This window comes from Peromyscus maniculatus, chromosome X (genome assembly GCF_049852395.1).
Source record: "Peromyscus maniculatus bairdii isolate BWxNUB_F1_BW_parent chromosome X, HU_Pman_BW_mat_3.1, whole genome shotgun sequence".
Taxonomy (NCBI): Eukaryota; Metazoa; Chordata; class Mammalia; order Rodentia; family Cricetidae; genus Peromyscus; species Peromyscus maniculatus.
In genome coordinates this window covers 141,969,777-142,113,955 of record NC_134875.1, presented here as the reverse complement: position 1 = coordinate 142,113,955, position 144,179 = coordinate 141,969,777, and the positions used below count along the sequence as shown (strand labels likewise).

The 144,179-nt window shown below is 43.0% G+C and overlaps 4 protein-coding genes and 1 pseudogene across 25 annotated transcripts in view; 4 read left to right on the top strand and 1 right to left on the bottom strand.

Annotated features, from left to right (window-relative positions):
* Window positions 1–6,301, top strand: part of LOC143270661 (protein FAM156A/FAM156B-like) — an 11,857-nt gene extending 5,556 nt beyond the window's left edge. For all 4 annotated transcript variants that reach the window (XM_076561442.1, XM_076561443.1, XM_076561440.1 and 1 more), the window contains exon 3: window positions 4,432–6,301. In XM_076561442.1, the coding sequence (XP_076417557.1) occupies window positions 4,552–5,253 (702 nt within the window). In that variant the 5' untranslated portion in view covers window positions 4,432–4,551 and the 3' untranslated portion in view covers window positions 5,254–6,301. The remainder of the gene's footprint in view (window positions 1–4,431) is intronic.
* A 41,656-nt stretch (window positions 6,302–47,957) lies between these two features.
* Window positions 47,958–49,352, top strand: LOC102919650 (high mobility group protein B3 pseudogene; annotated as a pseudogene).
* Window positions 49,353–54,571: 5,219 nt separating this feature from the next.
* LOC102923154 (protein FAM156A/FAM156B) lies at window positions 54,572–107,954 on the bottom strand. 18 transcript variants are annotated; one of them, XM_076562153.1, is made up of 8 exons: window positions 107,226–107,361; window positions 106,513–106,698; window positions 102,257–102,370; window positions 80,306–80,508; window positions 70,571–70,703; window positions 67,970–68,074; window positions 63,892–64,028; window positions 54,572–57,636 (listed from the first exon to the last, which is right to left on the bottom strand). In XM_076562153.1, the coding sequence occupies exon 8, from the start codon at window positions 57,514–57,516 to the stop codon at window positions 56,818–56,820; it is 699 nt and encodes a 232-aa protein (XP_076418268.1). In that variant the 5' UTR covers window positions 57,517–57,636; window positions 63,892–64,028; window positions 67,970–68,074; window positions 70,571–70,703; window positions 80,306–80,508; window positions 102,257–102,370; window positions 106,513–106,698; window positions 107,226–107,361; the 3' UTR covers window positions 54,572–56,817. The 18 variants fall into 18 exon arrangements, with proteins under 18 accessions (XP_076418268.1, XP_076418270.1, XP_076418269.1 ...); XM_076562155.1 differs by lacking the exons at window positions 67,970–68,074; window positions 70,571–70,703; window positions 107,226–107,361 and adding an exon at window positions 107,826–107,954 and having other exon boundaries at window positions 106,513–106,693; XM_076562154.1 differs by lacking the exons at window positions 67,970–68,074; window positions 70,571–70,703; window positions 107,226–107,361 and adding an exon at window positions 107,679–107,743 and having other exon boundaries at window positions 106,513–106,693.
* Window positions 107,955–107,968: 14 nt separating this feature from the next.
* Window positions 107,969–132,752, top strand: Gpr173 (G protein-coupled receptor 173). Of its 2 annotated transcripts, XM_076562149.1 has the most exons (4): window positions 107,969–108,471; window positions 109,103–109,192; window positions 109,344–114,650; window positions 128,687–132,752. In XM_076562149.1, exon 4 carries the CDS (start codon window positions 128,784–128,786, stop codon window positions 129,903–129,905), a length of 1,122 nt encoding a protein of 373 aa, XP_076418264.1. In that variant the 5' UTR covers window positions 107,969–108,471; window positions 109,103–109,192; window positions 109,344–114,650; window positions 128,687–128,783; the 3' UTR covers window positions 129,906–132,752. The 2 variants fall into 2 exon arrangements, with proteins under 2 accessions (XP_076418264.1, XP_015842996.1); XM_015987510.3 differs by lacking the exons at window positions 109,103–109,192; window positions 109,344–114,650.
* A 1,010-nt stretch (window positions 132,753–133,762) lies between these two features.
* Window positions 133,763–139,700, top strand: Tspyl2 (TSPY like 2). The gene is made up of 7 exons (XM_006993999.4): window positions 133,763–134,834; window positions 136,008–136,085; window positions 136,190–136,301; window positions 136,376–136,521; window positions 136,651–136,745; window positions 137,024–137,706; window positions 138,979–139,700. The coding sequence occupies exons 1-7, from the start codon at window positions 134,043–134,045 to the stop codon at window positions 139,122–139,124; spliced, it is 2,052 nt and encodes a 683-aa protein (XP_006994061.1). The 5' UTR covers window positions 133,763–134,042; the 3' UTR covers window positions 139,125–139,700.
* Window positions 139,701–144,179: the final 4,479 nt, after the last annotated feature.

Below are 144,179 nucleotides of genomic sequence, written 5' to 3'. Positions count from 1 at the left end.
GGTTCTCTTTACTCATGGCCATAAGCAGAATTTCTTCCATGGGAAGCATTGTGTATGCTTGTGTGTCTATTTTTGAGAGGGCAATGTGGTATGGTAGTTCAGGACAGGAGCTATATTCCTGACAAATTTCCTAATAGCCAGATCTGCCATGTGTCTTTCTACCATCCTGAGGAAATTACTGTCTTCACCTGTGAAATGAGTTTGATATTAAGAACCACAGTATCATTGGCAATGAGGGCTCACTTGTGTAATCCAAACACTCACAAGGATGAGGCAGGAGGATTGACTTGAATTTGAGGATACTACAGACTACAGAGGAACACCCTATCTCAGAAATTGAAGACTGGAGGAGGAGTAGAATCTCAATAATCAAGTCAGAGGGTTCTCTTAGCAGATAGGTAATGTGAGGGGGAAAGAAAGTAGAAAAGGGCACATTTCCTGTCATTCCTTCCACCCATGCTGCCGTGGGATGTTTGCGAGATGGACTTCCCACTCACTTCATGGTCCTCACTCAGCAGGGAACACAGGAGTTACCCTAGACTTCTCAGTTAGGTCAAGGGCTTTTCCTGCTCTGCCATTTCTAAGCCTTCTATGAATGGTCCTTCACCAGAATGCTGGCTCTTGTACTGTGTGTTCCTCATCTATTAACCACACACATCCATCTTACGTTGGATTCATAATTCTAATTCAGTTTTAGTCCTGTCCTTAGGTCAGTTGGTGCTGTTTCTTGGTTTGGTGGATGCCACGGGACAGATGAGAGAGAGTGAGATTTTGTTTGGATCCTTCATGTCACTGGAAGCTTTCTGTGATGTGGTCCAGCTGTTCTATGCAAACCCATCTCCTTCAGCTTTATATTAAACAGATTTCATTTGCACCAGATCCCAGGTCAGGCCCAGCCTCTGGTGTGTCTCTCCTTACTTTTGAAGTTTTGTATTTGTGAAATGACAATGATTCTACCAACTTTGGATTTTTCTGGGGAGACCATAGTGAAGGAAGGAGGTAAAGCACCTAGCACACATTTTGTGTTTTGGGGGAGGCACTGCGTGTATGGAACCTGTCCTTTGTCCCATTTCTTGTAGTCCACATCATTTGGCACTTGGCAGAACAATGGCTCAGCAAATGTTTTCAATTGGGCTGCAGGAAGGTACGGTATGTTGTGACTGTTATCTGTAAAGATTCTCCAGGGAAACCAAACGAATAAGAGATCTATGATATGATCTATGATATGCATATCTCTATCTAGTGCTAGATTCCTTCATCTCAAGACATTGGCTCCACTGCAATGTGAACTCTGGCAAGTGCAAAATCTGGAGGTCAAGTGGCTTGGTTGGATAGTATTTATTTGGGAGGTGATGTTATAGTGGGTATGTAAAATAAGTGAAACATGTGGTATTTGAATTAAAAACAATTGATGTTGTAATTTTGAACCTGAATTCAGCAGGCAGACTAGAATGCTCTAAAATCAGACAGAGTGTGTGTGTTGGGGTCAGGAGACTGAATTACCTACACCCTGGGACAAGCTTCAGACTTTGCCTGAGGTGATGAAGTCCATTCACACAATGAAAGATAACATGTGTCACTTAAAGTCTAATAGTAGTAACAGTTTCTCAGTCTGGACATAGCTTCACAGAAATACTTAGGCTCGTGTGTGATTAACCAGGCATCACAGCCTACCCACCATAACACATAATAATGACCACCACAATGATCAAACAGTACACTACCAAACAGAAACTTTGACCAATAAACATTTTGGGTCTGTTCATGTCCAGCCATCATGTCTTCCAATTCTTTATAAGCTATGTAAGATGATGATGGTAGTGGTGGTGATGATGATGATGATTGCGATGGTGGTGGTGGTGGTGGTGGTGGTGGTGGTGGTGGTGGTGGTGGTGGTGGTTGTGGTGGTGGTGCAGGAGGAGGAGGAGCAGGAGGAGGAGGAAACAGGAGGTTGCCTTAATTTGAGCTGAAGTTTGGTATAAGGTCTGTATCCTGCTGAGGTAAGAGACAGTTGATGAAACAAGATGCAGAATGGGAAGTCGTATTTTTTCCTCTAGTTGCTCTCCACATCCTAAACAGGACATTTGTGGGCTTCCTTGTATTTAATACCTCTAGAGAGGTTCATGAGTAACTTCATGATCATTTTGTGGTGGTGCTATTTGACTGGAAATAGTTCACAGAAATAGGGAGCGAGGGGGAGAACAAAATATGATTAAAATGCTACCTTGTTGTGATTTGATGTTTCTGAAGTCTAGGCAATTTCTTGATTAAAAGGTATTTGTGAGACTTACTTTCTTCCTGTGAGAACTGTCTTTCTAAAGGAAGAAATATCCTGGGAGTATCTCTGTGACTTGTGAAAACTGATCAGATCTGTGAATCTCAATTGGCAATTGATTTTCTATGGATAATTCTCAATCTGAGGATTCTGCTCTACATGCTTCACACCTAAGTATCTGTGTGGGGTGGTGATGGCCCTCGGGATAGAACTACACGAGCCAGGGCTTTCAATGACGAAATCCTAAGAGTCTCCCTTCCTAGGACATTTGTTTTAGTTTGTATGTGTAAAAAGTCAACTCATATGGCTTGATATCTTTCTAATATTGTTCTGAGTTTCCTTTTGTTATAAGACGTTCTAAGTATTCTGTGTGTTAAAGAAACTACTGACTTCTTGATTCCAAATTTGCTAAAATGAAAGAGCCTGAGGTACCATACTTACAATTCAATTTAGCATTTTAAGAGGGAGAGCGAGGCAGGCAGGCAGAGACACAGAGAAGGGGAAGTTGTTTGAGACTCCTCCAGTCAAGGTATACTGAAAGAAAAAGATGAGGTACCCATGAAATATCTGTCATTTGGAGGTATTAGTTAGCATATAGTAAGATTGGCATTTTACCTTTGAAGTCCAGATTTTAAATATTTTATTTTAAATTATGTGTGTGCATGTCTGTTTGTATGTGGATTTGTGCATCATGCTTTTGGTTCAAGACTTGTTGATACCTCTTCTGTGGTCCTGAAGGCATTTTTGTTCAGTGTCTTCTGAAAAGCATATTATTGTGTATGATTTACTGGTGTATAAATGATGAGGCTGAGGTTTATATTTCCGCGTGTGGGTATGCAGGGGTTTCTGTTTGTTGAACAGATTCAACATTCTCTGATTCCCTTTGTGCTTTCGTGTCCAGACTCACTTGTAAGGGTGCATTTGTTGATTGTTTTCTTCTGTGCATCTAAGTGTCTATTCCTTTCCATGACAATAGTCTTGCTGATTGCTGGCTGGTTTTGTGTCAACTTGACACAAGCTAGAGTCATTTGGGAAGAAGTAAGTCAACTGAGAAAAAGCTCCCAAGAGATTGACCAGTGAGCAAGCCTCTGGTGGTTTTCTTAATTAGTGATTGATGTGGGATGGCCCAGCACATTGTGAGTGGTGCTCTCCCTGAACAGGGCCCCAGGGGTGTATAAGAAACCAGGCTGAGCATTCCTTGGGGAGCAAGCTAGTGAGCAGCATTCTCCCATGGCCTCTGCATCTGTTCCTGCTTGCAGGTTCCTGCCTTGAGTTCTTGCCCTGACTTCCCTCACTGATGGACTGTGATACAGAAATGTAAACTGACTTAAGCCATTTCTACCCCAAGGTGCTTTTGGTCATGGTGTTTCCATCACAGCCATGCCAAACCAAACCAAGACACCACCCTTAGAGTAAGGCTTCAAAGTAACTGATGTGATTTATGCAAATCATTCCTGTTTTTGAAAACTTGGTAATTCTAGGTGGAATGTAGGCTCAGCTTGTTTATGAACAACAGCAAAAAAAAAAAATTCCTTCTGGGGTTTTGATTGGCTTTGGATTAATTCAACTTGAAGAAAATCAACTTCCCATGGCAAATCTTCCAACCCAGGCATACATTGTCTATGTTTAAGGAGGCCTTCTTTCATTAGCATTTTATAGTGTCTGTATACTAGACTCTGGGTATATTTTGTTAGTTTTCTATGTGCCTACATTGTGTTGTAGCTGTTATGTACACATTGTTTTTAAATTTAGTTTTGTATTGTTTATTTGGTAGCTTTTCATGTGTAGGCCTTACTCCTTTGTCTCTTTCGTGGAGTTTTCTCTCTGTGTGTGACTTTGTGTGCACTGTGAGCACGCAGGAGCCTGGGCCGTCTCTTAATCTCTGAGCCGTCTCTCCAGCACATTCCTTTTTCTTTATTTCAGACAGACAACTGAGTAAGTATTACTCTGGATAATCTCTATTTGTGATCCTCCTGCCTCAGGTGTGTGATGCCATTCTGGCCTTGTCTCTGTTATCCATTCCCAAACTCTGGCATTAGTCTAGAAATTTGGACAGAGGTCCAGTTTCCGTCTAGGAAGATGCAGCACAGAAAGGTGAAATAACATGAATAACCATGGGATTTCTCTCCCCCACCCCTTGTCACCTTTCATTACAGTCTGGCTACTTCTGGCTGCACACATTCGTCCTCCCTACCTTCTAGTTATCATAGAACCCACCACCTTCCACTTCCTGAGTAGACCAGGCCTGCTGTGGCCTCCAGCTCAGACTAGCCCCCATGGATCCCCTCCAGAAATGGGACTCAGCATTGATTTCTGGGTCTTCTCAAGTGACCATTGTGGAGACCTCCCAGGAAGGCTCTGCATCCTCTCACATCATCTCCTTAGAACAGCTGAGGTTGGACCTCAGTGGCCTGAGCACCAACCCTGGCTCCAGCGCCCCTACACCTTTGGCAGAGGGGCTGCTCCAGAGGCAGTGCATGGAGCAGAATAACTGCCTGGAGCAGCGCTGTGGACTCCTGGGTTTCCCTCAGAAGACGAAAGCATTCCTGCGACACTTGAGACGCAGGCGCCGAGATCACAGGGCACCTTACCCAGCGGAAAAGGACAGCAGAATCTTCCGCTCGGGCAACAGAGCTCAGAGTTGGTTCCGATGTGAATGTCGGTATTGCCAGGCCCGTGGGCAAAATGTTATTGGGGAAATGGATGGGGCCTCCAGTCCTTCCTCCTGGGATACACTAGTGCAGGGACTTGGTGGCCTTACGCTCAGCCTGGGAGCTGAGAGAAGCAGCCTCCTGCCAGAGGGGGCGCAGCAGCAGCAGCAGCAGCCCCAGCAGCCCCAGCAGCCTCAGCAGCCTCAGCAGCAGCAGCAGCAGCAGCAGCAGCAGCAGCAGAGGCTGTGGCATCCAGAAGAGAAGTGCCAGCTGGAAAGCAAGAAGAGGTTCCAGAAGCTGTTCAAGCAGTGGTTGGAAGAAAACTGAGGTGCTCATCTTCAGGAGACACAGAGACCCCAATGATCCACACAGTGCTTCGTTGTCAGCTTCTGCGTGTAGGCTCCTTTGTGGGACAAAATACTCAGCTGTCCCTTGCGGGACTCCCCAGGCCTGCGCGGTTTCACCAACATCTTCCAGGCATGAGATGTGACCCATTCCCAGGAGGACCTCCGCTTTCCTGCCTGTTATTTGTGGAGTACTGTGAAGCGTTCTAGTGTAAAGGAGACTACACACCCCTGGTCCTCAGCTTATCTCCTATGCTCCTGTGATGCATGTTGACACTTTCCTGCCTGGATCTCTGTCTTTCTACCTACTTCCTTATTAGTACAGTGACAGTGTCTGTGGCCTTGTGGATGTCCACGTGCTTTTGTGCCCTTTGATCCAGGTTCAAGAATCTGCAACTGTAGAGTGTGAGGAGAAAGATGGAGTCCGACCATGGTGGTTCACCATTTTACCTTCTGTATAAACAAGATATTCAACTATGCTAGATTAATCACGTGTAGCTGCTCCTTAACAGTAGAGTAATATCCTCCCACACGGGAATTTCTGATGGAGTGCCTCATTGTCAATGCCAAATAATAAACATACTTATGAAAGAAGAGTGACCTTAGAATGCAGGGTGGTGGTATTTTGTTTCTTGTCAGAGCTGGAAAATCCCTGACCGGTAGGCTAGACTCTAACAGGAGGAGCTCAGCCCCGTGGAGATTTGGGAAGCAGGGTGGAGTGGGATTGGATGGGGTGGAGTGGGAGGGCATGGTGGTTTAAAAGGGAATGTCCCCCATTGGCTCATGTATTCAAACTCTTGGTCCCCAGTTGGAAATGTTTGGAAGGATTAGGGCATGTGGCCTTGTTGGAGGAGGTGTGTCACAGGGAGTGAGTCTTGAGGTTTCCATAGCCCAGTCCATTCCCAGTCATCTCCTCTCTGCCTGATTCCTGTGCATCAGAGGTAAGCTCTCAGCGACAGACTCAACGCCATGCTACCTGCCTGCTGCCATGCTCCCTGCCATGTTGGGCAGGGACTCTCACTCTCTGCAAATGTGAGCCTCAAATGAAATGTTTCATTTGTAAGTTGCCTTGGTTGTGGTGTTTTGTCATGGCCACAGAGAAGCTACTGAGACGGCACAATGAGAACACAGTCCAGTCACTCTTGGAGCACTGAATTCCATGGGACTGTCCTCCAAAACAGTCAGGCTGTGAGGTTGGAAGAGTATCCTCCTGCCCACAGGAGAGTCCCGAGCAATCAATGGGGAATGACTGGAGCTCCGTGGGTTGACATTGATGTGCGGGCAGAGGGAGCCAGTGGCCATTCCTCATAGACTTGTATGTCAGGCTAGTGAACATGACCAGCGTGTGTGCCAGCTTCATGAGAACCAGAGCACTACTGAATTATTTCAAAGTTGTGTCGGTATTTAGACACATACTTTTCATTTCAAGCGGCCTAAAGATTTAAATCTACACTGCCCCATAAGGTATCCTGTGAAGTATACCCGGCCAGAGACCGCGTCCTGGGAGATGAAACCAAACCATGTTTGTATCAGGCTGCCCTGTCAGGAGAGAAGCCAGAGCTGCCTTCCTCCAAAAATCTCCATGTCTCCTGGCAACAGAAGCAGCCTGAGAACAGGCGAGTTTCTCAACTTCCAAGCTTGCTGCTATCTCATCCAGGGTCAAGAGTTAAGCTGAGCATGGCAGAACTGTCTCCCAACTCCTTGGGAGAGTTCATATAAACGAGAGTTAATATAAACTCTGTTGAAGTTCATAGGCCTGAATTCAGAATGGTGATTCAGGGTGTGTTTAGAACACGGCAGTGTACACTGTCAGTTTGGTTAGTAGGTGTCAGACAGTATCCTGTGTATTCTTCTATACTCCCTCCCTCTTTTCAGCCTCTCTCTTAGCCCCATCATTTTAACAAGTGTCTGTCTTCGACTGCAGTGATGGTGTCTTGTTAGGGATCTGGGCATCACACAGAGAGCAAGAGACAGAGCTGGCATACCTCCTGTGCAGTCTGCATTCCAGCTGGCTCTCTTACCCAGTTTCTCCTCTGTCATGGCTTGAGTGAAGTACAGAGACCTCTGGCCACCTCATGCCTCAAAGGGCCAAATCTCAGGAAGATGCACTATTGAATCCTCACCACTTTACCTTGGGCAGGCATAAGTACTAAGTGCTCGAGTTTCACGGAACATTTGTGGAGGTGGTAAACGGTATCCAGAGACACAGCCTTTGTGTGGCTCCCACACTGAACACTGTACCCTGCAGGTCGCTATGTCTGTCTGTGGTCACACCAGGCTCCTTGAGCTACTAACAGTCACTGAACTGACTGCCAGTGGTTTTGTTTGCTCAGTTTACCCCTTCCCTATTCTTTGCTGTGCTGGCTGCCCTGGTGAAGAAAGGAGAGGGAACTGTGGAGGGATTGCTTGCCCTTACTTGGTGATCATTTTGTCATGGAGAAAGATCTGATATCGGTCTTAGTCCATTTTGTACTGCTGTAACAAAACGGACTGGGCTGGATAAATAATAAGAGCAGAAAGTTTCTTTGTAACTAGACCGGTTTTCATGCAGTCTGTCACTACAAAAGCCAAGCAGCAGAGACAGGAATTGAGTCTTGGAAGTTCTGCTCTTCTTAGGAGAGCTGAGAAGGCGGCAGATCAACTTCCCCAAAACAGCAACATAGATCGCACACTGCCTCATAACTCATCTCATTATGGAGGGCAGGGGGACTGACAAGACATGGCAATTCTTCTGGAGCTCTGTCTTGCCTCTCTGGGGACCCTCTGATTAGCCACATTTCTGAGGCTTCTCCAGCTACCATCCTTCTCACTCTGGCCTCCTTCTCTGGATGTCTGGTTTCAGGCATGTTTTGAAATGCTGAGTGTAGTTAGTTACAGCTGGTATCAACCTTGTACTCCTCCAGGGGCGTCAGGGCGTGGTGGTGGTAGGGTTAACTCAGAACAAACAAACGATTAATCATGTATACATATCAAGCTGTTAGCTTATTAACTTATACATATTAAGCTTTTAAGCAGAAGCATGCAGATTCCTTTCTGTGATATGGAGTACAAACTCCTCTGTATATTGCAGAAACCAAAGGTGTCCCTATCCATCCCTCCTGACCCCTGGCAATGTCTCACAGTTCTGGAATCCAGGAAGACCAACATCAAGTAGCTCTCTTCTCACACATACTGAGGAACTTATTGACAGGTCCTCAAATAGCAGAATGCAGAAAGGCAAGTGGAGAAGAATTGCTTCCTCACCTGAGCCCTGAGGCAAATGCACTCACAAACTTCTTTAGTTTTGTTTTTCTTCGCTTCTCTTGGTGTGTGTGGTCCCAGTGCTTGGCCAGTGGTTGGCCCTGGATGTCTTTCTTAATAACATTTTTACCTAGTCCTGTTCTCTCACTGAAAACAGAGCTGGCCAGGCCTGCTCTCAGGGGTTTCCTGTCTCTGCGTCCAGAGTACAGGGATTACAAGAGGTCTACCACAGCCGCCTGGTTTTTATGTGGATGCTGGATCTTAACTGTGCTCATCATACTTGCATGGCAAGACTTTATCCACTCATCCCATTTTGTATCACACCCAGCCTTTTATGGTCCCATTGATCCATTCACTGTGACAGAGCCCTCATAACCTAAATACCTCCTCCAGTTAACTCTCTTCTTTCCATACTAGTACATTGTGTTTTTTCAATGTGAGGGTCTTCTTTGTTATGTTTTTGAGAAAGGCTCTCTCTTATGTAGCTCAGGCTGTCCTGGGACTCGCTATGTAGACTAGGCTTAGTGTGGTGGGGTCTTGTCCTGAGGCTTCTACTACCTTTATTCCATGTAGCATCAGGCTTTTCTTTAAACTTTTTAATCTCCTTGAGCACTGGACTTAACTCGTTTACAGGTCTTGGTGCTGCTTTTTCCCTCCAACTATACATTTTGTATTTCTCCTTGTCCAACTTGCTTCTTAATATTATAGACCTGTAACATAGGTGACCATTAATTACTACACAACACAGTCAATAGTAAGTTTTCTTGAGATCTCCCCTTATAATGCTTTTAATCCTAAAGTCTTCATGTTAGCTTCAAGAAGATGTTTTGGTCAAGAACATAAAGCATCCCCTTTCATACTCAAAATATCACAAGAACTGCCAGTAGGCAATTCACTAATATTCTTCTCCTTGGAAATGTTTGGATGTGGTCCTTCCAAATCTCCAATGCTCTCAGGATCACTGTCTTCCACAACTCTAGTCCATTAACTCCTGATTAAAGTGGTCAACTGCTTTCCTGATCCAAAGTCCCAAAGTCCACATTTCACCAACAAGAAACATGGTCAGACCTGCCACAGCAATACCCCACTCCCTACTTCCTTCTTCTCTCTTAGTCACTGCTCTATTGCTGTGGAGAGAGACCAGGACCATGGCAACTCTTACAATAGCAAGCATGGAATTGGGGCTTGCTTACCCTTTCAGAAGTTTAGTCCATTGACATCATGCTGGGGAGCAGGGGGACAGACATGGTGCTGGAAAAGTAGCTGAAAGTTCTACATCTGGATCCACAGGCAGCAGGAAGAGAGAGAACCATAGGGCCTGGCTTCAGCATTTGAAACCTCAAAGCCCTCACCCAGTGACATGCTTCTTCCCAGAAAACTACAACTACTCCAATAAGAAAACATCTCCTAATCCTTCTAAGAATACCACTTCCTTATGACTAAGCATTCAAATATAGTGTGTGTGTGTGTGTGTGTGTGTGTGTGTGTGTGTGTGTGTGTGTGTGTGTGTGTGTGTGTGTTGACATTCTTATTTAAACCAGTACATACATCCTGATTGGAACAGGCTGGCCAGGACTTCCTTTGTTGAATTCCTTCAATTCAGATCTTGGTGGCATGAAGAGGCTGTTGATCAGTCAGCACAGAGTCAAATGCTAATCCTCCTGTGGTGATCACCATTGAACAGCTTATGGGCTGAAGACAACGGATAGGGCTTGAGAGGGAAATGCGTTATGATGTTCAGGCAAGAAGTTAAATGAGACTTTGCTGTATCAGAGACTGTGCAAAGGTTTCAACTCCTGAAAATGCCACTGAAAACTTCAAAAACCAGACAAGGGGCAAATGACTTTTAGACTTCAGAAGTAGGTTAGATAGCAATCTGAAAAAGACTTTCTCAATCTAATCTCAGAGAGGTGTTATTTAAAACATTAGCCTTTGACAATGATAATAAAGAATGTTGCAAGATTTACATGAAATTGAGGCAGCATAAAAACACATGGGAGCCTTCAACCTGAACTTGCTTTTTCCTACTATGATTCTGAAAGTTTTCCAATTGATAAGTGTAGATCTGAAAGATGGTTTTTTCCACCATCCCTTCAACTAACAAGACTGTGAAAGTCTTGCCTTTGCCATAGCAATATCCATATAGTTCCCTTGCCAAAAGGTATCAATAAGAAGTGCTATGTCAAGGCATGTTGAACAGCCCAAATATATGTTAGTCTCATGTGGGTTCTCCTTTGGCCCCTGTGAAAAAAAAAATTCCCTCAGGCATATATTGCCCATGATATAGATGATGTTTTGATTGCTGTCCCTGAGGCACAACTTTAGAGGACCTCAGGCAATAGAGGACTTTATTTCTCAACAAAACTGTACTTGATCTAGCATTGATGACTAGTGAAATTAGGGTCTGCCTGTAACAGAAATAGTTAATTAGAATCTGCAAATTCAATGAAGGGCAGCATTTCATGACAATTTCATTTCAGTCTCCGTTTGATATTCTTCAGCACATCTGCTCGTAGAGGCAGGTAGGATGCCAGTCAATGGGGTTGCTTAGAGTTATATGTCACATTGTGTGTCCATAGACCACTGCTTGAGCAACCTGGTGTCTGCAATGGCTACAAATCTTATGATTATCTTGGAGTAAAGCCACAGGCTGTTTCACTGATCTGAATATTCTTGTGTGAAGAGGAGTATGTTCAACCACATAAAAGTTCAGATAGAAATGTACGGTAGCAGATCCTCTTGTATAAATAAGACAAAAATGAATAAATGGTAGGTTGACTGTCATGTTCAACCCCATGTCCAAGCTAGATGGTTCAAGTGAAAGCTAGGTTGCCTGGCTCAGTCTGAAAGATTGCTCATGAGAGTGGTTTTTGTTTCTTTGCTTTTTGAGGATTGGCAATGACTATTCGTGTTCAAAGTGCTATTGTCCAAAGCAGCTTTCAAAAATCACCAACAGCTCATATTGCATCAGGCAGTTTTCTGGCAACCTAGTATTTTTCTCCTCTAACAAAAACCTGCCTCCTTTTTTCATGTTTTATTCCATTAAAACAGAGACAATTATGGGTTTTTCATTTTTTAAAAAAAGCAACGGTTTAAAACATACTACTTAATGTCTTTCTTGGTTTAATAATTTTCCTTTGGAGATTTTAGGCCTAAAAACAGTCTGCTCAATTAAAAACAATTAATTTGCAGAATTCAGCAGCATATATTATTTTTCCCAGCACTAGACCGGAGGCTGTCATTTCCTCACAGACACAGCTCTTTGTTCTTGTTTACTTTGTTTTTGAAATGCTCTCCTGGAGCTCACAGGCTAAGATACCAGTTTTACCAAAGCCTTGTTTTGGATCTGTCTATGGCAATGCAGTGTAGATTTTTCAGCAACTCTTTTTTGCTGTAGGCCTTACATGAGGATGATGATAGATTACTTTATGCTCCTTAGTCAGTAGCTTAGTGAAGTGTAATAGACCAACCTTTTATGACTAATTTTCTTCTTGATATAGATGTTACTTAATTATAAAAAGTATTTTATCGTATCTTCTTTTTCTCTCATTAAACAGAGGCCTGAACCTTTTTTTCTAAAATAGGGGTTTTCACATATTTTCTTTGTATGTACTGCTAATCCTATAAAAATATAAAAGTCAGCCAGACTCTGGTGGTGCAGGCCTTCATACACAGTACTGGGGAGGTAGAGGTAGGCAGATCTCTTTGAGTTCGAGGCCAGCCTGGTCTACAAAGGGACTTTCAGGACAGCTATGTCTGTTACACAGAGAAACCCTGTCTGGAAAAATAAAAACAAAACAATCAAAAAAGTAAAAGTCTGTAACTGTGCTTTTCTAGTTCATCTGTTTGCACCTCCCAGACAAAAAGCTGTACAACCTAGGCACATTGAAAACAGAATCAAATCAATGTGTTTTTGTTACAAAACTGTTTAACATGTTCATTTAAAAATCTATGCAATAACACTGCTCTTTTTGCCCATTGTTAAAAATAAAGCATATTTAATTTTCAAGTATTTAAAAATGAAATTGTCAACAATGAAGACCTTTTTGAGCTCTCTGTTGAAATCTTAATTTGTTAGCAGATTGTTTGACCTGACTTTCTAGGAAATCTTGTCAGTATCCTAAAAGCAAGCTACTCTCCTGTTTTAAAATCTACCATTTCTATAGTTCCCAAAGCTGTTCTCCCTGTACTCAATGAGGAACTTTCTACCTACTTTCCTGGTGGTATCGGTCTAGGACAGGCACTCCATGCTGGACCAATCATGAAGAGTTTACAAACAACTTTTTCCTTTTCTTCAACACAACAAAATGATTTATATGCTGTCCAGATATTGCTAAAGGATGTTTCCACCTCATTTCATCTTGTGACTGGTTCTTAATATGCTACAGTTTCGTGAACACTTTTACAAACGGCTGCCGTTATACAAAATGAAAAGAATCCTGTCTCTTTGATATGTTTTCAGGTTCAACACTTGGAAAGACAGTGAATCCATCCTACATATATATATTACTCATACCAGATCTCATGCTGGGGCTATGGGTCCCCTTGGAAGGAGAATGGTCAAGTAGCTAAGTTGCTATCCTTTGCAGCTATCAAAGATCTTCAATGCTGGCATGCAGTTCCACATGCTCAGGTGTCTTTCTTGCAAAAATGCTTTTCTTTGTCTATATCCCACACACTACATAGCATCCATTCCTGACCCTCTTGTGCCATTTCAAATATTCTCTCTTTCCTAGATGGGGCCCATTGAACCCTGTCAGATGCTTTTTACTCATATTCAATTCTTTGGTCGTTTGTTCTTTGCTCATGTATGTGGTTGACACTTATTCGGGTTACACCTGAGCTACAGTGCTACCTGGAGGAAGGGCCTTTCATGCTGTTACACCTTTACTAAATACTCTATTTTAGCTGAGATAGTACTATTAAGACTGATCATGCACCTGCATACCCTGGTGCACACTTGGTCTGATTCTTAGCTGATTGGCACATTAAACATGTAACAAATATCCCTTAGATAGAACCTCCAGGACCAAGACAGAAATAAGCACAAACCTCATATCATCAAAATGTTTTCTGCAAAACATATAGGGGGATATCTTACCTCCTACAAAGATTTAATATCTCTTACTCTATATTGTATACATTATGATTTTGGTTGAGCACTCGAGTTCAGAAGAACAGCAGTGTTGGGCTGAGCCAACGCCACCTGCCGCTCCCAGACAATTTGATAGGAAGAGGAAGTTGATGATGCTTGGAAGCCTGCCCTTGCCAAGGTGAGGGGTCAAGAATGTGCTTGTATTTTCACAGAAGACAAAAGGGACATTTGATTGCCGGCACAGAGATTAAAACATCATCATGAAGCAACACAATTTTGATTATGTCATTCCAATGGATACACATCACCATCCCTAAAGAGGAACATATGCCTCACACATTGCAAGCATCACCACCTACTTGGGGACAATTAAAAAAATTTACACAAGAATTCCTGATCCAAGGAGCAGACAAGATGTCGCCCCTATGACCATGCTCCTCCTGATGTAGTTATCGGCCATGTAAGCACTATACAAGGGAGTTGCCAACCGTCTGCTTCCATTGTGGATTCAGCTATTGTGATCTCCACTGCTGTGAAACTGTACTTTCTTATGTGATAAAACTTGTTGTCCAATTAGGTGGTACAAGGGTGGGTTAGAGACATTTCGATAAAATGACAGGAGAGGTCCTTGGAAAAATATCACTGTTCAGATGAAAGAAATAATGTTAATTCTGATATTTTTAAAACCCCTGACTTGAATTCCATCTCATAGAAGGAACTGTACTTGTGCAAAAAAAAAAAATGGCAATCTGGATACTTTTTATCCTAATGCAGCTTCCTTCAAAAGTAGACTTCTTATTTGGACCCCCTTTTCTCCTAACCAACAAAATTTTAGGGGCAAGTTTGCTTAGATACCATGAACAAAACCCCATTTTGTGTTCAGGAGGGACAACCTGTTCATCGTCCACTCTCAAAACAATCTGGTTGGATTGTCAGTAAAGTATGATGACTATGTTAATGTCACAGGAGAGGATGTCACTTCACGGGGTGATCCAGTCATGACATACAATCCAGACTTGTCAATGCATTGCCTTTTGTGCAGCTCAATGCTTATGTTTTGATGGTACTAATACTGACTATGCACCCCTTACCTGTACTGTGGAAAGAAATGCATCCTTGCCCTTCTGGGCAGTGCTTTGTCTTCTGGATGGGTCTTTTATGCAATCACACAGCCTTTCAGACATTGCCAGCTCATTTCTAGGAATACTGCTCTATAGGCAGAATTCCTCCACTCCATGCTTTCCCTCTGTAGCTAACACACAGTGACCCTTCATCTACTTGTGATGACAAACTGTAGTTGTTAAGCCTAAGTGAAACTGCTATCGTGGCTGCCTTCCAACCTTTAGCACAGATAGTGCACCTTCAACTGAAGTCTCTCAACAAGCTTGTGTCTTCAGCAACACTACCATTGCCCCCAGACACTCTCTTAGGAGAATGAAATACAGACAGGAAGGAAATTGCTGCGGTTGATTATTTGCTGCTAAAACATCATAGGGGCTATGAACAGTGTCCTGGTATGCAGTGCTTCAGTAGTACTGATAACTCTTCACTGGTCCAACAACAGTCGGATCAAGGGCTCCAGGAGACCAGTAAAATCACAGCCTCCTCTGGGTGCTGCTGGCCAGATTGGTTCTCTTGGCTTCTTCCCTTTCTGGGACCACTGGCAGTGATTCTAAATTTGATATTGCTTTTTTATGATGCAGTTTTCAGTTGCTGGTGAACTCCATAAATCGTCTTACTCAATGATATGCACTTTCTATTGTTCTTCATGAGTTCACAGAAAAGGGTGGGGGTGGCATGCAGGTAATAGACTTTCCCACACTTTCCTGCTGTTGGCACTCTGTCTCCAGAGAACTTTGCTTACCCCCTGGAAGGACCTCCACCTGTCCCAGGACTGCTTCAGACAAGATGTTTCCTCTGCTCTCCTTAGCCATGCAGCTTAGTGCTTTCAAGGACATTATGCAAACAGCCTTCTGTCTCCTGAACAACCTTCTGAATGTGCTGAGAAATATTCGGTGTGGTTTCCACTGTTTTTCTGGCCCTGCTTTGAACCCTGAGCTATGCAAATGAAAGCTTCACAGAATGCCAGTGAAGGCACCTATGAGCAGCATGGCCTTGAATCCTCTGGTTTGTTTGAACCTTAAATTCCTCTTCAAGTGCCTCCACACCTGATGGTGATATTCACCTTCATGCCTTTATCTGAATGCTTTTCCTTGGGAAATGTTTTGTTTTTGTCTTTCCTGCCTTTGAAAAAATATTTGTGGAACTCTTGCTTTTTCCTCGTCTCCTTGTAACATTCTTCTCCACCTCTATTCATTCTTTTCTTTTTCTTAACCTTGATACGCAACACACACACACCCCCCGCGCGCATTTTCTTCTTTCTCTGCCTAGTCCTTTTATGTCATCCATTATTTCCATATTATTCTCGATACTTTTTAAACTTCTGATCACATTCCTTTTCCATTGTCTGGTCATGGATGTGTGAGCTGTAATTGCTTTTAGGTCTGCTTCTCTACCTAGTATGGTTTGATGTCAGTGTTTGTTTTCTCCTTGTTGAGTGGTCCCAGGGAGTTGGGCCTTTATCAGTGCTGTGGTGGTCTGAATGAGAGATGGTCCCACCACTTCAGGCATCTGAACACTGGTTTCCCAGTTGGTTGGACTGTTTAGGGAATTTTAGGTGCTGTAGCCTTGCTGGAGTACTTATGTCACTGGGGGAGGCTTTGAGCTTAAACCCCTCGCCATTTCCAGTTACACTCTCTGCTCTGTGCTTGTGGTTCAAGATGTAAACCCTGGCTTTCTGTTCCTGCCTCCGTGCCTGTTACTTGATGCCATGCCTCCACTCTGCCTTCATGGACTCTTGACCCTCTGGAGCCATAAGCCATATAAACCTTCTCTTTCATAAGTCACCTTTGGTCACAGTCTTTTATCACAACAACAGAAACAAAGCTAATACAGGTAGGTTTCTCAATAAGAAGATCCGTCTGTGATGGTCAATATTAATACTGATATTGAACCTGACAGGATCTAGAACCCTCCCCCCCCCCCAATGACTTCTCATCGGGAGAAAGAATTTTCTAGATTAAGTTAATTGATGTGGTAAGATCCACCTCTAACTAACTATGATTCACACCAGTCCGAGGGCTGGGGTCTTGGACTGTGTGAAAAGGAGAAAGCAAGCTAAGTGCAAACATTCATGCCTCTCTGCATCCTCATACCATGTGACCTGCTGTGTGCCACTCCTGCTGACATGACTTTCCTTCCCTTAAACTGTAGCCAGAAATACACCCTTCCTTCTATCAGTGGGTGGCACCACTCTCTAGGCAGGGAATTTAGAATTGTCTAATAGGAGGAAGAGAGCTGAGCGCTAGCATGCATGTGTGCTTTACTTCATTGCTCTCTGATCTGACTGTGGTTGTCATGTGACTAGCAGCTTCAAGGACCTGCCACCTTGACCTTCATGCAATGATAGACTGTAACCTGGAAATGGAAGCCAAATAAACCCTTTCTCCCTTCAGTTGTTTTTGTTAGAGCAAAGCATCAGGAAATAATATGATACCAACATTGTAATCAATGGGAGAAAGTTGAAAGCATTTCCTCTCACATCAGGAAAGAAGAGGTCGTGATGACCACTCTACACCCTCACTGCTCTTACTCAATAGTGTGCTCAATTCATAGCACAGCTGGGATTTGATTTCCTATTTGTCTGGTATTTATGGATTCAGCCTCCATCTAGGTCTCTTCTTTTTCTGCTGCCAACTGGTGCTTCATCACTTTGGTCAAGAAGCCTGGATGAAATCTCCTCTGACAGTATGGACTAGTTCTGTGTCCGAATGCCTGATAGTGCACCTGGAGTGTTCCATCCAGGGAGCAACAGGAGTCTGAGACTGGGTCACTTGTGATGGCTAGAGAATCCATTTGGGATTGTACGTGTCCCAAATGGAAGATGACAGGCTGAGAGCAGATGGTTGAATGGGTGGAGGAAGAGAAGGAAAATGCTGGCCTGTGCCATGTATAGCTGCACAGGGCCCATGATAGCAAGCAGGACTGATATCTAGAGAGCCTCAGAGGAAGAGAAATGGGCTCAGAGGAGGTAGATTTCCCTGATAAGCAGCTACAGGTCTTGAGCAACCCAAATCGAGGGCATGGGGAGGAAAAGTGCTGGCATTCTACCTAGGCTACCTAGCTATAGCATCCCCGGTAGCAATTAGGGCTGAGATCAGGCAAGTCCCAAAGGCTCATTTTTCTTGATGATAGCCATTATGATAGATGTGAAATAGAGTCTCAAAGCAGTCTTAAATTGCATTTTCCCTGATGTCTAAGGACATTGAACACATTTTTTAAAGTAATTGTCATCATTTTTATTTCTTCGTATTTCTTCTTTTGAGAAGTATCTATTCAGTTCATTGACCCATTTATTGATTGGGTGATTTGGTTTCTTGATATTTGTAGGTTGTTTATTCACTGTGGTGATTGTTTCTATTGCTTTACAGAATCATCTTGATTTCATGTAATTGTATTTAGCAATTCTTGGGGGTATTTCCTGTACTATTGGAGTTCTGTTTTTTTTTTTTAAATCCTTGCTTACACTTGTAATTGGAAGTGTTTTATCTATGTTTTTCTGTAGTGATTCCACAGTTTAAAGTCTTATATTTTAGACCTTACATTAAGGTTTCTGATCCACTTTAAAATGATTTTGGGCAACCTGAGACCTATGGATCTATTTTTATTTTTCCACACGTGGAGACCCATTATTTCTCACCATTACATGTCTGCTCTTCAACGAATGTTTTTGACTGCTTTGTCAAAAATTAGGTAGCTGTAACTGGGTTTATTTTGGACCCTCTATTACATGGGTCTATGTTCATTTTTTGTGCCAGTACCATGCTGTTTTTCTTACTATGGCTTTGTAATCTAATTTGCAATCAGGTATGCTGATATCATTTTTTTTCTCCTGCTTTGGATTGCTTTAGCTATTCCAGATCTTTTGTGATTCTGTATAAAAGTTTCAGGATTTTTTTTTCTACCTTTGTGGGTAATGTCATTGGGACTCTGAGAGGATTGCCTTTGGCAATATAATGATTTTCACAATATTAATTCTGCCGATTCATGAGCATGGGGATTCTCCTCATCTTCTGGTGTCTTCTTCAATTTCTTTTTCTAGTGCCTTAATTTTTTGACTGTGGAGGTGCTTGCTACCATGGGACCTGTGCAACCACAGACGGCACAAACCAGCACTCTCTATTTCTGCTCCTCCCCACATTCAGCCACCTCCTCTTAGCCTCTCTACAATGTTAGTCTACCTAGGTGATGGCTGTGGGGTCCCTGGTAGCAAGCATATCATAGGTATCTTTCGAAGCTATGGTGAATGTGATTTCTTTCTTTCTTTTTGTTTTTTTTGTTTGTTTGTTTGTTTTTGTTTGTTTTGTTTTGTTTTGTTTTTCGAGACAGGGTTTCTCTGTGTAGCTTTGCGCCTTTCCTGGAACTCGCTTTGGAGACCAAGCTGGCCTCAAACTCACAGAGAATCGCCTGCCTCTGCCTCCTGAGTGCTGGGATTAAAGGCGTGCGCCACCACCGCCCGGCGAATGTGATTTCTTAATCAGCAAGTTTATTATTAGTATATAGAAAAGCTACTGATTTTTGTAAGTTGATTTGTATCCTGATACTTTGACAAAAATGTTTATCATAACTAAGATATTTATAGACAGTTTTAAATCTTTTTTTAAAAGAACAGGATCATGTTTGTAAATAGCACACTTTGATATCTTTTTTCATTTGTACTTTTTAAATTCTTTCTCTCATTTTATCACTTTAGCTAAAATCTCTATCAGTATAATGAATAAGAGGGGAGAGTGGGCAACTTCGTATCTTCCCAGTTTTTAAAGTACTTGGGGGAAATGTTAGCTTTATGTTTGTTGTATGTAGCCCTGAATAGTTGTGATACGTTCTTGCTTTCTTCAGGACTTGAAGGGATATTGAATTTTGTTTAAGGCCTTTTCTACATTGGTTAAGATGACCACCTAGTTTCTATCCCTACATCTATTTATGTGTTGAATTACATTTATTCACTTGTGTATGTGTTGAACCAACTTTGCATCCCTGGAATGAAACCAACTTGGTTATGATGTACAATCTCCACGTGTTCTTGAATTTGATTTGCAAGAATCTTATTGAGAACTCTTTCATCTACGTTCATCAAAGAAATTGGCTGATGGTTTTCATTCTTTGTCGCATCCTTAACCAGTAATGTTGACTTCACAGAATGAGTTTGGTAGTGTCCATTCCCTTTCTAGTTTATGGAATAGTTTGAGGAGCATTGGTACCAGCTATTCTAAAGATTAGTAGACTTTGGCTATGAATTGATCTGGTTCTGAGCTTTTCTTTGTTAGAAATCATTTTATTACTTTTCATCCTGTGGGTGTTTATGGATATGTTTAAGTTATTTACATCTTCTTGACTTAATTTTGATAGATCAGGTGCATCTAGAAATTTACTCTAGATTCATTCAGTATATTTAAATATAAGTATTCAAAGTACTCTCTAATAATTCTCTGAATTTTGTTTTAGTAATCTCCCCATTTTCATCTCTGATTTATTAATTTGGGTGTTCTTTCTCTTTTAGTTATTTGGCTAGGGTATGAAAATATTTTCTATTTTTTCAGAAAGTCAACTCTTTGATTCTTTAAATCACTTCTGGATTTATTTACTTTATGTATATGTTTTGCCTGGGTATATGTATATGTACCATGTGCATACTTGTTGCTTGGGGAGGTCAGAAGAGGGTGTTGGAGCCCCTGGACCTGGAGTTACGAATGGCTGTGAGTCACCATGTGGAATGTTCTTAACCACTGAGCCATCTTTCCAGCCCCCATGCCAACTCTTCTGCGGCGCGCTCCTCGGCCAGCGAGGAAGAACGACCACCACGCGAGGATTCTTCTCAGATCACACTTTATTGGAGCGCCTCTTGATTAAGGGAGAGCGGGAGGTGAGGGGCGGCCCCGAGGACTAAACTGCAGCTGCTTATATAGGGAATCAGGCAAACGTGCCGTACTGTGACTGGGTCCCGCCAGAATGCAAGCACAGGGAGCCACGGGATAGGCTGAGGACATAAGGCCAATTACCATACTCGTGCATCATAGCCAAATATGGAGTTGTTTACAGCTAGGCTACCAGGAAGCCAGCGCCATCTTTGAATGGCGGCTCCCTACATCTCCCCCCTCTTTATTAATTAAGCAGCAGGAGAGAGTATAGGTCTGATTTCTGCAACACAAGTATTTCATCCGATCAGGTCCCCACCTCATGATGTGTTGACCGATCGAGGATGAATTAACTGTGCATAATTGCCTGCATACCTTCCCGAGTGCAATGGACCAACCAGTCCCTGGGGTACAAAGGCTATGCATGTAACAATTGTCCACATACCTTCCCAAGTGCAATGGACTAACCAGTCCTAAGGGTGCAAAGGCTATGTGACTCCATATGCAGTCAGACTTGCTCTCCTTGAAGGAAGGAAAATGTCCTACACTTCAAGTGCAGTGCACGAGCCTGGCATCCTGTGCTCAACACATTAGGTATCTGGAGGGAGGCGCCACACTCCAAAGCGGCTAATGCTTGAGTGATAATGACCTTGTCCTTTTTTGTACGTGCTCGCAAATGGCAGACCAACCACAGACAAAACACGCATCCTCCAAGGCAGCATGCCAAAAATATACCCTACCCCCACCCATTCTAAACAGGGAAAAGGTAGAAGCGATCCAGGAGGACAGTCCCTCCGCCACGCTGAGATCCACTCGGGTGGAGTTGATGGTCACCACTGCCACTCTCAGCTTTTCCAGCATCTCTTCAAATTATCCGGACCAATTTCCTATAAGATAACTGGACAATTGTTTAGACAAATTTGCTGCTCGGGAACCATTTTGGAATTGTACACTAGTGACACAAACCAGGCATTCTCCACTCACAGCCTAATTGGGCCAGCTGCCAAAGGATGTCAACTTGTTCTTGTACCAAGTCAATGCACTGGTTAAGCACCATAAGGCCACCTTGCAACTGTGCATTTAGGGAAGTAGAGGTATGAAGGATGGTTTGGAGCCATCAACTCCTTCCACCCGAAGAGGCTGAAATGGCCAAGCTTGCATCTCTGGAGACAGGGACCAGCTGCAAAGGCTGTGTGGATATTAGGTAAAGCCAGATCTGAGGGGAGGACTAAACTGCAGCTGCTTATATAGGGAATCAGGCAAACGTGCCGTACTGTGATTGGGTCCCGCCAGAATGCTAGCACGGGGAGCCACGGGATAGGCTGAGGACATAAGGCCAATTACCATACTCGTGCATCATAGCCAAATATGGAGTTGTTTACAGCTAGGCTACCAGGAAGCCAGCGCCATCTTTGAATGGCGGCTCCCTACACTCTTCAATTCTATTTATTGTTATTTTAGTTTCCATTTTATTTGTGTGTGTGCATGTGTGTTGTGCATGTGTGTAGGTAAATGTGTGTGTGCATGCATATGCATGTACATGCACATGGGTGTCATTCCTTAAGTACTATTCACCCTTTTGAAAGGAGATTCATTTTTTGATTGACTGATATGTATATGTGATGTGTGTGTGTGTGTGTGTGTGTGTGTGTGTGTGTGTGTGTGTGTTCAGGTACCATGAAAAAGGGACATACTAGAGATGGAGTTTCAGGCAGTTGTGAGCTTCCCAACATGGGTACTGAAAACAGAACTCAGGGGATCTGCCTATCTCTGCCTCTTCAGTGATGAGATTACAAACATGTGCCACCACCACATTTATCTTTTTCAAATTAATTCATTTTATTTTATGTATATGGTGTTTTACCTGCATGCACATATGTGCACCACGTCAGTGAACATGGAGGCCAGAAGAGTGATAGATCCCATGGAACTGGAGTTATAGACAGTTGTGAGCTGCCATGTGGATGCTGGGAATTGAGCCTGGGTCCTCTGGAAGAGCAACAAGTGCTCTTAACTGCTGAGCAATCTCTCCAGCCCCATCCTATCTTTAGTTTTACCTCAGTTTCTGGTATCAAGTTCAGCCCCTAGCCTAAGCCCTCTGGTATATAACCCAAAGACCAAACAAAAGGATGTGCAGGATGGGAGAAACTAAGGCATAGAAAATCAATTCAATGAAGTTATAGCAGAAAATTCCCAAATCTTGAGAAAGAGTTAGACATTCAAACATAAGAGGCATTTAGAACACCAACAATAGAAGAACCTCTCCATGGTTACTATTGGGAAATGTTTAATGATTCCTGTAAATTTGTTGTTTTTTTTCTGGCTAGTTGGATTATTGTTTGTTCTTTACTTTCTCTCTTGTTAGTATTGAGATTTGTTCATCCACTGATGATTGATGGACATGGTAGATTTCTTCCTGGCTCTCGTTTGTTTAGCTATTCCCCTCATGAAATACATCTTTTTCTGTGCTTTTGTAATTCTGTCTTTCTTCCTACTGTGTGTACAGTATTCTTTTAAGTTTTTTTTTTCTTGTGCTAGTTTGGTGGTCATGAACTGGCTTAGTTTGTGCTGGCCTTGAAATGTCCTTATTTCTCTGTCAAGTTTAAAAATAGCTTTGATGGATATAGCAATCTTGGGTGACAGCTATTTGCTTTTAGGACTTGAAATCTATTGTTCCATAATGTCCTGGCTTTGAATGCTGCTGGTGAGAGATCTGATGCTATTGTGACATTTCTGACATTTGAAGGTTAGTTGGTAATTTTACCTTATAACTTTTAATATTGTTTCTTTGCTTTGTATTTTTAACATTTTGACTATAATATGACATGTGTTGGTATTTATGCATCACCAATGACCATAACATGAAAACTGACAGAAGTGGCACGAAATGTGCTATGAAGCTAAAAATTATTTAAGGTCATAATTATCCATCAGGGGGAGATACTATATGTTAAAGGGGAAAACAGTGGTCATGGCAGTGTCCAGCAACAGTGACCTGGTTCAATAGACTGGCACTGAGATGACTTCTTTATTTACCTGTGCACTCTTATTGGGGGCCCTGGGGTGAGCTGGCAAGAAGATGTATACTTCAAAGTCCCAGAGAACAAAGGGAAGAGCTAACTTTTGAAATATTGCCCTAGGGGGTGAGCACTCTAGGATAGCATATGGCTTGGCTATGTATGATATGTGGCTTAAAGGCATTAGGCTGACCATAACTCAAGTTTATGGACTGGAAAGATAGGGAGAAATGTTTGCTTGCCCTGCTCTGTCATCTCTGTAGTCAGGGACTTCAAGGGAGGCATGGTTAGGTCTCCTTTGTCTTGGGTTTGTTTCTCCCTTGGAAATTTATGTGCTTTAATCTTCCTAGCAGGGGTCTGTGAGCTCTAGGAGGGGGCATGGCCTGATTTCTGCATGCTGTGAGATCTGGCCACTAGAGTGACCAGTGTCTTAAATAAATGTTCATAAGTTTACATTTCCAGCTTTTTTTGTTTACATGAAAAAAGAAATAGAAAAAAGATTTTCTAGGAAAGGCACGTAGAGGAGAAGACCCAAAGGGATAGTGGACTGGAGTTGGAAGATTTCCTGTGTCCCAGCCTGCCGGCATTTGGGACAAATCTCTCCCACTTGTGTCCCCCAAGTAAACACACAGAGGCTTATATTAATTATAACTGCATGGCCATGGCTCAAGCTTTTTTGCTAGCTAGCTCTTGTATCTTAAATTAGCTCATAACTATTAATCTATGTATCACCACATGTTCTGTGGCTTTACCTGCATCCCATTACATGTTGTTCCTTGGGCGGCTCACTGCGTCTCTCTCAGCCTTCTTCCTGTCTCTCTCTTTGAATTTCCCGCCTGCCTCTAAGTTGCCTTGCCATAGGCCAAACGGCTTTATTTATCAACCAATCAGAGCAACACATATTCGCAGCATGCAGAAAGACATTCCCCCATCAGTGGACAATGAAGTTGAGGCTCTGGCTTCCTAGAGCTGCCTGAGGATATAGGATGGAGGCAAGGCTTTCTCTTTTGGAGCAGGTAGTTAGGCATTGGTCTCTGGGACAGAGGCTAGCATCCAGATTTGTGCAACAGAAGGACATAAAGCATCCATGTTTGTGTAGTTGTACCCTAGGTCAACTGGGTCAGCAGGTGGGCTGGAGAAGGACATACAGATAGAAGGATCAAAGAAATTGTTTAAGGAATAGTCTGGTATATGTCTGGAGGTCTATTAAGAGTTTTGAGTACAATTTGATATCAAGATGGGGTGAGGTAAATAGAGGACTTAATAATAGAAGAGGCACTCTGAAGTGTGGGAGGCCAGCTACCACATTTTTCCAGGGTACTTTTGAGGAGAGAGGGATGAGACATGTTAGATAGAAATATAGTGGGGAGAGGAACAGACAGAAACACAGGATACCTTCAGGAGGGCCTGGATTAATATCCACTGACCCCTTCTGTCTCTTCAAAAGGACTTTTTATAGGAATGCCAAAGGGTGGGGCAAAAGACCTTTCCCTAGTACAGCCAAGTGCAGACCCTCTCAATCACCTGATAACCATGCACGTGGTCAAGCCATCCCTTAATGCAGCCCTGCTGTGTAAATCAAGCTCAGATCTCACTAGAAAACTCTTGTGGGGCCCCACACTGAAGCAGTATACTTTTGGTATTTTTAAGTAGGTTAGGGGAGGTTGTGGGGAAGGCATCAGAGTATAAGGATAAGTTTTAATAAAATTGGATGTGTTATAGATGGCTCTAAAGTTAATTTTATTAGGTAGTTTTAGAGCTCTCATCACAGAATGTTAAGTCACACACAGAGAAAAGCTGGCTATTGAACAGGCTAAAATAGCCCAAGATAATTTAGGCTTTGAATTTCTAACATTTTTAACTTTCCACATTTAAAGATGTCCATAGTTGAAGTTCTAGAACACAAAAGTGTAGCTTGTTAGTTCCAACTCTACATATCTATCTATCTATCTATCTATCTATCTATCTATCTATCTATCTATCTATCTATATGAGAGAGAAATAGAGAGATCCATTATATAAGTTTTGCTATTCTAGAGAACCCTGCCTAATACAAATGTTAAGCTCACTGGAAATTTCTCTAAGGCTTTTGAGAACTGGTGAGGCAGAGTGGTTAATTGCTGTAGAAAGGGCTTTAGTGCAGCTGTTTTAGTTCAAAGTCCAGAAAACAATGCCCAGGGTCACAAAAAAAGTGATGAGTTGGATATCCCCTTCAGAGGTCACTTGAACTTCTTTTAGGGGCTTGGTACCCAGTCTTTTCTTCAAGCTGACAAAAGGGGCAATGTAGAAAGGGCAGCAGTTAGAGTGCCTCAGAAGAGGTCCATCCAAGGAGCCACAACAAAACTTAACAGATGGCAAAAGTCTAGAGCAAAAGTCAGGAAGTAATAACTGTACAACCTGTAGGAAACATTAAGAAATAAAATGAACATAAGTTTCGTTTAGTAAGGTTAAACAGGGTTGTACAGCTGGTTAGACCATGTAAAACTCTGTAGGATGAGATATCTGTAATTACGTGTTTGTTACATCAGACTCCAGCATAAGGAACAAGCACCGGGAAGCTTTGTAAAAGTAGTCAGTCAACCTCAGAATCTAACTGGCAATTTAAAACAGAAACAGAATCCTATTGAGTCATTTTATAGGATGGTCTAGAATAGTTTCCAAAGACACCACTTAGGTAGTCTGAATAATAATAAGTCTCAGTCCCCCAAACTGAGTTTGATGATGGTATCCAGCAGCCTCCTTTAATCATGAAACATGGGTGATTATGATGTGGACCCTGGAATTAGCTTTTGTTAAGAGGAAGAACTGAAATCCAGAGTAGAGGGCATGGCCAATTGAACTAGCATGCAGGTTCCATACCAGTAGGGTGGTAGGCTTAGGTATAAGGTTCCCCTGTTCAAAGCATCCTCATATGTCAGTTTGGGAGACATTGAGGGCAGAGTAATAGCTAATTGTAAGTCCTCTCTGTTGTTTAGACATTTAGGATGTGGATGTAGACTCTAAGATCCACAACTGGGCAAGAGAATCCATCCCCCTGTCATATGCGACACAAGGAGTAATTAATCTTCTATTTTGAAGGAGGCTGTTTTTTCATTTGGCTTACACAGCCAGAGCTGGTAAGGCCTACACAGCTGTAGGTAGAAGCAGCAGACTTTTGGCTTGTCTTATTTTCCATGCATCATTATCCTGTAATGAGGCTACCATGTAATTTATTCAGGTGTGGCTGTGTCCTCTCCAAGGAAAAGGTACTACTTGAGCCTAGGGATGTCCAGCCATGCAAGGGTATTGTAAATTTAACTCATCTTAGTCAAGTATTTAATTTTTTATAAACAATTTTATATACATATTTTGAATATTATTTTACATTAATTTTAAGCTTACTTTAAACTTTTTTAAGTTACTTGCTTTAGGCTTAACTTTGATAACATATATAGAAGACTATATAATTTGAGGTACAAATTAGCTTAAAAACACAATTTTGAGTACATTTAAGAATTTGATCATTTATAAGGTGACTGACCATTAATTTTTATGTCTTAGTTATCTTTAACAGTTTATGCTGGGCATGGTAGTCCATGCCTTTAATCCCCAGCATTCAGGAAGCAGAGGCAGGCAGATATCTGTGAGTTGGAGGCCAGCCGGGTCTACAAAGTGAGTTCCAGGACAGTCAGGGCTGTTAAATAGAGAAACTCTGTCACAAACAAACAAACAACAGTTTACAATAAGTTAGTAGCTCTCATAAGATTAGGGCTTTATAATTTTATTTTTGTTAAGATTTTGAGCTTTAAAAATTATAATTTTACTATCAAAATAAACTTTAAGTCATAGATATTGTCCATAGAGATACTGGGAACCTCATTTTTCCAATATTTTTATAATGTACTTTTTCAATATATCACAGTTGGTTTTTTTTTTATTCAGTTTCTCCAAATAGCTAGATCTTAACAAAGTTATCAAAGACATAATGATTAGATATACATCTTTAAGTCAGATTTTGTTAGCATGAATAGACCATTTTAACCATAGAAATTTATACATGGCATGCTGTAGCAAATTAAGATGACCTGTACATGGATTTAAAACTTTAACCTCTTTTGTTGTAGGTTTTAAGTTAACTTTTTAATTGGAATTTTAAAGCCTTTTTAAACTACCCTCATAATACTCCTATAGTTCATGAGAGAAAGAAAGTTTACATTTTAGTAAGAGCTTCAAATATACCCATGATCTTGAATGGGGGAACATTTTTCATAAATAAGAACCAAGAAATGTGTGAGGGAGGGAGTATTCAGGGAGCTAGTCATTTTAGCCATTTTAACTTTTAGATATGAATCTCTCTTGATTAAAAAAATGTAAATACCTTGAATCTGTGGCTGTTATGTAGAACTGAATAGTATTGTAAAATAAAATAAAATAAATAAATAAATAAATAAACAAAATTAAAAGAAAAAATGTAAATACCATGAGACATAACAGTAACAATAAATTTATCATTTGTTGTAAGAAATTTTTCTAAGGGGATGTGTTAGGCAATATTTGGGTCCCTTACTCAGTATATATAACAGCTTTTCCAGTGTTGCATAGATGGACCTCTTCCTTTTCAGTTTATAACCTAGAAAACCTTGAGCTCTCATATAATTAGGGTCTAATTGCATACAGCCAGCTGGGAGATGTGGCTGGATACTCAGGGGAAAGTCCAATGACCTTGTCTATATCCTCCTTATTTGAAGGAACATTAACATTTAACGAGTTTAGCTGTAATTATTTTAAGCAGGCACAACTGGAGTTCTGAAGATGGCAACTGCACATCTTAGAAGATATTGTATAACACCACCTTAATTAGAGAAGGTTGAATCCAAATTACACACATAGAGTAACATGATGAATTAATATTACATATGTATAGTTGTTAAACCATTAGGCCTTGTAAGTTTTCAGATAAGCCTTATTTTTTAAAAAGATAGCCTTTATAACTTATTCATCATGTAGAGTTTTTTTAAATCATAATTATCATTAAATTTATGTTTACATCATCTAACAGAATTTAGTTGAAGGATCCTGGTTAAAACTATGATACTGGAGTTATTATTGAGAGATTTTAGACAGAGGGTCCTTTTTATCTTTTCCGTGTATGAGCATATTGTTAGCTGGCTTTATTATAGACACCTTTACACCATAAACAATAATAGCCTATATTGGAAATAGTTTACCTTTTAGCTGTTTTCAAGCGCATATTGTTTTTTTTCCTGGGTTTTTCTGTTGTTCTCTTTCTGTCTGTCACAGAGTCAGGAGGCAAGCCTGACCCAAGATAGAAGCTCTGGAAGAAGCTGAGAGAAATATATTTTGGGCTGAAGCAAGCAGGCCAGATCCTATCTCCAAAGCCAGCTTTTCAGTGAAATAAAACAGCCTGTGACAATTTTTCAATATTATGCATATCCCAAAGACATTTGAATTTCTCTAAGACTGAGCCCAGTGATCTGCACCTCCAAAACCAGTTTGTGTGTATCTGTAGATGGGGGCAGACAGCCTGAAGAGACTACCAAGTAACTGAAAGTAGAAATAAAAGCAAGAGTATCCGAGCTTGGTGGGGTAGAAACACAGGCAGACCAAAGACATAAGGCAAAGAAGTCGCCAGAACAAAAAGATCACCGTATCTCAGTTAGGGAAAGCAGGCTTGGAGACCCAGTAGAAAGAGCAGACATTAGGGCCCAGTGTAGATTTGATCTCTACTTTCCTTCCAAGCTGTATTTAGTTTAGGCTCTGGGTGTGGTTGTAAGTGGGAGCTAAGTGGTAGGAATGAGAAGGGTTAAAATGAGCTGGGGAGAAGGTCACATGGGGGAGAGGCCTCAGTCCCTTTGCCATGTAGTTTGAGAAGGTTGTCTAGATATGTCAGAATGTCAAAATTGAAAGTTTTGAATTGGGACCAGAAATGGCCATCATTGAAAGAGTACTGTGGCCAGATTTGAGTAGATAACTAAATGAGTTTGGTGGTCTGGAACTCGCTAAGCTGGAGCTTTTAGAGCCCATTTAAAAAAAAAATTGGTTTGAATTTTAAATGACAGGCAGAACTGGCAGAAAGTCTTATCCTACTGCCTAAGGCATCCCCAGGCTTAAGGGAAAGATGAAAATTAAAGCTGAGAATTGGGGTGGGGTCCCCACACTCAAAAGACTACAGGAGTTCTCAAAGTTAGTTAACTGTGAGAGGTTCCTGGAATCTCCAAGACTTTGTGATCCGAGAAGGAATGGGAAGTTCTCAGAGCTTCTGGTGTCTGGTTGACACATCTTTGAGTCAGATCCAGATGGATGGTTACCTTGTCCTGTAGAATTTGTGTGTGTGGATAGCAGTAACCAAAATGGTAAAAGGCCTCTTAGCCTGAAGTTCAGAGAATGTTGGAGGAAGAGGTCAAAGGAAGGGTCGGGGGAAGATGAATGGGGAGGATTAAGAGAAGAGAAGAGAAGAGAAGAGAAGAGAAGAGAAGAGAAGAGAAGAGAAGAGAAGAGAAGAGAAGAGAAGAGAAGAGAAGAGAAGAGAAGAGAAGAGGATTGGTGCCAGTCTGGGTTTACACAGAGCACCAACAAAGTCATAAGAATTGAAATTTCATCCACAGAACTTGCACTATTCATGAAGGCGGAGTTAGGACTGGTGGCTGTTTAGCCTATATATTGAATGTCTTGGTCAGTGTTCTATTGCTGTAAAGAGATACCATGACTAAGGCAACTCTTATAAAAGAAAGCATTTAATTGAGGGCCTGCTTACAGTTTCAGATGATTAGTCCAAAATCATCATGGTGGGAAGCATGGTAGCACACAGGCAGAAATGGTACTGAAGAAGTAGCTGAGAGATACACCCCGATCCACTGGCCAGGAGAGAGATTCTGGGCTTGGAATGGGCTTTTGAAACCTCAAAGCACACACCTCTGGTGACATACTTTCTCCAACAAGGCCATACTTCCTAATCCTCCTAATCCACTAATTCAAACAGTGCCACTCCCTAGTGATCAAGCATTCAAATCTATTAGCCTATGGGGGCCATTCTCATTCAAACCATCACAGTGAGATTATAGGGTGTCTGTGCTCCTGAAGGAATTACCTGTAGGAAGGAGGAAGGAGGGATTTCTGCCCAGAGGACCTGAAAAGGATCCTGGATTTTGGCACCAGATGTAAGAAAAATGAGGCAAAGAAGCAGACAGATTGATCTCAACATGCTCAAACTGCTTTATTGGAACAGAAAGAGGTCCTAAGCTTTCTGTGGGATTAAGGTTGAGCACATTTAGAGGGCCTGAGGGACATGTGTATATATATATATATATATATATATATATATATATATATATATATATATATATATATATATATATATATATATATATATCAGGAAGTTACATCTATTCTTTTGTGGTTTGGTTAGAAGTAGGGTACCTTGTTTTTGATAGCCATATTGTTTCTACAGGTTGATCAGAACAGTCAGACTGGGGCCAAGCAATTCTTTACGGCTAGAGGACATTGCCCAGTACAGCCTCACTCAGTTCCTCATGACCTGAGGCTATTACCCAACACAGTAAAGTCAAAATATTCCTAAGATATGAAGAAGTAAAACAGAAGAAAAGAAAAAATATTGTTCCCCCACCATAGAAAAAGTTCATATTCTAGTTTCATTCTGTTGCTGTGATGAAACACTCTGACCAAAAGCAACTTGAAGATGGGAAGGCTTTATTTCAGCTTACAATTTCAAATCACAATCCATCATTGAGGAAAGTCAGGGCAGGAAATGAAGCAGAAACTAAGCAGTAACATTACTTATTGACTTGTTTTTTCACTTGCTCAGCTAGCTTTCTACTATGCCCAGGCCCACCTGCCTAGAGATGGTGCCACCTACAATGGGCTGGGCCCTCCCACATCAATCATCAACCAAGACTGTTTCTTGCTGATGTGGCCACAGGCCAATGTAATCTTGGCAATTCCTCAATTAAAATTGAAGCTAGCTAGGATAATGCATAAGCAAAAGGAAAAGGCACACAAATTACATGAAGGGAAATAAATGAAAACATGAAAAACATAATGTAGTAAAGAGGCTCACTAAGCATCTAAGGAGAAAAGGGGAATCACAGGGGAACAAAAAGAAAAGATGAGATGTTGGAGAAGCTTCTTTCTGTATCTTTGAATATTGGATACTACCAGTTATCATGGGGGTTGGGGGTGGTCAGTTAAACTTGTGTGCTCTTGTCTTTCCTGTGGCTTATGGTGTTGTGGAGTGAGCAATGCATGAGTGTTTGATATCCATCATCTTCCTCTTTGGTTGTTTCTCTCCCTTACATAACAGCTGATCTGTTAACCACATTTAGCTTTTCATTCTGCAGACTGGGAAGATACTCTCAGCCCCGAGACTCCCCAGACAATATTCCCTGGAGTGGCTAGTGTTTTAACTGGAGGATGTCTCTCAAGTGCATTTGGAGTGGGAAGCAAACAAAGCACTGAGACAGGCTCAGGCAGAGGACCTGTCCTTATACTTCCCAGATCTCTTGAGCATTAAATCACTCTGCTGATATGAGGAATGCAGCTTTGGGTATCATGTACATCCCTTGAACTTCAGAGATTTCTGGCCCAACAGCAATGAAGGGCAGATGGGTGGCTCCAGATTTTGATCCACTCTGTGGCCTCAGGCTCAGAGCTTTCAAACTCCAGAACTATTTGCAGTTGATGAGATCTGCTCCCCAGCCACCAAGGGTAGGGCTATCTCTTCTCATGCTCTTCCCAGTTTGAGCCTGCTACCTGCACCCTTTAAAGGGTTTGTGAGTGTTCAGCCTTCCTGCTCTTCACAACTGCCTCTCTGAGATTTACCTCACCCAGGTGAGGTGCCAGGCCAACTTGAGGCTTCCCCACTTTTGGATGTTCCCTCATCTCAGCACCCACTCCCACATGGAGGTAGCTCAGTTTTGAACAATAGATTCTCCATCAAGATGGCTCCTGGCCGCTGCCATCCAGGTCATATAGAATGACAAAAAGGGATTTCTTTCCACCACTCATCTATCTGCTACATGACCTACTCTCAACAAAAACTGTTAGTATACGCAAGGCTTGTGAGGATTGCAGGCTTGTCCTGACGGTAGGACTGCCTAGATTCTGTCTTTTGTAAGTGGCCGCTGTTTCCCCTCTCTCTACCAGCTTATTACCCTGGTCATACCATATTTTTTTTTTTTGCTCTTTTCTGGTTTCCCTTTCCTTCCTTTGTGGATTCCCAAAGCTCCTCCTCTATTTCTCTCTGATAAAAAGTATATTTATTCTTAGAGAACATATGGGTCATCCTTCCTTGTTTTCTGTAATAAAGAGGCAGGTTTTGAATATACTATTAGATAATCCATAACACTCATGTACCTTGCTAATTCCATCAGGAATTCAAAATGAACTCTTCAGAATTCTATGTAAGAAATATGTTTTAAACACTCATAGGAAAAGATGATTTTGCTTTCTGATTTTGTGGAGGTTCTATTTTGGAGATGATAGATGTATTTACACAAACCTGTTCGATTACATGTAGCACCTGCTGTGGTAGAAGCACATGGGCTGTGGGAGTTTGGGATGACAAGACAAGAGAAAATGATTTCTAAACTCAATGGTTAAGGATGAGAAAGCATTGGTGATGGAAATGGGAATAAACAGGTATGTAAATGATATGGGGAAGAAGTGCTTTATAAAATCTCTAACTGTACCTTCACGAGGAATGAATAATATTTAATTTTCTATAGGCCCGTGTTGGAATGAGTGTTTAAGTTTATTGCATAGGTATAATTTTAGAGAACATTAAATAAAGCTACATAAACCTCAAAAAGGTATATTTATTCTTATTCTAGTTCTCTCCTTTACCAGCTCACACAGAGGCAGTCTCCAGTCTGCTATCTTATCTCAAATTGTCTCTATTTGTCATTGACCATAGTATTTCCCTACAACGCTCTGGTAAAGGCCATCCATGAATTCCATGATGACACGGGTGCAGTAAGGTGTCCTGTGAGGGCTTCATTCTTGTCTGAAACTCTCGGACTACATCCTAAGCAGATGTTTGGGTAGTCCCTAGCATGAAACCCACACAGAAGACCCGTGGCCTGTAATAATATATCTGAGTGGTTGGAATTTTCAGTTGCACTAAGAGTTCAACAGATAAGACTGAGGCTGGGTCTCAGGGGTAAGGCTTATGGAAGGCCTTGGAATTAGTGCCTAGCACCATTTTTTTAAAATTAAATACACAATAAAAACTCTCGACAGGCAATGGCTAACAAGATATAGCAGAACACATTGTAAACCCAGTTATTTGGAAATACAGAGATGACCATTCAGAAGAGAAAATCTGGGGTATGTGTGAAACAAAGGATATCAGAATTTTATTTTTCATCATAAAATTCCTAGTACTACTTGGCATTCTTTCAAAGCACATGAGTTAGTTTGGCAACTTATTGGTATAGGGTCAAAATACAATTCAACATACATATTAAATATGCCTGCCAGCTGAACCCTACACAGCAACAGATACAAATCTGAGCCCTCTTCAGTTTTCAAGAAAAAATTACTGCTCTAGGTCTCATGAAGGTATCTTCTCACTGTTTTACTAACTTTGAAAACAAAGTATAAGAAGGAGTTGTACCAAGAAATATAAAGCCATATAGTTTATTCACAAATGTAGGATTTTAACATCAAAATTGTGATTTCAGCAATGTAGAGAATAGCAAGGACAGTGTAGTTTTTAAACCATACACTTACTTCAAGGTATTTTCCTTCTTTCTTTTCCTAAGAAGTTTGCCCAGCATAGCAGTGAATGAACAAAAGCTTTCCTTTTTAAAGAAGGGTTTCACATGTCTGATTTGTGTTTTCTGCCTATAAACACAGATCCATTTCTACAGCTGCAGTCTAGGCTCTCCTAAGTGGAATGTGAAATAACATTCATGCTGTGGCCCTATTCCAGACTGAACAAATCAGGATCTCTATGGAGAGAGTTCCTAAAACTGGTTTGTGGAGACCTGAGGTTATGTACATCTGAGGTTAAGAAACACAAGCATACACTCCATTTTACCTTGTCTTAAAATGCAATCTTGGGTTTTGTATCAGTTTTTTGTGATACACACACACACACACACACACACATATATATATATATATATATATATATATATATATATATATCACTTTGTATTTGTTGATGAAATAGAATACTCTGACTAGAAGTATCTTGGGAGGAAAGGGTTTATTTGGTGTACACATATGTCTTAGTTAGGGTTTTATTGCTGTGAAGAGACACCTTGATCACAGTAACTCTTATAAAGGAAACATTTAATTGGGGCTGGCTTACAGTTTCAGAGGTTTAGTCCATTATCATCATGGCAGAACATGGCAGCATACATGAAGACATGGTGCTGGAGAGGAGCTGAGAGTTCTATATCTGGATCTGCAGGTAGCAGTAAAAGAAGTGAGCCACACTAGGCCTGGCTTGAACATTTGAGATCCCAAAGCCTGGCCCCAATGGCACACTTCCTCCAATAAAGCTATGACTACATCAACAAGGACACACCTTCTAATAGTGCCACTTCCTATGAGTCTATGGGGGTCATTCCTATTCAAACCATCACAATATCCCAATCACAGTCTGTCATTGAGGGATACCAAGACAGGAACTCAAGCAAGGAAGAAGCCTGGAGGCAGGAACTGAAGCAGAGACCATGGAGGAATGCTACTTAATGCCTTGCTCCTTGTGGCTTTTAAGGTTACTTTCTTATATCACCCAGGACCACCTGCTCAGAGGTGGCACCACCCACAGTGGGCTAGGTCCTTCCACATCAATCATAATCAAGAAAATGCTTCACAGACAGGTCCATAGACAGTGATTCTCAACATGTGGGTCACAACCCCTTTGGAGTCAAATGACCCTTTCATGGGGGTTGCATATCAGATATCTTTCATGTCAGATAGTTACATTATGATTCATAACAGTAGCAAAATTACAGTTTTGAAATAGCAACAAAAGTAATTTTATGGTTGGGGGTCACCACACCGTGAGGAACTGTATTAAAGGGTTAAAGTATTAGGAAGGTTGAGAACCACTGCCATAGGACAATATGATAGAAGCAATTCCTCAATTGACATTCCTTCTTCCCAGATAAATCTACATTTGTGTCAAGCTGACAAAAACTAATCAACACAGCTTCCATAGCCTTATTTTTTGTTGTCAGTTTTTTCTTTTTAATGATAATGTGCTTTCTCTTTGGAGAGCTATGTTTGAGATATTTATTCGACAGCCACATTTAAAGCAATCTCCAGGATTCAGTGTGTTCATTCTCCATTGTCCCTTTTCCCACTTGCTAGCCCAGCAGGCAGAAAGGACTTTACAGGTGGGAAGGCATCTGAATACTGTTGTCATGGAAACCACTCTGATTCTCAACCTCAGCAGGTCACTAGCTCAGTTAGAAAGCTGTAGAGTGAGACACTAGCCCTCCCCACTCTGATTTCTTCCTGGGAAAAGAGGTTGAAGTTGAGAGCTGAGGTTGGTTTCCAGGGAGATCAAAGCCAGGTATTTGAGATTCATGAAGAGAAAATTACATACATGAAACTTGGTGCACCGGATTGGTAATAGGAACCTACCTATAGATATTGGAGTTGCAAGCTGATAGTTTCATTCACACAGAATATCTGTTCTTGATGCTTGTGCAAATGCAAACAAGTGTACACACACACACACACACACACACACACACACACACACACACACACACTGTGGAAACTCACTAGCATGCTTTCTACTCACGTGTGCACAGTGACTCTGTCTGACTAGAGCATGACATGTGAATAGAGGAGGCAATGAAGCAGAATAAGTAGGCAGGACTCATAACAAGGAAGAGAGAGTGGGACATTCCTTACTATTGGGGGATGGTGGCAAAAAATAACTGTATACCCTTTCCTCCATGACTTTCAAATGTGCATTACATTTTAAAACAACTTTAGTGAGGCATAATTGACACACTATGCAACTATGTGTACAGTACTTGTAGTAAACTTACACAGTTGTGTAACTATCACCGCAATCTCATTTTATAACACTTCTACCACTCAAAAATAATATGGCAAACAATCTCTATGCTTACCTCCAGGTTCAGGCAATCCATAATCTATGTCCTGTCTTTGTATAATGCCTTTTGTAAGCATTTTCTTTGAAGTGACACACATAGTAAGTCGTCTTTTGACACTTAGCAAGAAGGCTTTGGGCCAGTGAAATGGCTCAGTAGCTAAGGTCCTTGCTGTTAAGCCTGATGACCTGAATTTGGTCCCCAAGATCCATAGAGTGGAAGGAGAGAACCAACTCTTGCAAATTATCCTCTAATATCAACACATATGCTTTGGAATATACAATATCCCCAACACAAAAATGAATAAACAATTGCAAACTTAAGTTTATGAGGTTCATACATGTTATAGTATCAGCATCAACAGTTTCTATGTCCATCATTCAATAATATTCTTCTTCACTGATATGCCACCTTTCCTTTATTCCTTCACTAATTTGTATATATTTCTACTTTGGGCCCATCATGAATAATGCTTCTATGACCATCAGAATACATGTTGTCTTTGTCTGTTCATTGTTTCTAATAACATGGAACCATAAACACAAACTTGATAAGGTATAAAGATTTATTTTAGCCGGGCGGTGGTGGCGCACGCCTTTAATCCCAGCACTCGGGAGGCAGAGCCAGGCGGATCTCTGTGAGTTCGAGGCCAGCCTGGGCTACCAAGTGAGTTCCAGGAAAGGCGCAAAGCTACCCAGAGAAACCCTGCCTCGAAAAACCAAAAAAAAAAAAAAAAAAAAAAAAGATTTATTTTGGTTTATGATCCTCATCTAAGATGAAGGGGTTTCTTGCTAGCAGTGTTCTCAAATGGACCAGGTGGAAGCCATCTCATGGCAAGGAGACATGGAGCATGGGAGTGTCCTTGCCTAACTGGCTTTCATAAAAAAAAAAAAAAATTGGTGTGAAACTACATCCTACAGGATTTATAATATGGCCACTGCTGTCTTGAAGTTAGAAGAGCTATGATTACCCGCAGGAGATTCTCACAAGATAAACCTATAAAAATTCGCTTGTTGAAGTGGGGGAAGACCAACTGGGTCATAAGCCCTCTCTCCAAGAATGTATAAGAGGGTTAACTTGATGGTAGTAGGTGGGGAGAATTCCTCAGAGTATGGCATAGCTGCCTGAAAGTTGCCCATGTTCTAGTGAGTAACAACCCAATTAAAGCCAAAGCCAAGAGTTCACCAAGCTGCATGTGGCTGGAGTCATTCCATTGGACTGCCATTGGTACCCTATACACAGTGAATAGAGATGTTTGCTCATGCCACCCCAGGAAAAAAAGAAACATACAACATAGACCTACACCCAGATAACACTTTAGCGCACTTATCCATCCATCTGTATTTCTTTTGTCCCATCTTTCTTTCTTTCTTTCTTTCTTCTTCTTCTTCTTCTTCTTCTTCTTCTTCTTCTTCTTCTTCTTCTTCTTCTTCTTCTTCTTCTTCTTCTTCTCTCTCTCTCTCTCTCTCTCTCTCTCTCTCTCTCTCTCTCTCTCTCTCTCTCTCTCTCTCTCTCTCTGTTATTCCTCCTTCCTTTTCAGTATTGGAAATTGAACCCAAGGCCTTGCACATGCTAAACAACTTATTATTCACTGAGTTATATCCCCGGCTCCCATTCCTTCAATAATTGCATGAAATCCTAACTCGATCACAAGGGAAGAACACAATCAATTCGTAAGTACCACTCCTAGCCCCATTTCTTAATCTCTCATATGCAGATTAAAATTCAACATGCATTTTGGGGGAGATGATCCATAATACATCTAAGTGTAAAGATATCTGTCTTGGCCTCAATCTAATGGAAAAAAGCACGTCTTCCTTCACCACAATGCACACTATGTGCTTTACAAGTTGGAGGCCTTCTCTGCTACTCTGAAGTTGTTGACTATATTTCATTTTGTCTTTTGACACAGGGCCTCGTTATGCAGATCAGCCTGGCCTGGAACTCAGAGATCCACCCATCTCTGCTTGCCAAGTGCTTGGATTAGAGGCATGTGCCACTAATCTTGGCCTGTTGACCATGTTTTGGGTTTTGAGAATTTCATACTCGAGTATTGTATTTAATCCTCCCTCCCCCAATTCCAGAGGGAAAATCATTTTTATTCAGGGACAAGCCTCCTGTTGACTGTTTTTTAATCACAATTGTGTCTTGGATATTGTGAAATGCCAAAATGATCAAACAATCTTTGTTCTTGATTACACTAACATGCTACATTATGTTAACTGAAATTTGAATGTTGTACATATCTGAGAGGAATCTTACTTGGAAGTGTTGCCTAATCTGCCAGGCATGCTAATATGCAAGTGAAATTCCAGCACTTGGAGGCAGGAGGACTGTGAGTTTGAGCCAGGATAAGGCTACACAGTGATTTCCAGACCAGACTTACATAGTGAAAACATGCTTCAAAACAAACATGTACACACAAAAAATAATGTCACGTGTTTTGCATGTTTTTGCTGGATTTGAATTCTTAATATTTTCTTGAGGAATTTTTCATATGTTGAACTGTGGGGGTCCTTGTGATGGCTCAGCCTGGCTTTACAGGTAGAATATTATTCTCATAGAGAATGTGCTGGAAAATATTCCCCCATCTTGAACATTCTGCAAGGTCTATGAAGGATCAGTGTTATTTCTTCTTTCTCTACTGTCATTTCCATCTTTTTTTATTATTAACATAATTTTTATTGATTGTTTGGGAATTACACATCATGTACACCAATTCCACTCATCTTCAAGTCCCTCCACATCTGCCCCTCATCCTTGTAGAGGCTCTCTCCCAAAGGAAAACTAAAAAAGAAATAAGAAAAATTAAAAAATAAATAAAATAATAAACATACAAATAAGAATAACAGTATCAAATTTAAAAACTAACAAGCAAACAAAACCAAAACATTACTCTTCTATCTTTCCCATCTCTCCATTGCCTCTTCATTCATCTTAGTGGTGCTGGAGCTGCTGTGTATCATGCAGTATACCCTTTTGTCCAAATAGCTTTACTTGCCAATGTTCATTGTGTAATGAATTGTTGGTCAGGTTCAAGGCCTCTGACTTTGGACACCATCAATACTGGACCCCCACTGACATTCCTCTCTGATATCCTGCTGTTGCCCCAGTCATGGAGATCCTGCAGCTATGGTTCCACAGGACCTGTCCCTTCACCCACTCCAGCAGATCATAGATGGGTTAGATGTTGGAGTATGCCAGCTCAAAGCCCTAGATGTGTGCATGGGTGACAGCTGAGTTGGTCAGTCTGGGTCACTAGGACCACTCCCCTCAGGTGAGGGGTGGAGCCAGCTCTCCCAGACCCATGGTGAGGGGCGGGACCACCTTTTCCAAGTGTGTATGTCGGGGACAACTCTCCTATTGGGGCTGGTGCCTGCTTCCCTGTACTGAGGTTATTGGGGTCTGTTATCCCAGGGCCACTGAGGGGTCAGCTCTCCTGTTGGGAGGGCAGGCTTTCCCCAACCAGTGAGGGGCAGGGCCAGCTCAGTGAGGCCTTCGTACTTCAACACATGGTTCGCACGGGCCCTTGTGGTAACACCGGCAATGGATATCAGCTGCAGGGAGACCATGGACTCATAAATGGCATTAGCAGCAGCTTGGGCTCGGATGTCACCATGGCCCCAGGTGGCAGCGCAGGCTTCTTACATCAGCATGGGCACAGCAGCAGTGTGGTTCCTGAATTCCAACATGGCCCCAGGTGGCAGTATAGACCCCCGGCGTCAGCATGGCCTTCAATAGTACCAGGAGCCATGGGATCTCAGCACAGACCCTGGCTGCAGTAGGGCCCACAGAGCCAGGCATGTCTATTGGCTGTTGCTCAGCCTGGATGCCACCATGTCCCCAGGTGGCAACACAGTCCACCCTGATCTGTATGGCCCCAGCTGCAGCATGACCCTTGGGCACCAACATGGCCTTAGGTGTTGGCCGATACCCCAGGCATGTGCACAGCCTTCAGTGGTAACAGGAGCCACGGACGTTGACACAGACCCTGGCTGCAGCAGGGTCACAGACCCAGACATGACCCCCGGCAGCAGCTTGAGCCCAGTCGACACCCTCGTCATGGATGGCAGTGCAGGCCACTCAGATTGGCATGACCCCAGCCTCAGCACGTCCCTCAGACCTGTGGCACCCATATGACCCTGAAAGGCAACAGGAGCCATGGATATCAACACCAACCCAGACATGGCCCTTGGCATTTTTCATTTTTTTTTAATTTCTTAATTTATATATTTATTTTTAAGCCAGCATACAAAGTGATGGGGTTCATTGTGGGTTTTTTCACACATTTATGTCATTATACCCTGTTCTTATTAATCCCCCTCTGCCACTATCCCTCATCTCCCTCACTTCCCCATCCTATCCCTAAATAGACACCACCTTCTGATTTCATGGCACATACAGTCCATTACTTCATCCTCCTTCCATTTGCCCTCACTGAAAGTCTCTCCTTCCTCTTGCATGGTCCCCCAACCACATTCATCACACCCTCCACACATAGATGTCTATGTATTTAAAAACAGAATCCACTTAGGAAAGAAAACTTGGCATTTATCTGAGTCTAACTTATTTTGTTTAACATTAGGATCTTGTAGCTAGAGTTTTCCTGCCTTGCCCACAGTGAGGACAAATCTCTGTCACCCGCCAGTCCCACAGCCGCTCAGACCCAACCAAGTAAACACAGAGACTTAAATTGCTTACAAACTGTATGGCCGTGGCAGGCTTCTTGCTAACTGTTCTTATAGCTTAAATTAATCCATTTCCATAAATCTATACCTTGCCATGTGGCTTGTAGCTTGTGGCTTACCGGTGTCTTCACATGCAGCTTGTCATAGTGGCAGCTGGCAGTTTCTCTGACTCAGCCTTCCACTTCCCAGAATTCTTCTCCTTGTCCTGCCTATACTTCCTCCTGCCTGGCCACTGGCCAATCAGTGTTTTATTTATTGACCAATCAGAGCAACAGATTTGACATACAGACCATCCCACAGCAGGATCTCCAGTTGCATCTTTATCCTTTAAATATCATGATTCCATTTGTGTGTGTCCAAATAAAATTCCACTGTGCATTATGTACCACATTTCTTTATCTGTTCATCTGCTGATGGACATCTAGGTTGCTTCCTTGTCTTGTCAATGGTTAATAGAGCATCAATGAACACGGATGTGCACATATCTCTGTGATATGCCAGTTTTAAGCGTTTCAGGTATATATCTAAGAGTCTCAGAGCTGGGTCATGTGGTCTACCTCCAGTTTTTTTGAGGAACCTCCACAATTGCCTTCACCTGCTTACATTTCCAGTAGCAGCATGTAAGGGCTCCTGTTTCCCTATAGCCTTGCTGTCATTTGTTTTCTTGATGACTAGGTTGAGGTAGACTCTCATAAAAGTTTTAATTTGTATTCCCAGGAGGCCGCTGAGGATGAGCATTTTTCAATGGTGTATTGCCATTTCTATTTCTTACTTTGAGAACTGTCTGTCCTGGTCATTGGCCCAATCACTAAATGGCTGATTTGAGGAAATCGGGTGTATAAATCCTGCAGTTCATCATATATTCAATACATTAATCTCATATCTGACATATAAATGACAAAGGATCTGTCCCCTCTCCTATTATGCAGTTTGTCTCTTCGCTGTGGTGAGCATTCCCATCGCTGTGCAGAAGCTATTCATATTTATGTACTAGCAATTGTCAATCTGTGATTATTTCTTGTGCTACTGAGTATCCTTCAGAGAGCACTTTTTTGTGTCTGTATCTTGAAGTGTTTATAGTTCAGTCTCTAGTAGTTTTGAGTTTCCTGACTTATATGAGAATCTTTGATTGATATTGAATTTATGCACAGGGTGAGAAACATAGATTGTTTCATTATTCGATCGGTCGATATACAGTTTTCTCAGAACCCTACATTTTTTGGTGAAAATTGGATGATGTATCTATGTGGATTTGTTTTTGGGTCTCCTGTCCTATTCCATCAATCTACATGTGTGGTTTTTGCATTGGTACCATGCACTTTGGCCACCATGGCTCTGTAGTACAGTCTGAGATCAGGTATTATGATCAGATATCAGCATTTCTCTATCTACTCAGGATTGCTTTTGCTAATCCAAGTCTGTTGTGTTTGCATATGAAGTTTAGGAATGCCTAAATGTACTACAGACATTTTTACAATATTGACTCAGCTGATACATGAACATGGAAGGGCTTTCCACCATTTATTGTCCCCTCTTTCTTTGGTGTCTTTAAGTTTCCATTGAAGAGAGATTTCACTACCTTTATTACATATATTTCTAGTCATTTTATTTTTCTTGAGGCTATTATAAATGGAATCCTATTCCTGATTTCTTTCTTGGTGGGTTTACTATGGCATATAGAAAGGCTTTTGGGTCTTTTATGCTGATGTCATATTTGGCTACTTTGATTAAAAGTGTTAGCTACACCTAAGAATCTCCTGATAGATTATTTAGGATCATGCCATCTGAAATTGGGATAATTTGATTTCATCCTTTCCTACTTGTAGCTCTTTTATTTCTTTTGCCTTATTGATCTAGTTAAGACTGTAAGCACAGTATTGCAAGAGCAGTGAGGGTGTAGAGTGGTCATCACGACCTCTTCTTTCCTGATGTGAGAGGAAATGCTTTCAACTTTCTCCCATGGATTACAAAGTTGGTCTCATATTATTTCCTGATGCTGTGCTCTAACAAAAACAACTGAAGGGGGAAAGGGTTTATTTGGCTTCCATTTCCAGGTTACAGTCTACCATTGCATGAAGGTCAAGGTGGCAGGTCCTTGAAGCTGCTAGTCACATGACAACCACAGTCAGATCAGAGAGCAATGAAGTAAAGCACACATGCATGCTAGTGCTCAGCTCTCTTCCTCCTATTAGACAATTCTAAATTCCCTGCCTAGAGAGTGGTGCCACCCACTGATGGAAGGAAGGGTGTATTTCTGGCTACAGTTTAAGGGAAGGAAAGTCATGTCAGCAGGAGTGGCACACAGCAGGTCACATGGTATGAGGATGCAGAGAGGCATGAATGTTTGCACTTAGCTTGCTTTCTCCTTTTCACACAGTCCAAGACCCCAGCCCTCGGACTGGTGTGAATCATAGTTAGTTAGAGGTGGATCTTACCACATCAATTAACTTAATCTAGAAAATTCTTTCTCCCGATGAGAAGTCATTGGGGGGGAGGGTTCTAGATCCTGTCAGGTTCAATATCAGTATTAATATTGACCATCACAGACGGATCTTCTTATTGAGAAACCTACCTGTATTAGCTTTGTTTCTGTTGTTGTGATAAAAGACTGTGACCAAAGGTGACTTATGAAAGAGAAGGTTTATATGGCTTATGGCTCCAGAGGGTCAAGAGTCCATGAAGGCAGAGTGGAGGCATGGCATCAAGTAACAGGCACGGAGGCAGGAACAGAAAGCCAGGGTTTACATCTTGAACCACAAGCACAGAGCAGAGAGTGTAACTGGAAATGGCGAGGGGTTTAAGCTCAAAGCCTCCCCCAGTGACATAATTACTCCAGCAAGGCTACAGCACCTAAAATTCCCTAAACAGTCCAACCAACTGGGAAACCAGTGTTCAGATGCCTGAAGTGGTGGGACCATCTCTCATTCAGACCACCACAGCACTGTTAAAGGCCCAACTTCCTGGGAGCACTCAACAAGGAGAAAACAAACACTGACATCAAGCCATACTAGGTAGAGAAGCAGACCTAAAAGCAATTACAGCTCACACATCCATGACCAGACAATGGAAAAGGAATGTGATCAGGAGTTTAAAAAGTATCGAGAATAATATGGAAATAATGGATGACATAAAAGGACTAGGCAGGGAAAGAAGAAAATGAGCGGGGGGGGGGGGGGTGGGTTATGTACCAAGGTTAAGAAAAAGAAAAGAATGAATAGAGGTGGAGAAGAATGTTACAAGGAGACGAGGAAAAAGCAAGAGTTCCACAAATATTTTTTCAAAGGCAGGAAAGACAAAAACAAAACATTTCCCAAGGAAAAGCATTCAGATAAAGGCATGAAGGTGAATATCACCATCAGGTGTGGAGGCACTTGAAGAGGAATTTGAGGTTCAAACAAACCAGAGGATTCAAGGCCATGCTGCTCATAGGTGCCTTCACTGGCATTCTGTGAAGCTTTCATTTGCATAGCTCAGGGTTCAAAGCAGGGCCAGAGAAACAGTGGAAACCACACCGAATATTTCTCAGCACATTCAGAAGGTTGTTCAGGAGACAGAAGGCTGTTTGCATAATGTCCTTGAAAGCACTAAGCTGCATGGCTAAGGAGAGCAGAGGAAACATCTTGTCAGAAGCAGTTCTGGGACAGGTGGAGGTCCTTCCAGGGGGTAAGCAAAGTTCTCTGGAGACAGAGTGCCAACAGCAGGAAAGTGTGGGAAAATCTATTACCTGCATGCCACCCCCACCCTTTTCTGTGAACTCATGAAGAACAATAGAAAGTGCATATCATTGAGTAAGACAATATATGGAGTTCACCAGCAACTGAAAACTGCATCATAAAAAAGCAATATCAAATTTAGAATCACTGCCAGTGGTCCCAGAAAGGGAAGAAGCCAAGAGAACCAATCTGGCCAGCAGCACCCAGAGGAGGCTGTGATTTTACTGGTCTCCTGGAGCCCTTGATCCGACTGTTGTTGGACCAGTGAAGAGTTATCAGTACTACTGAAGCACTGCATACCAGGACACTGTTCATAGCCCCTATGATGTTTTAGCAGCAAATAATCAACCGCAGCAATTTCCTTCCTGTCTGTATTTCATTCTCCTAAGAGAGTGTCTGGGGGCAATGGTAGTGTTGCTGAAGACACAAGCTCTTTGAGAGACTTCAGTTGAAGGTGCACTATCTGTGCTAAAGGTTGGAAGGCAGCCACGACAGCAGTTTCACTTAGGCTTAACAACTACAGTTTGTCATCACAAGTAGATGAAGGGTCACTGTGTGTTAGCTACAGAGGGAAAGCATGGAGTGGAGGAATTCTGCCTATAGAGCAGTATTCCTAGAAATGAGCTGGCAATGTCTGAAAGGCTGTGTGATTGCATAAAAGGCCCATCCAGAAGACAAAGCACTGCCCAGAAGGGCAAGGATGCATTTCTTTCCACAGTACAGGTAAGGGGTGCATAGTCAGTATTAGTACCATCAAAACATAAGCATTGAGCTGCACAAAAGGCAATGCATTGACAAGTCTGGATTGTATGTCATGACTGGATCACCCTGTGAAGTGACATCCTCTCCTGTGACATTAACATAGTCATCATACTTTACTGACAATCCAACCAGATTGTTTTGAGAGTGGACGATGAACAGGTTGTCCCTCCTGAACACAAAATGGGGTTTTGTTCATGGTATCTAAGCAAACTTGCCCCTAAAATTTTGTTGGTTAGGAGAAAAAAGGGTCCAAATAAGAAGTCTAATTTCGAAGGAAGCTGCATTAGGATAAAATGTATCCAGATTTTTTTTTTCACAAGTACAGTTCCTTCTATGAGATGGAATTCAAGTCAGGGGCTTTAAAAATATCAGAATTAACATTATTTCTTTCATCTGAACAGTGATATTTTCCCAAGGACCTCTCCTGTCATTTTATCGAAATGTCTCTAACCCACCCTTGTACCACCTAATTGGACAACAAGTTTTATCACATAAGAAAGTACAGTTTCACAGCAGTGGAGATCACAATAGCTGAATCCACAATGGAAGCAGACGGTTGGCAACTCCCTTGTATAGTGCTTACATGACCAATAACTACATCATGAGGAGCATGGTCATAGGGGCGACATCTTGTCTGCTCCTTGGATCAGGCATTCAGCCTCTTGTGTAAATTTTTTTAATTGTCCCCAAGTAGGTGGTGATGCTTGCAATGTGTGAGACATATATTCCTCTTTAGGGATGGTGTGTGTATCCATTGGAATGACATAATCAAAATTGTGTTGCTTCATGATGATGTTTTAATCTCTGTGCCGGCAATCAAATGTCCCTTTTGTCTTCTGTGAAAATACAAGCACATTCTTGACCCCTCACCTTGGCAAGGGCAGGCTTCCAAGCATCATCAACTTCCTCTTCGTATCAAATTGTGTGGGAGCAGCAGGTGTCGTTGGCTCAGCCCAATACTGCTGTTCTTCTGAACTCGAGTGCTCATCCAAAATCATAATGTATACAATATAGAGTAAGAGATATTAAATCTTTGGAGGAGGTAAGATATCCCCCTATATGTTTTGCAGAAAACATTTTGATGATATGAGGTTTGTGCTTAATTCTGTCTTGGCCCTGGAGGGTCTATCTAAGGGATATCTGTTACATGTTTAATGTGCCAATCAGCTAAGATCAGACCAAGTGCACACCAGGGTATGCAGGTGCATGATCAGTCTTAATAGTACTATCTCAGCTAAAATAGAGTATTTAGTAAAGGTGTAACAGCATGAAAGGCCCTTCCTCCAGGTAGCACTGTAGCTCAGGTGACACCCGAATAAGTGTCAACCACATACATGAGCAAAGAACAAACGACCAAAGAATTGAATATGAGTAAAAAACATCTGACAGGGTTCAATGGGCCCCATCTAGGAAAGAGAGAATATTTGAAATGGCACAAGAGGGTCAGGAATGGATGCTATGTAGTGTGTGGGATATAGACAAAGAAAAGCATTTTTGCAAGAAAGACACCTGAGCATGTGGAACTGCATGCCAGCATTGAAGATCTTTGATAGCTGCAAAGGATAGCAACTTAGCTACTTGACCATTCTCCTTTCCAAGGGGACCCAGCATGAGATCTGGTATGAGTAATATATATATGTAGGATGGATTCACTGTCTTTCCAAGTGTTGAACCTGAAAACATATCAAAGAGACAGGATTCTTTTCATTTTTGTATAACGGCAGCCGTTTGTAAAAGTGTTCACGAAACTGTAGCATATTAAGAACCAGTCACAAGATGAAATGAGGTGGAAACATCCTTTAGCAATATCTGGACAGCATATAAATCATTTTGTTGTGTTGAAGAAAAGGAAAAAGTTGTTTGTAAACTCTTCATGATTGGTCCAGCATGGAGTGCCTGTCCTAGACCGATACCACCAGTAAAGTAGGTAGAAGGTTCCTCATTGAGTACAGGGAGAACAGCTTTGGGAACTATAAAAATGGTAGATTTTAAACAGGAGAGTACCTTGCTTTTAGGATACTGACAAATAAGACTTCCTAGAAAGTCAGATCAAATAATCTGCTAACAAATTAAGATTTCAACAGAGAGGCGGCTCTCGTGAAGGCAGCTAGCGCGAGGCTGGGGATTGCTGAGCCGCGCGTCGTGCCCTGCGCTGCCCAGACTAGCGAACAATACAGACAATGTCCGGCAAAGAGAAATCGAAGTTTGATGAAATGGCAAAGGCGGATAAAGTACGCTATGATCGGGAAATGAAAGATTATGGACCAGCTAAAGGAGGCAAGAAGAAGAAGGACCCCAATGCCCCCAAAAGACCACCGTCTGGATTTTTCTTATTCTGCTCTGAATTCCGCCCCAAGATCAAATCTACAAACCCTGGCATCTCCATTGGAGATGTGGCAAAAAAGCTTGGTGAGATGTGGAATAACCTAAGTGACAGTGAAAAGCAGCCTTACATTACCAAGGCTGCAAAACTGAAGGAGAAGTATGAGAAGGATGTTGCTGACTATAAGTCTAAAGGGAAATTCGATGGCGCCAAGGGTCCTGCTCAAGTTGCCCGGAAAAAGGTGGAAGAGGAAGAGGAGGAGGAGGACGAGGAAGAAGAGGAAGAGGAGGAGGAGGAAGATGAATAAAAACTCTTGTCTCCTTGTGAATACCTTAGAGTAGGAGAGCGCCGTGATTGACACATCTCTTATTTGAGTTGTGTCTGTTGCCCTTGTTAGGTTTAATTACAAGATTTGATCACGATCATATTGTAGTTTCTCAAAGTGTCAGTGGTTTACATGAAGTGGCCATGGGTGTCCGGAGCGCCCTGAAACTGTATCAAAGTTGTACATAGCTCCAAACATTTTTAAAATGAAAAGGCACTCTCGTGTTCTCCTCACTCTGTGCACTTTGCTGTTGATGTGACAAGGCATTTGAAGATGTTTCTGGCATTTTGTTTTCAACTCGTAAGGTAGTGTTAACTATATGGTTGGTTATTGGCTAGAAACCCTGAGTTGTCAGGTGTACATATCTATAGTTTGTAAAGAGAACAAAACAACCCAAACAGATTCCTGATGCTCCTTGTTTGGTGTGAAGGCTGTGAGGGGAAGATGCCTTTTGGAGGGGGCCGTAGCTCAGGGCGTGCACTGTGAGGCTGGACCTGTTGATACTGCGGTGGGGCATCCATTTAGCTTCAGGTTGTCTTGTTTTTGTATATAGTGACATAGCATTCTGCTGACATTCTTAGTTGTGGAAAAGGGGGGAGGGGTCAGCTGGCATGAGAAGTGTTTGGATTTTTTTCTTTAGTTAAGTGCTGTAGATTTTAAACTCTTTTTAAACAAACTGTAGAACTCATCATCTTGTCAGCAAAGCAAGGAACTACTGCATCAATGAAAGTTCAAGAACCCTCTGTACCTAAATGCAATTTGCAACATTCTGTTATTTTTTGTATGTTTAGAATGCTGAAATGTTTTTGAAGTTAAATAAACAGTATTACATTTTAAAAAAAAAAAAAGATTTCAACAGAGAGCTCAAAAAGGTCTTCATTGTTGACAATTTCATTTTTAAATACTTGAAAATTAAATATGCTTTATTTTTAACAATGGACAAAAAGAGCAGTGTTATTGCATAGATTTTTAAATGAACATGTTAAACAGTTTTGTAACAAAAACACATTGATTTGGTTCTGTTTTCAATGTGCCTAGGTTGTACAGCTTTTTGTCTGAGAAGTGCAAACAGATGAACCAGAAAAGCACAGTTACAGACTTTTACTTTTTTGATTGTTTTGTTTTTATTTTTCCAGACAGGGTTTCTCTGTGTAACAGACATAGCTGTCCTGAAAGTCCCTTTGTAGACCAGGCTGGCCTTGAACTCAAAGAGCTCTGCCTACCTCTATCTCCCCAGTACTGTGTATGAAGGCCTGCACCACCAGAGTCTGGCTGACTTTTATATTTTTATAGGATTAGCAGTACATACAAAGAAAATATGTGAAAACCCCTATTTTAGAAAAAAAGGTTCAGGCCTCTGTTTAATGAGAGAAAAAGAAGATACGATAAAATACTTTTTATAATTAAGTAACATCTATATCAAGAAGAAAATTAGTCATAAAAGGTTGGTCTATTACACTTCACTAAGCTACTGACTAAGGAGCATAAAGTAATCTATCATCATCCTCATGTAAGGCCTACAGCAAAAAAGAGTTGCTGAAAAATCTACACTGCATTGCCATAGACAGATCCAAAACAAGGCTTTGGTAAAACTGGTATCTTAGCCTGTGAGCTCCAGGAGAGCATTTCAAAAACAAAGTAAACAGAAACAAAGAGCTGTGTCTGTGTGGAAATGACAGCCTCCGGTCTAGTGCTGGGAAAAATAATATATGCTGCTGAATTCTGCAAATTAATTGTTTTTAATTGAGCAGACTGTTTTTAGGCCTAAAATCTCCTAAGGAAAATTATTAAACCAAGAAAGACTTTAAGTAGTATGTTTTAAACCGTTGCTTTTTTAAAAAATGAAAAACCCATAATTGTCTCTGTTTTAATGGAATAAAACATGAAAAAAGGAGGCAGGTTTTTGTTAGAGGAGAAAAATACTAGGTTGTCAGAAAACTGCCTGATGCAATATGAGCTGTTGGTGATTTTTGAAAGCTGCTTTGGACAATAGCACTTTGAACACGAATAGTCATTGCCAATCCTCAAAATCAAAGAAACAAAAACCACTCTCATGAGCAATCTTTCAGACTGAGCCAGGCAACCTAGCTTTCACATGAACCAACTAGCTTGGACATGGGGTTGAACATGACAGTCAACCTACCATTTATTCATTTTTGTCTTTTTTATACAAGAGGATCTGCTATCGTACATTTCTATCTGAACTTTTATGTGGTTGAACATACTCCTCTTCACACAAGAATATTCAGATCGGTGAAACAGCTTTATTCCAGGATAATCATAAGATTTGTAGCCATTGCAGACACCAGGTTGCTCAAGCAGTGGTCTATGGACACACAATGTGAAATATAACTCTAAGCAACCCCATTGACTGGCATCCTACCTGCCTCTACGAGCAGATGTGCTGAAGAATATCAAACGGAGACTGAAATGAAATTGTCATGAAATGCTGCCCTTCATTGAATTTGCAGATTCTAATTAACTATTTCTGTTACAGGCAGACCCTAATTTCACTAGTCATCAATGCTAGATCAAGTACAGTTTTGTTGAGAAATAAAGTCCTCTATTGCCTGAGGTCCTCTAAAGTTGTGCCTCAGGGACAGCAATCAAAACATCATCTATATCATGGGCAATATATGCCTGAGGGAATTTTTTTTTCCACAGGGGCCAAAGGAGAACCCACATGAGACTAACATATATTTGGGCTGTTCAACATGCCTTGACATAGCACTTCTTATTGATACCTTTTGGCAAGGGAACTATATGGATATTGCTATGGCAAAGGCAAGACTTTCACAGTCTTGTTAGTTGAAGGGATGGTGGAAAAAACCATCTTTCAGATCTACACTTATCAATTGGAAAACTTTCAGAATCATAGTAGGAAAAAGCAAGTTCAGGTTGAAGGCTTCCATGTGTTGTTATGCTGCTTCAATTTCATGTAAATCTTGCAACATTCTTTATTATCATTGTCAAAGGCTAATGTTTTAAATAACACCTCTCTGAGATTAGATTGAGAAAGTCTTTTTCAGATTGCTATCTAACCTACTTCTGAAGTCTAAAAGTCATTTGCCCCTTGTCTGGTTTTTGAAGTTTTCAGTGGCATTTTCAGGAGTTGAAACCTTTGCACAGTCTCTGATACAGCAAAGTCTCATTTAACTTCTTGCCTGAGCATCATAACGCATTTCCCTCTCAAGCCCTATCCGTTGTCTTCAGCCCATAAGCTGTTCAATGGTGATCACCACAGGAGGATTAGCATTTGACTCTGTGCTGACTGATCAACAGCCTCTTCATGCCATCAAGTGCTGAATTGAAGGAATTCAACAAAGGAAGTCCTGGCCAGCCTGTTCCAATCAGGATGTATGTACTGGTTTAAATAAGAATGTCAACACACACACACACACACACACACACACACACACACACACACACACACACGCACTATATTTGAATGCTTAGTCATAAGGAAGTGGTATTCTTAGAAGGATTAGGAGATGTTTTCTTATTGGAGTAGTTGTAGTTTTCTGGGAAGAAGCATGTCACTGGGTGAGGGCTTTGAGGTTTCAAATGCTGAAGCCAGGCCCTATGGTTCTCTCTCTTCCTGCTGCCTGTGGATCCAGATGTAGAACTTTCAGCTACTTTTCCAGCACCATGTCTGTCCCCCTGCTCCCCAGCATGATGTCAATGGACTAAACTTCTGAAAGGGTAAGCAAGCCCCAATTCCATGCTTGCTATTGTAAGAGTTGCCATGGTCCTGGTCTCTCTCCACAGCAATAGAGCAGTGACTAAGAGAGAAGAAGGAAGTAGGGAGTGGGGTATTGCTGTGGCAGGTCTGACCATGTTTCTTGTTGGTGAAATGTGGACTTTGGGACTTTGGATCAGGAAAGCAGTTGACCACTTTAATCAGGAATTAATGGACTAGAGTTGTGGAAGACAGTGATCCTGAGAGCATTGGAGATTTGGAAGGTCCACATCCAAACATTTCCAAGGAGAAGAATATTAGTGAATTGCCTACTGGCAGTTCTTGTGATATTTTGAGTATGAAAGGGGATGCTTTATGTTCTTGACCAAAACATCTTCTTGAAGCTAACATGAAGACTTTAGGATTAAAAGCATTATAAGGGGAGATCTCAAGAAAACTTACTATTGACTGTGTTGTGTAGTAACTAATGGTCACCTATGTTACAGGTCTATAATATTAAGAAGCAAGTTGGATGCCGGGCGTGGTGGCGCACGCCTTTAATCCCAGCACTCGGGAGGCAGAGGCAGGCGGATCTTTGTGAGTTCGAGGCCAGCCTGGGCTACCAAGTGAGCTCCAGGAAAGGCGCAAAGCTACACAGAGAAACCCCGTCTCGAAAAAAAAAAAAAAAAAAAGAAGCAAGTTGGACAAGGAGAAATACAAAATGTATAGTTGGAGGGAAAAAGCAGCACCAAGACCTGTAAACGAGTTAAGTCCAGTGCTCAAGGAGATTAAAAAGTTTAAAGAAAAGCCTGATGCTACATGGAATAAAGGTAGTAGAAGCCTCAGGACAAGACCCCACCACACTAAGCCTAGTCTACATAGCGAGTCCCAGGACAGCCTGAGCTACATAAGAGAGAGCCTTTCTCAAAAACATAACAAAGAAGACCCTCACATTGAAAAAACACAATGTACTAGTATGGAAAGAAGAGAGTTAACTGGAGGAGGTATTTAGGTTATGAGGGCTCTGTCACAGTGAATGGATCAATGGGACCATAAAAGGCTGGGTGTGATACAAAATGGGATGAGTGGATAAAGTCTTGCCATGCAAGTATGATGAGCACAGTTAAGATCCAGCATCCACATAAAAACCAGGCGGCTGTGGTAGACCTCTTGTAATCCCTGTACTCTGGACGCAGAGACAGGAAACCCCTGAGAGCAGGCCTGGCCAGCTCTGTTTTCAGTGAGAGAACAGGACTAGGTAAAAATGTTATTAAGAAAGACATCCAGGGCCAACCACTGGCCAAGCACTGGGACCACACACACCAAGAGAAGAGAAGAAAAACAAAACTAAAGAAGTTTGTGAGTGCATTTGCCTCAGGGCTCAGGTGAGGAAGCAATTCTTCTCCACTTGCCTTTCTGCATTCTGCTATTTGAGGACCTGTCAATAAGTTCCTCAGTATGTGTGAGAAGAGAGCTACTTGATGTTGGTCTTCCTGGATTCCAGAACTGTGAGACGTTGCCAGGGGTCAGGAGGGATGGATAGGGACACCTTTGGTTTCTGCAATATACAGAGGAGTTTGTACTCCATATCACAGAAAGGAATCTGCATGCTTCTGCTTAAAAGCTTAATATGTATAAGTTAATAAGCTAACAGCTTGATATGTATACATGATTAATCGTTTGTTTGTTCTGAGTTAACCCTACCACCACCACGCCCTGACGCCCCTGGAGGAGTACAAGGTTGATACCAGCTGTAACTAACTACACTCAGCATTTCAAAACATGCCTGAAACCAGACATCCAGAGAAGGAGGCCAGAGTGAGAAGGATGGTAGCTGGAGAAGCCTCAGAAATGTGGCTAATCAGAGGGTCCCCAGAGAGGCAAGACAGAGCTCCAGAAGAATTGCCATGTCTTGTCAGTCCCCCTGCCCTCCATAATGAGATGAGTTATGAGGCAGTGTGCGATCTATGTTGCTGTTTTGGGGAAGTTGATCTGCCGCCTTCTCAGCTCTCCTAAGAAGAGCAGAACTTCCAAGACTCAATTCCTGTCTCTGCTGCTTGGCTTTTGTAGTGACAGACTGCATGAAAACCGGTCTAGTTACAAAGAAACTTTCTGCTCTTATTATTTATCCAGCCCAGTCCGTTTTGTTACAGCAGTACAAAATGGACTAAGACCGATATCAGATCTTTCTCCATGACAAAATGATCACCAAGTAAGGGCAAGCAATCCCTCCACAGTTCCCTCTCCTTTCTTCACCAGGGCAGCCAGCACAGCAAAGAATAGGGAAGGGGTAAACTGAGCAAACAAAACCACTGGCAGTCAGTTCAGTGACTGTTAGTAGCTCAAGGAGCCTGATGTGACCACAGACAGACATAGCGACCTGCAGGGTACAGTGTTCAGTGTGGGAGCCACACAAAGGCTGTGTCTCTGGATACCGTTTACCACCTCCACAAATGTTCCGTGAAACTCGAGCACTTAGTACTTATGCCTGCCCAAGGTAAAGTGGTGAGGATTCAATAGTGCATCTTCCTGAGATTTGGCCCTTTGAGGCATGAGGTGGCCAGAGGTCTCTGCACTTCACTCAAGCCATGACAGAGGAGAAACTGGGTAAGAGAGCCAGCTGGAATGCAGACTGCACAGGAGGTATGCCAGCTCTGTCTCTTGCTCTCTGTGTGATGCCCAGATCCCTAACAAGACACCATCACTGCAGTCGAAGACAGACACTTGTTAAAATGATGGGGCTAAGAGAGAGGCTGAAAAGAGGGAGGGAGTATAGAAGAATACACAGGATACTGTCTGACACCTACTAACCAAACTGACAGTGTACACTGCCGTGTTCTAAACACACCCTGAATCACCATTCTGAATTCAGGCCTATGAACTTCAACAGAGTTTATATTAACTCTCGTTTATATGAACTCTCCCAAGGAGTTGGGAGACAATTCTGCCATGCTCAGCTTAACTCTTGACCCTGGATGAGATAGCAGCAAGCTTGGAAGTTGAGAAACTCGCCTGTTCTCAGGCTGCTTCTGTTGCCAGGAGACATGGAGATTTTTGGAGGAAGGCAGCTCTGGCTTCTCTCCTGACAGGGCAGCCTGATACAAACATGGTTTGGTTTCAGCTCCCAGGACGCGGTCTCTAGCCGGGTATACTTCACAGGATACCTTACGGGGCAGTGTAGATTTAAATCTTTAGGCCGCTTGAAATGAAAAGTATGTGTCTAAATACCGACACAACTTTGAAATAATTCAGTAGTGCTCTGGTTCTCATGAAGCTGGCACACACGCTGGTCATGTTCACTAGCCTGACATACAAGTCTATGAGGAATGGCCACTGGCTCCCTCTGCCCGCACATCAATGTCAACCCACGGAGCTCCAGTCATTCCCCATTGATTGCTCGGGACTCTCCTGTGGGCAGGAGGATACTCTTCCAACCTCACAGCCTGACTGTTTTGGAGGACAGTCCCACGGATTCAGTGCTCCAAGAGTGGCTGGACTGTGTTCTCAGTAGCTTCTCTGTGGCCATGACAAAACACCACAACCAAGGCAACTTACAAATGAAACATTTAATTTGAGGCTCACATTTGCAGAGGGTGAGAGTCCCTGCCCAACATGGCAGGGAGCATGGCAGCAGGCAGGTAGCATGGCGTTGAGTCTGTCGCTGAGAGCTTACCTCTGATGCACAGGAAGCAGGCAGAGAGGAGATGACTGGGAATGGACTGGGCTATGGAAACCTCAAGACTCACTCCCTGTGACACACCTCCTCCAACAAGGCCACATGCCCTAATCCTTCCAAACATTTCCAACTGGGGACCAAGAGTTTGAATACATGAGCCAATGGGGGACATTCCCTTTTAAACCACCATGCCCTCCCACTCCACCCCATCCAATCCCACTCCACCCTGCTTCCCAAATCTCCACGGGGCTGAGCTCTTCCTGTTAGAGTCTAGCCTACCGGTCAGGGATTTTCCAGCTCTGACAAGAAACAAAATACCACCACCCTGCATTCTAAGGTCACTCTTCTTTCATAAGTATGTTTATTATTTGGCATTGACAATGAGGCACTCCATCAGAAATTCCCGTGTGGGAGGATATTACTCTACTGTTAAGGAGCAGCTACACGTGATTAATCTAGCATAGTTGAATATCTTGTTTATACAGAAGGTAAAATGGTGAACCACCATGGTCGGACTCCATCTTTCTCCTCACACTCTACAGTTGCAGATTCTTGAACCTGGATCAAAGGGCACAAAAGCACGTGGACATCCACAAGGCCACAGACACTCTCACTGTACTAATAAGGAAGTAGGTAGAAAGACAGAGATCCAGGCAGGAAAGTGTCAACATGCATCACAGGAGCATAGGAGATAAGCTGAGGACCAGGGGTGTGTAGTCTCCTTTACACTAGAACGCTTCACAGTACTCCACAAATAACAGGCAGGAAAGCGGAGGTCCTCCTGGGAATGGGTCACATCTCATGCCTGGAAGATGTTGGTGAAACCGCACAGGCCTGGGGAGTCCCGCAAGGGACAGCTGAGTATTTTGTCCCACAAAGGAGCCTACACGCAGAAGCTGACAACGAAGCACTGTGTGGATCATTGGGGTCTCTGTGTCTCCTGAAGATGAGCACCTCAGTTTTCTTCCAACCACTGCTTGAACAGCTTCTGGAACCTCTTCTTGCTTTCCCGCTGGCACTTCTCTTCTGGCTGCCACAGCCTCTGCTGCTGCTGCTGCTGCTGCTGCTGCTGAGGCTGCTGAGGCTGCTGAGGCTGCTGAGGCTGCTGGGGCTGCTGCTGCTGCGCCCCCTCTGGCAGGAGGCTGCTTCTCTCAGCTCCCAGGCTGAGCGTAAGGCCACCAAGTCCCTGCACTAGTGTATCCCAGGAGGAAGGACTGGAGGCCCCATCCATTTCCCCAATAACATTTTGCCCACGGGCCTGGCAATACCGACATTCACATCGGAACCAACTCTGAGCTCTGTTGCCCGAGCGGAAGATCCTGCTGTCCTTTTCCACTGGGTAAGGTGCCCTGTGATCTCGGCGCCTGCGTCTCAAGTGTCGCAGGAATGCTTTCGTCTTCTGAGGGAAACCCAGGAGTCCACAGCGCTGCTCCAGGCAGTTATTCTGCTCCATGCACTGCCTCTGGAGCAGCCCCTCTGCCAAAGGTGTAGGGGCGCTGGAGCCAGGGTTGGTGCTCAGGCCACTGAGGTCCAACCTCAGCTGTTCTAAGGAGATGATGTGAGAGGATGCAGAGCCTTCCTGGGAGGTCTCCACAATGGTCACTTGAGAAGACCCAGAAATCAATGCTGAGTCCCATTTCTGGAGGGGATCCATGGGGGCTAGTCTGAGCTGGAGGCCACAGCAGGCCTGGTCTACTCAGGAAGTGGAAGGTGGTGGGTTCTATGATAACTAGAAGGTAGGGAGGACGAATGTGTGCAGCCAGAAGTAGCCAGACTGTAATGAAAGGTGACAAGGGGTGGGGGAGAGAAATCCCATGGTTATTCATGTTATTTCACCTTTCTGTGATGCATCTTCCTAGATGGAAACTGGACCTCTGTCCAAATTTCTAGACTAATGCCAGAGTTTGGGAATGGATAACAGAGACAAGGCCAGAATGGCATCACACACCTGAGGCAGGAGGATCACAAATAGAGATTATCCAGAGTAATACTTACTCAGTTGTCTGTCTGAAATAAAGAAAAAGGAATGTGCTGGAGAGACGGCTCAGAGATTAAGAGACGGCCCAGGCTCCTGCGTGCTCACAGTGCACACAAAGTCACACACAGAGAGAAAACTCCACGAAAGAGACAAAGGAGTAAGGCCTACACATGAAAAGCTACCAAATAAACAATACAAAACTAAATTTAAAAACAATGTGTACATAACAGCTACAACACAATGTAGGCACATAGAAAACTAACAAAATATACCCAGAGTCTAGTATACAGACACTATAAAATGCTAATGAAAGAAGGCCTCCTTAAACATAGACAATGTATGCCTGGGTTGGAAGATTTGCCATGGGAAGTTGATTTTCTTCAAGTTGAATTAATCCAAAGCCAATCAAAACCCCAGAAGGAATTTTTTTTTTTTTGCTGTTGTTCATAAACAAGCTGAGCCTACATTCCACCTAGAATTACCAAGTTTTCAAAAACAGGAATGATTTGCATAAATCACATCAGTTACTTTGAAGCCTTACTCTAAGGGTGGTGTCTTGGTTTGGTTTGGCATGGCTGTGATGGAAACACCATGACCAAAAGCACCTTGGGGTGGAAATGGCTTAAGTCAGTTTACATTTCTGTATCACAGTCCATCAGTGAGGGAAGTCAGGGCAAGAACTCAAGGCAGGAACCTGCAAGCAGGAACAGATGCAGAGGCCATGGGAGAATGCTGCTCACTGGCTTGCTCCTCAAGGAATGCTCAGCCTGTTTTCTTATACACCCCTGGGGCCCTGTTCAGGGAGAGCACCACTCACAATGTGCTGGGCCATCCCACATCAATCACTAATTAAGAAAACCACCAGAGGCTTGCTCACTGGTCAACCTCTTGGGAGCTTTTTCTCAGTTGACTTACTTCTTCCCAAATGACTCTAGCTTGTGTCAAGTTGACACAAAACCAGCCAGCAATCAGCAAGACTATTGTCATGGAAAGGAATAGACACTTAGATGCACAGAAGAAAACAATCAACAAATGCACCCTTACAAGTGAGTCTGGACATGAAAGCACAAAGGGAATCAGAGAATGTTGAATCTGTTCGACAAACAGAAACCCCTGCATACCCACACGCGGAAATATAAACCTCAGCCTCATCATTTATACACCCAGTAAATCAAAGAGTTTCAGAAGTAAGCATCAATTACACAATAATATGCTTTTCAGAAGACACTGAACAAAAATGCCTTCAGGACCACAGAAGAGGTATCACCATGTCTTGAACGAAAACCATGATGCACAAATCCACATACAAACAGACATGCACACAAATAATTTAAAATAAAATATTTAAAATCTGGACTTCAAAGGAAAAATGCCAGTCTTACTATATGCTAACTAATACCTCCAAATGGCAGATATTTCATGGGTACCTCATCTTTTTCTTTCAGAATACCTGGACTGGAGGAGTCTCAAACAACTGCCCCTCTGTATCTCGGCCTGCCTGCCTCGCTCTCCCTCTTTAAATGCTAAATTGAATTGTAAGAATGGTACCTCAGGCCCTGTCATTTTAGCAAATTTGGAAATCAAGAAGTCAGTAGTTTCTTTAACACGCACAGAATACTTAGAATGTCTCATAACTGAAGGAAACTCAGAACAATATTAGAAGGATATCAAGCCATATGAGTTGACTTTTTACACATACAAACTAAAACAAATGTCCTAGGAAGGGAGACTCTTAGGATTTCGTCATTGAAAGCCCTGGCTCGTGTAGTTCTATCCCGAGGGCCATCACCACCCCACACAGATACTTAGGTGTGAAGCATGTAGAGGAGGATCCTCAGATTAAGAATTATCCATCGAGAATCAATTGCCAATTGAGATTCACAGATCTGATCAGTTTTCACAAGTCACAGAGACACTCCCAGGATATTTCTTCCTTTAGAAAGCCAGTTCTCACAGGAAGAAAGTAAGTCTCACAAATACCTTTTAATCAAGAAATTGCCTAGACTTCAGAAACATCAAATCACAACAAGGTAGCATTTTAATCATATTTTGTTCTCCCCCTCGCTCCCTATTTCTGTGAACTATTTCCAGTCAAATAACACCACCACAAAATGATCATGAAGTTACTCATGAACCTCTCTAGAGGTATTAAATACAAGGAAGCCCACAAATGTCCTGTTTAGGATGTGGAGAGCAACTAGAGGAAAAAATACGACTTCCCATTCTGCATCTTACTTCAACAAGTGTCTCTTACCTCAGCGAAATACAGACCTTATACCAAACTTCAGCTCAAATTAAGGCAACCTCCTGTTTCCTCCTCCTCCTGCTCCTCCTCCTCCTCCACCACCACTACCACAACCACCACCACCACCATCGCCATCATCATCATCATCATCATCATCACCACCACTACCATCATCATCTCACATAGCTTATAAAGAATTGGAAGACATGATGGCTGGACATGAACAGACCCAAAATGTTTATTGGTCAAAGTTTCTGTTTGGTAGTGTACTGTTTGACCATTGTGGTGGTCATTGTTATGTGTTGCGGTGGGTAGGCTGTGATGCCTGGTTAATCACACACTAGCCTAAGTATTTCTGTGAAGCTATTTCCAGACTGAGAAACTTTTGCTACTATTAGACTTTAAGTGACACATGTTATCTTTCATTGTGTGAATGGACTTCATCACCTCAGGCAAAGTCTGAAGCTCGTCCCAGGGTGTAGGTAATTCAGTCTCCTGACCCCAACACACACACTCTGTCTGATTTTAGAGCATTCCAGTCTGCCTGCTGAATTCAGGCTCAAAATTACAACATCAATTCTTTTTTATTTAAATTCCACATGTTTCGCTTATTTTACATACCGACTATAACATCAACTCCCAAATGAATACTATCCAACCAAACCACTTGACCTCCAGATTATGCACTTGCCAGAATTCACATCGCAGTGGAGCCAATGTCTTGAGATGAAGGAATCTAGCACTAGATAGAGATATGCATATCATAGATCTCTTATTCGTTTGGTTTCCCTGGAGAATCTTTACAGATAACAGTCACAACATACCGTACCTTCCTGCAGCCCAATTGAAAACATTTACTGAGCCATTGTTTTGCCAAGTGCCAAATGATGTGGACTACAAGAAATGGGACAAAGGGCAGGTTCCATACACGTAGTGCCTCCCCCAAAACACAAAATGTGTGTTAGGTGCTTTACCTCCTTCCTTCACTATGGTCTCCCCAGAAAAATCCAAAGTTGGTAGAATCATTGTCATTTCACAAATACAAAACTTCAAAAGTAAGGAGAGACACACCAGAGGCTGGGCCTGACCTGGGATCTGGTGCAAATGAAATCTGTTTAATATGAAGCTGATGGAGATGGGTTTGCATAGAACAGCTGGACCACATCACAGAAAGCTTCCAGTGACATGAAGGATCCAAACAAAATCTCACTCTCTCTCATCTGTCCCGTGGCATCCACCAAACCAAGAAACAGCACCAACTGACCTAAGGACAGGACTAAAACTGAATTAGAATTATGAATCCAACGTAAGATGGATGTGTGTGGTTAATAGATGAGGAACACACAGTACAAGAGCCAGCATTCTGATAAAGGACCATCCATAAAAGGCTTAGAAATGGCAGAGCAGGAAAAGCCCTTGACCTAACTGAGAAGTCTAGGGTAACTCCTGTGTTCCCTGCTGAGTGAGGACCATGAAGTGAGTGGGAAGTCCATCTCGCAAACATCCCACGGCAGCATGGGTGGAAGTAATGACAGGAAATGTGCCCTTTTCTGCTTTCTTTCCCCCTCACATTACCTATCTGCTAAGAGAACCCTCTGACTTGATTATTGTGATTCTACTCCTCCTCCAGTCTTCAATTTCTGAGATAGGGTGTTCCTCTGTAGTCTGTAGTATCCTCAAATTCAAGTCAATCCTCCTGCCTCATCCTTGTGAGTGTTTGGATTACACAAGTGAGCCCTCATTGCCAATGATACTGTGGTTCTTAATATCAAACTCATTTCACAGGTGAAGACAAAGTTATTTCCTCAGGATGATAGAAAGACACATGGCAGATCTGGGCTATTAGGAAATTTGTCAGGAATATAGCTCCTGTCCTGAACTACCATACCACATTGCCCTCTCAAAAATAGACACACAAGCATACACAATGCTTCCCATGGAAGAAAGTCTGCTTATGGCCATGAGTAAAGAGAACCCCTTCTCACTAAGGACTAATCAGAACAGTGATTCCCCACTTCACCAAACACAGGAGGAAGTAGGGGGTGTTGGGAGCAGGTCAAGTACAATCTGTGATCTACTGATGCCGTCAAGGACCACCAGTCTTTTCTGAAATCTACAGGTAGCATGAGCCTAGTTTAGAAAAGCACTTTCTATTCCTGTATCTTTCCTGAGAGCAGATACCGCCCAAGCCCCCAGCAGATATTGTGGTGATACTGTGTTTCCCAATATATTGTGCATCCTAATAAACTTATCTGGGGTCAGAGAACAGAACAGCCACTAGATATAGAGGCCAGAAAAATGGTGGCACACACACCTTTAATCCTAGCATTAAATCCAAATGTGGATCTCTGTGAGTTCAAAGCTACACTGGAAACAGCCAGGCATGTTGACACACGCTTTAATCCCAGGAAGTGATGGCAAGAAACAGAAAGGTATATAAGACGTGAAAACCAGGAACTAGAGCCTGGTTAAGCTTTTAGGCTTTTAGCAGCAGTTCAGCTGAGATTCATTCGAATGAGGACTCAGTGGCTTACAGTCTGAGGAAACTGGATCAGCTGAGGAATTGTTGAGGTGAGGAAGCTGTGGATTTTCTCCTTCTCTGATCTTCCAGGATTCACCCCAATACCTGGCCCTGGGTTTGTTTTATTAATAAGACCATTTAAGATTCATGCTACAAGATATAGTAGATAGATAATCTTTTCCACTCATGTTGGTCAACTGGGCATTACTTCCCCATTCCTTTGCCACGTGGAAGCCAGTGGATAGATGATGGTGGCAGTCTTCGATGAAAGCTTTGGCATGGGGGCCTCTAAGCAAGATTTTCCCCTCGAATCCACCCTTTAGGGTTCAGCTTAGACAGCACTTCTTCCAAAAGGTATTCTCTGGTTTCCTTCAAACCATCTGGACTGGGGACCTTCCTAAGGTTCCCACAGCACCATGTATTTTCCTACCCAAGTCTGTTCAGCTGTCAAGGGATGGTTATCTGTATGTCAAATCACTAGCCTGGGAGCCAAGTGAGCAGTCATTGAGTTTCTCTGGTCATCCTTCACTGAGCCTTGGCCCTAGTAGATCATAAGAAGTATGGAGAACTTGGAGGGTTTTTATAAACATATCAGTATTTCCGTCTTGCAGAATCTGTATTTTCCCACACTGGAATGGAAGAGAGTCCCAACACCGAGAGCCTGGGTAATGTTCCTAAGATCACATAACCACATGGAAAGGAATTCCACCCTGCGACTGCCTGGCTCCAGATGCCTGTGCCTTTGGTGGTGGATCAATACCTCTCTGGATCCTCAGCCTCCTCAGAAGCCTGAGTTAGAAAGTAATCTTGAGGTATAGAATTCAGATGGACAGGTCTGGAGGCTAGGCTGGGTGCCCAGATCAGGAAACTGATGTAGCAAATACTTACATTCCTGCATCAGACCATGCTGTGATTTCAATATCTGGTGGGCTGTCAAACAAACCTTGCCAGTCTATGCAGCCCAAACCAACCTGGCCAGGCTCCTTCTCTTCTTGACTTACACCGCAGTGTGGACCAGGAATAACAAGTAGCTAAACACACCAATGCTTCCTATGTGGAGGTGATGAATACTGCAAACAGAGGCGAATTCACTTTGAAAATTAAAATCTTATCTTTCACACCTTTCTGTCTGCAATAAAATATACTTAGAAAATGAATTTATTTCAGTTGAGAGGAAAAGAACTCATTTCATCATTTTGTTTAGACAACATGAGGACATTTGTGCCAAGAATGGCAATATGTCACATCTGTACAAGGCAATGGGTGCCAAAGAGTAGCCACCTACCACGTACAAGGGCAGCGGGGGAGGAGCCTGAATTCCAGCCAAGGAACACCACACAGAGAGGTGAGTTTGTCCAGGCCCTGGCTCTCTGGACTTCTCTATTTCCGGTGCCTACAACGATGTATCCAATCTCACCAGGCCTAGAAAAGAAGAGACACTCTTCTTAGCAGTGTCCCTAGAAAAGAACATCACAGTCACTAAACGCCGAGTAATGTCCATCTATGAGTGTGAAAGAAGATTCCAAGAGGACCATGAAACACAGTTGTTAGCTTTGGGAGCTCCTGCCATGTGGGATTAAAAGATACAGACTTGAGATGTGGAGCTTCACCGGAAGTTGAATGGAAGGGCCCAGGGAAGGGCAAAGAAGAGGGGCAGAGCAACAGGAAGAAGACAGTCATTTCTCAGCAGTGACAAGCCCTCCTGGTCACCACAGTCACGGATCTCTGGGTCTGCAGCATAGATTCTGCCACCCATGGCCTGTGTGACACCTACATGTCCCCTACAAGACAACACCAGACTGGCCAGAGTGCATTCACCTAACCTGTCTTCCCTGGGACGCAACAGTTCCATCAATAACCGCCCTGGAGCCCAATCCTAAGGCCCGAGGCAAAGTGCTGTGAAGCATACAATAAAGGGGGAAGTGGGGTCTGCACTGCTGCCAGACCCTGGGGAACAGAGTGGGGAGAGAAGACACAATACTTGTCATTTCCGGAATGAACAGGAATTCAAGCTTCCGATCTGCCACCGCCATTCAGAACACACGAGTTCCCACTCATAAACAAGTGGCAGGATACCACCTACCTAACAAAAAAGGGCTGTGTGGCTACTGCACTGATGTCACATACCTCTAGACTCTGGATACTGCAGGGGTAAAAGGCACAGGCCTTGTCTGGGGGAACAGGAAATAAGTCCTGACACTTCCTGCATTCACACATACATCCTGAAAAATAACATTGCTCAGAGGACTCCTAACTGCAGGGCAGGGACCTGATGTGAAAATGACAACAGAACATGTGATTGTGTCAGCTAAAGGGGAATGATACTCAGAGGAGGCTCTGCAGCCACATGATCAAGAAGGCCTCAGCCTGGCTGTGATGGGACTTTGTTGTACAGGCTCAGTTGCCCTTACCTGACATTGTGATTTCTTTTTGAGTAGATGATATATGCATAGACATAATGAAATATCCTGCGGACGTGACGCCCAGAATTCATTTATATTTCATATACACATTATACATACAACCTACAGGTGATCTTATAGTTTTATACTGATATAATTCATGCATTTTAATACTTCCCTGTGTGTGTGTGTCTGTGTGTGTGTGTGTGTGTGTGTGTGTGTGTGTATCTTACTGTTTGTCTGTGTGCATGCTCAGATTGAACACAGGATCCCACGCATATAAAGTACATATTCCACCTCTGAATCACGTCTCCACCCTGGCTTGCATTGTAACAAGCTGCCAGGAGGAGGTGAGATGTGGAATTTCTCTCTGTGGTTTCATCTGGTGCTAGGAAATTTTCAGGATTTGGAGCATTTCGGTTTGGCAGGCTCAGATTAGGGGTGTTCAAACAGTGCTGTTATCCTCCCTGCAGATGAGGTAGCTGGTGATCATAAAGGCTCAGCCACTCACTGATGGTCACCCAGCTAGTTTTTGATGGTGATCCCTTCTTTTCAGGCTGTCTTTACTAGCAGCCACAGTCATCTATTCTCTCACGACTGCCACCTACTGGCTTGAACTTGCATCCACCATCTTCTACTAAGCAAAGATCTCCCTCCCTTTCATTTCTCACCATCTGGTAAATGTTGGACACAGATTCTGTTTTAGCCCAGGACTATCACTTGACAAGGCAACTATTCCTTGCAATACACAATTAGATGCCCATGCCAGACCCGAACAAACATGGTGGGTTTCCTTCCCACCGTCATACTGCATAAAGAGCATGGGCTGCGGCCATGGTCTTAACTTAGCTATCTCATTCAATCCCATGTACAATTTTCACAGTGACTGGCAAGAATAAAGCCACTGTTTCCTCACAAAAGCTATTGACAAAACATTGTCTTAGATGCCAAGGTGGTCTAGGTGAAGACTTGGCCTCTTTGACAGAGAACTGTTGAAATTGTTCCCCTTAAAATACAGAAACTCTTCTTCTCTATTGCTTGTGAGGCTCAGCCACACAAGGATCCTCACTTGATCTTTTCAGACAAGGCTAACAAAACAGCACCCCCACAGAGGTCAAGCACACATCAATACACCGCCAACAGCATGAGTCAATCTAGAGAAACCATATTGAAAGGCCAAAGGAAACCTGTGATCAATCCTAACAACCAATTTCCCGTCCCACAGAGGCCTACTGCCCAGAATCAGCTGTCCTACAGCAAGCAGGACAACCAGGTAGGCCTTCCCTCTGAGTATCTTCTGCTGCAGCTTGCATCTAGAAAAACCGTCCAAGTCCTTGCTGCTGATACAGGAATCACCGAGCTTAATTTCTCTAAGTTCTATTTCTAAGTCACATCCTGACCCTTATCTTTGTGGGGAATCTCAAGAAGAATTTCTCTGACGTTTCTATCAAATGTCTCCATTGAAAACAGTAACTCTTCAGGGACTCTGTCTCACACTGTAGGGTGGCAGATGGGGTGGGCGGCTGGCAATGCCAAGGAGACAAGTCATCTGTGAGCTTGAACAGACTCGAGCCCAGTGACACCCGGATGCCTAGTGGTAACTACAGGAAATTTGGGTCCCTTCTCCCTGTAAAATCGCCATCCCCAGGTAGAGAAAGACAAATACATCACACTGAGATAGCCCAACCATGATTCTGACACTGAAGAGATGGCCGGCCTTTCTGAGAAAAACAAGGAGGCCTCTCAGAAAGCACCATTCAGGCTCGCCAAGGAGGGATCCTGGTCTAGACCCACATGCGCACCAGCACCCCCCTCCCCGCCCCCCCTCCCCGTTCTAGGAGCTTCTCTCTGGGTTTTGCTTTCCCTTGGCCCATCCTAGGGAGCCTCCCTTCTCCTCTCCCCCTCCCCACCCCCACGCCCCCAATTCCCTCTTTTGCCTGTTGCTCCCAGGTCTCCCCCCACCCCCATCTCCTCAGAACCCTCATGCTCTCTTTCTGAACCTCCCTCAAAGCCTTCACTCTCTCACTCTCATTCTCCCTCTGTCTCTCTGGCTTTCTCACGGGTATTTCGTCAGTGAATCAGGTCCTGCAGTCTGGACGCCAGAGTACCACTTCCTTTGCTCAACCCTGGAAACGCAGCTTGGCTCTCAGACACCAAGGGTTAAGACCACCAAGAGGAGCGGTCCTCCAGAGGCTAGAGAGGCCTGGGACTGCGGCCGGCCCGGCTGGTGGCTCCCAGGGGAGGACGACTTTACCCTTAGCTGCCTCTGCTGAGGCCCGAATCTCAGGGTGGTGGGCGGCAGCGATTTTCTCCCCAGGAGTGGTGGCATAGGGCGTCGCGGCCCACACTGTCCAGCTCAGGACCTGTGGTTTCTATGGAGACCGCTGTCCCGACAGGACAGCACGCAGCTGCAGCCCCCAGGACCCCCCTGCAGTGTGGGGAGAGGAGAGATCGCGGTAGCGGAGGTGACGTCACACGGGGGCTCCATGGATTCCAAGAGAGGCCTTGGGAGGCTGCCTGCCAGGGGATGTGCAGATCAGCTGGGGGCCACAGAGTGCAGGGGAAGATGAGTCTCTGCTCTTTGAGTTTCCTAGTCGTCTTTGTGTGAAGGCACGAGCTTAAGGGAAAATGAAAACCAATCAAGTGAAGGAGTTGTTCCAAGGCTGCCAGATGTGGGGATCAAGTGTCTGGGTGGATTTGCTGCTTGCTTTTCAGTTTTATGTGGGAGAAGTTGTCAGCTGTGGTGGCATATGGGGTGGCAGTGGAATCAGGGGAACTCTCAGCCCGCTGTGCAGGGAAATTTTATCTCTATGCCCAGATAGTTTAGAACAAGCTTCCCACCCAAGTGGGATATCCGTGACAAAAAAAAAGTATAGGAGTAGTAGGGCCTGTCATCCATGAGTATTGCAGATCATGACAGAGAATGCATATCAAGACTCAACTGAAAAACACAGCTCTCACCTCAAAGATTGTTCTGGAGCCAAATGGAAGTGACCATGGTCCCGGAACATGCATTTAGGCTCCTCCAAGGTCGGTGTTCCAACATGGAAGCAGCTTCATCAAGTTCTTATAGTAACAACAAAGTTGTGCATGAAGGCATGTTTATAATGCATTGATGGAAACATCAGAGAGGCATGTTTCAGATAGAAGAACACCAGCCACGGACCTCAGATTCTATGTGATAGCACTCTCAGCCCCTTGACTGGGGGAGAAAGGACTAATACATTCTGATAGTTTCTGTTTATAGGGATGCTAGCTAGGTCCAACAGAGAGGTGGATAAGGAATATCTCTTAAGGGGCTAAAGATAGCACAAGAAAAATGTTCACCCAAACTTTCCACAGTCGTTGAATTTTTCCTCAGTCAATCGGCTTTAGTGGACAGAGCTTCTTTCTAGGAATTCTTTCTTATTCACACAGCCTTAACCCAACCTACATGGTGAAGGGTGATTCTTTATGACAGCCATTTACCTTGAAGGAATATTGTGAACAGACCTCTCTACCAGGAGTCAATTCAGGGAAGCAAGTGAAATGCAACATTCTCCATAACATTGAGCAAAGACTTGCCCAGGTAGACACAGGGATCTTCCTTTCTGGTTTTTGTTACATGGTCTTACATACCCTAGGCTGGCCTCAAACTTGATATGTAGTCGGGGATGATCTCAACTCTTGATCCTCCTGCATCCAACATCCAAGTTCTGGGATTACAGGTATGCATCACCACACTGGATTTATTCATTGCTGGGGAATGAACCCAGGACCTGGTTCCGAGTAGGTAAGGACTCTACCAACTGTGGTGTATCCATAGCCCCAAACTTCCCTTTTTCCCTGGGAGTGACTCATTCATTGATAACTCTTTATACTTTGGATAAGCTAGTGTTTCATGGTCTAAATAAAGAAGGCAAAACTGGATGTTATCCTGGAATATCATCCTCCTCCTCATTTTTTATAAACCTTGTAACTTTTTGTGCTAGTGATTGAACCCTGGGCCTCACACAAGCTAGGCAGGTGTTCTGCCACCCAGGGAGCATTCACAGCCCCAGACAAGTATCTAATGCAGGGATGTAACAGTATGGTAGAAGGCTTGGTTTGCAGATGTGAGTCCCTGGGTTTGACGGCCAGCACTGTCTTTTTAAGATAAGGAAAAGAAAAAAGAAAAGTGGTCACTGAGCCCTAGAGAGATCAAGTAACCCAGTTCTCTATCACTGTGATCTGAGTTATGTCCACTGCCCTGGTCTTCACTGATATAATATGACTAGAGTTACAAAAGGATTAAGTGCTGCCTCCTTGATTCATATCCAGGGCTTGATGACCTCGCGCTGACAACCACATGTTGCTGCTTTCCAGATCCTCCCAGCCAGCTCAGTCCTCTCCTGAACTCCAAACTCTTTAGCCACCTGACCACCCTCAAGTCTGTTGCACTCAAAGCACCAGGGCGGTGTAGATGACCAGAGAGGAACCAGTGATGGAGAACATGGGTGGAAAGAGCCCTATCCTCCCTCCTGGAGGAAGAAGGGCAGCTACAGAAAGTTTAGAAGGGTTTGGGTGAGGGATGGTACTTCTCAGAGACATCCTGGTGGCTTTAATTCTCCACATGTTGATCACATACCCTGACTCTTCTCAGTTTATTTCTTTGCCGTCGTTATTTCAGAAAAGGTTGTATCGTTGTGTGACTCGGGCTGACTCCAACTTGAGATCCTTCCTCTTCCCTCAGCGCCCTCCCCTCTTTATATTTTGTTTCTTTTCACAATGTCAATACTTGGTGTATGGTGGTGAAAATATTCAAAGGTGGACTGTAAGTCCATGCAGATACATAGGTGAGTGAAGACATACCCTTTTAACCTGATGAATACCTACCTGCTCATGAGGATCACCACAACCTGAGATAGAAGCCGAGAACTTGCTGTGAGACTAATCAAATGAAACCAATTTGAACGTTTTCTAATCATTGGTATCATTGTTATATAACAGGTAGACATCCTACATACAGAGGTTAGTTAGGTCAGCTTCCCGAAGTCACTCCAGGAGTAAGCATTTGAGTTTGTCTGCAGGACATAGGAAAGTCAATCTTGAGCGACTGGGAAACTTCCTACCTGCTGGCCAGCTTCTACGATGCCAGAATATGCTATGCAGGCCACAGAAGGAGAAAAAGACACCTGTGAACTTGGCTAGTGCTGGCCCCTAAATGCTGTAGGGCATGCTGTAGGGCACCAGGCAGGATGTGGTGTAGTAGTAGCATGAGTGTTCAAAGGTAAACAGCCAATTTCTGATGGGATTTGAGCCCTGATCCACAGGAGAAAATTCATACCTGGTACTGAACATCTTGTTAAAATCATAGGCCCTTTAGGGCAGCTTGCTATTGCTAGTTTGGTAAATAGTTGTGTTGTCAGGCTGCTTTCCAAATATTTATGTCTTTGCTCATATGTCTGAGCTGTTCTCAACCTTCATCAGAGAAACTCCTTTTTTGTGATGGACAGTGGTGAATGCACAAATGCATAACTGGTCAAAGAGCTGCAAAATGTGTTGCGTACCCAGCCCTCAAGGAGAACTCTAGATAAACCATACCCGGAGAAGGACCAAGGATCACTGTTGAAGGGCTGTGGAGGTAGAAGAATGTAAGAACCAGATGATGGGGAGGTGTGCACCAAATCTGTCTTCAGGTCTTGATGTGTCTGCTGCCCTCATGAACTCACGGGACCTGCACGAGAGGAAGCTCCTCAAAACTGTAGCATGGATAAGGGAGGGGCTCACTAAGCCTTACCCTTATTTGAGGAACTGTTGGCAGGTGATGGTGGCTGGAGGCAGGAGAGTCATTTTTCTTTGGGGGCGTGGCCACTGTTAGTTGCCCACACTCTGTGGATGGCATAACACACATCATGTGCAGGTGGATATCACTAATTAGAAACTGGTTTTTTTTTTTTTTAAAGAAAGAATAAGAGGACATGAATTTGGGAAGAAGATATGTTAAGGTGTGTCTAGGGGAATAAAGGGGTTAAAGTTGGAGTGGCTGTGATCATAATGCATTATGTGTGTGTGTGTGTGTGTGTGTGTGTGTGTGTGTGTGTGTGTGTGTGTGTGTGAAAGCCTCAATGAATGAGTTACAGAGTGTTTGAATTCCCCAAGATTAACCCAAACAGTAGTTGTCAGCCCACATCTCTGCACAACATCCCCTCCCCCACCGCTGCCTTCCAGGCACCAACTACTTTCCCGCTACTTAGGCTAGAGCAGTGGTTCTCAACCAGGGGATCGTGACCACTTTGGGGGTCAAATATCAGATATCCTGCATATCAGATATTTACATTACAATTCATAACAGTAGCAAAAATTACAGTTATCAAATAGCAATGAAAATAATTCTATGGTTGGAGGTCACCACAACATGGGAAACTGTATTAAAGGGTCTCAGCTTTAGGAAGATTGAGAAGTACTGGGCTAGAGGTTTGAAGCCCTCCTTCATAGGTGCTTCTCTCCCCCAGCCCCACAAGCCCGAAGCCCAGCCAGTTCCCCCTGCCATATCTATCTATGGGAGAACTTTACAAGTCTTTATACCCATCACCACCAATAGTTCCCTAATCCACAGCTACTTGATGTGGCAACAGAAAAAGTTTGAGCATTCAACAACGAAATTTAATTCAAAATCAAATGTGTAATCTAGCTAATGTAATTCTGGCAGCTTTTGCCCCAGTTGCACCGTGTGATGTCACTGCAGCCTTGGTTCTGAACACCCAATCTGCATTTTGCACATGCTGTCGATCCATGCTGTGCTACACCATCGGAAATACTTGAAACACCTCGGGTCAAACTCAACACTATCATAAGTCATCATGTATGAATTGCAGCGTTTTACTGTACATACAGAGTTCTCTGCTCTTCTAGAAAAAAAATGGAAACAAGGGCATTTCTTTCTTCTACCAACATTACTCAGCATTAAAATACCAAATATCCAAGGCTGGGCGTTGGTGGAGCACGCCTTTAATCCCAGCACTCGGGAGGCAGAGCCAGGCGGATCTCTGTGGGTTCGAGGCCAGACTGGGCTACCAAGTGAGCTCCAGGAAAAGGCGTAAAGCTACCACAGAGAAACCCTGTCTCGAAAAAAACAAAAAAAAAAAAATACCAAATATCCTTGGATTGGATTATGTTAAAATGTTTGATCTAAAAAAATGATTGAGTTGATGACTTGGGTTAATTTTTTTAAAATGGATAAATGAATTTTGTCTTGGGATTAAAACAGAATTTCCAACTGTTTCTGAAATGATTCCAAGGATACTTCTGTTTCATCATTCTATACTACATATTTATGTGAAGCTGCATTCTCAGCATCGATTATAAGATCAAAATGTCAATCAACTCTGAGAAATGTTGAAAATGTTCTAAGTCCTGCAGATCAAGATTCAATTGTTTGTAAATATAAGCAAGCACTTCCATCTCATTATTATGTGAATTTGCTTTCATCTCAAATAGATGATCGAAGTATCTGCATACTGTGACATCATGGGGCTGCCCGCCTAAGATGCTGGTCACTGTAAGCTGGTCAGATCTCACACCCTGAAGAAATCACTCCATGTCCTTCACCTCCCCCCCCTACTCTCTGTCACCAAGAGTTAAGAAGCCAGTTGTGCTGTGGTTTTATGTTGGGGGCACAGGGGTCCTTGTGGCTCACAGATAAGCACCAGGGAATCCAGGAAGGTTAAACACACAGTGTTGTCTCTTCAAAGAAAGAGATGTATAACCTGTTTTCCACCCAGAAGGCTGGGAATGGATGTGGTTAACAGCCTAGTGACCTCTGTGCTACATGGAGGGCCAAGCTACATCTGGCTCCCCCAGGGTCTTACAAACAGGACGAGTTGGTTAATTGCCCAGGTGACCTCTGTGCTGTCTGTATGATCGAGACCACACCAGATCCTTCCACAGACCCTTAAGATAATACATACAGTCCATCTATAGATCCCATCTTTATGGAAGAAGTGACTTGTACTTTGAAATGAGTTTCAATGCAATTATGCCTTAAACTTTATTGTGCACATGGGATTGTGTTACACCAGGATACTTCCTTCCAAACTGCACTGTTTGACACTCTACTTACTGGCTGTGGTGTTTTCAGAGACCGCACACACACACACACACACACACACACACACACACACACACACACACAGTTTTAAAGCTCCTAATTTATGTTCCTACTTGGTCCTACTATGCTCTATGTCGAATGGGCTATGTTGAACTAAACATGTGGTTCATGTGGTACAGAACATCCTGCCACTCTCTGAAAGGGTGTCAAAGTCAGATATTTTCTCTTGCTGAGGAGATTTCTCTGAAGCCACACCTCCACCCTGTTATCTATCCATGATGGCTCTTTCTCTTATCTTTACTTTAAGCTATCCCTTTTAATGGATCTTCTCTGCAGGTTTTGAAGGGAAGCCTCTCTTTCCCTTTAAGGCTCCATTCATTGTGGCTGTAATACGAGAACATCCCTTTTTAATGCTCTCCCACTAAGACACAATCATAGTCTTATGGCCCTTTTTCCCAATAAGGATAATTTTGTGTCATCTTTCTGTAACCAACACATAAGCGGCCCTATTTCTAGCATATACCCAAAGGTTTCTTTTTATAATAAATTTCTTTATGATTTACTATCAGTAGACGTTGAACTTACATACCTTTATGCTCAGGGTCATATAAAACTTTCAGGCAAAAGGGGTCAGGAGTAGACAAAGGTTAAGATTTCATGTCTCCATCCCCCTTGTCCACTCAACCTCATGTCTGTCCTTCACAACCACCACTGTTTTAACCAGTGTTTTATTGCTGGAAAGAGACACCATGAGGAGGGCCACTCTTCTAAAGGGAAGCATTTAATTGGGGCTGGCTTACAGTTTCAAAGCTTAGTCCATTACATCATAGTGAGGAGCATGGTGGCATGTAAGCAGACATGGCCCTGGAGCTCAGCTTTACATACTGACCCACAGGCAGAGAGAAAGAAAGAGGAGGAGAGAGGGAGAGAGACTGGTCCTGGCATGGGCTTTAGAAATGTCAAAGCTCATCTCCTATTCCATACTTCCTCCAACAGGGTCACACTTCCTAACCCTTGTAATCTTGTTAATTGGTATCACTCCCTGGTGACTAAGCACTCACCTATATGAGTCTGTGTGAGCCGTTCTTGTTCAAACCACCACAACCATCAATTCATAGCTGTTCCTCCTGCCAGTAGTCTTGGCACCTTGCCACTGGTTCTCTAATCTAGTGACATGAGGGACCACTCTACCTACTAATAAGGTCAAGTCACTCCTGCCAGGTTCTGGAGGAGCTGCCTGCTACACTTTGAATAGTGCCCTGCCTCCTTGACAAGGCACACTGGGCCCTGCCTCACTCTCATCAGCATACCCCTCCTGTTGCTGCCCCAATTCTAGTGCAAATTCTAACCAGTACGCATGGTTGGCTGGGTGGTTTCTAAATCCTTGATGTGATCCATACCGGTCCTGTATTTCTCTCTCTGACCTCGACAGCCTCACAGGTGACATTGCCTTTGTCATGCACCTCTCCCCTTCTCCTGCCTGACTTCCAGTTAACCTCCCAGATCTCCTTAGTCATTCTGAGTGAAGCAATTTCCATCTTATGTAGGAAGTGGCAGGATAAAAAGGCAAACTCAAAAGTTTTGATATTGTGACTGAGGGGCAGGTGATGGTGATTTGTTAAGATTCTCCAAATGGACTGACTAATTGGAGTAGAATCTGAGAGCAAGATTTTCTGCTTAATGCTTAAAGGAAGGTAGAATAATACACAGAGGTGACTGTGGAAGGTGAAAAGCTAATTTTTCTTGAATGGAGCCGTTATTTCACTCCCTATTGTTCAAAGCATCACATTATGTATTTTATATTATAAAAATTAATATCAAAATAAATAATGACACCTAAAGAAAATAAATGCATGGATTTAAAGGACTTTCAGAGAAGGAGTAGGATACATAGAGCATAGCTCTCCCCTTAATTTTTACGGACCTGCTGTTGCATTTGAATTTGAAGTGAGAATTCCGCCCCTAATTTTGTTTACCATGGTGGTATCCAGGCTAAGGACATACCTCACCAGGAAGATGGAGCAGCAGGAATGTGGATAGACAGTGTCACTTCATGGCATCCTTGAACAAGAACTAAACGCGAGTGGTCCTCATTGCTGACTGCATTTTGGTGAAATAGTTCTTCACTGTAAGATTAGTGACACTGACAAGTTGTACTGACTTGTAATCTTTTTGCACAGGAACTGGCCATTGTGGATCTTCAGGGACGTCAATGTCAGCCATGTTCCCAATCAGGGAGCCTGGAAGGGACTCTGCAGTGTTTTTAATGCCCTCAATGGGTGCCACAGACAGTGAGAGGGAACTCAGTCAGTTCCTTCCATATCCTGAGGAAAGATCAAACCCAAAGCTGGGTCTACCTGCTTTCAAGTGAGCTGGTGCTACCTCATATCATATTGTGCTGGCTATTTTATGTAAACTTAACCCAAGCTGTAGTCATTTGTAAGAGAGAGCCTCAATTGAAAAAAATTGCCTCCACCATATTGGCCTGTGAGAAAGCTTGTGCTATGTTTTCTTCATTGATTGATGAGTGCTCAGCTCACTGTGGGCAGTACCAGCCCAAACCTGGTGGTCCTGGGTGGTGTAAGAAAGAAGGCTGAGCAAGCCAATAAGCAGCACTCTATGGCCTCTGCATCAGTTCCTGCCTCCAGGTTCCCGCCCTAACTTTAACACTTTCCTACCCGAATTGCTTTTGGTCATGGGGTTTTATCATAGCAATAGAAACTCTTAACTAAGGCAGAAATTGGTACCAGAAGTACTGTGTTGCTGCAACAGATCTGAACCATGCATTTGGGGGAACATTGAGGAAGGACTTTAGAACTTTGGTCTAGAGAAGCCATTGGGTGCTTCGAGCTTAATGAGCTGTTGTCAGAATGTAGAATATAATGCTGAGAGCAGTGCAGATGATGGAGACTACCTTAAAACTTTTAGAGGGAAGTAAAAACTCTACCAGGGCCATTGATTGGATATTTTGAATTAAGAACCACTTGGGCTGGAGAGATGGCCATGTGGTTAAGAGGCTGGGCTGTTCTTACAAAGGACCCAGGTTCAATTCCCAGCACCCACATGGCAGCGCACAACTGCCTGCAACTCCAGTTCCAGGGAGTCTGAGATCCTAACACAGACATACATGCAGGCAAAACACCGATGCACATAAAAATAAATAAAAGACCCTTAAAAAAAGAACCTCTAAAGTAAAGTCTTTGCTTTGCTGGAACAATAAATGCTGGTCAAGTGGAGGTGAGAAATTAGCAGTGATTAAGAAGAGACCAGCACTGGCACTGGTGGTACTCACCTTTAATCTCAGCACCAGAAAAGCTGAGGCAGGCAGATTTTGTGAGCTCAAACCTTGAACTGGTCTACAGAGTGAGTTCCAGAATAGCCTGGGCTACACAGAAAAACCCTGTCTCGAAAAACAAAAACAAAACAAAAAGAGTGTTTTTTACCCAGCTGTGGTGGCGCAAGCCTTTAATCCCAGTACTCAGGAGGCAGAGGCAAGGGGATCTCTGTGAGTTCGAGGCCAGCATGGTCTACAAAGTAAGTTCCAGGATGGCCAGGACTGTTACACAGAGAAACCCTGTCTCGATGGAGGGGGTGGGGGAAGATCAGCATCGTGGATGAAATCTTCCATATTTTATTAGGGTCAGCACAAAAAAGCTGTGTTCCAGAAGTGGCCAAGGTTGTATGGACCTCATGCTGGCAACCAAATCTGGTAGTGTAAGGGTCACCCAGTTGGTACTGGTTTTGAAGGCATGAAGGGGTCATGGAGAGTAGCTGAGGCTTGGAACTGTGTGGCAGGGCTGGAATCCCTGAAGAGAGGCCAGAAGAGGCCATTGGTGAAGGTGTAGCCTCAGTTGAAATAGAATGACGGGAATGGAAGGGACCGTGCAGAGAAACTAACACCATGTGCTGTGTTAGAGACCCTGAAGAGAGCCCAGAAGAAGCTACTGGTGAAAGTGTAGTGCAGTTGCAACATTTTGGAGACATCAATACCATGGAACAACTGTCAAGGACAGCAGCAGCCATAGCGTGGGGCTAGCCTGAACATAAGAAACAGCTTTGTGTGTGCTGCAGATTGTAGGCCCAAGAAGTGGAGCCCAGATGATTGTGAGCGGCACCCAGACATCAAGCACCCAGACATCAAGCACTGAGCTTTTTATGTTGTTGAACTTTGGTTTTCCTAAGATTTTATTTTAACTATGCCCTGGTTCTTCTCTCTTGGAATAAGAAGGTATTTAGCTTGTTTTTGGTTTGTACAGGAGCCCACAGTTGTGAGACCATGGATGCTTTAAAGAAACCTTGCAATGTTAGAGATGCTTTGGATATTTTAATGAAGCCAAGGTTTTGAATGTTCAAAATTTTAAGAACCATGGACAGCCATGACTACATAATAGAGAGACCCTGTCTCAAAAAATAATTTGTTTTATACTATCATAGTAACATGACATCTTGGGGCTAACAAGAAAAGAAAGGTCATGGTTTAATAGTGATCTGCTTGTGTGTCAATTTCACAAGGGATCAATTGTGCTAGTTACTTTTACATCAACTCAACACAATCTGGAGTCATTTGGAAAAAAGGACACCTCAGCTGAGACAATTTCCCTATCTGCTTGTCTGTGGGAAAGCCTGTGGTGTGTTTTGTTCATTGATGGTTGATGTAGGAGGGAACACTCACTGTGCCACCCCTGGGCTGGTCACTCTGGATGGTATAAGAAAGACTGGGAAAGCCATGCAAGCCAGTAAGCAGCACTCCTCCATGGCCCCTGCATTAGTTCCTGCCTCCAGTTTCCTGCTTTGAGTTCCTGTCCTGACTTCCTGGATGATGGACTACAAGTTGTGACATTAAATAAACCCTTTCCTCCCCAAGTTGCTTTTGGTCATGGTGTTTCATCACAGCCATAGAAAACATTGAGGCACTTGTGAGGTTTAGCTCCATGTACTGTAGCCCAATCTAACTCCTCTTACTTAGCATAGCATGCCTAAATATGAGATGTAGTCTGTGCCCTGGCAACTGGAGAGTGGGCTTCATCACTAAATTGCTTGCCATACAAGCATGAGGACATGACTTTAATGCCCAGCACCAATATACAAAAATCTTGTCACAGTGTCAGGAACAAGGACAGAATCTCTAGTTAGTGGAAAAATACAGACCCCCGATAAGACAGGGAACTAGATCAGCTTACAGTCAGGTTGCCTAGCAACAGGACATTGAGTCAGAGCCCTTGACCCTCTCACCCTGTAAACATCCTATACAAACATCCTGTTAGCTTGCCCCACCTTATGCAGAAGACAGCTTCTTGCTCCCCCCACCCTGCAGGAACTATATAAACCTTTCTGGAAGGAAATAAAGTGGCACCTTGATCAGAATCTAGACTTGGTGTGTTTTCCTTTGTATCTCCCGTCCCTACGTTCCCTCCTTAGGGTGGTCGAGAACCCGTTGTAGCCCTGCAGGCGGGGCATCACAGGAGCACATATCTGCAATCCCAAAGTTGGAGAGGCAGGCAGATTCCTGGAGCTCAGTGGCCAGGCAGCCTCACCTAGCCAAATCAGCGAGCTCCTGGTTTCCAGAGAGATCCTATCTCAAAAAGTAAGATAGAGAGTGACTCAGAAAGAAACCTGACATTGTCCTCTTATCTCCACACACATGCACATACATGCCCATGTCCACACATGTCCTGAAGGCCTGTTTTTACAAAATGTCAGAATGTGTTCTGTATATATATTTTTTGGCCCTCCAAGAAGAAGAATATGCTGTCTGCCAACTACTAGACATCACTGAGAAAGAAATGAAGTTAAAAACAAAGAAACAAAATGCCAGAGGATTTTGAACCGGTGAACAACGAAAAGAAAAGATAAGAGTGTCACTAGTGCCACCACTGCCGCTCCAAAGTCAAATATGGCTTGAGGTTTGGCTAGCTTCCCAGGGGCGCCAGCATCATGCTCTCCAAATTAACATGTTACTTTTAAGTAGCCCTATGGGAGAAGCACATTAGACACATCGGGATGACTCTTCCTGGAGCTTAGCTATTATTCATACGTATAGTTTTTAATGTGCAAAGGTCCAGAGAGACTAGGAGCATAGGTCACTTACTTAGCAGATGTGAGACCTTGAGATCAATGCCCACCAGTGCAAGAACAAGCAAACAAACAAACAAAAAACTCAAAGTCCCAAAGAAATAAGTATTCAAACCCCAAGAAAACAACACATGAAAATAGCCTGGCTAGGTGGAAGATACCTGTAATGGTAACACTTGGGAGATGAGTACAAAGATCACTAACGTTTGGGGCCAGTTACAAAGAGAAGAAACAAAATGGGAGATGTTTGGTATATCATGCAGAAAAGGGTAAATTGAGAAGTCACATCCAAGGTCTGGCTGATTCCAACCAAAGAGGACCGCCAAGGAGAGCACCTTACCCTCCTCATTTACAGGGAGTATATGAAGGTTTGCTCAGGAAAGACATGCTAGGCTGTTTTTATGGTCATGCTGACACCCTTTGCTTACATTCCACTTGGTAAGATGGTAACACTGTATACCAGTGGAATATTCTTTGTTGCAACACCATGTCCACAGGTGAAAGGCAGGTGTCCAATCCGGCAAAGCCACTCTGAAAGGTTCTAGGACAGTACTATGTCGGCCTTCCCCAGTGTTGCCCTTACCCAACAGCCCTGGAGTCCATTGGTGATAACGCTGGCCTCAGAGATAACTGCTGAGAAAGACTATCTTCTAGTTTTCCTTGGAGAGACAATGTCATTCAGAGGCACTTAAATAATCCACCTCCAAGGCCAAGTTATGTGTCACTTTTCAATTTCAAGCTCTACCTGAAAGAATGTGGGAACCAACAGAACTAGAAGAAGCCTTTCTATTAACAACAGCACATCTGTAGAGCTGTGCAGACCCCAGAGGTAATATGGGGCCCACCAGGCCAAAGATAGAGACCTAGCAATGCCTGTGTAGATCACTATTTTCACCCGCCTTGACTCTGTGACATGTGCAATGTAGCTACCCACTTCATCAATCTTCCATCCCACGTGTCTGTCCTGTGCAAACCCTCCCACACTCCCCTCAGGTGAGGAGGGTCAGGAGCCATCTTCTATTTCCAGAGTACTACTACTTAACCTCTAGTATCATTCTCCTCACACACACCGGAGTGGGAGCATCTTCCTGCAAGGATATAGTCTAAATCACCCCAAATTCCCCACCGGGTCCTGTACCTAAAGATGAGCAACTCACCTGGAGCTTCAAATATGCTTGCTTATTCAGTGCTTAAAAGATTGTGATTGGAGGTCCTTGGCCAATGGGAACAGCAGGTAGTTGTCAATTGCCATTATTTGTGCAGTAGAAATGGTTCAGGAAGGTGGAACAGATGATCAGATTCTTTCAGTGGTACTGAGAGAAGAATTACATCTTTTGTCCCATCCCTAATCCTGGAGCTCCTACTGAAAAGAAGATATAGGGGCTGGAGAGATGGCTCACAGGTTAAGAGCACTTGGTGCAGAGGACCCGAGTTCAGTTCCAAGCACTACATGGTGACTCACATCCATCTGTGTCTCCAGTTCTAGAGGATCTGATATCCTCTTATGGCCTCTGTGGGCACTACATACATGTGATGCACATACATATACTAGACATACTAACAAGCAAAACAGTCATACACATAAAAATAATTTTTAAAGAGGATACAAATTTCTATAGTACAAGTCAACTAATCTCTTATAGTCTGTCCAGCTCAGATCTGGCCTCACAGAGGAATTGCACCTATTGGTCACCAAATTGTCCATGTGCCCAGGGGCCAGTGCACATAGCCCCTCAAGCATGGTTCAATTGGAAGGCTGGTGAGCAAATTCAGGCTGACTAATTGAGCACTCAAATCTGTGGATACAATGCAGATGCCTCCTGGGACAATGGCAGGAAGACAGTTCCTCACCTGAATGAAGTACTAGCCCATAGCCCAAGCCTCCCAATTTGCTGACTACTCTTTCCATGTGTCCCTCTTTTGCCTGGCCCTTGCAGCCCTGCACAGACTTGCTGGCAGCATCTGTGACCCTCAGTTGTCCTTTTCTGTCAGGCTAACCAAGCAGAAGCATCTCTACCAGACAGCATCCTGAGCACCTCCCACTTTCCCTTCGGTTCTCTTCTCTACTGACTGCCGTGGTGTCCTCCATGTGCCTGGTGGGCTCTTCTTCACCCTCTCCTCCCCAGATGTTCTCTTTGTCTGCAAAGCCACATCTCCAGATATCTGCTTGGCTAACACCTCCCTCGCATTGATATCAGAAAATAATTTTCTCCATTCTGCTTATTCTGGTCACTCCAATACAGATTCCAACCTGCAGTTCACTTACTTCCTGGCCCAAGCTTTCCATCCTGTTACCACAATTGGTACAGCTTTTTCTTTTTCCTTCTTTCTCTTTAAATTACATTTTTTAAATTTATTTTGAGTGTGTGTCTGAACACAGGTAGGTGCTCACACACAAGTCATGCAATGTGGATGGAGCTCAGAAGACAACTTTCTATAATCGGTTCTCTTCTTCCACCATTTGGGTCCTGGACATCAAATTTAGGTCATCAGACTTGGTGAAGGCATCTTGCTGGCGCCTTTTCTGTGTTCAGTTCCAGCATCCCTCACTGTCAACTGTACTCACTGTGCAGCTTGCCAGACTATCGCTGAGAATTTGTCACCTGCCACCTTCCACTTCCTGTTTGGGGACTGAATGCTTAGGAATTTCTTTCTTCCAGTTTTTTTTTATTAACATTTAAATTAGCCTGCTGAAAAATTCACATATTTTAAAGCATGAGCTTGTTTTCTTTCACAAGCACACTGATTTGCTTAAAGCTCTGTGATTGCTTCTATGTAGCAACAAGCAGATATTTTTAACAAGTAACAATACTTTAACAAAAAGCCAAACGCATAGCTCTCTTTCTGTAGGCCGAGTGGAAGCTTTCCTGAAATATTTTCTTTTTTGTTTTTGTTTGTTACAGGGATAATTTTTACTTTATTTTTAACTGAAAATAATGTTTGTGCAATATGTTCTGATCATGGTTTCCCCTTCCCCAACTCCTCCCAGCTCCTCCCTATCCACAAAACTCCATACCTTCTTTCTCTCTCTCTTTAGAAAACAATCAGGAAAACGACAAAAGCAAACAAAACAAAATTCTTTTAAAGTAACAGAGAAAACACAAGAAAAACACACACACACACACACACACACACACACACACACACACACACACACATGAACCCATAAAAACACATAATATACAAGCAAAAGATCAGTAAGACAAAAAAACTCCCGATAAAGTGATATGAAACAAAAAGTCTACAAAAATACCCTTGAGTTCATTTTGTATTGCCATCTACTGCTGGGCATGGGGCCTGCCCTGTGTGGCTAATGTCCCCAGTGAGACTCCATTGGAGAGAACTGATTTTTCCTTTGCAAATGGGTGTCAATTGGTGATAGCTTCTCAGTTAGTAATGGAGTCTGTGTCCACTTCCCCTCCCTGCACTGGGACCCTGGCTGCCTTGAACCTGTGCAGGTCCCCAACCTGGGGATTTCTATCTGCTTGCTGATGTGTCCCAACAACTAGAGCGGTGCCTTTCTCAGAGAAGACATGGGGTAAGCGTATGGGACTCAAGGGGATGCGCCTGTCAGCATCCCCACTAGACTAAGACTCAAGGGGCAATCTTTTTCCCCTATGTGCTGCTGCCTCAGTCTGTCTGTCTGCGGCTACTGCTGCCTCACCCTCTGGCAACGACAGCTTCTGGGAACCTATTGAGGCCACCTGCCTTTGTTTCCCACCACAGACACTTACTTTCAAGAAATAGGAATTTATTTGGTATTTTGGCTTTGTTCTGGGCCCTCAAGTTATTTCTTGATGTGTTAAATTGTGAACATATTGTGGTGGTTTATGAAACCCTTAGGAGAATGATATGATGCTCATAGCTGGGCCAATGTGGGAGACTTTTCTGTTTCTGGACAGTTGTCAGACCAGAACATCTGGAGAGAGTCATAGACCCCTCATGTCTGGTCTTGGTGATGTGAACAGCAAACAGCTCAGGCCTTTCAAGACATTAGATACAGAACAAAGACAGACCAGACTTCACTCTGGGATGTTGATCTCCCATCAGCTCAGAAAGGTCATATTATAAACAGAGGCTCTTAAATATACTCCCACTATTGGTCACACACACATACCCCAAATATCCCAATGGCATATAGCAACCAAATTCCAACACAGGAAAGTATAACTCAGATGCCTCCAAACTTTGAATTAAATAACATTATATATTATTATAGTGTGTGTGTGTGTGTGTGTGTGTGTGTGTGTGTGTGTGTGTTGTACATTGGCACATACATGTAACAGAGTGCATAAAGAAGTTACTTTGTAGAGTCAGTTCTCTTTTTTCCACCTTTGTGTGGGTTCTGGGGACTGAATCTAGCTCATAATATTTATGCAGTAAGTACTTTTACCAGTTGAGCAACCTCTGCAGCATGACCTCCAAACTTTAGACATGCAATACTGAATGGCTCACAGAACAAAAACAAACAAACACAATAAAAATCTAGAGACATCAAATTCCAGCCCACAGGTATTTTTGCCCACATGAATTTTTGAAAATTCCTAACTTATGGTTCAGGTACTCACATAGTTCAAAGATCTCATACCCTTGTCTCAGAAGCCCATAAAATCATAGTCCACACATTGGGAGATAGACACATGAAATAACCAAAAGGACAGATCCCAGGGACGAGGATTACTCCTGCTGCAAATATCTCAAAGACCTCAGGGTATGGTGGACAAATTCCTTTGAAGCCCAAAGTTTTTACGGTTTTTGCTTGTTTGTTTATTTGTTTTTGGGGTGGGGTGGGGGGACATTATTGACAGGGTTTCTCTGTGTAACCCTGGCTATCATGAAATTCCTTCAGTAAGCCAAACTGGCCTTAAAGCTACAGATGTTCACCTGCCTCTGTCTCTTGGGTGCTGTCATTAAAGGCATGCACCACTACTTCTTGGCTAAGTCCAAAGTTTTTAATGCAAGATATAATGGAACCCTCTGCCTCACACTATAACCAGGTCATGGAGGTCACATGTAGGATACAGAATCCCCCAGTCATCAAATGCCTGTGATCTCGTGTCCTTCACAAAACCCTTCAAGGTTGCTTGAAAGCTAATTCTTGAGATGCACAATCACAAAAGTGTGATAATGTGTGCACTTCTAGACAAAGTCCATAATACAGATCATATGTTTTCTCTATTAGAATAGAAACTCTTAAACACCCCAGAAATCTCTCACTCTGAGCACAAGTTCTCTATTCCTTAAAAACCTCACAGCTGAGTCCCAGGACCCCAGACACCTCAAGCCTCTAACAATCTGCAGCAAGGACCTCCAAATGTGTCCAAGATGTCTATACACAGACCATGAAAGAAGTCAGACTTGATTCCCTAGAGACACACACAGTGAGATATCTGCCAGATAGAGAGCCACAGTGAGGTACTACCAGTCTCCTGAATAGGACATAGAGCAAGACTAAGTGATGCAGAGGCAGAGGAAGGGACGAATGAGAATTAGGGAGAACATCCAGGAAACCTGCTGTTTCCACTGAGTTAGGCTCAACCTCAGTCACTTGGATAATTTCCTGTTCTCTCCAAGAACTTGAGACATCCACATGTGTATATCTACATATCCACAAAATATACACACAAGAAGTAAGTGGGTGTCTTATAAAAAAGAAAGCACTTAATTGGGGGCTTGCTTACAGTTTTGGAGGGTTATTCTATGATCATCATGGTGGCAAGCAGACAGATATGTATGGTACTGGAGCAATATCTGAGAGCTTACATCTTATCCACAGGCAGGCACAAGGCAGAGAGAGAGCTAACTGGAATGACACGGGCTTTCGAAATCTCATAGCCCACCTCCAGGGACACACATTCTCCAACAAGGCCACACTGCCCAATCCTTCCCAAACAGTTACACCAAATGGGTAGCCAAGCATTCAAACACATGAGCCTATGGAGGGCATTCTCATTCAAACCACCATAGAGGGCTAAATTACTACCAAAATAGACTTCAGAATGATAATTAATATAAGTGGTAATGATGATCCATTCATCAAAAACAAAGTTATGAGCTGGTGGCACACACCTTTACTCCTAGCACTTGGAAGGCAGAGGCAGAAGGATTTCTGAGTTCAAAGTCATCCTGGTCTACTGAGCGAGTTCCAGGATAGCCAGGACTGCACAAAGAAACCCTGTCTCCAAAAAAACCTTATATTATTTATAGAAAAATGAATCCAACTGGACATAGTTGTATTAAGTGAATTAAGCAAGTCTCAGATAAACATTGTGTTCTTTCTCTCATTTGTGGATTAAAGATTTTATATAGACATGTAAAATCATGTATACATCTGTGACATAGAAGTCAAACTGTCTAGGGGGACAAAGGAAATAATCAGGCAGTGGAGAGGCACGGGGAAAGGAAGAGCAGGGGGCTATGGGAGGAGTATGATCAACATACGATATATACTTGTAGGGACACTATTAATATTAAGGATGCTATTAATATGAATTAACTTGAATGACAAAGTTAAAAAATAAAATGAAAAGGAATAAATATATGTGCATCTCCCAAATACAAGAACTACCAACTGATAGAACAGAAGGGAGGGATAAACAATTCCACAGTTAGATTATTTGGAAACACCAGCATTATTCCAATACAAGTAGACAAAAAAAGCAGGAAATATATAAAAGACTTAACACTGTGGACTATTTTATGGTAAATATTATTTGTATATTAATAACAGAAGCATGCACATTGTCCTAACATAAAAATAAAATGTTCACCAATACAGACCATGTGCTGTGCCATAAAAATCAGTCTCAACAACTTCAAAGGGACCAAAACCATATATTCTCTGACCACAAATAATTAAAACAGAAATTAGTCAAAGCAAGACACCTAAAAAAATCACAAAATATGTTCATATTAAATGTCATTTTTAAAATATTGCTAGGACCAAAGGAGAATTTTAAAAGTGTTAGAAAATGAAAACAATATATGAGAATTTCTGAAGTGAAACAAAACCCATTCAGAGAGGGAAATTTATGTCATTAAATGCTTATAAAATAATGGCCTCAAAACTATTAGGTAAGTTTCCACCTTAAGATATTAGAAAACAATGGAATATGCCTATAATCCTAGCACTTGGGAGGCTGAAAGAAGAGGACTATAAATTTGAGTCTATCCTGGGTTACATAGTGAATTTTAAGCAGCCTGGGCTAAACAGCAGATTATATAAAAACAAAACCAAAATAAAAATAAAAAGGAACCAAAGTTTTAAATATAGAGAAAGTCAGAATGAACCCAAGAGAAGCAAAAGGATAAAAAATAAGTATTTTTCAGACATCATCTAAGCAGATATGACAAAAATTGATAGACTAAATCAATGAAATCAAAAGTAAGTTCTTTTTTGTTTTGTTTTTCAAGACAGGGTTTCTCTGTGTAAAAGCCCTGACTGTCCTGGAACTCACTCTGTAGAACAGGCTGGCCTTGAACCCAGAAATCTGCCTGCCTCTGCCTCCTGAGTGCTGGGATTAAAGGCGTGCGCCACCACTGCCCAGCAAAAGTAAGTTCTTTTTAAAAGAGCAGTAAATTTAACAGATTCTGGTTTAAAAAAGAAAAAGAAAAGAACTGGGGTGTGTGTGTGTGTGTGTGTGTGTGTGTGTGTGTGTGTGTGTGTGTGTGTGTAAAACAAATGAGCAGTATCAATAATCTCAAGGTATAGATTCTTCAGCTGCTAAATTAAACATAAGAAGATATTATTTAAAATATTACCCAGAAAATGATACTTAGAAGAAATGGGAAAATTCCTTGAAAAGCAATAACTAACAAACATCAATCAAAAATGGACATCAACAGTCTATATTTATTGAAGAGATTGAATTCAAGTTAAAAAAAAAAAAAAGTGCCGGGCGGTGGTGGCGCACGCCTTTAATCCCAGCACTCGGGAGGCAGAGCCAGGCGGATCTCTGTGAGTTCGAGGCCAGCCTAGGCTACCAAGTGAGCTCCAGGAAAGGGGCAAAGCTACACAGAGAAACCCTGTCTCGAAAAACAAAAACAAAAACAAAAACAAAAAAAAGTCGCCGGGCGGTGGTGGCGCACGCCTTTAATCCCAGCACTCAGGAGGCAGAGCCAGTCGGATCTCTGTGAGTTTGAGGCCAGCCTGGTCTACAGAGCAAGATCCAGGACAGACACCAAAACTACACAGAGAAACCCTGTCTCGAAAAAAAAAACAAAGGGGGGTTGACGCTGGAGAGATGGCCTAGAGGTTAAGAGCACTAGCTGCTCTTCCAGAGGTCCTGAGTTCAATTCCCAGCAACCACATGGTGACTCACAACCATCTGTAATGAGATCTGATACCCTCTTCTGGCCTGCAGGCATACATGCAGATAGAGTACTCATACATAAATTATTTAAATAAATAAATCTTTTTTAAAAAGGTAAAATTCTATTGCCTCATGGGGTTTATATTGTAGTTTGAAAATGGGCTGAACATTTTGAAATTAATTTCTGTACTTCACAAACTTCTAAAAATGAGCATGTCAATACATGAAATCACTTGATAAAATTCAACATGGTATAAATTACAAGCAAACTGCGAATACAGAGAAATATCTTTATGCTGATAAATGATATGATGATATAAAATATCAAAAGTTAACATAATCTTTAAGTATAAAAGACTGAGTACTAGGCATTCTGACTAGGATAAGATGAAATCTCAAAGTAATTTTAATTTGCATTTCTTTGATGGCTGAGGATGGTGAATACTTTTTAAAAAAAATATTTATTAGCCATTTGTGTTTTTTCTTTTGAAAACTGTTCCATTGATGGCTCATTTATTGACTGCCCTATTTGGAATTTGGGTGGTTAATGTTTACAATCCTTTTATATATACTAAATACCAACAGCCCGTCTGAAATATAGTTTGCAAAGATGAGTATAGGTCATGTAACTAAAGAAAGGACCGTGAAAGGAGGGGAAAGAGGTCTTAAGGGAGGGTTGGGGAGGACAGAGTGAGAGAATACATGTGACATGAATGCAGAAGGGGCTAATTGGGTAGGAAGGGAATCAGTCACTAAAACCCACTACTTTGTGTACTGACTTTTTTTTATTATATTGCTTTCTTTTTATTTTATAATTTAATTTTACATATCAGCCACGGATTCCCTTGTCCTCCCCCCTCCTCATCCCCTCTGCCCACTCCCCATTCCCATCTCCACCAGGGCAAAGACTCCCCTGGGGATTGAGTTCAACCTGATAGACTCAGTCCAGGCAGGTCCAGTCCCCTCCTCCCAGGCTGAGCCAAGTGTCCCTGCATAAGCCCCAGGTTTCAAACAGCCAACTCATGCAATGAGCACAGGTCCTGGTCCCACTGCCTGGATGAACTATGAACCAATAGCTGAGGAGCCCCCAACTGGATCGGGCCCTCTGGATAAGTGAGACAGTTGATTAGCTTGAACTGTATACTGACTTTTAAAACACTAACTAAAATGAAAGTAAATACTTTCCATCTTCAGATTGAGGAAAAGGCAAGGATGTGCGCCTTTGCCACTTCTACTCAATATTTTATGTGCTGTTTGCAAGAAAACTCAAAACAGCTCTTATGTACAGAAAAGATGTGATTCTATAAAAATAATGAAAACTACATGAGCTAATAACTAATGTGGTATATGATACTTATAAAAAAAGTCATTTCTATTTGTATATGCCAGCCACAGACAATTAAAATTTAAATAAAAACTAGTATCTTTTACTATAGAACAAAGTCATGTAATATGTAGTGGTGGCTAATTTAGCTTAACAAAGTATATATAAGACTCATACATAAAACCTTACAAATCTTAGCTAAAGGAAACTGAAGCAAATTTAAATGAATGTAGAGATACACAGCATTGTCCTCTAGATTCAATGCAATCCAAATTAAGATCACTGTGGTCTTTTCATTATTTGGTAGCAATTGACCAACTTATTCATGTTATAAAACATGTGTGGAAAAAATCTTGAATAGCCTAGTCATTTTGTGAAACAGAAAGATGAGAGCTCAAAAGTAGGAGAATAAACAAGAAGAGTCTAAAAGACTCCCAAAACAATATAGACTATTGTTGTTGCCCTTGGTTGTCTCCCAGAAGATGAAAGTGAATCCCTATTGCCAAAGACACTGTGAACTTTGGACACAGGACTCAGAGGATTGAAGCAGGATCTGATCTGAAAGTCTCTTCACTGAGAACCAGATTTCATAGTACCAGAAGGTGATATGCAAACTGCCAAAGGAGAAAAACATGAACCGTCTTACCCAGCTATTATTCCAATAAACCACAGTGATCAGCATGGCATGATATCCACAAATGTGTAATAGTGGCACACATACCTTGGTAGTAACCAGTAATTGTCTAATTGGACTTAAGGTCTGCTAAACAGGAGGGAAATCATGCCCAGTGCTAAAAACCTAGGCAGCCACCTGAGGTTAGTGAATCCTAAAAAGAAATTTCTGGGGGTTGGGGATTTAGCTCAGTGGTAGAGCGCTTGCCTAGCAAGCACAAGGCCCCTGGGTTCGGTCCTCAGCTCTGGGAAAAAAAAAAAGAAATTTCTGCCACCACTTTACTAATCCAGCGTAACTCTGGCTTATTTTTTTTTTTGAGATTATAATTTAATTACAACATTTCTCCCTTCCCTTTCCTCCATCCAAACCTTCCTATGTACCCCTCCCCACTATCCTTGAAAGTCATGGCCTCTTTTTTCACTAATTGTTATTGCATGCATATATGTATATACATATATATTCTTAAAAATAACTTGTTCATTCTGTATGCGATCCAAGACAATTCTTAACTGCATTCTAAATATTTTCCTTATACCCACAGAAAGTACAGTTCCCCACCCCTCATCCAAGAAGCTTCTCTTTGCAACACACAGAGACCACTACAAAAATCCATAACTGGTCAAAATGCAGAGAACAGCTGATCACAGGGTGCCCAGCCCCAACTATAACACATCCCTCACACCTAAAACGAAGATAACAATGAGGAAGTGAGGAAGAAAAGACTGTAAGAACCAGAGAACTGGGAAGGCTGCTGAAAGATTGTATCACCCAGAAATGACAGGGAAGTGTCACCCATGATACATCAACAATATGGCTGTATAAATAAAACATGAAAAAGTACAATACTGATAGGCATACTGACACGGAAAGGGGAAATCCCAAGGGGCCCCACCCCTAGACAGAGAAATGCAGGCAACTAAGAGAGGAAGAATTAGATTTCCCAAGAGATGAGCACCCTAATTGGTTATCCAATACCAAATGCTCAGCCCTGAAACATACATACAATTAACACTAAACAAACTCAGCAGTGTGTGTGTGTGTGTGTGTGTGTGTGTGTGTGTGTGTGTGTGTGTGTGTGTGAAAACAGGTAATGAATTTGAGAGGAAGCAAGAAGAGGGGTCATAGGAGATGTTGGAGGGAGGAAAGGAAAGGGAGGAAAGGTAAGAAAATAAGGTGAGTTCTTTCATTATAGTATCTCTTGACTTGCTCTTAGTCCTGCATTAATATGCCTGCAAGAGTCCCTCTTACTACCTCACCGCCATCCCATGGGACTCCACCTCTTGATGTGAACCCAGGGTCCCCCTAGCTATTTCCTGCTACCCTCTCAGCCATCCCTTCTAGCTCAACTCCATTCTTTTGGGTCACTCACCAACTTGCAGAAACACTTTCTACCCAGGGACCCTCAGTAACCACACGGGGTTGGGACTCAGGTAGGCAATATTTTCGTTTTCTTCTCTCATGCAATACAACCCAACCCAAGTTTCCCCTCCTTCCCCTCCTTGCACTCCTCCTAACCTCCCCCTGCCATCTTCTCTCTTCCCCAGATCCACTCCTGGGTTTGTACCTAGTCTTCCTGAATCTTGTCATGCTGTGTTGGGTTGATATCCCTGGGAAGTAGGCGATTTTCACTATCCATCTTGTCATGCATTCCCATCTCTCCAGAAATACTCTCAAGCCCTGCTGCAGCCTGCCTGCAGGAGCCCTTCCTCCCATTCACCTTCATTCGCTGCCTCTTGGGTGTGGACCCAGGGTCTCCCTGGCGCTTTCCCACAGGCCCTCTCAGCAAGTCTCCCTAGACCATCTTCATTTCTTTGTGTCACCTGCCAACCCACAGAAACACTCTCTACCAGTAGCCCACAGCCACTACACTTGGCTAGGATCCAGAGTAGGCAGCAGCAACAAAAGAACAAAACACCCACCCAACAAAGACAAGTCCAGATGCATACACAAAGGAACACCTCAAGCGTCATAAATTCCAGATACCTAGATCCCCTTGGTTTCTGTTTCCTCTCCGGTCTTCTTATCTGCGTGGCCTGTGGTTGAGCAGAAAGTCTCTACCCAACTTGGGGGCTGAGACAAGGTGACAAGGAGTGGAGAGAGGATTAGGAATAGGGAGGGGGTACTGTGAGAGTGGGGGAGGTCCATAGGCTAGAGGCCTACCTGGTCTCTGTTTGAGCTGGGGGGTCTCTTATCAGAGGTCTGAGTTGGACCTTGGATATGGCAAAGGGGAGGGGAAGGAGGATTGGGAATAGTGTCAGAAGGAGGAACTGAGAAAGTATAGGAGATCAGTGGACAGGGAAACTGTCTGGAATTCTGGTGGTAGGAGGTGTTGCCTCTAGTCCAGCAGGAAATCTCTCTCTGAGTTTGCCTACCTGTTCTTCTGACTGATGTGGGCTGCACTTGAGCAGGGGATATCTGCCTGAGTTGGGGATGGGAACATGGCAATGGGGGTGAGGAGTGAGGGTGCATGAATCTCCCTGGGAAGGGGAAGTAGAATAGATTTTGCAGGTGGACTGGGGATGCGTGGAGATGGGAACAGGAGGGATCAGGCAGTAGAAACCTAGTGTAGTGGAAACTCCCTAGAATCTATGAGGGTGACCCTAGAGAGAACCCCTAGTAATGGGAGATACAGAGCCTAAACAGACCATCTTCTGTAGCCAGGCAAGGATCTCAGTGGTGGGACTGGGACACCAACCCAGCCACAAAACCTTCAACCTACAATTTGTCCTGTCTACAAGATGGCTGGGGTAAAAGTAGCACAGAACTTGTGGGAGTGGCCAACCAATAATTGGTCCAGCCTGAGACCCATGCCATGAGAGGGATCCCACTCATGACACTGCCTGAAGGGCCAGGAACCAGAGGCTAGATAGCCTAGAGTCCTAGGATAGAACCAAATATAACTGGCCAGAAAGAAAAAGTCAATGAGGTGATTCCTAATGATATTCTGCTATACTCACAGAATGGTGCCTAGCCCAATTGTCAACAGAGAGGCTTCATCCAGCAACTGATGGGAACAGGTGCAGAGACCCACAGCCAAGCACTGGGTAGAGCTCGGAGAACCCCACAGAAGAGTGGGAGGAAAGACTGTAGGAGCCAGAGAGGTCAAGGACATCAGGAGAACACAGCCCACAGAATAAACTAAGTAGGGCTCATAGGGGCTCACAGAGACTGAAGCGACAACCACAGAACCTTCATGAGTCTCTGCTATGTCCTCTGCATATATGTTATGATTGTGCAGCTTGGTATTCTTTTTTTTTTTTTTTTTTTTTTTGGTTTTTTCGAGACAGGGTTTCTCTGCGTAGTTTTGCGCCTTTCCTGGAGCTCACTTGGTAGCCCAGGCTGGCCTCGAACTCACAGCGATCCGCCTGGCTCTGCCTCCCGAGTGCTGGGATTAAAGGCGTGCGCCACCACCGCCCGGCCAGCTTGGTATTCTTGTGGGACTCCTAACAGTGCAAGTGAGGGGTGTCTCTGACTCTTTTGTCTGCTCCTGGGATCTTTTTGTTCCTACTGGGTTACCTTGTTCAGCCTTGATACTAGATACTTGATACTTTGTACCTAGTCTTGTAACTTGTTATGCAGTGTTTCAGTTGATACCCTGGGAGGCCTGCTCTTTCCTGAAGGGAAATGAAGGAGGAGGAGTGGATCTTGGGGAAAGGGTAGGTGGAGGGAAAGGACTGGGAGGAATGGTGGGAGGGGAAACTGTGGTAGAGATGTATTGTATGAGAGAAGAATAAATTACAAAACGTTTGTAGATGGAAAAAAAAAGAAATGGATAGGTAAGAAAAAGAAAATGTTAAATAAAAAAATTGCAGGTACAAGATACCCAGGAAATCTGGGACACTATAAAAAAGACTAAACTTACAAATGAGTATAGAGGAAAGAAAAGAAACCCAGAAATATTTTCAAAAACACAGAAAATACTTTCAACAAGATCATAGAAGAAAAATTTTCTGACCTAAAGAAGGAGATGTCGCCGGGCGGTGGTGGCGCACGCCTTTAATCCCAGCACTCGGGAGGCAGAGGCAGGTGGATCTCTGTGAGTTCGAGGCCAGCCTGGACTACCAAGTGAGTTCCAGGAAAGGTGCAAAGCTACACAGAGAAACCCTGTCTCAAAAAAAAAAAAAAAAAAAAAAAAAAGAAGGAGATGTCTATACAAGAAGCATACAGAACACCAAATAGACAGGACCAGAAAAGTAAGTCCCCTCAGCACATAATAATCAAAACACTAAATGTACAAAACAAAAAAAAGGATATTAAAAGTTGCAAGGGAAAAAGACCAAATCATATATAAAAGCAGACCTATTAGAATTACATCTGACTTCTCAATGGAGGCTCTGAAAGCCAGGAGGGCCTAGACAGATGTTCTACAAGCTCTGAGAGACCACAGATGCAAGTCCAGACTACTGTACCCAGAAAAACAACTGGTCACAATTAACAGAGAAAGAAAAACATTCCAAGATCAAACCAAATTTAAAAAATTTCTATCTACCAATCCATCTCTGTAGAAGATGCTAGAAGGAAAATTTTAGTCTTAAGAATCTAACTATACCCAAGAGTCCACAAAGAATAAATAATCCAAGAACAGTAAATCAAAAGAGGGGAAGAAAAGTCCACAACACAAAAACAAAATAATAGAAATAAATAAACACTGCCCATTCTCAATTGCCCAAGACACAGACTAACAGAGTGAATTCGAAAACAGGATCTATCCATCTGCTGCATCCAAGAAACATACCTCAACATCAAGGATAGATATTACCTCAGAGTAAAGAGTTAGGAAAAGATATCCCAAGCAAATGGACCTAAGAAGCAAACTGATGTAGCCATTTTAGTATCTAACAAAATAGACTTCAAACCAAAACTAATCAGAAGAGATAGTGAAGGATACTACATACTCATCAAAGGAAAAAAATCCAAGGACATTGCAATTCTTAACATCTATTCACCAAACCCAAGGGCAACCAAATTTGTAAAAGAAACACAACTACTGCTTAAATCACATATTGACCCTCACCCACTGATAGTGGGAGACTTCAGTACCTCACTCATGCCAATAGACTGATCATCTTGACAAAACAAACAGAGAAATCATGGCATTAAATAATATTAATAAATCAAAGATACCTAACAGACGCCTAAAGAACATTCTACCCAAACACAAAAGAACATACTTTCTTCTCAGCAGCCCATGGAACATACTAAAAAACTAACCACATATTAGGACACAAAGCAAGTCTCAACATATATTTTTTTTAATTTTTGAAATAATACCCTGAATTATACCCATAATGCCCATACCACCTGGACTAAAGCTGGATATCAACAAGAGTAGACACAGCAGAAAGTATACAAACTCATGAAAACTGAACAAATCACCACTAAATGAAAACTGTGTTAAGACAAAAATCAAGAAGGAAATTAAAAAGCATTTTTAAATTGAATGAAAATGAAAACGCAATATACCCAAACCTTAAGGACAAAATGAAGTAAGTTCTAAGAGTAAAATTCATATCATTAAGTGCCCACATTAAAAAAAAACTGGAGAGATCCCATATTAATAACTTAATGACACACTTGAAAGCTCTAGAAGAACAAGAAGAAATAAACTCTAAAAAGATTGAATGGAAAGAAAAAGATCAAACTCTGTACTGAACTCAAAGAAATAGGAAAAATATGAAATATAAACATACTGAAAGACAAAAACCACATGATCATCTCATTAGATGCAGAACGGACCTCTGATAAAATCCAACAGCCCTTCATGATAAAAAGTCCTGGAGATATTAGGGAAACAAGGGACATATCTCAACATAAAAGGCAGTTCACAGCAAACCCATAGCCAACACCAACATAAATGAATAGAAACTCCACTAAGCAATTCCACTAAAATCAGGAACAAGACAAGGAAGTTCACTCTCTCCATATCTATTCATTATAGTACTTGAAGTCTTAGCTAAAGCAATCAGACGACTGCAGGATATCAAGGGGATAGAATAGGAAAGGACGAAGTCACAGTATCTTTATTTACAGAGGTTATGCGAGCATAGACAAGTGACCCTAAAAGTTCTATCAGAAAACTCCTAAAGCTGATAAACACTTTCAGCCAAGGTGGCTAGCTAGTTAATTATAAAATTAACTCACAAAAATCAGTAGCCCTCCTATATACAAATGACAAATGGATCAAGAAAGAAATCAGGAAAACAACAACTTCCAAAATAGTCACAAATAATATAAAATATCTTGGGATAACTCTAACCAAGCAAGTGAAAGACTTATGTGACAAAATTTTAATATATTAAAAAAAGAAATTGAAGAAGATGTAAGAATGTGGAAAGATCTCCCATGCTTATGGATTGGTAGGATAAATAAAGTAAAAATGGCCACCCAACCAAAAGTAATCTATAGATTCAATGCAGTCTCCATCAAAATTTCAACACAATTGTTCATAGATCTTGAAAGGACAATTTTCAGTTTCATATGGAAAAACAAAAAACCTAGGACAGCTAAAACAATCCTGAATAATGTAAGGAGTGTTGGAGGTATCACCATCTCTGACCTCAAATGTTACTACAGAGCTATAGTATTAAAAACAGCATGGTAGTGGCATTAAAAACAGGTATATCAGTCAATGGAATTGAATTGAAGTTCTAGACTTAAATTCACACACTATAGACACCTAATTATTTACCAAGAAGCCAAAAATACACACTGGAGAAAAGACAGCATCTTCAGCAAATGATGATAGTCCAACTAAGATGGCTGCATGTAGAACAATCCAATTGATTCATATTTATCACTCTGCACAAAACTCAACTCCAAATAGACCAAAGACCTCAACATAAAACCAGATAAAATGAACCTGATAGAGGAGATAGAGGGGAATAGCCTTGAATGCATTGGCACAGGAAAAGACTTTCTGAACAGAACACCAGTAGCACAGACACTAAGATCAACAACTAATAAATGGAACCTCATGAAACTGAGAAGCTTCTGCACAGCAAAAGTCACCAATATTCAGACAAAGTAGTAGACTACAAAATGGGGAGAAAATTTACCAGCTACACATCTGATAGAGGGCTAATATCCAAAATATATAACAAATTCAGAAAACTATGTGTCAAAAAATATTTTAAAATGAGGTATAGATCTAAAGAGAGGAAACTCAAATGGCTAAGAAATGTTCAATATCCTTATCTGTCAGGGAAATGAAAATCAAAACTTCCTTGAGATTTCATCTTACACCTGTCAAAATGGCTAAGATCAATAACACAAGTGACAGCTCATGCCAACAAGGATGTGGAGTAAGGGGAACATTCACCCATTGGTGGTTGGAGTGAAAACTTGTACAGCCACTATAGAAATTAGTGTGGCAGATCCTCAGGAAGATGGGAATTGATCTACATCAAGATGCAGTTATACCACTCTTGAGCATATACCCAAAGGATGCTTCATCCTACCACAGAGACAGTTGCTTAACCATATTCATCGATGTTCTATCCATAATAGCCAGAAATTGACAACAATCTAGACGAATTGATTTTTAAAATGTGGTACATTTACACAATGGAATATTACTCAGCCATTTTTAATGAAATCATGAAATTCACATGTAAATAAAAAGAACTAGAAAAAACCATTCTGAGTGAGAGACCCAGAAAGACAACTATGGCATGTAATCACTTATATGTGGACAGTAGCTGTCAGGTCAACGATAACCAAGCTATACTCCAGAGAACCACAGGGGTTATATATAGAGTAAGGGACTGAGGGAAGGAACAGATAGATCTCCCTACGAAAGGGAAATAGAATATATAGTTATAGATGGATGGTGGTTGCTGAAATGGGAGGATCAAGTTGGCAAGGGGCAGGAGTGAGTGGGATGAAGAAGGAAATACAGGGAGAGACAGCTAAAATTAAGTGCCATTAGTGGAGTAGTAAGAAAACCTAATACAGTAGAAGCTTCCTAAAATATATACATATATGAAGGTGATCTAAGTGAAATTGCCAAATGATGAGGGAGACAGAGCACCAGTTGGACATCTCTTGTCACCAAATGAAGCTTCCAGTCCCAGGATTGAGTTACATGTAATTGAGTTATTGGTCAAAGGGGTCCCATGAGAATCCCCAAACAACACAGACTATTGCCAAGACTATAGGTTACTCTCCAAAAACTGCCGGCAAGGTCCTATTGTTAAAGACAACACTTAGCACAACTCATTGAACAAGGAGAAGTCAAGCTGGTGCCTACATAGAGCCTTCACCCCCCTCTTTGGTACAGGCACATACTCTGCATGCTTTCAAAAGAGAAACACAAGAAGCCACAAACCCTTTATCTACAATGGTGTACTGCCTGCAAGATATGCTAGGGCAATTGTAGCACAAAGCTTGTGAGAGTAACCAACCAATATCTGATCTGACATAAGGCCCACTCCACGAGATGGAACCCATACCCAACACAGCTTGTGTGACCAAGAACCTCAGACTAGATAGCCCAGGGACTTGAGGCAAAACCAAATACTATAGTTCTACTAAAGGAAAGTAACAATAAAATGACTCCTAATGACATTCTGCTATACTCAGACCAATGCCTTGCTCAGCCATCATCAGAGAAGCTTCCTCCTGCAGCAGATGGGAACAAATACAAGAACCACAGGCAGATATTGTGCAGAGAGTGGGAGACCTTGGAACACTCAGCTCTAAATGGGATGTCTCCATCAAATCCCTCCCCTCAGGGCTCAGTGAACCTTGCAGAAGGGGAGACAGAAAGACTGTAAGAGCTAGAGGGAATGGAGGACACCAAGAAAACGAGGCCCTCTAAATCAACATGAGCAAAGCTCATGTGAACTCAGAGACTGAGGTAGACTGCACAGGGCTTGCATGAGTCCACACCAGGTCCTTAGCATACATATTGTGGCCTCCAGTTTAGTGTTTTAATGGGACTCCTGAGTGTGCAAACAAGTGAGTCCCTGAATCTTGTACCTTCTCCAGGACTCTTTTCCTTCTCTTTTTCTATTTTGTCCAATTCCGATGCATTACTTTTTCTTTCATTTTATCTTATTTTATTTTATTATTATCCCTTAGAAGCCTGGTTTTTTTCTAGTTAGAGACAAAAAGGGAGTGGATCCAGATGGGAGCAGAGGTAGGGAGGAACTGGGAGAGGTAGAGGGAGGGGAAACCTTAATCAGGTTATATTATGTGAGAAAAAAATCTATTTTCAATAAAAGGGGAAAAAAGATTATCCACTGTGGGGTGTTTATCCACCACCCCCACAGTTCCCCAGAGTTTTCTTGAGTGCGAGCAGCAGGAAATATTAGATAGAAGGATTTATAGTGGAGAATCTTGCAGAGATAAACAGATAGAAAATAAAGGATAGCCTCGAGAGGGCCTGGAACCTATTCCAACGGCCCCGACTGTCTCTACCCCAGGGTTTTTATAGAGACGCCAAGGGGTGGAGCAAAAGACCTCCTCCCCCAGCACAGCCAAGTGCAGACCATCTCAGACACCTGCACTCAGGCCCGTGGTCCTGATCATCCTCTATTCGGACCTGCTGGGTAAAGCCACGAGGAACCCAAGAATGGGCTCCCACAATCCACCACCATCAAGTTGGCTTCATCCCAAAGATGCAAAGATAATTCAACATTCATAAATCAATAAACATAACTTACCACATAAACAGACTAAAAGACAAAAACCACATGATCTTCTTATTGGATGGAGAAAAGATCTTTGACAACATCCAACATCCCATCATGATAAAAACCTTAGAGAGACTTGAGGATACAAGAGACATACCTTAACATAATAAAGGGAGTTTACAGCAAGCCCATAGCCAACAGCATCCTAAATGAAGAACTCAAGGCAATTCTGCTAAAATCATAAACAAAACAAGGATGTCCACTCTCTCCATACCTGTTGGATATACTCATTGCTAGAGCAATTGGACAGCTGAAAGAAATCAAGAGATACAAATTGGAAAGGAAGAAGTCAAAGTATCTTTATTTGCAGAAGATATGATTTTACACATAAAGGACCCAAAAGACTCTACCAGGAAACTTCTACAACTGATAAGCACTGTCAGAAAAGTAGCAGGGTACAAAATTAATGCATAAAAATCAGTAGTCCTCCTATATAAAAATTAAACACAAAATGAGAAAGAAATCAGAAAAAATGGTGCTTTCACAAGAGTGTCAAAAAAAATAATATAACTTGGGATAACTCTAATCAAGCAATGAAAGACTTATATAATAAAAATTTTAAGACACTGAAGAAAGAAATTGAAGAAGACACATGAAGATGGAAGATCTCCCATGTTCATGGACCTATAGGATTAATATTGTAAATATGGCCAGCCTACCAAAAGCAATCTATAGATTCAGTGCCATCCTCATCAATATTTCAACACATCTCTTCACATAAATTTAAAAAAATCTTCAAATTCTTACAGAAACACAGCAAAAATAGGTTAAATAAAATTATCCTCAATAATAAAAGAATTGCTGGGGTTATCATCATCCCAGATTTCAAACTATAGAACTATAGTAATAAAATAGCATTATAATGTGATAATAAAAAAACAAGACACATTGATCAGTGGAATAGAATTGAAGACTCAGGCATAATTTCATACACCTATAGACACCTGATTTTTAAAAAGAAGCCAAAAATACACACTGGGGAAAAGACAGAATCTTCAACAAATGGCACTGGTCCAACTGGACAGCTGCATATAGAAAAATGCAAATAAATCCATACTTATCACTGCAAAAAACTCAACTCCAAGTGGGTCAAGGACCTCAACATAAGATCAGATACTCTGAAACTGATAGAAAAGAGAGCAGCGAATAAGCTTGAACTCAATGGCATGGGAAAGGAATTTCTGAACAGGACATTGATAGCACAGGCATTAAGCCCAACAATTAACAAATGGAGCCTAATGAAGCTAAAAAAGCTTCTATACAGCAAAGGACACTATCATTCCACCAATGTGGCAGCCTACAGAATGGGAAAAGAGCTTTACCAATTATACATCTGGTATAAGGTTAATATCTAGAGTAAACAAAGGAGGAAAAAAGCCCTGAACATCAAGAAAACAAATAGCCCAATTTAAAAATGGGATGTAGAATTAAACACGGAGTTCTCCAAAGATGAGACTCAAATGGCTAAGAAACACTTAAAGAAATGTTCAACATCCTCTGCCATCAGGGAAATGCAAATTAAAATGGCTTTGAGATTTTATCTTACCCCAGTCAGAATGGCCAAGATCGATAAAACAAATGGCAGCACACGCTAGTTTGAATGCAGGGGAAAGGAAGCATTTACCCATTATTGGTGAGAGTGCAAACTAGTATGGCCACTATGGAAATGAGTGTGGAGGTTTCTCAAAAAGCTGAAAATCAATCTACCACAAGCTCAGCTCTAACACTCTTGGGCACATACCCAAAGGACTCTACATCCTACTACAGAGATAATTGCTCATGCATGTTCATTGCCGCACTATTCATAATAGCCAGAAATTGGAAACAACCTAGATGCCCATCAACTGATGAATGGATAATAAAATGTGGTACATTTACGCAACAGAATACTATTCATTTGTTAAGAAAAATGAAATTATGAAATTTGAAGGTTAATGGATGGAGCTAGGAAAAAATCATTCTGACTAAGGTACTCCAGACTGGAGAAAAAAAAGACAAAACAAAACCAATATTGCAACTTTTCTCTTGCAAGATGATGCTAGCTTTTAGGTTTTCTATATGTGTGTTTCCATGCAAATAACCAGAGGTTACTGCTATCATTCTGCTAAATGAACATAGCAATCAAATGATTCTTAATGACATGTTGCTATAGTCATAGGGCACAGTATCACTCAGTCCTCATTAGAAAAGCTTCTTCTTGCCATAGATAGTAATTAACAAAGAGATCTACTATGGGACAATGTACAGAGAGAGGCTTTGGAGCACTTAGCCCTAAAAGGGATGTCTTTATTAAAACTCTTAAGGATCAGTGATCTACGGGAAAGAAAAGGAGGGAAGATTACAAGAGCTAGGGATGGTAGATGACTCCTAAGAAACAGCCACAACAGAATTGACCCACATATGAACTCACAGAGACTGTGACAGCATGCACAGGACCTACACAAGTTCAAACCAGACAAAATTTCAGCACTGAGAAGGGAAGTGGATACAAAATCCCACCCATAACCAAGAAACAATTTGTAGTCAATACCTGTTGGGAAGGGGAAAATCAGCTTTCTTCAATGGAGTGTTACTGGGAATATCAACCACACTTCAGGGCAGGCCCCATGCTCAGGAATAGTTGGCCAACACAAAATGAACTCCATGATTTTTTGTGTGTATTTTGTTTTGGATTTTGTACTGATGTGGTTTGGATTTTCTCTTGTTGATTTTCTTCTTTGTCTGTTTTGATTTTTTGTTTTTTGATTTTCCTGGGTTGTTTTGGTTTTTTTTTGAGAGAGCACATGAAGTTGTGTGGTTAAGGATGTGGGGACAATATGGGAAGAGCTGGGGGATGGGAGATAATATGATCAAAATATATTGTATGGAAATAATTTTTAAACAAAAATTTAAAAAATAAACACATGCACACAAACTAAAAAAGAAAAAAATGTTGTGATAAGAACTGATTCAGAGTTGTTAGCCAGTGAGGTCCCATAGACCACCCTCCCAAAGCAATACAGGCCATTGCCATTGCTCTTGGTTACACCCCAGAACTTGACAGTAAGATCCTGTTGCTAAAGATACCACATACTTGAGTCATTGAACATAAAGATGTTACTAACCTGAAAGCTTCATCCCTGTTGGCTAGCTTTCAAGATGATGCGTACTACCAGAGTAGAAAAGCAATTCTCGATCACACTCAGCTGTGAATCCTGTCAGCTACAATAATAACTGGCCTGAAAAGACATGTCCGTTAGTGCAATTATGACATCAACATCATGGGAATAACCAACCAATTTCTCATTGGATATAAGTCCCACTCCACAAGATGAAACCCATATATAGGACCATTATCAGGCCAACAACCTGTGACTAGACAGGTCATAGGCCCTAAGGGAGAACCCCTTACTATTAGCTTCTGAAAGAGGGGAAACGGTTTTCTCTAAGTGTGTTACCCCTAGTTAGTCAACTACACTCTAGTGAAAGACTACACACTCCAAGAATAATTCATTGGGCAGCACAGATTGGTCTTGAGGAATGTTTTTTAAAAGGATACAAAGTTGGGTGGATAGGGGAGAGGTGGTGGATTCCGGAAAAATTGAGGCAGGGTAAATATAATCAAAACATGTTGTATGAAACTCACAAAGAACTAATAAAAAAAATTAAGCCCATGGTTGGAGCAGTGTTGGATCCAATGGTAGAATCTTCTATTATTATGTTGCCAATCACCATGCTGTCAATTTGTGTTCTAAATATTTTTATTTATCTATAAATACCTACAGACCTAGAGTGCTCTCACTTTGGTGAGAGAAGCTTCCTTTTGCAGTGGGCTACAGTCAGTGCAGAGATGCCTAACTGGTCTGAGTGCCGAGAAGAAAAGACCTGAGTGAGTGTTCATCCCTCAATGGGACATCTTTATCACACACACATATACCCCTCCAGCCAAGGAATGTGTGCATGAGTGTGTATGTGTGTGTGTGTATGCGTGTGTGTTCGTGTGTGTGTCTCTGTGTGTGTTTTGTGTGCTACTTTTCTATTTATATGATAAAACACCATGACCAAAGGCAACTTAAGGAAGAAAAAATTTATTTTTGGCTTATGGATCCGGAAGGACAAAAGTCCATAATGGTGAGGTAGAGGTATGGTAGCAAGCAGCAGACATGGTGGCAGAAACAGGAAGCTGAGAGCTGACATCTTGAATAATAAGCATGAAGCAGAGATAATGACCTAGAAATGGCACGACACTTTTCATCACAAAGCCCACCTCCAGTGGCATACTTCCTCCAGCAAGTTTGCACCACCTCAGTCTCCGCAAACAGTGCCACCAACCGGGGAAACAAATGTTCAAATACCTGAGCCTATTTGGAACACTTCTCACTTAGACTACTCTAGCATGAAGTTAGGAGGGGGAGGTATTAGGTGGTGTGCTGGGAGAGTAGGAGAGAAAAAGGGGGAGAGGGGTAGATATCATATTTCATTGTATTCATGTGTGAAATTCTCAAAGAACTTTTTTTTTTTTTTTTTTTTTTTTTTTTTTTTTTTTTGGTTTTTCGAGACAGGGTTTCTCTGTGTAGCTTTGCGCCTTTCCTGGAACTCGCTTTGGAGACCAGGCTGGCCTTGAACTCACAGAGATCCGCCTGCCTCTGACTCCCGAATGCTGGGATTAAAGGCGTGTACCACCACCGCCCGGCCTCAAAGAACTTTTAATAACGACTTTAATAATGTCTTCTTCTTCATCTTTTTAACTCATTACTGGGAGCATTTAGAAGGGAGGAAGGCCTAGTTTTTGTATTAATCCTGTCTCATAACCCTGATAATTTTTCTAATTCTAATCATCTTAAATACATTTTAATATTCTATTCAGTCATACTTGTAAATATTTGCATGCTTACTTTTCTCATGTCTTTTCTCTCTTTATCAGAGCTTTATTTTTGTGTAACTGAAATACAAATAAAATAGTGTTTAATATAAATAATTTCTTCTTTATCTTAATTTTCTTTATTTTTGAGACTTCCATATACATGTGCAATAGAATATGATCATATTTAGAAAGCATGACCATTTAGCAAAATAACAATAGCAGGATCTACCTTAGGGTCTATGACCTTCCCAGCCATGGGATTTTGACCAGAATTACAGTACCTGGAATGAAAATCCCCGCTATGGAGAAGGCCTCAAGTCCAATCAGAAAGTGCTTAAAATTTGTACCGTAGAATTTGTACCGCTATTGCACCAATGGGTACTTCTTGCCTGGCAGATCATAATTGTAGCATGCAAGGTCCAGCACTTGGTAAGACCATTGATAGTGGTTTTTCCTCAGCTACCAGGCAAGTGAGCACCTTCTGGCAGTATGAAAACCAGCCAGAAAGGAGGAAGACGTTTCCTGTTCAGTGTGAGACTGATTTCTCTATGCCCTGCAACGAAAGTGTGTGGTAGAACCTTACTGGATAGTTCCAGTGGAGAGTCAAGTACAAGAGCGATAGCCTGTGTTATTTTGGAGACACTGGAGCTTCCTTGACCAAAATCTCATAGGGAGGTATCCCACGCCCTGTACTGCAATTTTTATCTTGAGCCTTTTTTATATTGTTCTTGCACTGGCCAAGACTTTCAGTACAGTTTGAAGAAAACTGATTGCAGTGGGCAGCCTAGTCGTGTTCCCAATCTCAGGAAGTGTTCTCCTTTGCTTTCCTGCTGCTGTAATATACTCTGGCCAAAAACAGCTTGAGGAGGGAGAGGTTTATTTTGTCTTCCACTTCCAGGGCCATCACTGAGGGAGGTCAGGATAGGAACATAGAAGCAGGAGCTAAAGCAGAGACCACTTACCAGCCATGGCTTGCTCCACTTGCTTTCTAATACCACGGGTGGCACTTCCCACAATGGTCTGAGCCCTCCCAGATCAATCACTAACCAAGAAAATGCCCCACAGACATGCCCACAGGCCAGTGTGCTAGAGGCAATTCCTTAATTGAAGTTCTCTCTTTCCAGGTGACTAGTTTGTATCTTGACAAAAGCTAACCAGCACAAGAAGCATTCAGTATTTCCCCATTAGGTGTGCAGTCTGAAACCATGGTATTTTAACAACCTTCTTTAAATTCTTAGGAAACTGAAGTTTGTTATGAGGTTTTTTTTTTTTTTTTTAGGCTTTTTCAAGACAGGGTTTCTCTGTGTAGTTTTGGAGCCTGTCCTAGATCTCGCTCTGTAGACCAGGCTGGCCTGGAACTCACAGAGATCCATCTGGCTCTGCCTCCCAAGTACTGGGATTAAAGGCGTGCGCCACCCCCCACCTGGCTGCTATGAGTTCTTTTTGCTTGTTGGTTATGGTACTTTTCCTTTGCGCCTGTTAAGAGAATCATAATTGTTCTCCAATCACCTGAAGAATTCTCATAAAATTAGAAAGTGAGTAGGGGAGCAGTTCTCTGAATATTTTGTGGAACTTACTATTGAACAGTCTCTGAGCCTGGAAAGTGTGCATGTGTGTACATGCACAGAGAGGCCAGAGCAGAACTTCAGATGTTTCCCTCTATTGCTCTCCACATAAACGCCTTGAGAAAGGGTCTCTCACTGAACTGGAAGCTTGCCAGCAAGTTCTATGGACTACCTTGCCTCTGCCTGCCAATGGTAGGGTTACAGGCAGGCACAGCCATGCCACACTTTTACATGATTGCTACGGATTTGAACTTGGGTCTTCATGCTTACAGAACAAGTGTTCTTATCCACTGAGGCTGTCTCCCTAGCCTCATGAAGATTTCTCTGTATAAACCTTTTAAAATTACAAATTCACATTATTTAATAGTCATGATTGCTCAGATATTCTCTATTTTCTGTGACTTTGAATAAATTTTATCTGCCAAGAATTTTTCCGCTGTATCAAAAATTTCAAATTTGCAAGCATAAAATTCTAATTCCAATAGCCTCTCTTTATAATTTAATGTTATATAGTGTAGTGCTCCTTTTGTTCTGGATACTTTCTTACTTTCTGAATCATGATGTCTCAAGGATTCTTCAAAGAACCATTAACTCTGCTGATCTCTGCTGTGGCTCTATTCTCTATTCCATTATCAAGTCTACCATTTCCCTCCTTTAAGGCTACTTTATTATCTTTTTCTAACTTAAGACAGAAATCCAGCTCTTCCTTTTTAAGATAGATTAATTTAAAGCTACAAAAGTCTCCCTCCACTCAGCCCTAGAGGTATTTCACAAGATTTCAGGTGAAGATTTTCATTCTAGGTCAGTCCAAAATATTTTCTAATTTCCACTGTGAATTTATGTTCAGTGCATAGGATTTTATCCCTTTCTAAAGCATGGTGCCCAAATTTTAGAGATATAAAAATAACCACCTAAAGTTTTTCTAAAAATGTTTCACACCTCTCCCACCTACCAGATTTATATTTCCAGGGAGTAGGCCTTGGGACCTACATTTCACAAGTCCCAGAGGGATCCAGCTGCAGGTGCATGGCTTCCAAGCCCACGAGTTGGTAGCAGATCATGGGCTTCATAAGTGCAGGCAGCAAGTCTGATCCACCCAAGTCATCTGAGGCCAACACTGGACCGACATAAAGCTGTGCTTAATGAATGAACCAACAAATGATGGAAGAAAACAAATAAAATACAATTTTTATATCAAGAGAATTGGAATTGTTGAATGCTATAAGTTAGAGGAACCACTACAGCATCATTTGGTCCCCATTTAAACCGATTCAAAACAGAAATGCACTCCCTGGTCTTCACATTTGTGTTCACCAGGCCTTCTTCTCATCTTTTGCTTATTGCTGTCCCGGAACACAACCTTAAGTATGGATTCACGCCTGCCTCCTGGCCCAGAAAAGGTAGAAGTAGCACTGGAGATATCCTGACAGGGACTGTTCTGAGCTTGGTGTCTCGAACTCCTCCTCCACCTCCCTCCAAGCCAGCTCCCAGACCCTGCCCATAAAACTCCATTCTAAATGAGGTTATCTACCCTGTCTTCCAAGCCTTCCCATGCCAAGCCTGAGATATTTCCACCAAGTCTTTGTCCAAAACCAGACCCCAGACCTTTACAAGTCCTGCCCTCTCTACACGAGTAGCCTAAGCTACTCGGCTACTTCTCCTCACCTCCACGCAGGCTTCTCTCAAGTCAGAAAGGCCTGAGCCTGATTTTGTCAGCCAGCTATTGTCCTGGCAAGAACAGCCACCACACCAAGCATCCCCATTCAGTCAGCCAGCCAGCCAAGTTCTCCTGGTCTCGCCAGCCCCCTCCCCCAACCCCAGCCGCCCCGCCCCAGGGAGGACCTTGCTGGTGGCTGGGAGTCTCCCGGCTGCTCAGCCTCCCTTCTTCCCTCCCTTGCTCTCCCTGCTTCCCTCCCTCCTCCACCCGCCCCTCGGGCAGGGACTGTGCAAATCGAGGAGAGGGGAGGACCAACAGGCTACACAGGGTCCGGCTAAGGGGCCACGACTCCTCACTGAGACCCTATCCAAGCTAGGTGTTCCCCGCATCGTGGAACCTGGATTTGTGTGAAGCGGGGTGATTCCCGGGCCAGGAAGGTCCTTCCGGCAGGTCCACCATACCTTCGTCTCGCATCAGGACCCCTCTTGGATGCTCTGAGCCACCCTTCTCAACCCGGATCTAAAACCTGGGACACGGCTATCAGGCCAGCCTCTCTCTCCCTCCACCCCTCCCCCTCTTTCTGGCGTCCATCCCCTCCCCAACACCACCTCTGCTGCTGCCTCTGGCTGTGGACCTGCACCTCTTCTCCATCCTCGCCAGGCCGGGAGAGTGAGGTTAGCCTGGATGAGAGTGTGCCCCTAACCTGGGGCCCTCCCAGGCCATGGCTCGTGTGCTCCCAGGGAGGAGTCCAGGACCCTGAGCATCTGCTAGAAGCTTGGCAGAGGCCCCCGCTGGGACCGTGTCTTCTGAGGACAAAAGGCTGCGGCCAGCAGGCAGACTGGGTGGGGGGTGGGGGGGGAACCGGTAGCCAGGCAGGCAGACCAGTAGGGAAGCCAGCGCTGGCCCCCTCCCAGACTGGCGGTAGCATGAAGATGGGGGTGGGAGTGTGTAGCGGGAGAAGCACCTGCCAGGACCCCCACCTGCCCGCTACTTGGGCACCCCAAAGCTGTGTGCTGCCCACCTGGTGTTCCCCAACATCTCCAGCTCTACCAAGTGCACCCCTCTGGCACCTGCTTCCCCTGCTGCCAGCGATTTAGACCAACCAGGCTGTATCCACGGCAACAGAAGCAGGAGTGTCACTGGCTGCCAGATCACTGAGGATCCCACAATGTGGCCTGGACTGTGGTGTATCCTGGTTGAGATCGAGTGAGCCCCCTTCCTGAATTCCAAGACAGTCCTGCTAAGAGAACCCAGGTAAGTAGTCAGCATCTTTCCATGAAGGGGCCAGGGGAGGAGGGGAACTGGGACTTCTCTTCTGTCTCCCCACATATTTCAGTCTCTATCACTGTCATGCTTCCTGTCCGTTAGTCTCTCTGCTTTATCACTGACTATGACAACACTCAAGCCCCAGGACTGCCTGCCTCTCTTTCCCCATCTTCCTTAATCCCGAATGTCCCGTAAGAAAGGGAACCACCACCTGTTTCCCCACTCCCAACCCCTCCCAGGGTCTGTTTCTATCATTATGGTCACAATTCGACACAAGACCATTCCCTGTGTGCTAGCTGTGGAAGGGGTACCTGGGGGCCCAGTGAGCCTTGTTCTCACAATGCCTGCAGCTTCCTTTCCTCCCTCCTTCACCCTTCTCCAGGTTCCTTGGCTTGCAGAAATATGTGTGAGCTCTCTCTCTCTCTCTCTCTCTCTCTCTCTCTCTCTCTCTCTCTCTCTCTCTCTCTCGTGTGTGTGTGTGTGTGTGTGTGTGTGTGTGTGTGTGTGTGTGTAAGAGAGATAGAGACAGAACCTGGGCAGCAAGCAGGTGGGTAGCTATGACGAGAAAGCTGCTCCTAGTGCAGGCCACCCCTCATTCCTTCCTTTATTCTTTTCCCAGTCTCTACCCACAGGTAACATACTTTTGCTCACTCACCCTGGAAGATGTGTCCCAGCTAGTGGGAGGAAGCGGCTATAGGAATAGAGGAAGGTAAGGTGGGGGTAGGGAGCACATTCAGGCCATGGGCTCTGACAGAGCTTGAACATGTCCCCATGACAATAGACAGGGGACAGGAACAACATAGTGGTCCCCTCACTGTGGGCCCTGGCTGCTATCACATGGCTCTCTGTTTCTGTTTCAGATACCCATATTGTGTTGGGGACCTCCAGATCAATGACACAGTAGCCAGAGGTCCCTGTATCTGGAGGTGCAGGAAAACCTGGTATATGGAGAACATGGATTCTACTAGGGACACGGCTCCTAACTACTAGCTCACAACTTTAGTGGAGGCATGTCACTTGTTGAACCTTGGTTTTCCCGTTTGTCGAGGAGACTGGTAACCCTTTCTTTGTGGATGTGTGCAGGGATTGAATAAATTGATGGCATGCAAATAATTTAATGTGTGCATAGGGTGGCACTGAGCAGTGTCAGCAAAGCTCAGGATCAATTCTTATTGCTGGCTGTTCATGATTTGTATTGCTATTGATTAGAAGAAGGATTAGCACCTTTTCTCCAGCGTCTCAGCAGAGATCTAGAGAAGGCAGCAGGTGGGGAGATGGAGGGTCGCAAGTGGAGGGAAGTAGAACAGCTTTATGCTGTTTCTTCTCATTTGTAAGGAATGATGGGTAGCTGTGAGCAGTCACCCCTATCCTACTTGGGGTTCTTTCCCTGCACTCGCTCCTATTAGCACATACATACACACACACACACACACACACACACACACACACACACACACACACACACACACACACCAGACTGTGAGCCAGCAGAGGCCTGGCTTACAGCCTGCAGCATTTCTGGCCCTGGTATGTGTCCCTCTGTTGAGGGGAAATTAGCAAGAGTTTGGCGTATGGTCAGTGGCTGGCAGGGACTGGAGACAAAGCTGAAGCTTTTGAGATTATAGGGCTTTGAGGAGAGCTGGGGTGTGGTCCATGCAGTAGCCAGACCTGTAGCAGAGTTTGCCCACCTAGACCCTGGGCTGGGGAGAGTGGGGTTTCCTAGCTGATTTCTATATATGGAGATGTGGTGGGATACCAAGGGGAGGGGGGGCAGCAGAAGAGCCAAAAGAGGGGAGAGATTGAAGACAGGTTTCCTCTGAGGGACAGGGAGGGCTAGGACCTTTAGACATGAGTAGACTTTCCTGAAGAAGCATTTGCTGTGGAAGGGAGAGGACCTAGCCTGTTGCCCAAGGGTATCTGGACCTGAAACTAAGCATAGTATACATGAAAACAAGTGACCGCATGTATAGTCTGTGTGTACACCTCTCTGCACTGTAGGTGTATATGAGTTTAAATGTGTGTGTGAACAGGCTATGTGATGGCATATGGGATTGTGTGGGTGTCTGGATAGGTTTGTGTCTGTGGTTTTGCATATCTGGTGAGCAAATGGTCATGCTTGATTCTGACCCAAGTATTTGTGTGTTTCTCTGAGCCTGTATTAGGCCTGTTGAATGTTTGTTTAGATATGTGTGTGGTATCAATTTGTCTTTGAACACACATGTCTGGTCATATGTATATGAGTATCTGAGTCTAGAATCCATTTAAATGAATGCCTAGTTGGATCTGATTGTGTATATTCCTGTTTTCCCACATGTGCCTTTCTGTGTGGGTTCATCTAAATAATGTGTGTGAGCATAAAGACATATACATGTGTCCCATGCATGTAGGAAAGGATGTGTGTGAACATGCTTATATGTGTTGTGGGTGTGTCTCTCATATATTTGTGTGAATAGGCCTATGTGTGAAAGTCTGTATAGATTCTAAAGCATTTTTCATTGTCTGTGTCTGCATGTGCATGTTTGAGTGCCCACTATCTCTCAACAAACCTATGTGTTCATATCTATTTAAAGAAATGTAAGTATAAATAGGCACACTGGGATAAGGGAAGAGTAGATGAGTGAAAAATATTTTATGTGTGCATATTGGACTACATTTTTTAAAGACTGTGGGATTTACAGTACTCAACAAGGCTTTGTGCATAGGTGAATGGGTACATTAGTATGATGTCTAATTTGGTGTAAGTGCATATCTGATTATAGTATGCATGAGTAACCACATTTCATAATACTTGGGTGCATGTGTCTCACTATGTGTTTTGTTTAAATTTTTGAATGTGTATTTGAATATGCCTTGAGTGACTGTGTATATATATGCTACTATTTGTTAACACCTGACTGTGCATATATTCAAGTGAACATATCTGTACATAGGTATGTGTGGTCAAACAAAATTAAGTGTATGTGTTTGAATAGGCCTGTGTGTATGCCTGTCTGAATACACAAATGTGTGAAGTACCAGTTGGCACAGTTCTTATTTGTGTTTGTCTGTTTGTATTTATCTTCATTTGGTCTAAAGCATATATTATAGAATGATGTATATAAATCTATGTGCATGCCACTCTTAGTTCACAAGTACATTTGTGTGTATGTGTGTCGATGCATCTATTTAAGATAATTTTGCATGTATGTATGTGATAAGTTGATCAAATCTTCTTATGCACTTCAACAAGTGCACTGCAAGAATATATGAGTGTACTTCTATATGTGCATGTGTTGGAATATGCCTTTGTGTTCTATTCCAATGTACATACAAGTTCCTCTTCTTTCATTTATGTAGCTTCTCAGAATGGGTGTATGGATGTAATGGTGTATATATACCTGACTGTGATAGTGTGCTTTTGTGAGTATCTGTGTTTCTATAGTTAATTATATATATGAGTGAATTAATGTATGTACAAGTCTATAAACATGTGAATATGCTGTGTGGGTACATGGCCAGCTGTACATACAAGTCTATGTGTTAGAATATCTGCATATGTATATATCATCTCATTTATAAGCATCCACATATCTGGGTATGGATATGTGTGAACACACCTGTACAGATATGGCTATATGCATGTATGTATGTATGCACACATGCATGCAAATATACTTCTGTGGTTATGTTTGAGTATATATGTATACACATTTGGGAGTTCCCTCTTCTGTGCCCCTTTTTCTTTATCATCTCTTTAGATATGATATATATATTTTTTTACATATCTCTGTAGATATGTAAAAGTATGCCTATGTACATACACACTTGTGTTTGTGAATGAATGCATGTCATTCATGAGTAAATCATGTGACTATAGTCTATTTAAAAGAGTAAATGGATGCACTTGTGACTAAGTCCAGTGGAAATGTGCCTGTGTGTGGATAAATAAAGGTATCTGTGTATCTGCCTGTCTGATATGAGATTTGGCCTTGGTCTTGTGCAGACTGACCTCTACACAAACCTTCTACCCAAACACACCCATGCTTTCATCTTGTTCACACCATATGGATTCACTCACACTCTGTGCAGTATTCTCCACATGCTCACTAATGACCACTGGGGGCATAGATAAACCTTTGATATCCCACCACTGCCAAAGGCATAGGGCAAGATGGCATCATAATAGTGCCTAGGGTTAGTAAGAGCTATGGTTGGACAGTGTGTGTGTGTGTGTGTGTGTGTGTGTGTGTGTGTGTGTGTGTGTGTGTGTGTAAAGAGAGACAAAGAGAGAGACAGATAATATGAGAAAGTATGAGTGTACATCTGGACATTTCACAGAAAGCACCCAAATTATGCCACCAGGCAGAAATCTAGATGTTAATAAATATGTATAAGTGAAAGTATATCTTAGGAAAGTAGTAGGTATGGGGGAGCATGAGTGTGTAGAGTATGTATATGTAAGAGATTATATGTGTTCCTGGGTAGGGTGTGCATGTGAGATAATTGTGTATGTTAGGGAGGGGAGGATTCTTTGAAACACAAAGATACACGCACACATCCCACCCAAATATTTTCAACTGTCACACAAACAATCTGTGTATACCTCTACACAAACCTACTATCCAAATACACCCATGCTTTCATCTCCTCCACACCATATGGATGTACCCAACCCACACTCTGCACAGTACTTCCCACACAAATGTGCCTTAAACACTTTCTTCATACACTCCATCCAGTTTACAGCAGTAGACTCAGTGAGCATGAGAGTATGTTTATTGGGATGAAACATGTTTATGAGATGTGGATATATCCTGAGGGTATATGAAAGTGTATAGGCACATTCAGACTGTGTGTGAGACAATGTGTGAGCACATTTGGAATAGAATGGATTTGAATGTAGATGTGTTTGAATAGTGAGCAGGTCAAAGCGTGAATATACTTAGGTGGCAAAGTGTATGTGTGAGAGAGAGACAGAGAAACAGACAGATAATGTGAGCAAGTATGAATGTACATCTGGACAAAATTTATGTTTGAATGTGAGTTCTCTAAATTAGGTTAGTATCTGAGTGATATATGAATGTGTGTGTCACTGTGTGCATATATTTGGCATGGGAAATTGTGGATACGTCTAGGTAGGGTGTATCTAAGTGCAGTGTTTTTGGAGAGTACATGTGTCACTTTGGGTGTATTTTGATAGTGTGCATTTGAAAGAGATTGTAGGTAAACTTAAGACAGGTATGAGGGCTCCAAGTTGGGGTGGGGTCAAGTTTAGGTGTATCTAAACACTGTATGTAAGAATGTGGGCATGCTGAGTTAGAGACTGTGTAAGTGTGACTTTAATTGGATAGAGTGACTATAAGTGTAAGCATATTTGAGATGATTATATATGAGAATAGATGTATGTAAATGGAATGTGTGTGAAAGTGTGGGTGTATTGGTGTTGGGTATATGTGTGACAGTGGGTGTATCTGAGTGGTGTGTGTGAGAAGGAAAATGAATGTGTATATATCTGGGTTTGGGGCTTGTGAGAATGTGGGTATATCTGACTAGGATATGTGCAGTTCTCTGGGTGTATGGGAAGGAGAGAATCTAAGTGGGGTGTGTGAGAAAGAAAATATATGTTTGTGGGAAATGAGTGAATCTAGCATGTGTAAAGGTATATCTGAATAGTGTGTGTTTGCATGTATTTCAGTTGGGAAGATAACTAACATGGATTTATGTGGCTGTTTTATAAGTGCTGTATCTAGATGTTTTGTGTATTCAATAGTGTGGTTATTTATGAGTAAAGTTTGTGATTATGACCACACATGAATATATTTTCTTGGGTGTATATATTTCTGCTAAAATGTCTGTAATGTGAATTTGTCCATAACTCGGTATGATTGACCATTTGTACCTAAGTGTGTGAGTAAATGGGAACTAACTTGTGTGTACAAGTGCTATATAGTTTTATTATATATGTGTGTGTATATATATATAATAAAATTTATGTTTGAGGTGAATATATTTGTTTTTATTTTTTAATAATTTATTTAATTTTATTTTATGTACATTGGTGTGAGAGTATGAGATCCCCTGGAACTGGAGTTACATGAGCTGCCATGTGGGTGGTGGGAATTGAACCTGGGTCCTCTGGAAAAGCAGCCGATGCTCTTAACTGCTGAGCCATCTCTCCAGCCCCTGAGGTAAATATATTTCTTAACGTGAATTGAGTCTGCAAGGTATCTAAAGCCTTTGGGTTAGAGTTTATTAGATGTGTAGTTTGGGGTAAATCACATAACCTCAACAAAGCCCCAGTCTCCTGTTTGTAAAATGGAAGAAGTAAAACTACCTATCTTGTAACATTAGGATAGGCAGAGTTAATATGCTAAGAGTGCTTGGAACAGTGCCTAGCATGTAATGAGCCCTCTCATGAGGAATGACTTACCAAAGGTAACAACAGTATCTTACCTGTCTGTATCACCTGTATATACCTATTACAGTTATCCCTTCCTGATAGCTAACAGTGTGCATTCATCTACAAGTGCAAAGGAGGTTTTCATATGCATATTTGCCTCATAATATGTGCCCACGTGTATGTCCAAGAAAATGAACCTGGCCTCTTTTTATGTAAGAGTGTGTTTATACATGAAAACTGATTTATAGTTATAAAGTATCTCAGTGTTCATATAGAAACATAGATGGGGGGGGGATGTGCTCAAGGCTAAGTGGAAGGGCATTAAGCCTTTTGTATATATTTGCTAGTATACAGTTCTCTAGGTACATGAGTGCACACATCCATATGTGTGATAGTGTAGTATCTGTGAAAATGCAGGTATATCTACATGTGTGAACATGATTCTGTGTACACACGTGCCAGTGTATTTTTATCTGACTAGGAAACTAAGTTTGTAGTTACCAGTATGTGCATATGTGGGAGGGGTCTCTGTTCTGCCTGTAAAATTCAGAAGACTGATATTCTTTCATATGTGATGAATGCAGTGGAAACATCTATGTGTTATGAGTTTGTGTCTATACAGCCATGTATTAGAATGTGTGCATCTGTGTTGTTCAATGAGGGTGGAATGTGAATGTGTGAATCGATGTGCAGGCATCTGAAGATTTGTGTCTGTATGTTTCTAAGCCTCAGTGGTTATGTGGGTTTGGGATGCATGAGTCTGAATTGTTTCATCTGCTTGATTGCCTCTCTGTGCTGCTGTGAGCCTGAGTAATATGCCTTCAAGTATGTCGATGCTATATGTAAATGACTGTGTACCAGGGCAGAGTTGTGAAAGTGGTTTTTTATAAAATAGTAGGTTTGGGGCCAGTAAGATGGCTCAGTGGTAAAGGTGCCTGCCACCAAGGCAGACAACCTGAATTCAATACCTGAAACCTACATGGTAGAAAGAGAGAACCAACTCTGAAAGTTGTTCTGATTCCTGTGTATGTGCATGGAGTACAGATGATGAACACACATAAATAAATATTCTTAAATTAAAATGTAATAGCTTCAATGTCTTAGTGTAAGAGACAGTGTGAGGCAGAGAATGTCTGGATTATAGGACGTGAGCAAAACTTGAGCCCTGTCTAATATCAGTTTTTATACCTGCACATTCAGGACTGTGTCTAAAAGTGTAAGTCCATGCAGTCAGGTTTGTGGGTTCGTGCATCTCCAAGTGCCCTTTGGTGTACTTTTTTTTGGCTTTTTTGAGACAGGGTTTCTCTGTGTAACAGCTCTGGCTGTCCTGGAACTTGCTCTGTAGACCAGACTGGCCTCGAACTCACAGATTCACCTTCCTCTTCCTCCCGAGTGCTGGGATTAAAGGCATGCGCCACCACGTCTGGCTTGCCTATTGAATGGTGACTGTCTCTCTGCCTATGCCTATGCTGTCTGTGCATTTTATATCCTTCAGTGATTTGCTGTTAAATGGGTACCAGGTCACATCCCTATTTTCCTTGTGAGACAGAGATGATTGTATTTATCAATTGATTTAACTCTAAATATGAGCTCACGCTTAAATGTCCTGTGCCCACATATTTATCGGTGTGTGTTGAGTGTTTACATGCAGTGACTAGATGTGAGTGGTTTAGGGCATTCACATGACTCAACATCCAGAGAAAGTAAAATCTGTATGGCACACTAGAATAAACTAAAGTATTTAGAGGTACAGGAGCTTGATGAAAAGAAATTCCTTACTTTTTCTTCATATTATACAATTATAAAAGAAAAACTGCAAAGTTTTAGCAGATTTATTAAATATTGAATTTGTATGCAGCTTTCAAATAAAATCTTTTTGCAGATGATTTCATGACGCACTAGAGTGCAAAACATCTTTTTTCCCTCCCTCCCTTACTTTCTTTCTCTCTTTTTCTGAAACAGGGTCTTGCTGGCCTAGAACTCATTGTGTAGCCCAGACTGGCTTCAAACTTGCGGTTTCCTAGCAGAGCACGGTGGCGCACACCTTTAATCCCAGCACTTGAGAGGCAGAGGCAGTTGGATCTCTGTATATTTGAGGTCTGCCTGGTCTACATAGTGAGTTTCAGGACAGCCAGAACCACATAGTGAGACCCTGTCTCAAAAATAAAAAAATAAAAACTTGCTTCTTCCTCCCAAATGTTGTGTTTACAGGCATGCACCACACCCAGCTCACAGTACCAAAAAAAATTTTGAGACAGAGTCTCATGATTTCGCCTTGGCCAGCCTGGAGCTAACTATGTAGACCAGGCTGGCCTGGAACTCACAGAGTTCCACTTGCCTTAGCCTCCTGGTGCTGGGATCAAAGGTATGTGCCACCATACTCAGCTCGGAGTATAATTTTTTTTTATTCACTGATGGGAGTCCCTAGTGGTCAGCATCTGTGGCCACTCTTTTTGAGCCTTTGGTCATTACTACCATGGCTTGTTGTATTGTTTTATTCATTTTTTTTTTGCTCGTTTTTATCTGGATTTGGTAAATCTATTGGTGCTACCTCAGGTAATTGTATTTCTTGGTGAAAGCTCCAAACAACAACAACAACAAAAAAGGATTAAGTAATTGCATATAATTTTGGCACATATAAACTTCTATCATGGCTTGCTACTTCTTAATCTTGAAAGCCATGTATAAGGTAACCAGGCAGGTGGCTCAGACACATCTTTGCTCTAATTTCCTTCATAATTCACTTGAATGTATGAAACACAGCTGTATGAATCTGCAAGTCAACAAAGCCTACTTAAAAAAAAAAGCCATTTGCCATGCCAGCATGAAGACCTGAGTTCAGATACCAGGAGCCTCCTTAAAGCCAGACACAGCAGTGTGCATATTTAATCCCAGTGCACCTACACGAGATGGGAAGTGGAGACGGGAGAACGCCACACAAGTTTTGGATCCAGCTAGCGTGGCACAGACAGCAACAAACAATAAAGACCCTGTCTCAAACAAAGTGGAAAGCAAGGATTGACACACAAGATTGTCCTCTAACCACCACACATGTGTGCCCACACACACACGTACCATACACACGCACATAAAATTCTTATAACAAGTAGTCGTGAATTTTGAATCTAACAGATAATTTTCATTTTGAGTATCTCAAAGTTATGAAGAAACTTTACTTCTAAGTAGACATAGATTTGGCTCTATACCTATTCTATCATTCAGACTGCGACAACAAGTAGACATCACTCCAGGAGCCATACTTAACCTCCATTTTCCTTATTTGGAGTTTTACTTTGAATCTATAAGCCATCTCAGTGCTGTCTACTTTGATATACAGTATTTTGAGTGTATGCAATGCATTGCAGTGCTGGGCACGTAGCTAAGCTGGCATGATGCTCACCTATCATGCACAAAGTCTTGAGTTCAATCCCCAGCAGCCCGTAAACCAGGTGTAGTAGTACATGCCTATAATCCCAACAATGGAGAAATGGAGATGGGAGGTTCAGAAGCTCAAGGTTATCCTCAGTTACATAGAGAGCTCAAGACCAAGCTGGGCTACATAACACCCTGTTGCACAAAAGAAAAAAGAAATGCAGATAGCTATTGTTTTTTTTTAATGTAATTCTATTCTCATATGTTCAAAGAGGGATATGCTGAAGCCAGTAAATATCAAATCTGCAAAGTGAGAAACACACACAAAGAAGTAACTGGGTGCTCCTTTTAGCTCCTAATACTTTTTGAAAATTAACAGTTGGCAGGGGTGGTGCACACATGCCACTAAGCACATATGGAAGTCACAGGACCACTGGTAGGAGTGCATTAACCCAGGTCTCCAGGCTTGAGAGCAAGTACCTTTACCTTCTGAGCCATCTTACCACTCATTATAATATTTTTTACAAAATTCCTACACTCTTAGATTTAAAACATATGTATGATTTCAATTCTTCACACAAAACTAATAGATACATGGGAACAGTCTTGGACTTGGTTAAATTCATCATTTAGTGTGTTAGTTCATCATGTACTGCGGAAATCAAACTTGGCAAGTTTTACAAGTGAATTTGGTATTATCAAAGCAAACTTGTCATCACAATAGTGTCCAGTCTGGTCTACTTATCAAGCTCCAGGCAGGTCAAGGCTACATAATGGGACCCTGTCTCTAAACGAAACAAAATAACAGTAGCATCGATCCATAGGCCTATGCAATTTCCATAATACTTCAAAATATTCATGGATAAATTTGCACATATTAACCTTCGTTTATTTTTGTATGAATTGCATTTCTCTTCAGGGTCTCCGGTTACTACTGTAGTCTAAGCATAGACAGACACACATCCATAAATCAATATATAGTGAAACTCCTTTCAGTTCAACAGTTTTTTAGGCTAGTGCCATCTCTGACCTGTTACCAGTGTGTCTCATCACTAATAGCAATAATTGAAACTGTCTCTTTGCCTATTTCCTTTACCTCATCCATCCTAAACACATTGTGGACAATTTCCTTGTAGAATGCTAGCATATAAGATTTTGCTTAGCTTTTCTTGTTAGCCTTACAACACTATCACTAGTTTTCTGAGCTCTGTATACGAATAGTCTAATCATCTCATAAAGGATCTTGGTTTCTTTTTTGTTGTTGTTTTGTTTTGTTTGTTTGTTTTTTGAGACAGGGCTTCTCTGTGTAACAGCCCTGGCTGTCCTGGAACTCGATCTGTAGACCAGGCTGGCCTCGAACTCAGTGATTCTCATGCCTCTGCCCCCCAAATGCTGGGATTAAAGGCATGCACCACCATGGCTCAGCTTTGGTTTCTTAATTTGCACTTCCAAGTAAGTACTTTAAAATTTTTTATTTTAGATTTCTTTTATTTTATTTTACATGTATAAGTGTTTTGCCTGCATGTGTGTATGAGTACTATGTGTATACCTGGTGCTCACAAAGGTAATAGCCTGTCAGATCTTCTGAAACTGGGGTTACAGATGGTTGTGAACCACAATGTGGGTGATGAGTACCGAACCCAGGTCCTCTCCAAGAGCAACAAATGTTCTTAATCTCTGAGCCATCTCTCCAGCCCATGCTTTCTTTTGTTAAACTCACAGAGTCTACTTTATGCTACCAATATGAGCCATCTCTCCAAGCCCCAAGTGCTTTTTAGAAAAATCTGAATCTGGGGCTAGAGAGATGGCTCAGCAGTTAAGAGCACTGGCTGCTCTTCCAGAGGATGCGGGTTCAATTCCCATCACCCACATGGCAGCTCAAACCTGTTTGTAACTCCAGTTCCAGGGCTTCTAACACCCTCACACAGACATACATGCAGGCAAAACACCAATGATCATAAAATAAAAGTAAATTTAATTTTTTTTTTAAATGTGAATCTGGCTGGGCAGTGGTGGCACATACCTATAATCCCAGCACTCAGGAGGTAGAGGCAGGCAGATCTCTGAGTTGGAGACCAGTCTGGTCTACAGAGTGAGTTCCAGGACAGCCAGCACTAACGTTAAAAAAAATCTGAACCTTAGGTGATGTGGTGGCACGTGCCTGTACCCCATACTCAGGAAGCTAAGGCAGGAAGATTATTAGGAGTTTAAGGTCACCTAGGGCTATGTAATGAATATGGTGATCATTCATGGCTACCTAGACCTTGTTTTAAAAAAACAAACAAAAAAATCCAAATCAACATCTCTCTACTCATCCCTTCTTCCCTCTGCCTCTCTTTCTCTCTCCTCTCCCTTCCTCCTTCCCTCCTTTCCTGTCTCTCTCACCAGCCCCCCCCCCCAGGCCTCATACATGTTAAGCCAGCACTCTACCTACCATTAAGCTGCATGCCCAGCCCTTGTATCTTTTTATTGAAGGGGACAGCAGACCTTTGTGGCTTCTGAAACTTAATTTTCACTGCAGGTTTTAGAAAGGGACACTGAGACAAAAAACATAAAAATCCAAGGCTGACTTTTGATGAATCAATTCAATTAAACTATTATCTTAGTTTGCTTTCTATTCATGTGATAAGGACCACGACCAAAGCAACCTGGGAAGGAAAGGGTTTATTTCAGCTTACAGCTTACAGTCCATGATGAAGGGAAATCAGAGCAGGAACTCAAGGCAAGAATGTGGAGACAGAAACTGAAGCAGAACCATGGAGGGGAGCTGCTTACTGGCTTGCTCGCTCAGTCTGCTTGCTTATACAACCCAAGACCACCAGTCCAGGGAGGACACTGCCCACATCAATCATTAATCAAGAAAATGCCCCCACAGACTTGCCTACAGGCCAATCTATGGAGGCATTTTCTCAATTAAGATTCTCTCTTCCCAAATATGACTAGGTTTGTGTCAAGCTGACAAAAATACTAACCAGCACAACCATTACAAGGCTTCACTGATTCACAACAAACTTTTTTTTTTTTTTGGTCTTTTGAGACAGGGTTTGTCTGTGTAACAACAGCTCTGGCTATCCTAGAACTCGCTTTGTAGACCAGGCTGGCCTTGAACTCACTGAGATTCACCTGACTCTGCCTCCCAAGTGCTGGGATTAAAGGCGTGCGCCACCACAGCCCAGCCCAACAAACATTTTTACCTAAAATGACCTTTACCTGTGAGGTCGTAAACATGAAAAACCACCAAGAATCAAGTTTGCCTAGTTCTTAATAGCAGATGCCAATAGTGAGTAAATCAATAAGTAGACTAAGAAGGAATAAAAATGTTGTGTTATGATGTTTACAGAGGAACCCTCATCTTTTCAAAACAGAGACTGAAATGTCTATGAGTGACATAGTATAATAATTATGGTTTACAAAACTGAAATCTAAGAGAAGTGGATAGGGTTATGGGCAGAAGAAGACTGGGCTCTGAGTTCGTAATTGCTAAATCTAGGCATTGAGTCCACCAAGGTTCATTGCAATGTTCCCACTTGCATTTTTATGTTTGAGATAGCTATAATAAAGAGTTCTTTTTATTAAGAAATAACAATCAAGGGAAATAACTAAATGATTACATTCTGTTTAAGAACACCAAATAAATACATAATCAAAAATCTGAAAGCTGAAATAGTCCACAATCTGAAAAAATTTTTAATGCTAACATGACACCACAAGGGGTATGTTTCCCACCCAGTATCTTGTGACAGGTCACAGACAAAATGTAGACACACTAAAATATTGCATAAAATTATCTTCATGCTGTGTATATACAAAACACAAATGAGTTGCATGTTTAGATTTATGTCTCATCCCCAAGATCATCATCTGTATCTACACAAATATTCCAGAAAAGTCCATTATCTGATACTCGCTTGCATTTTTGGATAAGAGATAAGCAAACTGTAGTCCATAGCAATAATCATACAGGCATTCCTTCCCGATCCTCCTCTTCCCTTTCCTACCTCTCCCCTCTCCCTCCTATGAGCATATGTATGCTAAGCAAGTGTACTTCCACTGAGCCCCCAACTTTTCTATTTTTGTCGGTGAGGAAAAGTAAGAACAAGGAGTAAATTAAAAGAAAACAAACACCACACATGTAGATATAGGCCAAACCAAAACCATCACTGATGATAAATAAGTGGGCGGTAATAATCAAACTATCTGGGGTGTTTTGCTAAGAAGCAATTGAAACACAGTGTACTTCTTGCCACGACCTCCTGTGCCTGTTCTTAGTCGACTTTCCTGGCATGGCAAGTACCTACCAGCCAAACAGCTCTACTCATGTTTCCACGTATACCTGCAGAGGTTAGCTGATGTGTGCACAGGAGCAGATTTCTATTATACCTGTTGTTGGCTGTGTATATCAGTTAGTGTGTGTGAGAGCACATTGATGTGTTTACACACATGTGTCCATGTGCAAGTGTCTTTTTATATTCCAGTGTCTACACATGCAAGTGAGTTTTTGTCTCTGATTGCACTTGCATATTGATGAAATGTGTGAGAAAGAGAGTGAGGCTCTCTATTCTTTTGTGGATGTGTTAGAGCTATTACATTTTTGTTTATCAGTGACAGTTTATCTATCAATGAAGAGGGGCATATATGTGCCAGGATGTACATATCTGTATTGCTGAGTGTACCTAATCTATGTGAGGGGAGGTAAGTTAGTTTCTTTGAGGTAGAGCATATTTACATATGTGAGCAATTTTTTACTTGCCTGCAAATGTATCTGTAGGTATCTCAGGGGGATTATATTTGTGTATAAATACATGAGGAACACTTTTCAAGTGTTTGTGAATTTGATGATATGAGGTATATTAATCTGAATGTTAGTTTGGTAGCAGTGTTTGTCTATGTGATGATATAGATATACTGTTGTGAGATTTTAAATATGTGGGAGTATTTGAGCAATCAAATATATCAGCTCAGTGAGTATATAGGAGTCTATGTGTAAAATGACAGTAGGTTTGCTTTGTGTGTTTACTCATCAATGAGTGTGTGTGTGTGTGTGTGTGTGTGTGTGTGTGTGTGTGTGTGTATTGGGAGAACTCTAAGGGGAGGAAGGATTGTGATATGTGTATGTGAGACGTGTCAGTGTGTCTGCATTGATGACCAATTCTCAGCCCTCACTTAATGTGCCTTTTATGTAACAAATTTGTTACATAAAATTTGTCCTTTACTGTCTGGAAATGGAGTTTATAGATAATATAAGATTTCTGCACATGTCATTTCAAAAGAAGTCCATACTGTACATATCAATATACATATTATATTAACTATAATACAAATAAGAAATGATTTACAATAATTTTATTTGGGTATATAAGTGCTTAGGTGTGGCACACTTCAGAAGATTCAAGAAAAATAATTGGAAAGTTGTAAGTGCATAAACGTAGTTTAGAAGAAAAATCAGGTTCACAAAGTACAGGAAAATGACAGGCAGAGGCTGTCATCTTGAGATTTTACAGACTAGTGAAGTGCACCAAAAAGCAAGATACAGTCTCCTCTTGATTCACGTGACAACCACATTCCTGGATAATTCAGGGTATGCTAAAACTAGGAGAAATCTTATTTATCTTAATAAAAAAGATTTTGAGCTTAATTATAATCCTAGGAGTTGCAGGACATGTGTTAGTAATGTCGAACTACCCCACATATCACTAAGTGATGGACACTCTCTCTCCACATCCCTAAATATTAGGGCATCTTGCACTCTTAACATGAGGCAACTTACACCCCTTCGCACCCCAGCCCCACCCCGTACCTGTAGATTTCCAAAATGTCCCCTAGGGGGCAGTAGTGCCTTTGTAAAGAACAAAGCCCTGTACTAAGACCAGGTACAAGAACTTCCTCTATCTGTGCATGCACACTGCGTGTGTGCGTGCGTGCGTGTGTCTGTCTGTCTGTCTGTCTGTGTCTGTGTCTGTGTCTGTCTGTCTGTGTGTGTGTCTGCTTGCTGTCCATGAGGCTGTGTTTTCAGATGCCTGTGAGTGTGTAGGTCTGTGCACAAGGGTGTCCAGGCACAGGCAGATATGCTCTGTGCACACACATGACTGAGCCTAACCTACGGCTGCCAGACTTTGCTTAGGAGCACCTGACCTCATTTATGCAACCTCTTCAAGCTTTCCCAGCAACACCGGGGCTTTGTTTGCTTGCCGTATTGTTTTTGAGGCTGTTTTTTTTTTTTTTTTTTGAGGGGGGGGGGTGGTTTTAGATTTAACGTTTGTTTTTACTGAGACCCTGAGCTACACAGTAGTATATCAGTTTTAGTATGTCTCCCTCCCTACATGTTTGTGTGCTTTGTCTCTTTGTCTACCTGTTTCTCAATGCCCTCTTATCTCTCCCTAGTGTTCTAGATCATGGTTCCTTAGATTTTTTTCTATTTATGACCCTTTTTCACCTAAGAAATTTCTCATGCACCCCCAGGTATATAGTTATATAAAATAAGTATACAGATCAAACATTTACTATTAATTAACAAATTCTCAGGCATGTCTATAATTTTAATTTCATTAAAGACAAAGGTAAATTTGTATACTGAGATAGATGTGATTTTTTTTACATAAAGAATTAAATCTTTTCTGAATATTTGATACTGCAACATATAAGGCATCTTCAATGTTTTTAAGAGTTGACTGGTATTTTGATTTTTATAACTGTCAATACTGAGAACCCCATTTCACATAAACATGCAATACAAAATGGTGAAAGTATGGTTCAGACCTTCCAAAAATTGTTGGAAATTCTGTCCTATTCCCAAGCCAAAATTCATCTAATGGTTTTTTATGACACTCAAATCAGCAACTCAAATGGCAATTTTTAATTTTTTATTGGGGGGAGGTTGAGATAGGATCTATGTAGCTCTAGCTGCCCTGGAACTTTCTTTTTTTTTTCTCAGAGCTGAGGACTGAACCCAGGGCCTTGCACTTGCTAGGCAAGCGCTCTACCACTGAGCTAAATCCCCAACCCTGCCCTGGAACTTTCTACATAGACCAAGCTGGCCTCGAACTCACAAAGATCCACCTGAAATGATAATCTTTTAAAATCAAACATTCTAATACAATATAATATAATGGCATGCTAACTTGATACTTCCATGACAGTAGGAAAGTACTAAAGTGTTATTTTCTGTCCTTAAACCATTATGTTTTATAAAAAAAAAAAATTGTAGGTACAACAAAAACATTGCAATTCCTCACATACAGGAGTGTCAAGTCTGAGCTGAGGCATTTCAAATAGCATGTGTTGTCTTTGGATTGTATGGTGGCATGTGCAATGCAAAGTATGCACGTTGTATGCTCGGAAGCCTGGCTTCCATTATGTATGTATGTATGTATGTATGTATGATGCAACACAAGCAAGTGCTGCCAGAAACCCGTGAGGTTCATCATGCCAATGTTGGGTTAATTTGGGGTTATTACACATCCAGAAATTTTGTAAAATTTCTCGATACCCTCGCATTCAGTTATGCAGCCCCATAGGGAGTTACAACCCATAGTTTAAGGAGCTGTGTTCTAGATGTGTCGTCCCCTCCCCGCCCGCTTCCGTTATCCTTAACCACCGTTTCTGTCTCCTCTCTCCATCATTTGCTCTTTCTCTGTGTTATCTATATGTCTCTTTGAAGTCATTCTTCTTCCCCTCTCTTTCTCCATGTCTGTCTCTTCCCTTGTCCTTTTTTTCTGGTTTTCGGGCTTTCCTTATCCTATGTCACCATCTGCCTGCCACAAACATGCCTCTCTTGTCACCCCCTGTGTATCTGACTACCTCTTATACTTAGTCTGTCTCTATGCCACACCTTTACCCCTTGTCTTCCCTTAAAGCTAAGGCATATTTGTGTGTGTGTGCACCTTTGCACGTACACAGCAGAGGGCTGTCTGCATGGAAAGGGTAGGAAACGTCAGACCTGACCATGTGCATTTCTCTCCAACCCCCCTGCCCTAGCACCCTCTCATTTCAGTAGGCCATTGGCTCTGAGACTTCTGAGTGCTGTCAAAAAAGAAATCACTGCTTTTAGGCGACAGAGCAGACTGTACTGAGCTAGAAAACAACACAAAGGGGACAACTTCACTAGGAAGGAGCTGGTAAGAAGGCATCCACTTAGAGACTCACCTCCCCAGACTGTTCCCCGGGCCAGCCCCAGCTCCAACTGTAATCCAGAGCCTCTCCTGCTTCAACTTCATATGGCCTGGCCCAGCTCCCCTCCCTCTGGGAAATGCTGTCACTTTGTCATGACCCCACAATTGCCTGCCTGCACACAACAAGCACTCCCCTGCTCCCCAGGCTGTGCTTTCAGCAACTCCGGTGTGAATACTTGCATGGAGCCCTTGGCATCTTTTCACCAGGAACCTACTGTGTGTGTGATGCTGATCTTTTAGAGGGGAGGGAGCCTACCCTGCCCTTAAGCGGCTTCTGTTCTAATAGGACAAGACAGGTAATGATCTAAATTTGAAGACTAAATGATATAGATAGGAGAGAGAGATTCTGGTGGCAGGGAAAGGGGAATGGGGATGCTACGACCTCTTACCTTGATTACTACTGAAGCCTCACTAACCTCCCTACCCTACTCCCTCCTACCTTTATGGAACATGCCCTGTTCTCATAGCAACAAGTAGAATTGTATTCAACCCTGAATGCCAATCACATCTTACCTCTGTTCAAAACCCTCCCAAGCAATTCTGAATCAAAGCCCTCACTATGGCCTCCACGATACATTCTTGCCGACGCTCTAACTGACTTCACCTCCCATCTCGTGCCCTTTGCTCAATGTTCCACCCACTATGGCTCCCTTGCTCTTTCTCGGTGTGCCATGAGCAGCTCCGTCTCAGAGCCTTTGTTCTGACTATTCTTTCTGCCTAGAGTTCTCCTAAACAGCCACACGACTTACATCCTCACCTGTTTGCTGAGATGACTCCTCCTTTATGAAGCCCTCCCTATCCTGCTCATCAAAAACTGCATTACCCTCCTCTCCTCTGACACTTTAAATCCTCCTCCTCTACTTTAGATTATATTTTAGAATATTGTCATCATCTGAGATACTAACTTCACCCATGTCTCTTCTTATTACCAAATTTGTCAATTACACAAAACTAGGAAGCTTTATTTTCGTTTTTGGTTTGTTTGTTTGTTTGTTCATTTGTTGAGAGATGGTTTCTCTGTGTAGCTCTGGCTGTCCTGGAACTCATTCTGTAGACCAGGCTGACCTCAAACTCACAGAGATCCACTTGCTTCTGCCTCCCAAGTGCTAGAGTAGGAATCTTTTATCTGTCTGATTCACAACTTCATCCTCAATGCCTAAAACAGTGAATGACCTAAAGTAAAGAAATACTTTTCCAATGAACTAACACAACAAGCATACTTACATTTTTATATTCATATATAATCCTACACTCACACAAAATAAAAGCCAGAGGCTTTATCATAATCCACAGCCCTACAACATCTGGTCTTCTGTGACTTCATCTCCTAACACTGTATCTCTGAAACGCACCATTTAACAACATTAGTCTTCTCACTGCTCGGAGAGCATGCTACGCACATTCCTGACCACAAATAAAGATATTTTGCTGAGCACGGTGGCATAGAGCTATAATCCTAGCACATGGGAGTCCGAGGCAGAATAATCCCAAGTTCAAGGCCTGCCTGAGCTGGGGAAAGTGTTCATAGCCAGCCTGGTCAACTTCACAAGACCTCGTTACAAAATTCAAAGTTTAAATAGTAAAATTTTTTTCAGGGTTTAGGGATATAGCTCATTGGTAGACCTCTTGCCTGCCAGGCCTGAGGCTGTAAATTCAATCCCCAGTACATTGAAAAGAAAAGACAGAGAGAAGAAGAAACAAAGTAAGGAGGGGAGCGGGGGGAATGGGAGAGAGCCAAAGACAGAAAGAAATCTAGTGAGTGGCTGTCAATAGTTTAACAAAAAACATGAACTACAACAGAAATGTATATTACAATTAGGATTAGTACTGTGTAAAACTTTTAGTTGAGGGGTGTGTGTGTGTGTGTGTGTGTGTGTGTGTGTGTGTGTGTGTAATGGATTATGGGTAGCGGTGAAAAAACAATGCTTGAGTACAACTTTAAGGCTTATAAATAGGACTGACATCTACAACCCTGCGGACCCACCAGTGGAGAATGAGGTATCTGAGGCCATTAGGAGACAAAGCAAGGAGGGGTAGGAGCAGGACTATCTGGGAAGGACTCACAGACACACTAACCTGCCCTCTCTGTTTCTTCCTCATCTGTTTCTCCCTCCACCCATCATGTTCCATTCCTTCCATTTCTGTGTTGTTTTCTATCCACTTATATCCTTGTCTCCATTTTTCAATCTCATTATTTACTGCTCTGTCTCTGCATTTTTTCTGTCCCCTACCTCCATCTCTCTGTCTCTCCATCTCTGTCTCCCTCCATTGTCTCCATTTGCAGGTGTAGCTCAGCAAGACAACTGATGGAGTCCCCCGGGGCCCATCAAATACTGGACTGGCCGACCCCCTAGGGTTGGGGGTAGCCCTTGCCCCTCAGCATGGCCAACACCACCGGAGAGCCTGAGGAGGTGAGCGGCGCACTGTCCCTGCCATCCGCATCGGCTTATGTGAAGCTGGTGCTGCTGGGACTGATCATGTGTGTAAGCCTGGCAGGCAATGCCATCTTGTCCCTGCTGGTGCTCAAGGAGCGTGCCCTGCACAAGGCTCCTTACTACTTTCTGCTGGACCTGTGCCTAGCTGATGGCATACGCTCTGCCATCTGCTTCCCCTTTGTACTGGCTTCTGTGCGCCATGGCTCCTCATGGACCTTCAGTGCACTCAGCTGTAAGATTGTGGCCTTTATGGCTGTGCTCTTTTGCTTCCATGCGGCCTTCATGCTGTTCTGCATCAGCGTCACCCGCTACATGGCCATCGCCCACCACCGCTTCTATGCCAAGCGCATGACACTCTGGACATGCGCAGCTGTCATCTGCATGGCCTGGACCTTGTCTGTGGCCATGGCTTTCCCACCTGTCTTTGATGTGGGCACCTACAAGTTTATCCGAGAGGAAGACCAGTGCATCTTTGAGCATCGCTACTTCAAAGCAAATGACACACTGGGCTTTATGCTTATGTTAGCTGTGCTCATGGCAGCCACACATGCTGTCTATGGCAAGCTGCTACTCTTCGAGTATCGTCACCGCAAGATGAAGCCAGTGCAGATGGTGCCAGCCATCAGCCAAAACTGGACATTCCATGGCCCTGGGGCTACCGGCCAGGCTGCTGCCAACTGGATCGCTGGCTTTGGCCGTGGGCCCATGCCACCAACTCTGCTGGGTATCCGGCAGAATGGGCATGCAGCTAGCCGGCGGCTACTGGGCATGGACGAGGTCAAGGGTGAAAAGCAGCTGGGCCGAATGTTCTACGCGATTACACTGCTCTTCCTGCTCCTCTGGTCACCATACATCGTGGCCTGCTACTGGCGAGTGTTTGTGAAAGCCTGCGCTGTGCCCCACCGCTACCTGGCCACTGCTGTTTGGATGAGCTTCGCCCAGGCTGCCGTCAACCCAATCGTCTGCTTCCTGCTTAACAAGGACCTCAAGAAGTGCCTGAGGACTCATGCCCCTTGCTGGGGCACAGGAGGTGCCCCAGCTCCCAGGGAACCCTACTGTGTCATGTGAAGCAAGCCAGTAGGTGATAGGCAGGGGGAAAGTCATGATCACCATACTAGGGCCAACAGCAGGGGAAGAATGGGACCCATACAGAAGCCTTCCTTTTTGAGCTTCAGCCCAGGCTCGCAAACCATCCCTAACTGAGGCATTTGGCCAACACCTCCTTAGGGCTGGAAACTGGCTGAGGAACTGGAGGCATTTCTAGTTTGGTGGGACTTGTCCCGCAGCCTCCTCCACTTCTCCAATCTCATTTTCCCCGTGCCCTCCCTGCCTCCCTACCCCTCTTCCCTCTCCTATCTTTCTAAAGTGACGAGTCAGTAAAAGAAAACGAACTGAAAATGCAGGGTTTTTAATAATAACAGCTGAGGAAACAGGCTTTCTTGCTTAAATGTACCCCCTCTTTGACATTGTCAAGAAATGGGAAATTTCTCCTGTAAAATAGATTTCCAGAGATCTTACTGCCCCCTGGGCCCCCATTCACCCTCCCCTTCTAAGTCCCTTAGCAAGACCTGGATGTTTAGGAAATATGGACTTAAGGCTTCACACAAGAGGGACCAAATGGGGTGCTGCCCTCCTGGGGAGCAAGGATGTTTAAATTGCTATGTTGTGTGCAATGTTGTTTTTGGCTAACCTTGATCCCAAGCCTAGTCTCCTATCCCTCCCTACCGTATCCGGACTTTGCAGGTATTTCTTGAGGCTCTGTTTGAGAAGCCAAGAGCATACAGAGAAGGGTCTCCATGATGTGCCCAGGCTAGATGAAGAGCTGAATAGCAGATGAGCTCCTCAAGCAAAATATACCAAACTTAGCTACGTTCTCTCAAACTTTCTCTTGGATCCCCTATCCTTTCTTCCTAGAAATATACACCCACTTGTCCCCACCAGGGATGATGTGGGTATATGCTGACAGGGGAAGTTATCCGTGGAAGTATAGGGAGATGATTGAACTCCTGAGTGGCTGGACTCCAGAGCCTGGGGTGAGAGCTAATTCGCCCCCACAGTTGTTTCTTGGGTTCACACTACTCTTCTGAAAATGAAAATTCTTTGGGGGCCTTGGTAACCAATAGTGCTACAAACTTCAAGGCCCCGTGGAATTGAGTCCATTCCTTCCTGTGACCTCTTTTTGTCCCTTTCAGGACTCGCAGGCCTTGAGTCCCTCCTTAGTTGCCCTTCTGGGTCCCAAATATCCTTCCTTGCAGTTCTTCCTACCTCCACCCTTACTTACATGCAAAGTGGAGCAGACTACACCCGAATTCCACAGGTGGAAGGTCCCAAGCCTCTTTTCCACAGATAGAGACCACTCTGGGCTTACTTCAAGGTCGGTTCTATAGACTGGTGAGCCAAGCTGGAACGCTTTGCCTAAGTTTGGGACTGTGATCTCTCCATCCCCTTTCTTTCCTTATAAACTCCTGTCCTAAACTCCACCTCTACCCCAAGATAGCCCCTGAACTGAGGAAGCCTTGACCCAAAAGCAATGAAGGGGGTGCTCTAGACAGAAGAGATCTTGATGATCCTGGTTGTGGAGTGGACCTGGCAAAGCAGACCAGAGTAGCTGAGAGGCTGGGAATGGGGGTGGGGGGCTATTCTCTCAGTGATGATGATAGGAATGCCTTTCTGAAGGCAGGGGTGGAAAGACCAAGGTGGGAGGGCAAATAGGGTAGACTCAGGAGGGGTTTCCTCCATTCCCTTTTTCTAACTGCCTGGATTCATCATTGGATTTTGTAAATGGAAAAACTGAAATGAACAATGTTATATTGGGTGTCATCTCTCTCTCTCTCTCTCTCTCTCTCTCTCTCTCTCTCTCTCTCTCTCTCTCTCTCTCTCTCTCGTGTTTGTCTCTGTCTGTGTGTCCTATCTGTATATGATCACATGTGGGGAGGTATGATTGAGTGAGACAGTGTGTGTCTGTGTGACTTTGTGTGGATAGGAAACCCTGAGGAAAGCTTGCCTGGTACACATATGTAAGCAAATACCTATATGTGAGGGAATAGAGTACACACACACACACACACACACACACACACACACACACACACACGGGGAGAGGAGACACACGAAGGAGGAGAGGAGACAAAACTTAGTATGTGCCTGCAGCAGGAAATAGAGTGCTTAGGAGATGGAACCTGAAATTTTTTATGTATGTATGTGTCAAGAGGGTCAACTCCCATCTCATGAGATTGTCTTCCCTTGGCCCAGCTTCTGAGCACCAGATGAGGAGAGGATAGTTTAGAACCCCTTCTCTTCCAAATGTCTGGAGATTCAGTGCCTACCCTAAAATTCAAATAAGGTATCTCTGAAATTGGACCACCATGGAAACAGGAACTGGGAGTGGGGGGAATCAAACATGGAGGTAATGGGGTGAAGAAATGGCCCCCTGCAATGTAATGGCTTTCAGAGGAACTGCTCAGTTTGAATTGGGAATTCTTAAGGTTCCACTGTATACAGCTGGGACTTTGCTCAGTTTTGACTAAATTCAGAAGGAAGGATGACATGGAGAAAAACCCGAAATCTGGGGGTCTACCCAGCTGGCCTACTCACTAAGCGCTCAATTAATTTACTATTTATTTATTTATTTATTTATTTATTCCTTCAGGTGCACAGAATTGAGCTAACCGTATTCCTCAGTTCTTGGCACACTATATCATCATTGGTCCATGCAAGGTCCTTTTATTATTTTGTTTTGTGCCCTTCATCACCCATCCCTGATCCCATCCTTCCCCACCCCACATAGGCACCACTCTTCTGTACTTAATGTGTGTCCTTCTAAACCACCGTTCATGTGTTTATTTACTTATGTGTATCTGTGGAAAATATATGGTATTGATGTTTTGATTTACATAAACAGTATTGTACTATAAATCTTGTTCTGTTTCTTTTTTCACTCAACATTCTGTTTTTTGAGAGATCCAGCCATGTTGCTATACATAGATCAAATTCATTCTAGTAGTCCATCTAAAACATATATCACGTTTTATCCATTCTCCTGGTAATGGATTCCTGGGTTCCTTCCCTCTGCTACCACAGCAAGGCTGCAATGGGCAATTATCTCCTCTCCTTAGGGATGCCTAATTTAAAGCTCAGAGAGGGGTAGTGATTTGGCTAGAGTCACAGTGGTAGTCTCCTGCGATGTGAACTCTAGAACCAAAGCCAAAACTCCACCATCATGCCTCGTCAAAGACCAGCTATCTCTGGTCATAAATAAAAATAAAATAAAATCTTAGGGTATGATTAATAGCAATATTCACTTAGGAAAAGCTAGGAGGAGAAATACTGTGTACACAAAGAGAGTTTTAAAGTTCTAGAAAAATCCAGCAGATTAGTTGAATCTCAATCAATTTTTATGACGCAGAGGAAGTCACTTTTTTGCGTCTGTGATTGTTTCTGGAGCCATTTTGCAGAGATGGAAAAAGCCATGTCAAAACCTGACCACCAAACCAAAGACCTCAGATACTTAAATTGCTAGCGCGTCAAGGCAACCTACGTCTGAGGGGCGACAGCGCTCACCCCCAGGGACATAAGCTGGTGGGGGAAGGGAGAGATTTTTTAAAAGTGCGTAGTTGATCTGGGGAGCGGGGCGGGGAGAACGATAGCGAGGCTCTCTGATTTCATTCGAACACATCTCGCTCCCTGGTGCTTGCGCACTCGCAGCCACCCTCTCCGCGTCTCGTCTTTGGTCTTCCGAATCGCTGGTAGTTTTCCCATTGGATAAAACCTTGCAAGAACGAGGGTAAGGGGTTCTTACCCTAGCTTTCCTCACAGCCAATCGCCCTTCAGTTTTCCTCTCATCACTGGGGCAGTCAGCCTGATGATTGGTAGGTGCGAAGGGAGCCAATTAGAAAATGATGATGTGTAGTGTTGGCAAGCGGATTGCGTGAGAGAAGGCAGGGGTTGAGGGAACGCTAACGCCACCTCCGAGGCCGGCAGCCAATGGTGGGCAGAACAGACGCCTTGCCAAGGAGTGGGCGGAGCCTCGGCGACTGGCGCTGTGGGAGCGGGGCAGGCGCTGTGGGAGGGGACGTCAGAGCGAGGTGGTGAGCAGAGCTGGTCGCGTGAGGTGTGGCGGCTCCGCTTCAAGTGTGACTGGTGGCGACGGCCTGGTCTGAGAGCGGAAGAACCAGCGCGATTCCCTGAGCTTTGAGCGCGGTCACCATGGACCGCCCGGATGAGGGGCCTCCGGCCAAGACCCCCCGCCTGAGCAGCTCGGAACCCCGTCCGCGCGACCTGCCGCCCCCGCCACCCCCGCCGCTCCTGCGACTGCCCCTGCCTCCACCCCAGCAGCGTCCGAGACCCCAGGAAGAAACCGAGGCTGCACAGGTGCTGGCTGACATGAGGGGGGTGGGCCCCACACTGCCCCCACCACTGCCCTATGTCATTCTCGAGGAGGGAGGGATCCGCGCGTATTTCACCCTGGGTACTGAGTGTCCCGGCTGGGATCCTGCAGTAGAGTCGGGATTTGGGGACCCCCCTCCCACAGGGATCATGGATACATTCCCCTCTTCAGAAACCTCTGGGGGGAGTCTGGAAATTGACTTTCAGGTTGCAGAGCCCAGCAGCCTTGCTGGACAGAAGGCCCTAGAAACCTGTAGCTTGGGGGGGTGGGGGCCCCAGATGTTAGTCGGTCCAAAGAGGAAGGAAGAGGCTATCATCATAGTGGAAGATGATGATGAGGATGAAAAGGAAAGTGTGAGGAGGCGGCAGCGGCGGCGTAGGAGGAGGAGGAGGAGGCTGAGGAAGGTGAAGGAGAGCCGAGAGAGGAGTGCCCAGAGGATGGAAAGCATAATGCAGGCCCTGGAGAGCATTCAAATGGACCTGGAGGCGGTGAACATCAAGGCGGGCAAGGCCTTCTTGCGTCTCAAACGCAAATTCATCCAGATGCGAAGACCCTTTTTGGAGCGCAGAGATCTCATCATCCAGCATATCCCAGGCTTCTGGGTCAAAGCAGTATCCTTCTCATCGATACTCATGGGTCAGAAGCCCATGTCTGAAGGAGAGATGTGCAGAAGAGAAACAAGGGGTGTGGGGGAGGGTCAGAGATGGGAATGACTCCCCATTAGAAGATTCTAGAATGAGTAGAAGAGGGATGGCAAGAGGGCAAAATAGCATAAAAACTGGACTGCAGATGGGAAAACAGTCGCACCATAACATAAAAAAAAAAAAAATGGATCACAGACAGTAAAAGAGGGAGGGATAACAGAGAAGGCACGCAGCTGATAAACAGGATCACAGCAAAAGGGGGAGGGGAATACAGGTGATGAGCTGACGGGGGGGGCGGGGGGGGGAGGGAGGAAGGGAGGAAGGGAGGGAGGGAGGAAGGGAGGGAGGGAGGGCAAATAAACTCCAGGAAGGGTGCTGAAACCACGCAAGGCTCTGTAAGCCTGAGGTCTCTGCTTAGATATCTAGAGACCTCAAATCTGTCTACAATACCCTCCATTAGAGGGGAAATGAGAGCAGTGGGATGGAATCCCTGAAGAATCAGGAGAAAGACCAGTTGGATGTGGAGGTCAAGTGGTTAAATGAAGGAAAAGGTAGACCAGGAAGAATCCAGTCCACTATTGGTGACTGTTGAGCTCATTCCCAGGAAACATATATGTAACATTTGAAATACATAGGTTCAACATTTTAATAGAATTTATACAGATATAAATACTTGGCCCATGATAAAATGTGTCGCATGATCACAGGCCCTCAGCAGACAGGCACAGGATGAGGTAACAGGGCCTAACCATGCAAACCACCAGAGCCATTTATACATCATGTGGACACTGACCATCAACACCTACACATGTAACATCATGTAAATACAGGCTCTTGGTAACCAAATACATTAGTACTTAGACTTGGGCTTTCAGCTCCCAGACCCATAGCATTTTGTGAACCTGTCACCAAGAGACAAGGATCACATGGACATGGTCACAGAGCCTTAGCATCCAGACACGCAGCAAATATGAACCATGGCAAGGCTACCTAGCACTGAGGCTTCATATTGCATAAGCACTCATGTACTCCACATACATCGCTGAAACATAGGAGGAACCCTCCTGCTTCAGCCTGTTTTGCTCTGCCCTCCTTCATATTGAACAGTAAATCCTTGACCTAAACTGCTCCACTCATTAGTTCCTCAACCACCCCAAAATTTCAATCTTGATCAACCAACGCGATGAAGACATTTTCCGCTACTTGACCAATCTCCAGGTCAGACGAAGCAGGAAAGCCAAGGAATCTGGTCCTTAGAGGTGAGGGGGGGTGGGAAGGGCCATGGAAGGGATATATACCACCATTACCCCCACCCTGAGCAGGTACAGGATCTCAGACACATCTCCATGGGCTACAAAATGAAGCTGTACTTCCAGACCAACCCATACTTTACGAACATGGTGATCGTCAAGGAGTTCCAGCGCAACCGCTCAGGTAAGCGGCAGAACAAATCTGTGGCCCCCATACTATCATTTCTACTCCCTCTGCATCTCTTCCGCTTTTTCTAGGCCGGCTGGTGTCTCATTCTACCCCGATACGTTGGCACCGGGGGCAGGAACCCCAGGCCTATCATCGCAGGAACTATGACACCAGAGAAAGTTTCTTCAACTGGTTTTCCAACCACAGCCTCCCAGAAGCTGACAGGATTGCTGAGGTGAGACCCCTCCTGGCATTGCCAAAGAAAGCCTTGCCAGACTTGGCCGTGGGTGCCTGAGAAATTGTGACTAGGTGCTAGGGCTTATTCTCATGGCTCTTTTCTCTCTTTTACCCCCTCTCTTGACAGATTATCAAGAACGACCTATGGGTTAATCCAGTGCGCTACTACATGAGGGGAAGTGGCTACAGGACAAACAGAAGGAAGCAAGAAAGAAAGGAAAGGTGATTCAAGAATTGGTGCCCGAGAGGGGTTTGTTTTGTCTTGTTTTCAAATAGGGCAGAGACCAGACTAGAGTCACACAGTATTTATAGAGGTGCAAGGGACCACTGAAATAATCCAATGCATTGTTTACAAATGAGCAGTGATGCCCAGAAGTGGCCTGAGGTTACATAGTTAGGGGTGGCAATGGGACTTTCCCCCATTCTTAGAAGCCCTAGTACCCTACTGCCTTCCCAGTTTCTCCTATTATTCTTATACTGAGCTTCAAACTTCCCCACAGTAAAGCCAAGAAAGAATATGAAATGGTGATCATGGAAGATGCTCATGACCATTATGCCATTGAAGACATTCTCAGTGAAATCTCAGAAATTGATGAGATCACTGACAATGAGACCTTCCATGACATCAAGATCTCTGACTTCATGGAGACCACCGACTACTTTGAGACCACTGATAACGAGGTAACCGACATCAATGAGCCCCTGTGTGACAGCGAGGCCCCTGACCATACTGAGGGCCCCAGCAATAAGGTCGAGAGCAATGCTGTGAGTACAGATGACAGCAGCGAGAACCCAGACGAGAAGAACTCCTCTGACAGTGAGGATTCCACCAATGAGAACGCTGATGGTGACAGCGACAACCTAGAAGGGGACCATCAGCAGGGCACTAACATCCAAGAGAGCAGTGATAGTGACAATGGAGACGAGGGCAGTGATGACGAAGATAATGATGGCAATGAAGGTGACAGTGAGGGCAGTGATGATGATGGCAATGAGGGTGACAATGAGGGCAGCGATGATGATGACAGGGACATTAAATACTATAAGAATGGCATTGAAGTCTTTGATAAGGCTCTAGATAACAGCACCAACCAGGAGGTCTATGAGGAGGAGGTCGAAATCATCTCTGACGATTCAACAGAGGAAGAAGAGGAGGAAGAGGAGGAGGAGGCCAGTGAGGAAGGTGAGCTGGGCCCCTCCCCGCTCCTTTCTCTTCTGAGAATGCCCAGGCTTCTTTGGGCAGCTAGTGGTGAGGTGAACAGAATGTCTGTTCTCTACACTCAAAGGACAGAGCAGTTAATTTCACCTCAAGGAGTGGGCAAGGAGAGGGAGAGTCCCGGAAAGGAGGTACCATTTGAGTTGGAAGTTGTATTTCTGCTAAAGAGCAATCTGGAGCCTTCTACACGGTTACTCCATCAGTAACCTAGAATGTTTCGCAAGGCTTCCATGATGATCTGAGGGCCCTTCACCAGTTCGGAAAGCTGCTTCTCACAGAAGGGTTTGCTGATCAAATGTGTTAGGCAAATAATGCATACAGCATCCTCTACACGTTCTGAGACCCCCTGCCTTGAAAAACCCTCTTACACTTCGCAGAACTCCCCATTTCCCAAACTTCTGGACCACCGAGCGTGTTCTTTGTCCAACAATGTATGCATTTGGGGAACCTGCTTAGGAGAGATTGCACATGAAAGTCTGAGGGATTGAGCAGTATTTAAGGTGACTCCCAGGTTTAGTCCTGGCCTCAAAGACTGGTGAAAGAACTCATTTGAACCTGGCTATGGGCAGACAGAGGAGTGGTGAGCCCCTGAGGGAGGTGGAAAGGATAGGGAAAACCATTACTGAAGGCTTGCTCATGGGGTTCCTGGCAAACTTCCATTGAAGAAAGGAGCGGGGCACAAAGGGTGAAAGCGGTTAGTGAGTGAGTAGCCACATGCACATATTTTAGGGTAAGCTCGGGAGACTAAGGAAATTGTCAGTCTTCTTTGCCTCCCTCCTGATGGCATCACTTTTCTCCAAGGGTGGGAGGCAGAACTGCCTAGCTCTGGAGTCGGGGTGGGGAACTAGAGTCTGTTTGGGTCGCACTAGAGGCAAAAAGTAACCAAGTAACCGATGAGCATACGCCCAAGGCCTGCTCAGGAAGAGACACACATTGAGGAGTATGGGGGCAGAGGGAGAAAAAGCTACTTTCAGGGATTGTTCCCTTTTTGACCGGGCAAAGATAAATACTCTGCCTTCCTGCCTCCCTCCAGCTCCCCTAACCTTGGGTTTGAATACAAACAATCTCAGTGGCACTTCCTCTCCCATCTCCCACCCCTCCTGTGACCTCTCTCTCACCCTCCCTGTTCCAAGCAGAGGCACTTGGCAAGTGGTCCCAGGCCCCGCAAAGGCACAGCTCTTTTGCTCTGTTCTCTTTTCGAGGGGCATCCAACCACGCTCCTCCTTCTCCCCTTCACAGATACCGAACTAACCGAGGACAGCTACATAGAGGAACAAATCTATGAGGAGGGAAGTGACGTGAATTCCGACGATTCTGATGTCCAGGAGGTGCTGCCGGTCCCAAACACTTGGGCCCGCCTGGGGAAGAAAGGGAATATCGGATAAACATCTTACCCTCTCGGGGGCTCTATATATTATACCCCTATACCCTATCCCATTTGCCCTCCTCTTCAGCTAGGGCTGTGCGGCCCCACATTGCACTTCTGGGGGGAGACCGACTTATTACACGGGTTTAAAGTTTATTTTTATGGTTTAGTAATTGCAGAGCTCTTATTTGGAGGAGGAATTACCCTCCCCTTTGGCCCTCCTCCCCTGCAGGCTTCTGTGTGCTGCTAATCTTATTTATTGTGATGCCTTGGTCAGGGCCCCTCTAGTCCCCTCCTCGTGAGCATAGGCCCAAGCCCCTCTCTCCGTGCTCTGTGAACATCCTGATCACTAAGTGAGGAGGGCCGCTGTGACCTTCGTCACAACTGCGCAGTGGCCTCGAGACTCTGCTACCACCCCCTTCTGCGAAGTCTCTCTCCAATCCCTTTCTTCCCTTCACCAGCCCTGACCGCTAGCCGCCCGCCTCAGTGTCTTTGCAAGGCAGCTTCGCCTTTGTGGTATTCCTGCTCCCCAGAAGCGCCGCCCCTTCCCCCGTGACCCTTGACGAGCCTAATAAAACTAAGCAAATTCAAAGTGCCACTTGGAGTCTTTTGTCCGCCTCACTGCGCCGTCCCTTGGCCGGCAGGAAACGCCCTGGCACGATGCTGGTACTGAACGGTTTCACTGGCGGAGTAGAGCTCCGCGAGACTGCAAAAGCATTGCATCAGACCAATGCGGACTGTCCTAGCCAATGACTGGACGAGGTTGAGGGCACCCCCCGCTCCCACCCTCAGAGACCCAAGAAACCCAGCCAGGTAGGAAAGCGCTTCCCACGCCTTTTCCTCTGGCGCACGCGCAGAAAGATCCTGCGTCCTAGAACATCAATTTGGTGATTCATCTATTCATTTACAGTGCGTCAAACCATTTTTTCAGGCCTAGTTCAAGCTGGGCGTGGGGGAGCTATTTTTTTGTTCACGCATAGTTTTTTTAAAAAAAAAAAAAGAAGTCACGACAACAGTCTAGACAGCACAACCGAGTCACGAAGTAGTCTCCTGCCTTAGGGAGGGGGTGCAGGGTTCCTGGCCTTGGGCCCAGTGGGCAAGGCAGGAAAAAAAATGGTCTAGGTCGTGGAGTTTGCATTGAAGATAACGGGAAAGCTAAGGAAAATTACTGCGTAGCTAGCTGTGTGATGAGACAGACAGGCTGGGCATTTAAAAGGCAAGCTTTATCTGGAAGACCTTGGAAAGACTAGCAAGTGCTAAAGTTTATTTCAACGGACACCAGAGATGTTTACCACATTCAGTCAATCATAATGATGACCAATTTTTTAAGAATTTTATTATTTAAGATTTATTTGTGTGTGTGTGTGGGGGGGGTGTTTTGCCTGCATGTTTGTATGCGTACCACTTGCTTGCCTGATACCCGTAGGTCAGAAAAGGACATCAGATCCTCTGGAACTGGAGTTACAGATGGTTGTGAGCTGTCATTTGGATGCTGGGAACCGAACTTGGGTCTTCTGCAAGAGCAGTAAGTGCTCTTAACCACTGAGCATCGCTACAGCCCCCTATTTTAATTATTTTAACTATGTGTAGTGTACAGAGGTGTACATATGTGCCGGTGTCCAAGGAGGCAAGAAGTGTCAGGTCCCCTGCACTGCTCTACCAATGGTGCTCTAGGAACCAACCTCTGGTCCTCCGGAAAAGCAATACATATTCTTAACCACTGAACCATCCTTCGAGCCCCAAAGATGCCTTTTAAGTAGATAGCCTAGTGGGTTTTTATCAATATATCTCCTGAACTTTCCATCCAAAGCCTTATTTTGAAGGACAGCTTCGGCAAATTTGCATTTTAGAAAATGCCCTCTGCTGATTGCCAGGCACATGGAAGGAGAGTCGTGTGGAAGTGGGGTTATCTGTGTCTCAGATGAGACTGGCATGGTGTGGACAAATTTGGAAATTTGTTTGGTTTGGGTTTTGTTTGTTTTTCAAGACCCGGTTTCTCCTTATAGCCCTGGCTGTCCTGGAACTCGCTCTGTAGACCAGGCTGGCCTCGAACTCACAGAGATCCTCCTAGTTCTGCCTCCTGAGTGCTGGGATTAAAGGCGAGCACCACCACACCTGGCTGAATTTGAAATTCTGTTTGTTTGTGTTTGGTTTTTGAGACAGGATTTCTCTGTGTAACAGCCTTAGCAGTACTGGAACTCATTTTGTAGACTGGGCTGACTTCGAACTCACAGAGATCCACTTGCTTCTGCCTCCCAAGTGCTGGGATTTGGAAATTTTTAAAAGATTCTTTTTTCATTTCAGAACAGTTTTAGATCTGAGAAATGCTGCAAAAAAAATAGAGAAGTCTTGAATACCAGTTTCCCTTATTATTTATATTTCACATTAGTCAGTTAAAGAACCAATATCATCACATTACAATTATCCAAAGTCTGTATCTTATTCGGGTTTCCTTAGTTTTAACCTATGGTCCTTTTCTGTCTCAAGTTCTCATTCAGAATACCACACTCATTTAATCATCATGTCTGTCTCCTTAGGTTCCTCTTGGTTATGGCACTTTCTCAGAGTTTCCTTGTTTTTGATGCGATGAAGTTGTCAACACTTGAGAAATACTTTGTAGAATGCCCTCTGACTGAGAATTATCTGTTATTTTCTACTTATTACAGAGGGTTATAGGTTTGAAGGAGGAAGGCCACAAATGTAACATGCCATTTTCCTTTCATCATATCAAAGATAGATACTATCAATATGACATCGCTGTAGATCTTAACTTTGATCACCTGGTCTATCAGGTTTCTCTGCCCTAAAGTTACTCTTTCTCCCTTGTCCTGTATTCTGCAGAGAAACCAAGTGCAGCCCATGCTTAAAAAATGAGAAATTATGCTCCCTTTACTTGAGAGGAAAGAGCCTACATAAATTAATTGGAATTCTATTGCACAAGAACTCTCCTTGTTCCATAATAGATTTTAGGATACTGGAACTGACAGCCTTTACCTATGGTAAGTGAGAATAAAGGGGTAAAAATGGTGCTAGGTTGCTGTGGGATCCTTGACAAGGCCCCTTCCCTTTCCAGGCCGCCTCTTTGCTATGGTTTGAATGCTAGATCTTAGAAATAGCTCTATGTGTTCTTGATAAATGTTTTGGAGAAAGATATAGATTTTGATGATTCTGCTTTTGACCTTGACTCACCTTGTCAGAGTAAGGTAAAGAGGATTGAGACTGAGAAGGGAGAACTGTCTTAGCCAGGCATGGTGCTGCCCACTTCTAAGTACTCAGAAGGCCAAGGCAGCAAGATTGCTTTTAAGCCCGGAATTCAAGACCAGCCTGAGCAACACAGCAACATTCCATTTTTCTGTAGTCCTCAAAAGGAAAAACTAGCTATTGAAAAAGAAAGGAGACTGGGTGGTGGTGGAGCATGCCTTTAATCCCAGCACTCGGAAGGCAGAGGCAGGTGGATCTCTGAGTTCAAGGCCAGCCTGGTCTACAGAGTGAATTCCAGGACAGTCAGGGCTACACAGAGGGACCCTGTCTCAAAACCCCTTCCCAAAAAAGAGAAGAAAAAAGAAAGAGGAGCTGGGCAGTGGTGGCACACACCTTTAATCCCAGAATTCGGGAGGCAGAGGTAGGCAGATCTTTGAGGGGTTCAAGGCCAGCCTGGTCTACAAGAGTTCCAGGATAGCCGGAGCTGTCAAAAAAAGGTAATGCAGTATCTTAAGACTAGAGTTTATAGAACAGAATCTTAACCAAGGCACCTTGTGGGGAATAAGGGTATATATCCCTGAACTATCTGAAGCCAGTCCCCGGTGAGCATGTATGTGTGAAGGTGAAGGGAGAAGAGGAGGTCTCAGGGGCAAAGTCCCTGGAGTGGACCAGAAAGGAAGTCAGCCTGACAAGAAAAGCTCAGTCAGTGTAACAGGGAGCAAGCCTGGTTGGCTCCCCTTGCCTCAGTGTATCAAAATGATGTAATTCCCCCATCCTCTCTAGCAGGTCTCAATCCTCCCAATTACTATTTTAGCCTAATTATTCTGGGAAAATCAGCCCAGGGCTAACAACCTGCCCAAGATCCCACGACAGAGTCTAGCCTTGAAGCTAGTCTTTGAAGTCTAGTCTTCATGTTCTCCTCCAATCAAATCTTCCATGCTTCATTCTGGCATTTGAGGCTCTTCTTTATCCATCCTATCCAGAAGGGACCCTGGTCTTCTGGGACACTCTTAGGAGCCCATTATGGGAGTTTAATATGGTTGGCCAGAATGCTCATGCCCTGAGCTCAAGTGCTTCACCCAGAGTGACATCTTGTTATCAGTACTCTCCTTTCTCAATCCCACTCTTCAAAAAGAAGGTTAGAATGCTTTTAATGTCAATTCTAGCTCTAACATATAGTATACAGCAAGCATCAGAGAATATGTGCATCATTAGCTGGGACTATAAACAGAAACCAGAAGAATGAATAATGATGGGTCCCCAGGGCCTGTTCTCATGTTAAAACTACTTGTTTTTGTAGACTTCACATTTTACAGCCCTCTACAACAAAGGATCCTGCAGTTGGATGGGAGGTTCCCAAGATCTCCTGGTGTCACATGGAAGTGCCATTCACTTTTGCAGACACAATCAGATTGGCAGGGACAAAACTAGATTCAGGAATGTCGCTCCTTAGGTGACCCAAAAAGCCAGCATTTGTTCTCTCAATTGTTCATTTAATACATTGTCATTGAGTATTTACTATGTGCCTCATACTAGACTAGGAATATAACAAGGAAAGAAAAGAAAACAATCTCTGGCCTATTGGAGCTCAGAGATCAAGCTCAATTTTTTGTGTCATTGATCTCTCTTGTGACCTAGTGAAACCTATAGCCCTTTGCTCACAAAAAAAAAAATATGTTTTAAAATCAGAAAAAAATCTAGAATTAGAAAGAAAGCCAAAAATTGAAATAGTAAAATACAGAAAAAAAAAATACGTGCTAGAGTAATATATGTGTTGCCCATTAATCCATTAAACTGTAAAATGTTATGGCTTAATGACTACAATGATTATCATGATTTTAGGTTTATTTTATTTTTATTATGTGTGTATATT

Coding starts and splice junctions, on each gene's coding strand:
- LOC102923154 (XM_076562155.1), bottom strand. CDS start 57,516: ATGGATCCCCTCCAGAAATGGGACTCAGCATTGATTTCTGGGTCTTCT.
- Gpr173 (XM_015987510.3), top strand. CDS start 128,784: ATGGCCAACACCACCGGAGAGCCTGAGGAGGTGAGCGGCGCACTGTCC.
- Tspyl2 (XM_006993999.4), top strand. CDS start 134,043: ATGGACCGCCCGGATGAGGGGCCTCCGGCCAAGACCCCCCGCCTGAGC. Junction 136,522..136,650: donor AAGCTGACAGGATTGCTGAG/GTGAGACCCCTC, acceptor CTCTCTTGACAG/ATTATCAAGAACGACCTATG. Junction 137,707..138,978: donor GGAGGAGGCCAGTGAGGAAG/GTGAGCTGGGCC, acceptor TCCCCTTCACAG/ATACCGAACTAACCGAGGAC.